The sequence below is a fragment of the Megalobrama amblycephala genome, linkage group LG18 (assembly GCF_018812025.1).
Source record: "Megalobrama amblycephala isolate DHTTF-2021 linkage group LG18, ASM1881202v1, whole genome shotgun sequence".
Lineage (NCBI taxonomy): Eukaryota > Metazoa > Chordata > Actinopteri > Cypriniformes > Xenocyprididae > Megalobrama > Megalobrama amblycephala.
This window is the reverse complement of record NC_063061.1, coordinates 31,136,038-31,280,216: the sequence shown is the minus strand read 5'-3', so window position 1 is coordinate 31,280,216 and position 144,179 is coordinate 31,136,038. Positions and strand designations below refer to the sequence as shown.

Sequence of the window (144,179 nt, the reverse complement as noted above, 5' to 3'; positions counted from 1 at the left end):
ATTCACCTTTTTGGTTCATTTAAAAGACTTTCATTTATTTGATTTTGGGGCACATGTAAATAAGCTTGTGGGAGTAATAAAATAGGTTTCAAGATCATTTGTTTTGTGAAGAGATTTTATCAGTACATGTCAAATCTGCCGAACCCCTCAGAGTAACATCTAAAAAAAAAAAACGAATGAGGTGTTACAGTTTATATTTTGTTCGTTCATAAATATTATTAAGAGCCATCACTTCATATTTATAGATAAGTGAACAAACTTAAATTTACTCACTCTCATGTTGTTCCAAACCTGTATGAATTTCATTCTTGTGTTGAACACAAAAGAAGATATTTTGAAGAATGTCGGGAACCAAACAGATGATGGGCCCTATTGACTTCCATAGTATGTAATATATATTTCCCATACTATGGAAGTCAATGGGGTCCATCAACAGTTTGGTTACCCATATGGATGTATTGAATGGTTTTACAATGTGGTGAGAAATAAATATTTTCATCAATGTGCAGTACACAGCAAAATCCACAGAGTTAAATCAACTCTGCTCAGAGTACATTTGCTCCATCTCTAAATAGTGTTAAAATAACTAAGCAATAGCTGAGATAATTAAGCAATTAATTAAGCGATGATTGAACATTAATGATGAACACCTGCTCTTAACAAGCAGAATCACTGAAGAAAAGAGAAACACAAGAACTACAACTGACTTCAGCCAAAACTATTTAATTGAAATCAATCAGAATGTATGAACCATGTGTGTTCCATAAGTTGGGTTTTGTTAAATTAATGTAAAGTTTTGAATGAAGTGTTTATTTTGCAAAAGAACTCAGGTGTTCTGCTACTTGTGTGTGTGGATCTGTGAATTGTGTGTAGTGTTTTGACAAAATGAGCCTTGTTTTTAAAATTGTCAAAGAATCAATAATTACCTAATGATTAATATAAAGTGATATGTTTAGATATGCAGAATTTGGCAGACATTCTTATCTAGGTATTTGTTTGCTTTAAAATCTGCCAGCTACCCACAATTCAGTCACTTTAACACACTTTTTAACTTTTCACTATAAAGCTAAACTGATCCTTATGCCATCTTCTAAAGTCATGTGATCACAGCATAAAATAGTTTTATGTTCGCAGTTCTATGATCTATGATGTTAACACTCATAAATCACTATATGCATATTCAAATTTGCATACAGTCATAAAAAGTGCAGTGTTGTAGATTCAGAGTGAGAACTGCACTGATCACCTTCCTAGACAGCAGGAAATTTCATGTGACTATTACTATTCCGGTAACCAATCTTTCTTCAAAATTGTATTTTTACAGCATTTACAAACAAAATATGTTGTGATAAAATTGTGAAATCTATAGTTAGATTATATATCACATCATATCATATAAAGAAACTAATACTTAACTAATAATTAATAAAACCTTAATATCAGATGCTGGGTCAAGATAGGTGTTTACAAACATTGTTTGTCATTAAAAGTTTGATGAATATGTTTTTATATTCTAGAACGATATTTTGTTTTCTGCAGATTAAAGTCTGATTTTATTATTTTTTGTTCAGGTGAATGCAAAAACATTTACATGATGAACATCTCAAATGAAGCACCACCAACAAATGGGGCATGTAACATAACCGATTTGTATATATATTATCACACTTCACCCTATGATTATGTATTACATGTCTTCAATATCCTGTTCGCTCTTCCTACACACTCCTATATTCTGTGGCTCATTGTCACAGGGACAGGAAGAGGAATTGCATCTGAATTCTTCACTCTGAACATCTCTGTTTGTGAGATTATGTTATGTCTGCGCTCATTGAGCTCTGTGCTTGGAAATGCATTTCCAAAGCTATGGACTGTTATGATGTTTTTATCGGGGTTTGTCATCACTGGCCGTTTCTTTCAGTGTCTGATGTGTGTTGAGCGTTACCTGGCAGTGGTTCATCCTGTAACCTTTCTGAAGTACAAACCTCTCAGATATAGAGTCGCATGCTCAGTTGTTACCTGGATAATGATCATTATATGTTGTGTGTTTTCTCTGGAACTTGTAAACCCGTGTTTTATGCGCCTTTTTAAATGCATGTACCCAGGGCTGTAGCTCGAGGATTGGGGGCCCCCTGAAAAAATATTGATGTGGGCCCCCACCACCCTCTGCCTATATCATATATTGTACAAAATATGAGCATGTAATCTAATAGGGGTTTCTATAACAATCAGATAACAAATAAATATAAATAAAGGTTTTTACTGAACATAAAAAGCTAAATATTAAAATATAACTGTATAAAAACAAACAGAGAGCAAACACTAAAACAAATTTCAATCAGAAATGAACTTTGAAATAACTATGAAAATATCCCTGTGCTTGCTGAGTTTGGGCTGTCTGCGACTGTGTTCTGACTGGTGCTTTCACCTTCTTCACTTGGACTTTTACTATAACTGATGCTGGACTACTTTCATGCATTTGCTGGATTGAGGAACCTGGCTCTGTAGATAACAAATACCATGACTCAAATAGTTATTAAAAAAAAAAACACTATCTAATCTGGTTCTTTTAAAATAGATGTGATTAGTAAATACTAAAAACAAACAATAGAAAGATCTTACACAAAAAATGCAATTAAGCAATAACTTATTAAACACTGTTTAAAATCATCATGCAATTATTCAGGACAAACTAATAAAAAAACTAACAAATGTCAAGAAATTATTAAATTAAAGCCAATAAAACCATCCATATAAGTCCATATAATTCATAAATCAAAAAGTAAACATTCAGAAACTGACAAGAATGCATTTAAATGAATTTTTTTTAAAATAAATAAATTAAAACCATTAAAATTACTCATTGTCTTAATTTTTAATAAAGATAATTTGGCACTGCATGATATATTTTAAAGTAAATAAATGTAGCCATTCAAGAGCATTGTTGTATGCGTGTTTTCTCTAATGTGATTATTAAATACGTCATCAGCAGACAGGTGGGTAGCATAATGTCACTTTTATGTATAAGCGCTTTATACAATATGCTTGTGCTTGTGATATGCGTCGTGACTCGTGTCCATTTTTTCTCTTGAGCGCCGGTAATGAAACAAATGACAGCACCCACCCGGCAGCGGTAGACTGTACTTTTCCCACGAAAGTAAATCGGGCAGCGAAATGACAATAGGCTACAAACAATGTCTTGATCGACTCTTCTGGCCTCCCTCTCCTTCTTTTCATGGCGTTTCTGGTACCCTGATTTTTCGTTTAATTTTCAATCGGTCTCCTACTCTTCCACCAACTTCTTCTCTAACTTTAGCTGCCGCGTCAACACTGATTGGCCCTATTCATGAGATAGGGTGGGACTTAATATTTGATTGGGTCCCTCAGATGTTTATCGCTGACTGAATAATTAATAAATACTCCGTGTTGGACTGAACCATTTTTCTGGAGGGGTGAAGAGCAGATATTTGGAAAACTAATTTCATCAAATTGCATGTTTCTGTGGTTTCCATTAAAATCTCTGGCATACAACTAATATAACTATTAGAATTATCCAGAGAACAGGGGCCTATAGTTTAACTGCTGGATTTTGTGGGGCCCCCTGGGCAGTGGGGGCCCCTATAATTGTCACCACCTTTCACCCCACCAGCGACGGCCCTGCATGTACCTGTCACAATACATAATCTTCCTCTCCATAAACCTGTTCTGCTGTGTGGCTGTTCTCAGAGCTCTGAAGCAGTCAGGACCAGGAGAGAGAGGGAGAGAGAGAGAAAAGGAAAACCACATGAAGAGAAGAGCATTTTATCTAATTCTAATAACGACTGGGACTTTAGTAATCACTTACGTTCCCAGTTCAATCTCAGCATTACAGTATATTCTGTCAATTCCTGCTAGCCAGGAACTGGATTCAATGACTCTTACATGTTTCTTTCTGCCTGGTTTTGTGCAGCCGCTTCTCTTCATTCACAGGGTTGGCAAACTGCCCTTTTGTAGGTTTCCATAGTTGATAGTCATTTATAACTTAATTTTTGGCTGCTGGATAAAGAATGTTATAACATGTCATGTTCATTGTTTGTGTAGTCCAATAAAAACAATCACCCTATGTTCCTATTTTTAAAAAGCTATTCTCATCTTATGAAAATGAGTTGGTGTGTAAATGTGTCGCTGTTTATATTTTGTTCATCCATAAATGTTATTGTAAGAGCCAACACTTCATATTTATAAATAAGTGACCAAAATTAATTAATTTATTCAATAATTTTGTAAAAAAAAAAAAAAAAAAAGAAAGAAAATTTTACTTAATTTTATTACACTTCTCCTGTTGAATTTTGTCTACTTTTCCCTGATTTAGGACACACAAATGCATGAATAATGGAAGAACTGAAGATTTACCTAATCAACTGAATCCAAATCTTGCAGAAATTATGATGGTCTTCATAAAGTTCAACACCTGGTTCAGCTTGTAATCTATAGTGCAAGAAAAAAAATTATTCTTTAATCCATATTGATACATTAGGTAAAATGTTTACTGCAGTATTGTACAATATTTTAATTTAGTACATCGTTGTTTACCTGACACACTGCTTTGTACACTCAACAAAAAATTATTTTTGATGCTGTTCACTTTATTTTAAACAATTTATTTTGAAACAACACCATTGTATCAGTTTTCTGGTTTAAATGTGATTGATTCATGTTAAATTGACTTGAAATGATTACTCTTTGACTTAACTCGATGTTTTCATATTGAAATAACATGTTTCAATCAAGTAAACTCAACCAGGACTCAATCGAACAGGACTTTTACTTCCCATCATGCTTTGCAAAGGGGCTGAACTGGGAGAGTAAATGTTGAAATAAAGTGTTATTTTAAGCATTTTTTTTTTTTTTTTTTTTTTTGCAAGATGAGAAAATGGAGTGTCTTTTTAATGGATACTGTTCTATTATGTTGGTATTTAAAGGTTTCTGTTATGTTAATGGTTTTGGGGGTTACCACTGTGGAGAAGTATTGCACTTGTGCTTGGGTTGAGGACCAGCTATCAAAAATTCATTTCACTTTAACTGTGAAATAAATATTATAGTAGTGCTTTGGCTAGAGTTTCTCAAAAGCATCACAAGCTTATGTTGATCCTAGCTGCATTGATGGCTATGGCTCTATGATCAACATAAATAATCATTGTTTATTGTTAAAACTACAAGATAGCTATCCATTAAATTACCATAGCCACACATGAACAGGAAGTTAACTAGTTGGTGTAACAAGGCAGAATTTTGTTAAATTAAAGTGCATTACCACAGTAACACAAAACAAACAATTTGATTTAACTAGTTGCAAAGAAGTTTCACTGACATATTAAGATCATGTTTAAACTACAAATGTATATTGTGTTCATATAAAATATTCAAAGCAATCCAAGTTTACTTGATTTGATTAGTTGTATAATAGGTGCTACGATTAAATCATTTTCATTCAACAATTTATTTTTGTGTAGGTCTATATAATAACCGGCAATACTTTTTATGTAAAAAAATCATAGAAAAAATAAAAAAGAAAGCTAGAGAGATAATTAAGGCATAACACCTTTGCTTTTTCATTTATAAATCAAACAGAAATGCAAAAATTGTAATGGGTAATAATGAATGTCAAGTGAATTGATTGTTTTCCCATAAATACAATTACTTTGCAATTTGTTTTCCATACAGGTCGTAGGCTACCATAAATCTTCTGTGGAAGATATATAAACAGTAGGAAAATGCACTGGTGTACCTCTGCCAAAAGAAGCAGACAAACGCTGGAAAGAGCCAATGGAATCACTGAATGCCTACCTGAATTTATCTGTCTAATGCACGCTCTGAACGCCAACATGACAACATAAAATAAATTAGATTACATATGTGCTATAAAGATTGTTTTTAATAATGGTCTTGTCTTAGTCTCAAAATAAAAAAAAAATAATAATAATAAATAAAAGTAAAAAATTGCAATCAAAAAGCTTACCTACAAATCGTAAAGTTGAAGAAGAGCTGCCAGTCCACAGAACACGAACACGCGTCAACGGTGAGACGTGCGAGGTAAGCGGCGATAAGTGTTTACTCTATAAACATTTCTTATCGTATATTCTGTACATGTTATGAATTTAAATCATGCACATATTTCAATTTAGCAACTGCTATTTGTCAAATCTGTAAACGAGTACTTATAAACTTCCAAAGCAACGGTAATGAATAAGAAAATATATTTTTATAAGAACACAACAGTAACAGTAGTATTAAGATTACATTGCAGTAGTCTTAATAAAGAGTCCCTTACAATTACAGGAGAATTTAAAGTAGCCTATACTTAACACGGTTTACTAACAGTTTTGTTTGTTGTTGTTTTGGATGCATATAGTGAATATGAATACCTCCATTGAGATATCCCCCAATGATGGATTCAATTCCTCTGATCACTTCAAACACACTGCAGTGGACCTTTATTTTCACGAATACTGCATATACATCATAAGTGTGCTGTTTGGTTTTCCTACCAACTCCTATGTGATATGGCTTATAGTAACAGGAACAGGCAATGGACTTGCGGCAGAGTTCTTCAGTCTGAACCTCTCTGTCTGTGAGATTATTCTCTGTCTGCACTCTCTCATCTATCTTCTCAGGGATATATTTGAAATTTCCTCGCTAACGTGGTCTATTCTTACAGGACTAAACATCACAGGTCGTCCTCTATTTCAGTGTCTGATCTGTGTTGAGCGTTACCTGGCAGTGGTTCATCCTGTAACCTTTCTGAAGTACAAACCTCTCAGATATAGAGTGGCGTGTTCTGTTACTGCCTGGATGGCAACATTTGGCACCTGTGTGGCACTTATTGTAGCTTGGAGGTTTTCCTTATTTGAGATTCACTTCTGTTACATTTTGGGACAGCCTATCCTTTTCCTCTGCATCCAGTTGTTCTGCTGTGTGGCTGTTCTCAGAGCTCTGAAGCAGTCAGGACCAGGAATGAGAAGAAAAGAGAGAGGGGAGGAAAACCACATGAAGAGAAGAGCATTTTATCTCATTCTAATAACTACTGTGACCATGGTTATCATGTACACTCCTTATATTATTTTATGGTTCCTTTATGTGTTTTTATCAGGCAATAATGACATACTCTTTTCTATTGCTTATGCTTGTTATGCTGTGCCTGGTTTGGTTTTGCCTTTTCTCTTTCTCCACCGGGTGGGGAAACTACCCTTCATCAAGTGTCAATAATTCTACTTTACTTGATGCTTAATTGAAAGTTGTCTTTCACTTTCAGTAATTCCAACTAAAAGACATATGAGTTTTTCTTTAGTACAGACACTTTTATTTGCCAGCTTGATTTCGTTTTAAAACTATAGCAGGACTTTTTTCTTTTGGTCAGGTCACATACAACTTTATTAATTATTTTAACCATGCAAATCAAATACTTTTTATGTATAGATTCATTGTTTCACCCTTGTCCTAAAGCCAGACTTTCAATCTTTAACTATGAAAAAATACTGTCTCTATATAATTATATTTTAATGACTATGATATGAATAATTAAAAAAAAGAGTGAAATATTACAGAAGCCCTGAACCACATGAACCCCCTCATTATTTCGACATAAGTCGTTGTTTTGAGATATTAAGTGCTTAATTCGACACAAGTCGTTATTCCGACACAGGCCGTTATTTCAACATATCTCATTATTTCTACATAATAACTTGTTATTTTGACATATCTCGTTATTTCAACATTTTAAGTCGTTATTTCAACATAATATCTCATTATATCGACATAACTCGTTATTTCGACATATCTCGTTATTTTGACATTTTAAGTCGTTATTTCAACATAATATCTTGTTATTTCGACATATCTAAGATGTTGAATTTCGCACGTCTTAATAACGAGTTATGTCGAAATAACTAGATATATTATGTTAAAATAAGAAGTTATGTCGAAATGACTTAATATGTTGAAATAACGAGATATTATGTCAAAATACCAACTTAATATCTAGAAATAACAAGTAATTATTTTGAAATAATTAGATATGTCGAAATAACAAGATATTATATTTAAGTAACGACTTAATATCTCACAATAACAAGTTATTTCAAAAAATGAGATATTATGTTGAAATAACGAGATATGTCGAAATAATGAGTTATGTCAAATAACAAGATACTATGTCGAAATAAAGACTTAATGTGTCAAAATAATGAGATATGTCTAAATAATTACTTAATATCTCAAAATAACGAGTTATGCCGAATTAACGACTTATGTCGATATACTGATATATTTTCTTTTTTTTTTTTTTTCCTCCCCACCATGTTTTCTTTTCTTTTTTTTTCACCCTGCGGTTCAGGGCTTCCGTAAAATATACATAAATCTAGCATCTGTCATCTACAGATCTTCATAGCTCTTATGAATAGTGTTATCTTTTGGTTTGCACCCATTTTCATTTGGAAATAAAAAGAGAATAAAATCAAATGAATTAAGTATCTGAATAATTTAATTCACTGCATGTGTTTAGACTGTTTTACAGATCTGACATCGTATACATCATTAACGTATCATAGAGAACACTGAATGAAGTATATGGCTAACATATTAATAAATTGCTGCCTCTCCTTGCAAATGACGTCACTGACTTGCTGCCAGCGATTGACAATTATTTTTTTTATTTATATTATTTATTTTTCTTCTCTGCTACATGAAGGTAAAAATCCTTGGTCAGTCTGGAGGCCAAGCACGGCATTTGTCTCTTCATATGTGTATTCGGGTCTATGGTGCAAGACTGGAAGTGATAAGCCACATGATGGTTTACTCTTGTGAGAGTCTGAATAATCTCTAGATGACAGTCCTTCAACATCTTGCAAAGTTCACTGATAAATACAGAGCCTTTTTCTGGATTTCTCCATGAGTAATAACCTGTAGAGAAATAAATGCATTTGTGTATAAAATTCAATAAAACCAATCAACTATGCCACTGTCTGTCAGTGCAATGCAAACCTTCCACTGTGGAATAACAGCAGAGAAAATCCACCTCGGGAACGTCTGATATTCCAACAAATTCCCCCGGTGCTTCTTCACCGTCTGCCTCAACACCAGGGTCAAATTCCATTCCCCTGCAGGCCTGAATATGGAATCAAACCAACAACAAATCATTAATCACAGACAAAATGTTATGAAAATTTTTTTGCACATGTGGCCATTACCTGTAGGAAGAAGAGTTTCGGCTTGTCCCGCAGACTAGGGCAGAGGTCAGAAGTCATGAGAGAGGTCAGAGTTTTGACAGGGATCCAGCGGTCATCTGATCCAAGGATTTTTCCCTCTTCTCCGTGGCTCATCAGTACACACACAAAGCAGGAATTGTCTGTGTGGTTCTCTTTAGATACTAGGACACACCATGATTATAAATTCATATAGACATTATGACCCATCCTGAACACTAAAAATGGTTTTGTACTGTACCTTTTCTCAGCACACCAATCATTTCATTAGCTGACAGGTTTTTCTCCACCTGTACATGAAAACCAAGGGACTTGAACGTGCTCGACAGTAAGCGTTCATCTACTGAAGATCCCTTCCTATGCAAATGTGGTGAGTCTGGAACAAGAAGGCATAACAAAATGGATGTGTAAGAAATTTAATATTTGTTTTGGTTTCAATTCCCCTTAATGTATAAATGTACAGTCAGCCATTCATCATCACAAAATAAAACCTGACAGGGTGATCAAGACAATTAAAAAAAAAACCAAGAAGGTTATTTTTCAGGAACAGATACTAAGTAAAATGCCACAAAGCAGGACTAAAAAGCATGATAAAAATCACATGAATAGAAACTCAAGACTGTAAGCCACTGTAGTATTAAAAACAGAAGAAGAATAAAGTTGAGTCAAAATTAACACTCGAAAGTTGAAATTCAGGGAGCTACAGTATACTCTTAGAAAAAAGAAAAGGTTCAGTGGGGTTCTATATAAAACCCTAGGGTTCTTGACTCAATTTTAAAGAACGCTTTATGCTGAAAAGTTTCAATTAAAAAAGGAGAAATGTCTTAAATGATTGCATAATATTTTTATTTATTTATTTATTTATTTTTGCTAATGTTTACCAGATTTTTAATTCATAAAATTTGATACAAATTTAAAAATAGATTAAAACAGATAGTTCACCATGGGAACTTTAATAGGATCTATATATGAAGCGCCTGACAGAACCCTTTAAGGTGGCAAAGGTTCAATTTTAGAGTTATTTTAGCCATTCAAAAGGGCAGATAAGTATCAAAGAACAGTTCCAAACACTGTAAGCAGGTCAGAGATTACATAACTTTATAGTTCAGTGAAGATTCAGGCTGATGATACTCACCAGGAAAGTGCTCATTATTGATGATCAGACATTTGCCTATGTTTTTATGCTTCCCGTAGGGCTCAAACACACAAAGCTTCTTCACAGCACTGTGAACACAAGATGCAATTAAAACAGTTAAATGGAGAAATTCAGATAAACATGCTTGACTTGACAATTATCTCAACGTTTTGTTTCACCCAGAGTCTTACCTGTGATCTTCAGAAACATGCGAGTTCATTCTGAGACTTGATTCATTACACCACCGCGTCTTAGTTGTACTAGAAAGTGACGAATAGCTTCCTGCAATCTTGCTTCTTTCATTCTAAATTTCCCTCTCCGTTTACTTTCATTTTACAGAGGAAGATTTCAAAGTCCGCTGCCTCCCAGAGGCGTAACTAGCGCTGAACGGGGCGTTGCACTTTATCTGTGACCTTTTACACATTTTACATTCTCACAGAATCTCACTCAGTCTTGTATTAGAAGATCTGGGAAAAGTCTATACACAATTAGTAACGTTTTATATATATCCTTTGTGTATCATTGATGGTGTCACGGAAAATCAATTCTCATTATTACAGTTTCAGCATATTCAAATTTCGCATGACAACAGTACAAGTGACGGCCAATGAAGTTTTATACTCCTCCTCTTTTTTTTAAACCATTTAAAGGTAGTATGATGTTCCTGAAATGTTCTTTCTGTTGGAAAAAATACGCTCTTACCAGAATAATTATATTTAGCTTGAGTGTATTTAGTTAAAGGGATAGTTCACCCAAAAATGAAAATTTGATGTTTATCTGCTTACCCCCAGAGCATCCAAGATGTAGGTGACTTTGTTTCTTCAGTAGAGCACAAATGATGATTTTTAACTGCAACTGCTGCCGTCTGTCAGTGGTATAATGCAAGTCAGCGGGAACTTGGACTATAAGAGTAAATAAAACACGACAGACAAATCCAAATTAAACCCTCCCACACAGCAAGGGACTCCTAGGCGGATCCGCATTCAAGTCGCCAAACCCGCGTGACTGTCACATCCGTTTTAGCGCCGCCCAGAGGATCAGGTCCGCATCCGGACGACGCCATAAATTCTACTGTCAATCAGCGGATCCTGAGCGGACCCATGTCGGATCCGCGGACGCGCACGCGCCTTTACTGTAACGGTTGTATCAATTTGCGAGTCCCAAGCGGACCCGCCGCGGAGGTAAGGTTTTAATCGCGGATGCAGCGCGGAGCCAAGGCGGGGTCCGCGATCCGCCTTCGTTACAGATCCGTCACTGCGCGCAAGTGGACTCCGATACGGGTCCGTTCGCAGCAGAGGTGGAAAGTCCAGGGGTCAGAAAGTAAAAGTCCTGCTATATATTTTTTTTTTCCACCCACTGAAGCAGTGTTAAAGTTAATGAGATATATAAGTGATTAATTGAGTGATGACCATTATTGAAGACACCTGATGATAACAAGCAGAAACACCAAAGGAGAAAATCACATTTTTTTAAGATACCATCACAGAGGTCATGGTTTGCTTTAGTTGGGCTCTTGACCCTTGACTTTTTAATATTAGAATTTGTTTGGGTTGTTGTAACTGAGTTATAACAGCCAGACTAGCAAAGAGAAAAGATGGTCAGGTAATGTTGGTTATGTTTTCACATAATCATTATTTGATCTGAACTCATTTAGAGCCCAATCTTTGAGTTAGATTTACATTATTGATTATAGCAGCACTGTGATTAAACAGAAGATCAGCTTTATCGATAAAATATGAAGGATTTCTTAAAAGTTGTTCTGATCAAAAAACAAATCCTTTCGGTTAGGCACACACAGACATCAAGAATCAGCCTGTGAATCTCAACGACGGTGACAAGCAACATATTCTGATCAACAGATCAACTCTGAACATTAGAAAACAAGCTACTAAAAAGTCCCATAAAAACAGCAAAAAACAAAATAGTGAGAATAAAGAAAATTACTAAAACAATTAAGCTCATAATTTATTCATGCAGCAATGCATGATGGGAGCCGTGGATGAATTTTCATTGGTAGCACCCAGAATGCACTGCAACATGCTTAATTATTCTCACCATTGTTGAGATTCACAGGCTGATTCTTGATATGTGTGTCTAAATGTGAGGTTTTTTTTTTTTTTTTAAGAACTTTTGATGAAATCTTTGAATTATTTTGAAGAAAAAAAAAACTGGATCTTGTGCTGTAGAATCACAGTATTGCTGTAATCAATAATGTAAATCTAACTCAGAGATTGGACTCTAAATGAGTTCAGTGATTCAGATCAAATAATTATATGAAAACATAACCAACACCACCTGATCATGTTTTAACGTTGCTTGTCTGGTTGGTTTTAATGCAGTTAAAACTGCCCAAGTAAAATCTAATGTTAAAAAGTCAAGGGTCAAGAGCCCAACTAAAGCAAACCCTGATCTCTGTGATGGTGTCTTAAAAATTGTGATTTTCTCCTTTGGTGATTCTGCTTGTTATCATCAGGTGTCTTCAATAATGCTTAATCACCACTCAATTAATCACTTAATTATCTCATTAACTTTAACACTGCTTCAGTGGGTGGAAAAAAAATATGGCAGGACTTTTACTTTCTGAGCCCTGGACTTTCCACCTCTGCGCGATATCTCCGCAGTGGATCCGCCACGGAGTCCTTTTGCTGTGTGGGCTGCGGCTCGTGACGACACATTGATGTCTTAAGACACGAAACGATCGGTTTGTGCGAGAAACCGAACAGTATTTATATCATTTTTTACCTCTAATACACCACTATGTCCAACGATTTTTACCATTAGAGGTAAAAATCATCATGTTTTATTTACTCTTATAGTCCAAGTTCCCGCTGACTTGCATTATACCACTGACAGACGGCAGCGGTTGCAGTTAAAAATCATCATTTGTGTTCTACTGAAGAAACAAAGTCACCTACATCTTGGATGCGCTGGGGGTAAGCAGATAAACATCAAATTTTCATTTTTTGGGTGAACTATCCCTTTAAAGCTGTTAAGTTGTCAAGCTGTCTCATGTGAATTCCTTCTTTTAGTTTCATAAGATGACCACTAGGTGGAGCTCTAGGCGTATGTTTTGTATTGGTTCTTTTTACTGAAGAAGAGATGTAGCCTTCATGTTGTTGAACAAACACGCAGTAAAGTGTGATGCACTTTTGTTCTTTGTGTTTTGCTGATTTGTTCTCCTTAGATACTAGGACACACCGTGATTATAAATTCATACAGGCATTTTGACCCAGCCTGAACACTGAAAATGATACTGTACTGTACTGTATCTTTTCTCAGCACACCAATCATTTCATTAGCTGCAGATTTTTCTCCACTTGTACGTGAAAACCGAGAGACTTGAACGTGCTCGACAGTAAACGTTCATATACTGAACAGCCCTTCCTACGTGGTGACCCTGGAACAATAAGGTATAACTTAGGAGTGAATATGTAAGGAATTTTTAATATGTAAGTTTCTGGTTTTGGTTTCAGTTCCACTTAACAATTCCATTGATTCTTTTAGAACTATTAAGGAAGCTGAAATGACTGAAAAGACTTTAGACTTATAAAAAAAATGTAAAAAAAAAAAAAATGAGTCAAATGTTAATTCAAAAATCGACCAAATAAGTGATTTATTAGACTGATTCAAACCACCTAATAATTCTGAAACTGAAGCTTGATCATTTAATCATTTAAATTCATCACTACATATTTATTTCATATGAAACTGACAGAGTGATCAAGACCCTGATGTGACCCATGGTCCTGTTTTTAGAAAAAAGCTTGAGAGTTATTTTTCAGGAACAGATTCTTGGTGAAATACCACAGAACAGGTCTAGCATGCTTAAAAAAATCATATGAACAGAACTCAAACGGCAGAGCTGAGTCAGCAAGGACCAAGGTTAAAGGCAACGAGTGTTAAAAAGTTAACACTTAAGTTAAAAATAGAGTTATCAGAGTAATATTAGGGTTATTTTAGCCATTCTAAAGGGTAGATATACATTAAAGAACAGTTCCAAATACTGAAAGCAGATTGGAGATTAAAAAACTTGATACTATAGTTCAGTGAAGATTCAGGCTGATGATACCAGGAAAGTGCTCATTACAGATGATCAGACATTTGCCTATGTTTTTATGCTTCCTATAAGGCTCAAACACACAAGGCTTCTTGACAGCAGGGCCGGGTCTAGGGGGGGGGCTAGGGGGGCATTGCCCCCCAGAATTTCCTTGTGCCCCCCCAGAAATGTGCAGCCAACAATAAAAATGAATAGGCATACATAAACATTAAAAACGTCTTATCTATTGAATAAGGATCGGCCACTTTATTCACAGAAAAAAAGTGAATATTATGCTTATAATGATATTTAATCTCACAAAAATGTGCGAACTGGGAAGTAACAAACATTAATCAGAAAATACGTCAGTGTACACCTAATCTTCAAGCAAGTAGCCTAAAAAATATCACGATGAGGATCACATCTGCATCAGCCGAACATATTTTCTGCATGCTGAGATAGCTGTCAGTGAACATTTCCTCAGTAATTTTGTTAACAATGAATAATTCGTACATTATGTCCAGGGGCGGCGTTAGCGGTGGGCTAAAGGGGCTGGAGCCCCGAATCTTTCAGGTTTGAGGTTTCTGTGATGTGTGTTTTAAAGAGAAGTGTGCACATTTACTCACACGATCAGCTGGTGATCTGTGTGATCAAAATAAAAGCACAAGGCTTTATCTTAGAAATTAGTACAAAAGTTTTGTAATTTCCCTGTTGTGTAAAGTAACTAATAAAAATTGTAATTTATTTTAGAGTGCATTTGTTACAATACTGTCATATGAATAATTATATAGGCCTAAAACATAATTATATTATTGTAATAATTGTTTGGCATCCTAAAATACAATGTAGACTGAGACTCTATATCACAGCAAAAAAGATGTTTGAGCCATCTTTCATTAACAGGTACAATGCTGTTTCTTTGGTCAATTTGCACTCTGTACATGGGTTGAAGCTCTCAGTTTTGAGCATCCAGAGTGCACCAGATTGATGCATTTAACCTTAAAATATACAAAAATTTCTTCCAGGGGGGGCATGCCCCCGGACCCCCCTAGATGAGTTACACCAAACATAGTTTTACTAATTACAGTGGGAAATAATGTACATTTTATGAACTTTAACCAAGAATACTACAAAAAAGCTCCTTTCATGTCAGTAAATTAAAATGTCATTGGACAAATATAGATTTTGGCTAAGCCACGAAAGTTTACAATGTCTGGCTCCACCCCTGATTATGTCCATAAATAATTCACATAGCCTACTAAGCAATAGCCAGTACAAATTAGGCTATAGCCTATAATTTGTTAGCCACAAGACGATTCTTGATGAATCAAAAAAAACAGTTACAATAAGTTAGCTATGAATATTAGCCTAGAAAATGCTGCCCTACCAAAATTTGTGATTGCCCCCCCAGTCCAGCAAGCCTAGTACCGGGCCTGCTTGACAGCACTGTGAACACAAGATGCAAGTTAAAACACCTTAATAAATATGAAGAAAATAAGAGAAAAGTGGAATTAAATGGTTAAAATGTAGAAATCCACGTAAACATGCTTGGCTTGACAATGATCTCAACGTTCTGTTTCACCCAGAGTCTTACCTGTGATCTTCAGAAACATGCGAGTTCATTCTGAGACTAAAACTAAGAACATCGCGCCTTCGTTTTGTGAAAGTCACAAATAGCCTTCTACAATCTTACTTGTTTCTTTTTACATTTCCCTCTCCCTTTACTCTCATTTTACAGCAGTAATATGCCACCCAGAGGTGTAACTAGGTGTGCAGGGGCGTTGCACTTGGTTCAGTCGTGTTTGATCAAGGTTGGAGCTGAACTTTGCAGGTAGGTAGATCTCCAGGAGCAGGACTGGACACCCCTGTTTTATGTTATTTTACATTCTCAGAACAAGGTTCACACAAAACATTAATATTATTTTATTAACAAGAAAATATTTTTATAACATCATATTCATGCACTCTATAGTTACAAGAGGGTTATAGGTTATTAGCAATTAGTAATTACCATTATTTTATTTATTTATTTTTTTTTTTTTACATCAAAACAGAATGGTTGTGTACAGTGGTACTGCTGTACACTCTAACAGCGCTATATAGCACCAAAAGTGGTTGGCTCGTAATCAGGGGAACCACTTTTGGTGCTATGTAGCACCATATCTTTAAAGGTGCTCTACAGCACCTTTGTCAAATGGTGCTATGTAGAAACCCATAAGAGGTGCCATATCACATTTTATTTCTTCAACAAAAATGGTGCTAAACAGCACCAACAGTGGCTCTTTGGCTCGTAAAGAACCTTTAAAAGGGCTTAACAGGTTCTTTGTACAGCAGTGGTGCTATACAGCACCTTAACCACCCCAAAGAACCAGTGAAGAACCGCTGAAGAACCATACAGGGGTTTAACCAGTTCTGTATACAGTAGCGGTGCTATAAAGCTCCCCAGTCGTCCCAAAGAACCAGTGAAGAACTGCTGAAGAACCACTGAAGCACCTAGATTTGGTGCTATACAGCACTTAAAGTGGTTCCCCTATGATTACGAGCCAAAGAACCACTATTAGTACTGTATAGAACCATTTTTTTAGAGTGTATAGTTCCCTCTGCTGGAAATTTGCAGTATCTTCTCCAAAAGGCCACTGCATTGTGATGAAAGACAGAGAGAGGAGAACAAATTATGTAAATGTATTTTATAAAATGTATGAAATATTTTATATTTAATATAGTTGATAATATAATCACTTTAATATCTTTTATATTTATTTCAACATGCCACTAGAAATGTATTACTTGCGAAAAATCAGAAAGCACATTCAAATAAAAAATGTTTTTAATCTTGAAATCATAATTAATTTAATTAAACTTTAAGGTCATGTACAGAAAACCAAAATGGTGGTTTGTAAAATCAAAGATGTTTTGTAGTTATATACACATTTCATTAAATGGATATAAATGCATCTGTTTAAGTAAGACTATCTATGAAGAGTTTGAGGTCATTACATTGTGACAGTGCAGTTAAGTGCTCATGGTCTGTGTGCTGTCAAAAAGATTTACGACTCATAATCCAATCATAGCCATTCTTCTGTACTAAGCCTTGTGGTTATAAGCATGGTGTGCATGTGTCATTGTAAGGCAGACAGCTACAGATTACTGTTTATTAGTGTACTTAGCGTTACGTCTTGGGGGTCTTACAGCAATGAGGCTCTATTGAGCCAGCCATATGTGCAGATATTGAAGACGCAAACATCGGGAGGTGTTGATTAGGTTTCAGCTGGTGAACAAGCAGGCTGACTAGCATTGTAATTTTAGTGCATCTTAATCTTATTAAAGTTCCATATGGGGAAGCGTGTCCTGCAGCTGAGCTCATGAGTAACCTAAATTAAACTAATGAAATGCATCTCTTTATTTAGGTTACAACTGCATCATATTTACATGTAGGGCCTCAACTTCAAATATATAAGCAAATAGTCATCAAGTATGGAAATATTAACAACACATTTCTAGTAAATCCTTTCAGAAGTTTTTCTTTATGTTTGTCTTGTAAGTGAAGACTTTGTCCAGTAAGTAGACAGACAGACTTAATGACAATGCATGATGCAGCACGCTACAATCCTGTTTTCTCAAACCTGCCTGGCATACAGATCCAATTTGCTGAGCCACTTAAATCCAGTTCATACCTACATCCAGTATAACTGCTTACCAGTCAGATACTTGGACCCTTGACCATTTTATCCACTTAAATCAGCACTTTGTATTTGGGCAGCTAAAGTTTATGTTTAATTTTATTGAATAACTTTTACATCCTCATGCAAAAACCTTCTCTGTACTGTACTGGCTTTAAGACTTTTATTAACCGTATGGCCAAACAGGGAAAGGAAACAACGGGAAGACTGGTAGTGATGGGATCAAGAAATGACACGTGGCAGACTTGAACTCGGTTCACCCACAACACATTGGAGCATGTGCGCTTATGCACACTCCGCCAGATCATGTCAAACTCAAATTTATCTACAATTCTAAGATGTTTTGTTTCATTTGTTCTGTTGAAACACCAGTTGGCTTTAGATCTGAAAGTTATACTATAAAGGACAGAATGCTGTAGATAAAAGCACACGTATCTCACTTGTATCTCAATAGTATCAATGAGAGCACAGAGTGGTTTGGGTACGAAAAGAGCCGCACTCATTTCAATGTCATGTCATTCCAAACCTGTATGACTTTCTTTCAAGTCTGAATAATTTCTTTCTTCCATGAAAGTGGATGGAGAACCTGCCTGTCAAGCTCCAAAAAGACATATACATAATCAAAAAGTTGATTTATTTCACTAATTCCATTCAAAAAGTGAAACTTGTATATTATATTCATTCATTACACACAGACTGATATATTTCAAATGTTTATTTCTTTTAATTTTGATGATTATAACTGACAACTAAGGAAAATCCCAAATTCATTATCTCAGAAAATTAGAATATTGTGAAAAGGTTCAATATTGAAGACACCTGGTGCCACACTCTAATCAGCTAATTAACTCAAAACACCTGAAAAGGCCTTTAAATGGTCTCTCAGTCTAGTTCTGTAGGCTACACAATCATGGGGAAGACTGCTGACTTGACAGTTGTCCAAAAGACGACCATTGACACCTTGCACAAGGAGGGCAAGACACAAAAGGTCATTGCAAAAGAGGCTGGCTGTTCACAGAGCTCTGTGTCCAAGCACATTAATAGAGAGGCGAAGGGAAGGAAAAGATGTGGTAGAAAAAAGTGTACCAGCAATAGGTATAACCACACCCTGGAGAGGATTGTGAAAAAAAAACCCATTCAAAAATGTGGGGGAGATTCACAAAGAGTGGACTGCAGCTGGAGTCAGTGCTTCAAGAACCACTACGCACAAACGTATGCAAGACATGGGTTTCAGCTGTCGCATTCCTTGTGTCAAGCCACTCTTGAACAACAGACAGTGTCAGAAGTGTCTCGTCTGGGCTAAAGACAAAAAGGACTGGACTGCTGCTGAGTGGTCCAAAGTTATGTTCTCTGATGAAAATAAATTTTGCATTTCCTTTGGAAATCAGGGTCCCAGAGTCTGGAGGAAGAGAGGAGAGGCACACAATCCACGTTGCTTGAGGTCCAGTGTAAAGTTTCCACAGTCAGTGATGGTTTGGGGTGCCATGTCATCTGCTGGTGTTGGTCCATTGTGTTTTCTGAGGTCCAAGGTCAACGCAGCCGTATGCCAGGAAGTTTTAGAGCACTTCAGGCTTCCTGCTGCTGACCAACTTTATGGAGATGCAGATTTCATTTTCCAACAGGACTTGGCACCTGCACACAGTGCCAAAGCTACCAATACCTGGTTTAAGGACCATGGTATCCCTGTTCTTAATTGGCCAGCAAACTCGCCTGACCTTAACCCCATAGAAAATCTACGGGGTATTGTGAAGAGGAAGATGCGACATGCCAGACTCAACATTATTTTCCTTAGTTGTCAGTTATAATCATCAAAATTGAAAGAAATAAACATTTGAAATATATCAGTCTGTGTGTAATGAATGATTATAATATACAAGTTTCACTTTTGGAATGGAATTAGTGAAATAAATCAACTTTTTGATGATATTCTAATTATATGACCAGCACCTGTGTGTGTGTGTGTGTATATATATATATATATATATATATATATATATATATATATATATATATATATATTTGCACTTAGTGTAAATAGCATCTATTTCATTTAGTGTTCACTTAGTTTGTTCTCACACATTAAACAAGCATGCTTCAGTTTCTGTTTACCTGTACATTCACTGATAAATTAAATTCGTTCATCATATCGTCAAGATCATAAGATCATCAAGTCTTATGAGTTTGGAACGACATGAGAAGGAGTAAATGATGACTAACCCTTTAAGCTTTGAAAAAGACAGCTTTAAGACAGCTAGATGCATGCGAATGAGTGTGAGAAATCTTTATCTGTATCTCAAGGGCAGCAATAACACACTGACACATGCTCGTAAGCAGATAGGACACCTCGTGTCACCTCTATTCCTGGATCAGAGAACAAAACAGTATGGAAATTTCCTCTTGTAAACAAAATGAGTGATGAGTCACAGATACATGAAATGAGTGTGAGAGGAACAGAGTGAGTGTTTTTCTGAACAGTAAACATTGTTTTCTAGGTTAGAACAAACATTAGAAAAACTTGTGCAGACAGACACATTTGATATTTTATATCATATTTCATGAAAATAAGGATTATAACAAGAGGTTTTGTTAATTGTATTGCATATTTATAAGCAGCCATGTAGTACTGTAAGTGGGTATAATTTTCAACATGGTGATACAAGACCTTTTCACTTCACATCAGGGTCCTGATCACTCTTTCGGGGTATATATAATATTATATATAATACTTAACACGAGAAGCTTAGTGGGTTTGTTTCAAAACATTTTCTTAAAAATTCTCACAGCACACACCAATAACATCTTACATCACAGTGACTGGCAGTCCACCAGAAAATGAACCCAGACAACACAATGCAAATCTGCTTTGTGTGTGTGTGTGTGTGTGTGTGTGTGTGTGTGTGTGTGTGTGTGTGTGTGTGTGTGTGTGTGTGTGTGTGTTGTCATTAATTGGGTTTTCGTCAAACTCTTCAAACAGCCAATAAGAAGTTAAAAAAAAAAATCTTGAATATGTTTTTAGAATATAACATGATTCAGAGGTTAGTGTTGGGTCAACAAGTTGCATAATTTATAAAAACAGGTAGTTGTGGGTTTAGTAAGTATACAGAAATGCAGCCTTGAATGACTAATGCAAATGTGATAGCTGAAATCAGCAGGATACGAGATCTCACCAGCTCATTATACTCTGTTGGAAAAAATCAGCAGGGAATCACTTAGGAAACTTTTTTGATTGTCTTGGTTTGTGAAAGAAAATATCCAGCTGGGCTCTGTGTTTTCTAACAAAACAAAATCCAGATTTCCAACTTTTATTATTGTGGTTAGTGTAGTATGTGTAGTAGTGTAGTATATATATATATATATATATATATATATATATATATATATATATATATATATATATATATATATATATATATATAGGTAATACTATATAATAAGGTCCCTTTTAATGTAACTAACATATAATTGTATCTAAAAATAATTGTTGGTTTAACTTAAAAAAGTAAGTTATTAAGTTCATTGAACTTAAAAATTTGAGTTAATACAATTGAAGGTGATTGATTTAATCAACAGAAACTCAAAATACTATGTTATTTGAACCACATTAATCATCTAAGTTGATTTGACAAAAGAAAAATAATGATGTGATAAATCATGAAATTTATTTTTTACAGTGTAACAATGAGCAATACATATTACAGTATTTATTCATCTTTGTTAATGTCGGCTTATAATAACTTAAAAATAACTTTGTTTATGTCAGCTCAGGTCCATTAAATAATATTAACAGATTCAACTTTTGATTTTAATTATGTATTAGTAAATGTTGAAATGTTCATGTTAAGTAATATAATTAACTAGTGTTAACAATGGAATCTTAAAGACATAAAGCACATAAGATTACTAAAACAAACTAAAATCAAAGTGAAAAGTGAAAATGTTTTATAAACACCAATTCAAAATATTAATACTATAATAATATATATTACTAAAATAACACTTACCTGACACTTTGTTGTCTGCTGTCCACCTGCAAAAGTGTAGAAAAAGTGGGTTCTGGATAAATTATTAATGATAATGAATAAATTTGAAATAGATTTAAACTAATAAAAGACATAACAGATACACAAATTTACAACTGCATTAGATAAATTTACATTTACAAATGTACTTTTTTAATCACACAGATACAAAAGTTAGTACATTACCTTTCACATTAAGTAAATTATATTGTCTACATGCTAACCCTACACCTACCACACACAGAAACCTTTTGTAGACATCATTTTGTCATTTTATTAAGCTGTTATCATTGTTATTAAAACATTTTTAACTTTATGAATCATTTTTATCATTGAGGACATCTCTGGATGTCCCTATGTGTTGGTTTGTCTGAATTAGTTCCATTCATTCCCAAAGTGCTAAGTAAACCCATACCAGTCCTGGTGCTGAAGTCCACTTCTGGTTTTCCGGCCCCTCCCCTCTCAGGGTGATTAGTGTAGTAAGCCACAGTGGGATTGGGTGAGAGAGTTAGTCTCATTACTACATGTACAATGAGCCACTGCTCTCAGCCTGAGCGCTCTGATGCTGGACAGAGGAACTTTACATGAACTAAACACCCTGATGCTTATAGGAATTAAGAGACCAAAGAGAATTTCAACAGAGCAGACTTTCAACTTGAGGATCATGCAGGAACTCAGACATTTGATGTTCCCCAAGAAGGTTTAATTTGAAGGTGCCTCAACTATGAAGGTCTCAAAGAGATATTAAGCTTGGTGTGTTTGGATCGTCTCACGTCACCATGGAGATCAGGAAAGTGCATTTGAAATGCACCGGGACATTTTTACTGACCATGATGATGTTCAAATGGGGTGAGTTCTCTCTCTAGCTCACTCAATACCTAGAGAAATGATGTAGGAAACAAGATATAATATTGTATGAACATATATATATATATATATATATTCATAAATACATATATGCAAGTTAACTTTTACATGATAACTTTTACTGAACAATGCATAAATGAAAGAAGAAACTTATTACATGTGAAAAAAAAAAAATGTCTCCCAAAATGAAACACTGATCATTAAAAGCAGTTCAGAACATCATTTATAGAAAATTAGGGATAGAAATAATCAGAATGTGATGTTTTGCTAATATTTGGTCACTTAAGTGTGTTTTATTCTGAGAAAGGCCCAGTTTAATCATATATGTCTCTGCTAGAGTCAAAAGCAACAGGTTGGATGGACCAGCCTCCCTTCCTCCCTTTTTTATTGTTTTGCAAACTTTACTGTTTAAAAAGGCAGATGAAAGCAAATGTGTGTACTTTTTTCCACACTATAAAAAACAAAAATATTACAATTGTTTTGTAATGATGTTATATCTAGAGACAAAAGTGTGAGGGTGGTCTCTTTTGACTTGTACCTGTAAACAGCCACCTAGCAACCACTCAGAACACCCTAGCAACCACATAGCAATGCCATGGCAACCAGAAAAAAATGGTACAAAAGCTGTACCCTTTAAAAAGTTTCCAATATGTACCATTTAGGTACTCACTTTTGGTACCAATATGTACATTTGAGGTACTAATAAGCACTCTTTAGCTTTTTCTGAGTGTGGTGTTGACTTTTGCGCTGAAAATATATAAATACATTTTTAATGTAAAAGCGCATGTTAAGCCCTGAGCGTTAATTTTGTCATTTACAAAATATCATATCTTCTATCATGCCTATTTTTCTTCTGTTTTATACTGAGACAGAATTCCTGGCACTCTTTTTCGCATTAGTGTTGCGGTCATTTTCTGTTATCTGGGACTCCCAAAGATGTGCACTGGAGTGTTACTTGAGTCCCTCCTCCTGTCTGGAGTGGATATGACTGGTACCGACGGGAGTATGGGGGAGGTTACCCATCTATTTTCCCTCCTTCCATCCATCCAGTCTGATTTTGCACCGCTCTCAGGACTCTGTCTGAAGCAGAGAAACTTTGGGGGTGGGTTCCATTGTTTCCCGTTGCCATGACACCAGGGCTGAGTCATTTGGACGTTGTGTGCGGGTGGAATCTGCGTTAAGCACTTTTAACGAGCTCTGTTTGCTTTTGCGTCCTGTAGGCTTAACGCTCTTTCATCTGACTGCACGGTCAAGCTGTCTCTGAGTATTTAACTCTGTGATGAACATATCAAGGGAATATTTCAGTGGACAATAACAAAACTAAAGTTTTGAGTCAAGTATTGGTGGTTGGTTGTTTGAAGATAAATATAAAAGTAATGAATGCATGTAATTTTGTGTAAACATTACTTTTATAGTTCTGAAAATGTACGTGCCAACATTTCTATTTTACACAACACTTAATATGCACTTTAACTTGAGTTTGACATTAACCAGAGTAACATTAGTATGTTTCACTGGAACAAAGATTATATTAAATGAAGTTTATTGCAATGTTACAGTAATAACAAAACCTGTAAAAACTTATTGTTCTGGTCAATGTTAGTTTTGGTTCTAAGTGTTGTATAAAATGGAAATGGAAGGTTGGCACTTACATTATATACACTTTACTTAGTCAAAACTCACTGTTCTGACTCACAGATCCTGCCGTTTAGGTGTCAAGTGTTGTATGCAATTACAGCACTACAACTCTGGTGTATTTGCATAGACTAATGGGAGTCACTGGGGAAATTCAGCAAGAGACAGTGGATGAAACTGGTCTGATGCCCTGACTGAGCTGATAGTTCATGTCAAATCACGCATGCAAATGTGACATCAAGCGCTTAGGGAAACGAGGGGGATTCTGGAATTCACATGACTTTTTCAATGAAAATGTCTACAATGGACCCTGCCCCCAACCCTAATCCTAACAAGAACACAGAGAGGGAAGAATAAATTCACACAGCAAGGTCCACTGCACTTTCACAGTCAAGATTCTGCTAGCTAGAGGAGCTTGCGTTGATGCTAACGTTTTTCGGTGAACCTATATAGAGGGTTCAATTAATGTTTTGGGTAATATACTGTATGTACTAAGTAAATAATAATATTAATAATATAAACAGGCTTTTACTAGCTACAGGAGTTTGTGTTGATGCTAACATTGATAAATAATGCTTTTGTGTGGATTAATGCTCAAAAAATCACCTATATATATATATATATATATATATATATATATATATATATATATATACACACAGTTGCAAGAAAAAGTATGTGAACTACTTGCAGAATCTGTGAAAATGTGAAAAATTGTAACAAAATAAGAGAGATTATACAAAATGCATGTTATTTTTTGTTTAGTAAGACAAAAAAAAATCCATAAGACAAAAAAATAGCTGAATTTATGAAAATGACCTCATTCAAAAGTATATGAAAATTCTCCAGGTCCCAAAAATTCTTAGGTTTTCCAGCATCTTTTGCATATTTGAACCCTTTACAACAGTGACTGCATGATTTTGAGATCCATCTTTTCACACTGAGGACATTTGAGGGACTCAAACACAACTATTATAAAAGGTTCAAACATTCACTGATGCTCCAGAAGGAAAAACGATGCATTAAGAGTCGGGGGGTGAAAACTTTTGAACAGGATGAAGATGTCCAAATTTTTCTTATTTCGTTTAAATATCAATTATTCTCATTTAATACTGTCCTTCGGAAGCAACAGAAGATGCTTACATGTTTCCCGGAAGACAGATTAAATACAATTTACCTTGATCTTCAAATTCCAAAAGTTTTCACCCCCTGGCTCTTAATGCATCGTGATTCCTTCTGGAGCATCAGTGAATGTTTGAACTTTTTTTAATAGTCATGTTTGAGTCCCTCAATTGTCCTCAGTGTGAAAAGATGGATCTTAAAATCATACAGACACTGCTGGAAAGGGTTCAAATATGCAAAAGATGCTGGAAAACTGATGAATCTGCAGGAGCTGGAGGATTTTTCTGAAGAACAGAGCTCAGTTTAACTGCTCAGGACAAACAAGAGACTCATGAACAACCATCACAAAACAAACAAACAGTCGTGGATCATTAGGTAACCACACACAGTATTGAGAATCAATGGTTCACATACTTATGAATGAGTTATTTTTAGGGCTGTCAAACGATTAATCACGATTAATCGCATACAAAATAAAAGTTTGAGTTTGCCTAATATATGTGGGTGTACTGTGTGTAATTATTACGTATATATAAATACAAACACATCCATGTATATATTTGAGAAATATTTACAAGTATTTATATTTATATTTTTATATAATTTATATTTTATATAAATACATTTTTTGTACATAAGTAACATATTTCTCTTAAATATATACATTAATTTGTGTGTATTTATATATACATATTAATTACACACATTACTCACACATATATTATACAAACTCAAACTTTTATTTTGTATGCGATTAATCGCGATTAATCGTCTGACAGCCCTAGTTATTTTAATAAATTCAGTTATTTTTTTGTCTTGTGGATTATATGTAAACATCTTTTATGTAAAATATCTTACTCAGGACAGTACTAAATAAAAATAACATGCATTTTGTATGATCTCTCTTATTTTGTTCAAATTATTCACATTTTCACCGATTCTGCAAGTGGTTCACATACTTTTTCTTGCAACTGTATGTGCTCTAACAATAATACAAGCTTCACATTTCCGCATTAAAAACTCTCCAGACGCTGACCAGGTTTATAGACTTAAGCGCTAATAGATTTTATGCCACAAATTCAGTTGATAAAACTCTTTCAAATTCTGATATTATGTTTTGTTTTTAGATCTATGTGGAGGAATAAAGCTAATGCCCTTTGGAAACTAATGCTAAAAGCCTCGTGTTGATGTTCATGTGGCGTAACACTCAAAAGCATCACCTATAAAGTCTTTAAGGTTAAAACGTTGTGTCTTAGGTTTAGGTGCAGGGGGGAATAAAGCTAATTAGCGTCTGAGTCTAGAGCTAATGAGAGATTTGCTAAGTCTGAGTTCAAATTGATGCTAAGAACAACTATTAATACTCTTATTTAACCCTTACTTTTAGGTTCACAGGAGAGAATTACTCTTGCATACATACAAACAAACATTTGCACACCTCTCCTGCGCCTGTGAAAATAAACAGACCACAGGTTATCACAAAGTCCTGTCACACATCACACACACTTCCCAACTGCCCTCTTACTGTCATTCTTTCTGTAACCCATCCATTCTCACTCATATCTCTGGACAGATGCATATTAAGGGAGTGTTATCACATACGATGATCTCCCCATCTGACTGGGCCACTAACCCTGACAAATTTCACAGTCATTGACAGTTGAGCTCTTAAGATCCATACAGTGTGTTACAGGGTTATTATAGTTAACTGAAACTAAAACTACAAACATAAAAAACTGTTGCTTGAAATAATAATAATAATATATATATATATATATATATATATATGCACTTGATGTACTAAAAAAACTAAAACAAAAATGAATAAACTCTATACACATTTTTTAAATATATATAAAAATGACAAAAACAACAAAAATACTTTATAAAACCTATAATGGTTTCTTAATTATACTAAAAAAACACTAGTGTCAGTTTTGCATCTTTTTACTCAAAAAGCATGAAGACACACACATACAGATCCAGTTTCCCCACCTGACCCCTCTAAAACAATCTGTAACCCCTAAAATTGTAAAACTAACCTATCACGCCCACTCACAGCAGGAAGTAAGACACAAACAGGGATGATTGACAGTGATGTAAACAAAAGGGGAGGAGTTCTTCTTGATTGACAGTCAGTATCAGTGCTTGCAGTTTAACTCTTAGAACTTGCATGGCTAACATTCTTCCAGCGGTCTCGCACAGATAACCTTAAACACTGACACAAGTAAGACTTAGCGCTCAAGACAGATGTCAGGAGAATGTCTCCGTCGGCCGTAGGATGCCAGAGACTCTCAGATCTCTGTGAAACCTCAGTGTTAAAGTCTGTATAATCAGAAACACTACAGCCTGTCTCCACATCGAACTTAAACGCGTCACATCTGGGTGCTTTCCACATTCCTACGAGGTCACATTTAAGAGAATACAAATATGCATATGAATGGAACATGACCAGATCAAAAGGTGACAAGCTCCTATTGCTAGCAGTCTGATATAGTTGCAGTGGGTAAAGAAGTACATATTTACTTTTTTATTTGGGGTTGCGTATATTTTAAGTATATTTTTAACTTAAAGGTGCAATATATAATATTGCAGTGAAATATCCAAAGACCCCTATAGGCCAGTGTTATATATTTTGTTCACTTGAGTACTTACAATATCCCAAATGTTTCCAACTATTTGTAAATCGTGAGAAAATTGCAATTTTAACCAAGGCTCCGGGACGTGTGAGGAGTCGCCTGTCAATTGCGTCATACCCACGGTACCCTCGGTTTCCGGTTTTATTTTGTAGAAACCATGGAAACTCCCAAGACGCTTTAATATATTACATGTTTTAATATGCAAGAGAACAACTGTTTGGTTACATTTACAGACAGAAAACTAATTATTGTTATATAGCGTTTATTCTTATTGTTTAAATCTAATTTTTTTGCGAGTACCATGCTTTTACCATGCCTCAGAGAAAAACACTATTTTGTGAAGTAGCTAACATAGCATAATCAGATGCAGCTTTATTTTTAGAAACAGTAATACAGAATTTTCTCCATCATACAATACGTTTTAAAATGAATTGCATGGCATTTATCAACACAAGCCATTCTGCATTTATTAATATGATATTCTAAAATCGATCTATCTTACTGCAGTGTGCAACAGTGTCTCGAACGCACAGAGTAATGTTATAACATCATTTTCAACACTCTCAAATGTATCTAATATGATAAACAGAGCTGTGTTACCTCATACTCGTGGCCGGATAAGCGGAAGCGGCACCGGCGACTGTCATAATAAAAGTCCCGCTGCTCGTGAGGCATGTGTTGTGCAGTCGCTCCAGCGGCCTCGTTCAGCTCCCACAACACTCGGTCCTGCTCTGCTTCATACTACAGTAACGTTAATAATCGCATCCATGAACATGATCTCTTCCCGAGTCCTATCCCAATTGTTTCCACCGTCTGTGATGTGAAGACCACATGTCCCAAGATCCCGCGCTCAAACTTGCCGTCATCGAGCTACGCCTTTGTTTTGAATAGGCCTCTAGCGACCTCTAGCGGACAGAAATCTTGCATATTGCACCTTTAAAGGGATAGTTCACCCAAAAATGAAAATTTGATGTTTATCTGCTTACCCCCAGCGCATCCAAGATGTAGGTGACTTTGTTTCCTCAGTAGAACACAAATGATGATTTTTAACTCCAACCGTTGCCGACTGTCAGTCAAATAATGCTAGTGGATGGGAACTTCTACTATAAGAGTAAATAAAACTTGCATAGACAAGTCCAAATTAAACCCTGCAGCTCGTGACGACACATTGATGTCCTAAGACACGAAACGATCGGTTTGTGCGAGAAACCGAACAGTATTTATATCATTTTTTACCTCTAATACACCACTATGTCCAACCGCATTCATCACTCGATTCGTTTGGTCTGATCGCGCTCTGACAGCGGCAGTGATGTCTCGCGCTCATTGAAGTATGCGAGACATCACTGCCGCTGTCAGAGCGCGATCAGACCAAACGAATCGAGTGAAATATTCCTGTGATGCAAAGCTGAATTTTCAGCATCATGACTCTAGTTTTTAGTCCTTCAGAAATCATTCTAATATGCTGATTTGCAGCTCAAGAAACATTTATTATTATCAATGTTGAAAACAGTTGTTGTTTAATATTTTTGTGGAAACATTGATTTTTTCAGGATTCTTTTATGAGAAGAAATGACACATTAAAATGATCAAAAGTGACAGTAGACAATCAAAATGTTACAAAAGATTTCTGTTTTTCAAGTGAATTCTGTTTTTGTTTTTTTTACTTTCTATTCATCAAAGAATCCTGAAAAAAATGTATCCACAAAATCAATAAGGTTTACACTAAAATATTAAGCAGCACAACTTATCGTTGTCGGCCATTAAAATATGGGCAACCACTTGCTTTTGAACCAAAAGGTGTCTAAAAAAACTAGCAGACTAGCAGTATCTGTATTTGACACAGGGTTATGCTAATAAGAAAAACCCTCTGGAATCTCTTGGTGGCATAAGGTGGCACAGAATTGTATCCTACGGTTACAAAAGCTGTCTAGCTTAGTAGTGTAGACTAACCTAAAGCTGTCCTGTTTTACACACACCACTCTGAGAGGATTACGGTCAGCTAAGAATGTGAATACTTTGGCCTACTCGCTCTTTTCTCTCTGTTGGTACGCAGCATCAAATAAACTTTAAATTGAGTCTTTTCACTGCACATGACATAAAGTAAACGATTTAATCTGAAATGTTAATGAAATCCAAGGTCCAACATGTGAGCAGACAATACAAATATTCTGAATTAAAGGTTCAGTCAGTGAGAGTGTTTAAGCACACGTGTTTGTGTGAGAGTACGTAAGCTAAATGAGGTACAGACAGCGTAATCCACTTTAATTTTCTGTAAACATTCGGTACAACACACAGGTTAGCAGAGGCCAGAGCAGATAATCAGTGTCCTTCAGTAACAGGAAGGAGAGAGTTTGAGGGAGATAAGTAAAAAAGAAAACTAGAAGAGGCACTTCACGCATGTCTGCCGTCAATGGACTGGACGCTTGTGACTGGCATCATTATGCACCATCTGCCTCAGTGACCCTTCATGTCTATGGCAGCTTGAGCTGGGAAATCTTCTTTACCTATCACACTATCCTGACAGGAAATGACATGAGCGTTAAAGAGATCTAAGGTGGTGAGAAAGACGGAAAATAAAAGGAAAGGAGAGAAGAGAGGAGGTGGATCTGGGGTCAAAGAGGTCAGAATCTCTTCGTCTCAGGGCCAAATTATCTTAGCAGTATCTATGGAAACTGAGACCCACTCAGTGGACGCTTGCTGGGTCAGTCTGAGTGGAGCTTGTTTTCCTTGGCCGGGGGTGGGGAATGAATGCTTGTGTGGGTGTCAGACATATCTGCAACCTATCCACCTTATGTTTCAATGCGGAAGTAAGTTGTTTTGTACAGCTAAAAATAACTGGAAGAGAATGACACCGGAAGCCAGATACGTTTAATTTGCAAATGGCCGTGCCTGTTCTTACCTAAAAATAATAAAATATGGTGGATACACAGTCTACATACACATCAGTCGTTTTGCATGAACAGGGTAACTATAGGTAAACACGTCAATTTCTCAAACATTCGAAAAAGGAATATTTCACAAAACTGCATTTTTTTTTTTTTTTTTTTTTTTTTGCATTTACAGGTCACCTGTCGTGCGTAAAAGTCTATCATTCTTTAAAGATGGTGTGGTATGTTTGGACAGAAGAGGAGACAGAGTTCATTATTAAACTCATAAAAGACAAAAGAATTATGGGAATACTGGATTCTAAACAAAAAAATGCCACAATTTATCAACACCTCGCAGCAGATTTGAGGTAGAAACACCCAGAAAAACCTCATACTTGGCCTCTCCCAATTATAAGGGGCTTTGCTTGCCATTAATTCTTGGATAACACTCCTACGTCTCATACGATTAAAAATAATGTCTAGTGCAGTGTCTGATTTTTGGAATTTTGTTTTAGTCGCATAACATCAGTTAATGGAAATGTATGGGGTTACATTCCCGCCAATAGTATTGCGGTCATGAATCAAAAAATAATAAGCATGAATCAATGATGGCTACTTATTATTTTTTGATCTGTGACTGCAGTACTTTAGGCGGGAATCTAACCCCATAGAAATGCATACAATAGTTTTTTATCGACATTTAGAAAATAATGCAAAAGTTTTGTGCAGATCTTTAATGGAAACCCGGCCTATAGCTATGTTTCTAACCACCTATTTTTATGCGCATTTTGGAATATCGCATCAAAAACTGCTGGATGGAAACGGCAAGATGCACATAAATTCCAAAAATTTCAAAAACATATGCCCTTGTTTGAGTCAGATAATTTTTTTATCCATCATAAACTATGATGGAAACACATTGGGTAGAGTGGGGGAAAACACCCCCTTGGGATAAAATGCCCCCCTACTGTTTTTTCCCAAAATAACCACTAAATTGAGTCAAGATAAGTTTTTGTTGTAGCTATGGACTACCATGACAAGAGTGATGTAGAAGTATTTACTTGTGAAGCTTTCACTGGCAACGTACTTCAGAGAAAACGGATTTCACGGTAATTGATTTTCAGCAGTAAGAAAATAAGTGTTTTAAAGCATGATGTTTGCAAAACACAGTTATATATAACATGAGAATAGTAAGGCCTGTAGTTATGAAGTACATTTAATTTGAGGAAAATATATTTATATTTTGAATGACCATTTTTTTTCAAACATCATCAGATAACAATACTTTTCAAATAGTCTATTATTAATTTTGTAATTCATAATTATTGGTTATGGTTCAGACTTCATTACTGATTTAGTTTATTTTAGTTGTGGTGGTAATAGTCATGCTTGTACTCTGATTTTGTTGTAAATGTATAAAGAAAATTGTTTTGACAGAGTGATACAAATTTATTTTATTGCTAAAAATCTAATAACATGAAAACTCTGGACATTTTTTCATACTTGGTTTATAATTTATGTAATTGTCACTAAAACTATGATAACTATTCTGGACACATTTAACTTTTGTTTCATAGAAAAAAATGTCAAAGTCTTAAGGGGGGGCGTTTTCTCCCACTCTACCCTTTACCTCAATGCGCATCAAAAAAATTCCCGTGATTTTGCGAGATGGGATGACACAACTAGACTAACCCATCTTTTTTGCACAACGTCTGAATGCTGTTTTGGTTGTTCTGAAATGCCTGAGCAAAATCTGTCATCAAAGTGGTTTGGTATCATTCTTTGGTATGTTCCTAAACAGCAGCATCTGCCTCCGAAAGCAAGATAACAGATTTATTGCATTTCGTCTGCGCACTCTGAGATTACTCTGAAAAAATGTCCACTTGTTTGTTTTGTTTGCTTTAAGATCATTGTGTAAGCCACATGTTCATTATAAGATCAATGTGAGTGTGTTCACTCTAAGATCAGTGTGTAAGCTCATAGTTGTGTTATGTAAGAACAGTCTGTGTTCTGAGACAGATAAAATGTTTCTGTTCTAAAAGTAACACTTCCATGTTGGTTAAAGTGTCTGGGTAAATACATTGCAGCTCTAATGATGTACAGTGGGTCCAGAAGTCTGAAAAACTGATTTAGGTCAACTGTTTATTTGACCTGTAAGCAACCACCAAGAACACACTGTAATATTAATATTATTTTGATATTTTGGCTTTTGGCAAAGTCTGAGACAAGGTTAAAATATTATAATCAATACCTAAAAATTGTTTTCAGTTTTAATGTGACCTTCCTATAACAAAAAAAGTTTAAGAGTTATGTTTTAACCTTGACATTTGGTTCCCACAAACACAGCAAAAGTTGACACTTACATACACACTTCTGTACTATATAAACCCCTTCAACGCTTCACCTTATTTTCACAAAACGCTGCTCCATTCCTGCTACACTGCCTTGCTACACACAGACAATGCTCAACATGCGCACACAGACTCAGACGCACAACAACTCATTCCTTTTGCCCATTCATTAATATCTTCCGCCTGAATGAATATTTGGGATGAAGGTCTGATCAAAGCGACATTGAGGGGGCCAGGGCAGCAAAGTGGTTGAGAGAAGGTGGGGGAGTGTTTAGGGGGACGAGGGGCCCCACAAGGGTTAAGGATGGGTGGGCCACACTAATGGATCTGAGTTGGACGCGCAGTGGGGGTTGAGGGTCGAGGTCATGCAGATAACAGGAATTTGGAATGACTCAAAGAGCTCTCATGCGATTGGTCGATTTGCACGAGAAAATCCCCATGAATGCTCCGCACCACATTCTGATCTAAAAATCACACTCATATGCACAAACAAAATATGCAATTTACAATACACACAAACATACAAGGTCACAAATTAAAGGGGATCTCTCAGTTCAGGGAATAAAGTACTTTTTTAAGTCTTGTTATGACTAAGAAATGTACAAAATTCTGAACCTCACAGATGGGCTTGGTATTTGTAATGCTGACTTTGAATAGATTCTCTCTCTTTATTCCTTTGGCTCAATCTGTCTTATCCAGGATTAAGGTTTGGGATCAATGGCCTGTTATTAACTGATGTCAGTCTTACCTTTGTCTCAGAGGGTATATTCTGAAGAAAATAAGTATTGCTTGCACATGCAAAACTATCCATCACTATATTAGAATGATTCTATGTGGTTGTTGTTGTTTGCAGTTTGCTAAGTGGTTGCTAGATGGTTGCTTATCTGCCTAATCAAATGAAACCACCTCCAAGTTTCTATGACATTATGGTCCCTAGATATGGTTTATGTTTGCCATTCAAAGTAAGTCTATGGGATTTATTTGCCTATTTTATTGACAAGACAAACAGACAACTGTTGCTTAAAAAGTAGCAGGAAATCTCTTTTCTCATGTCTCTTCTTTCATGTCTATTGGAAAAACGGTGTAGGACACTTAATACTTAGGCTTAGGGATCAAGCCCCTAACCCCAAGTATTATCAATCGTAAAACACTCAACTTTTACTTGGAATTTACATTGGGTTTCCCGTAAGCGGTATGCATCACTAAGAGGTACCATATTAAATCCTGTCTCTCTTTCTCTAGGTATATTCTGTTCCGGGTCATCTGATATGTGTGCATCTTCACCATGTCAGAATGGAGCAACATGCGTGGATACAATGGACGATTACGTGTGTTTGTGTTCACGGGAAGGAGTACGGTACATGGGGAGGGACTGTCAGGAGCTGTACAACGCTTGTGTGTTTGCTGAATGTGAAGGGTGTGTGAGTGAACCCGGCACGGAGCAGTACATCTGTCCAGAGGACATCAACGAGTGTGAAAGTGGGCCATGTGTTGGTGCCCTCTCTGAGTGTGTGGACGAGCTGAATGGCTACAAATGCCTGTGCCCACCTGGTTTCGGAGGAGAGGACTGCAGTCGTAGCATAACTGATTGTGTTGATGAACCCTGCCTCAACAATGGCACCTGTAGACGTATAGTGGATGGATTTGAATGCACTTGTTCAGACGGTTTTCGTGGTGAGACCTGCGAAGAGGACCTGGATGAGTGTGAGTCACATCCCTGTCAGAACGGTGCAATCTGTCTGGATGGAGCCAACAAGTATCACTGCTTCTGCGTACCTGGATACCAAGGTCACAACTGTGAGATTGACATAAATGAATGTGCATCAAGACCTTGTTGGAACAATGGAACATGTATTAATGGGAAAGACCGTTACCTGTGTGAATGCCTGCTGGGATATACAGGTAATCTGTGGGGGTGTGTGAACCCATCATTAGTTTCCTCACTAACAGTCTGCTAACAGTCTAAAGCAGGGGTGCCCAATCCTTATTCTGACAGGCCAAGGTCCTGTAAAGTTTAGCTCAAACACTCCTGCCTGGAAGTTTTTGGTAATCCTAAAGATCTTGATTGGCTGATTCAGGTGTGTTTTATTAGGGCTGGAACTAAACTCTGCACTCCTGGTCTACATGGATGTTGACAGCAGTTAATAACTGGTAGTTGCCATGTTGTAAACTGCTCTTTATTGGACATCTGATTTGTTAAGTCAGGGGTAGGCAACTTCGGTCCTGAAAAGCCACTGTCCTGCAGAGTTTAGCTCCAATGCTGAAAAAAAAACCTCACCTGCCTGTAGCTTTAGTAATCCTGAAGACATTGATTAGCTTGTTTAGGTGTATTTGATTAGGATTGGAGCTAAACTCTGCAGGAGTCTCTCTAGGACTGATGTTGCATATCCCTGTTTTAAGTCATGTGTTGTGTTCTGAATCTCTTTAGGAGTGAACTGTGAGATGGAGATTGATGAATGCGAGTCACATCCCTGTCAAAACGGAGCCACCTGTCATGACCTAGTGGGGCTGTACACCTGTGACTGTGTGCAGGGGTTTGAAGGTTCAGACTGTGAAATCAATATTGATGAATGTGAAAGTGATCCATGTCAAAATGGAGGAATCTGCCACGACCTCATTGATAGGTAACGGAACTCTGGAATTGTGGGAATGCCTAACAGGGTCATGCAAATGGCATGTCCATGCATTGCCCATTGTTTTTTTTTTCGCTTACAGTGAGTAAAACAAATGTTACATTTTAGTTAGACAGTCTCTTCCTGTCTAAGTGGTTGGTTATTGGCCAGAAAAAGCTGTAATGCAAAGTAGATTTTATGCTGATAGTTAAAATAGTCTGATTTGGTGTGTGTTTGTATGCAGTTATGAGTGTGAATGTGAGGGCACTGGTTTTATTGGGGACCACTGTGAGGAGGATATTCCAGAGTGTGCATCACATCCTTGCCAACATGGAGCTACTTGTCTAGAAGGCATTAACCACTACAACTGTACCTGTTGGCCAGGTAGCACTCCTTTGTCCAAAATTGCACTAAAGTCTTTAATCTAACTCTGCAACAAATTGAAACAATGTTAATGTGTGTATAGGTTTTGAAGGAGATAACTGTGAGGTGGATATAGATGAATGTGCTGATACTCCCTGTGAGAACGATGGTGAATGTTTTGAGAAATCAAATCCAGAACTCTGGCAAACAGACTGGGAGTTCACCTACGCCACAGCCGCTGGTTATGTCTGTCAGTGCCAACCAGGATATACAGGTACCAGCAACATAAAAACAAATGTAAATGTAAAGCAATACACAGACAAAAGTACAGTAAAGCAATACACAGACAATGCAACCACTTTTATTTTAAGAACTTGTTCAATAGTTGAACCTAAATATTTTGTGACCCAAAAATGTGACTGAATGGGTGATCAAGGTTACTTAAGTACTGACACAATGTTTTACTTAATGAGAGTTTTGTCATGCTGTTTATTTGTTTCGTTTGTTTATCTATTTGTTTTCCCCAGGAGAGAACTGTTCAGTGAACATAAACGAGTGTGTATCTGAGCCCTGTCACAATGGAGGAAGCTGTAAGGATTTGGTAAATGGATACATGTGTCTATGCCCAGAGGGGTTTGCAGGTTAGTGTTTGCATATGGGAAAGTGTTTGCATGTGTCTTTGTCTGTATCTGTATTGTTAATTTTGATCTGTCTTTCTCAGGTGTGGAGTGTGAGGTTAATATAGATGAGTGTGAGAGTTCCCCCTGCCTGAATGGAGGTGTATGTGAAGATGGAGTAGCTGAATACAAGTGCCAATGTGCAGAAGCTGAGGATGGTCACCTGCCATGGGGGGGTCCTCAATGCACTGTGCAGCTGCTTGGTTGCCTTGAGCATGCCTGCCAAAATGGCGCCACCTGCTTGCCTTGGTTAGATGGAGAGACACATGGACATACTTGCCTTTGTCCTCCTGGTTTCTATGATGACATATGTTCTACATCAACCACATTCTCCTTCTCCTCACCGAGGTTCTTTCTGATTGAGGTTCCACCACTCGAGCGCAGAAAGAGAGACACAGAACACAAGCACCCTCTGGGGGTCGGTCTGCGCTTCCGCACCACTCTGCCTGATATGCTGCTGTTCTTTCGTGGCAATGCTGAGCTCTTCCTATCCTTGGAGATTATTGGGGGTGAGCTGCTTGCTAAGGCAATATCAAAGGAGGCAGGGTCACTTGAGGCACATTTACCAGTGCTTGTAAGTGACGGAGATTGGCATGAGGCAATGGTGAGCATTGATAAACAGGATATCAAACTTGTGCTTCAAGTCAAAGGTCCAGGCTGTGACAATCAAGCATGCAGAGTTGAAGACAAGCTACCAGAATATCATGAAACTTTCTTGAACCACAATAGCCTCACAAAGGTATATGTTGGTGGAGTACCAGAGGAGTACATGGAGCTTACATTGAGTGGTCATAGCTTTTTGGGCTGTATGGAGGACCTACAGGTTGATGGTCATCCTGTCCTGCCGCATGATCTGGGAGATGAGGAGGCAAACATAGAGTTAGGCTGTATAAAGCCAGAATGGTGCCAGGTGGACCCACATCCTTGCTCTCAAAAAGGGCACTGTGTCGACCTCTGGACGAGCTACCGCTGTGACTGTTATAGACCACACTATGGACATGACTGCAGCCAAGGTGGGCATACACATGCTCATACACTAAAACACTGACCCTGTAGTAATGTGTAGAGCTGGGGTATTCAACTCTAGTGCTGAAGGGCAACTGTTCTGCCAGGTTTAGCTCTAACCCTATTCAAACACAACTGATCAAACTAATCAAGATGATTACTTGGAAATTACAGGCAAGTATGTTTGATTATGGTTTGACTGAAACTCTGCACATAGGACGGTGGCCCTCCAGGACTGGAGTTGAATAGTTTTGGTGTAGAGGAAACCAAACTTATATAATAATAAAACATTGTCGCATTATCATACTTGACTTTTGTCTTTATTTCTCTTTCTTTCTCAGATTTCTCTTCTTGGACATTTGGTCATGAGGATTCTACAAGCTCTCTTGCATTTGAACTGCTGTCTGATATCGGCAGGAACTTTAGTGTCTCATTCTTCCTACGATCGCTTAAAACAAATGGATTATTATTTCAGCTACGAAGGGCAGGACTTCAGGACACAGAGGGAGACTATCCTTATTTTACCATGTACCTGGAAATGGGACGAGTACAGGTGACCTCCGTAGCAGAGTCACCCATCTTATCATCACCAATGTTTGTCTGTAATGGAGATAAGGCACTGCTTCAGGTGGACATACAGGAGGGTCAGGTGTTCTTTAGCCATGGAGGATTGCACTATGGACTTGGCTCACTGCCTGACATGGAAGTTCTGGAGGGAGACCTGGTGTATGTTGGTGGAGTTCCAGGTGAAGAAGGTGCAACAGATTGGGGTGGGCACTTTAAGGGCTGCCTGCAGGACCTGAGACTAGACGATGTGCATCTGGATGTGGAAGCCTGGAATAGTACCCTCAGTGAGACTATATATATTTCCAGTGATGCAGAAAATTTGCTACCTGGCTGCATGAGTGATGACACATGCAAGGTACGTAGACTTACATGGAGCTTTGATTTCATTAGATCGGTTAGATAATAATAATTATAGATATATAAGAATAATATAATTATAGATCATTTCATTAGTACATTGATGATTACAGTTGGAAAGAGCTGATGTTGTGTGGTTGGTTTGCAGGTGGAGCCTTGCTTGAATGGTGGAAAGTGTACAGTCACATGGAATGACTTTACTTGTTCTTGTCCACGGGATTTCACTGGAAAAACATGTGAAACCAGAGTTTGGTGTGTCAGCGACCCGTGCGTAAATGGTGGACGCTGCGTGGATCTGTTGGATGGTTTTGAGTGTATGCTTATCTTAAACACTTAGCTGATATTTGCCTGTTTCTTGGTTGCTTCCTGAACATCCTGTTGGCAAAATTAATAAATATTAATAATGTATAGATGTTTATAATCGAGTAGTAAATATAAATGTATGTTAAAAAAATATAGTACATATAAATTGCAATACAACTTTTTTTGTCTTACCAGGCATTGCTAATGCAACCTTCGACAATACACCCTTACACTACAGTGCTAAGGGATCTCTAGTTGACCCAGTTACCAACGTTACCATGGAGCTCCGTACAAGGCAGGGAAATGGTGTGTTACTTCGTGCATGGAGAGGGGCGGAACTTCTACTGATTGGTCTGTTGGATTCAGCCATTTATGTGGAGCTTCATACAGAGAACAGTGTGGAACCAGTGACATTCTCTGGAAAGAGACACATTGCAGATGGAACCTGGCATCGCCTGCTTGTTGGCATGGCCAACCCAGAGCATGATGCATCACAGTGGTTGATTTTGGTAGATGGCATCATCGATGGTAGCAGTGCCCCAGTGCTTGCTGGTAGTTTAAGTTTTCTTAAAGACTTGTCAAGTGAGGTTGCACTGGCAGAGACGTACACGGGATGTCTAGGTGCTGTCAGAGTAGGTGAGGTGCATCTTCCATTTGTAGACAATGCCAAATCACCCCAAACATCTAGGTTTTGGCGGAGACAAGATGAGCGTGTGCGCATAGGGTGCTTTGGGGCTCCAGTGTGCCACTCTCATCCTTGCAGGCGTGGAGGTACATGTGTGGATCTCTTCAATACCTTTAGCTGCCAGTGCTCAGCCGGCTGGGAAGGGATCACCTGTGAGAAAGAAACAGATGAGTGTGTCTCAGGACCCTGTCTCCATGGCAAATGCAAGGACAAGTTTAATGGGTTTGACTGCTTGTGTCACCCAGGATATGCTGGACCTACATGTTCGGAAAACATAGACGACTGCAAAGGATCGAAGTGTAAGAACGGGGGAACCTGTGTGGATGGAGTTAATGACTACACCTGTATCTGTCCACCTAAGTACAGCGGACAACGTTGTCAGTGAGTTCCTACTGATCACACTTTGATGACAAGACTTGGCTCAGTGGTATCTTAGACACCATTTACAGTATATATAACAGGGTTCCTCAAATAGGATCCTGGAGGGCCACTGCCCTGCAGAGTTTAGTTCCAAACCTAATCAAACACACCTAAACAAGCTAGTCAAAGTCTTCAGAGTTACTAGAAAATTGCAGGTAAGTCAGTTCGAACATGTTTTGAGCTAAACTCTGCAGGACAGTGGCCCTTCCACTCAATTGAACAGAGAACAGGGTTATAATGTGGCCTTCACAGAGACAAGCAAAATGCAAACCTACTTGCAATTGTAAATACTAATGAATGCCAGTAGAAAACCATAAAAAAGTTAACTATCCATTTTCCCAAATGTCCCTCTTTATTTCACAGTTATTTCTTATTACCTGAGTTTAAATGAACCAGTGAGAATGCATCCTTATCTGTCTGGGACTGTTCCAAGTGTTGGGAGTTTGAGCATTTGTTTGTTTGTATTCTTGTGCATCAGGTATAACTATCCTCCTCTTAAATGTGAACTGGATTTTGAATGTGAAAATGATGGCATTTGTCATGACACTCAGTGGGGGGCAAACTGCACCTGCCCTCCAGGATTCACAGGAGACAGGTGGAATTAAAACTTACATCCTTATCCAATAGAAATGAACTGAATATACAAATACTGATATAGAAGACTAAGTGTTCATATGTTGTTGTTTTTTTCACAGATGTGAGAGAGAAATGGATGAGTGTGCATCTAGCCCATGTCTAAACGGTGGTTCGTGTCTGGATCGGCTGAACCGGTTTCAGTGTTTGTGTCCAGTAGGATTCAGTGGCCAGTTCTGTGAAACAAATGTAAGTAAACACTGAGTATAATAATAAGCATGCAATTTCAGAGCAAATGCAAATTAGTTCAGTAGTGTTATTTTGCTATATTTATGCCTTCCAACAATAACAATTTGAATCTCTCTCTGCAGAAGCAGGCTCAGCAAGATCATATACCATGGCTGGCGATTGCGGTTCCGTTGGCATGTGGCTGTATCCTCTTGGTGGCTATTGGTCTCATTTTCATGTTAATGACAGCACGCAGGAAGCGACAATCAGAAGGAACGTATTCCCCAAGCCATCAGGAAGTTGCAGGTGCACGCCTGGAGATGGATAGCATGCTGAAAGTACCACCTGAAGAGCGTCTGATTTGAGATATGAACACAAAAACAGTGACTATATGGAGCTATAGCGGACCTTTCCAAGACTATGTGGTATTATGGAATAAAAAGCAAGTGCTACATCAAACAAGCAACCTAAAGAGGAAAAATGAAAATGGGAAAAATGAAAGCATTAAATATGGTTGATCTTTCACTACAGATTTTTCAACAACTCTGGAATTTAACCAGCAACTCTCTCAAGTCTAGTCAAGTCTAGAACTTGGACTTTGTGATTCTTTACCTCATGGCATTATATGCCTGAATGACTGATAACAGTATTATACAGTAAAGAGGTGAAAATATGAGTTTACATTCTCCCCACAGCATTTAAAATCTTAAACAAATCCCTCTCAAAGATAAGCGCTAAAAATAGTGCTAATGATGGATCGAGCAACATTTTGAAAATGTGTACAGGTATGTATATATTTTTTCCACAGCATTTGAATGTACAAGGTATGCTATCTGTAGCAAGACTGTTGTGTTAACTAGCTACTATTTCTGCTGTAGGCAACACTGGATATGATAACTGACACAAAGGAATGTGGCTTCATATTCATGCCAATGTGAATAGTTAGCCATAAATTAGCATTTAGCAAGGGTGTGGAACAACAAACAAGTTACCCTTTAGGCTCTGTTTCCACCTGGTATTAAGATGCGTTTTGGTCGATCTGATCACAAGGGAGATGAATTCTTGTTTACACCTTTTAATCCATCTCTTTTGTCTGCTTTCGACCACTTCTGTCCTGATTTCCTTGAGGGGAGGGTCTATGGGTGGGTAAATGTATTGGCTTTTTCAGATCTTTCGATCTAATGGACAAAATAAGCTTGTGCAATTTACATATGAACACAAAAGGAGATGGCAGAACAACATACGCAGACCAGTTTTCATTTCTGCTCTGACATCCGCAAGACCACGCTGAATGTGGTGAAAACATTGTGCTTGGTATGTTTTTCGTCTACACACCAAACTTTGGTTTCTTCAGCCGAAAAAGTTTCCTTTTGTCTTTTGTGGTCATTCAACAACATGAACGTTTACACTACGAAAGCAATCCAGCTGAATGCATTTTTGACTACCTCTGGAAGTGTTCGAAAATAGACAAGCTCAAAACATTTTAGCCCCCATTCACAGCAGTATTTATCACCACCCTTATGTGATCAGATTGACGAAAATGCTTCTTAATGCCAGGTGTAAAAATGGCCTTAAAGGGATAGTTCACCAAAAATGCTTTGTTTATTCCATGATTCACTCACCCTCAAGCCATCCTAGGTGTATATGACTATCTTCTTTCAGACGAACACAATCAGAGATATATTTAAAAATAATCCTTAGTCCTCCAAGGTTTATAATGGTTGTGAATGGTAACCCAAAATCTGAAGACAAAAAAAAAATGCATCCATCCATCCATAAAAAAAAAAAAAGAATCCATACGACTCCAGGGGGTTAATAAAGGCCGTCTGAAGCGAATTGATGCGTTTGTGTAAGACAAGTATCCTTATTTAAAACATTATAAAGTAAAATAATGAGTTTCCGGCACGACAGCCATACACATTCGATGTACGTCAAAAACGCGTAAACTTCCGCTACGTAGTACACAATAACATGACGTACTGCGCATTGTATGTCATGGTGTAGTGTAGAATGTCATGGCATATATCTCCGATTGTGTTCTTCTGAAAGAAGATAGTCATATACCGTAAAACTTCAAATAATAGCCCGGGCTTCTATTTACCCAAATCGCCGAACTGCACCGGCTTGTATTTGAGACAGGCGTCTATAAGAGACAGGCCTTTAATTTAGTGTTGAGATGTTCAAGCATGACAGTAGGAGGTTACCACATTATATTACGTTTTATTTATAATTAATTTGAATGTGTTTAACAAATCATTTAATGTAAGAAATGTCTTTGGCTATTGGCAGCATAAAAAATAAACATAAAAAACGAAACAATGTGACCGCAATGGGCAGAACAATACAAGTTACCCCTAAACGAATGTGTTTAACAAATAATTTAGTGTCAGAAATGTCTTAGATTATTGGCAGCATAAAAAACGAAACGATGTGACAGCAATGGGCAGAACAATATAAGTTACCGCTAAAATCCATCGAGCATATGAACTTGTTGCCCGAAACATATCAACAAGAAAGAATGAAGGCTACCCTGTAAAACAACTGCAATCATGTGATAGAAAATTACTCTATTCATCACTATCATCATCCCCGCGATCCTCAATTACAAGTTCATTGGCGAATTCCTCCTCCACGTCGCTCTCCTCCACTTCTCCCTCTCCAGCCTCCGCTAACTCTGCCTGCCTTGCTTGCACTAACAGCTCTCGCCCAGATGCGCACGGCTCTCCCTCTTTGAAACAATGGATAAGGTGATCCTCACTTCCATCAGAAGCTACTGTCAGGCCACATACCTAATGATAACATCCCGAAGTTAATGAAATATATTATCTCCTCTTTCTCCCTCGCACACACACGCGCGCGCGCAAGCAACCCGATACTAAAAAAACAGACCAGGCCTCTATTTGAGACCGGCCTTTATTTACCCAAACCTGTCGTCACACCAGGCGTTTAAAAGAGACAGGCGTCTATTTGGGACTCGGCTATTATTTGAAGTTTTACGGTACCCCTAGGATGGCTTGAGGGTGAGTAAATCATGGAATAATTTTCATTTTTGGGCGAACTAGCCCTTTAAAGTAATGCATTTTCTTACCGTTCTGTCCCTTTTGGTGCATAACTTTTCTGGTTTTGCCTACAAAATTGTTGCATTCACATTGTGTCAGAATTACTCGAATTATGCATTTACAGTTACTAAAAACTATTCATGTCTTTGTTGAACTCATGTCATATAAGAACCAAAAAGACTAATTACTATTTGAGACTGCAAAGAGAAATTAATATAGCGATTACATTTTTTGCTATCAATGACAACAGTGCTTCACGTGGAGCTATATCTGTCATGGATGGAGTCGCAAGACAAATAGCTTTGACTAGAATCTCTGAGCAGCAGTCATTTTATAATTACAGTAATTCCAACAAAAATGTGAACGCAGCTTAATCTGATCGAGACCTTCATTGGAAAAACTGTGAACATTTTACTATTTGACAATCACTGCACTTCACATTTTTTTAGCAATGTGTTTATACACATACCAGTGTGTGAGACTACTAAAGATATAAACAAACACCAACACCAATGTTTATACACACTTACCTCTGCATACACATGCAAACATGAACACAATGAGTGGTGAAATAAAATTCTGCCTGTGTATGATGATAAAACAAGAGAGATGAGATAAATACAAGAACAATTCCTTGCTGATGCCTAAATGCTGAATGCAAGTTGTGTAAATTGTGGCTATAATTTTTGTTTTCTGGTCTGTTGCATATCAGTCTGGCTTCTTTCAAATGCATGCTTAGGAATTACTAAAACTAAACTGTACAGTGTGAACTGCAACATCATTTTAGGAATATATTTGAATGTGTAAATGTGCAAAAATTGTTTAATAAAGGTGTTTGTGTTTAAATGTGTAAATGGAGTAAAGGTTGGATGCATGATTATTTGTGCTTGAATTTTTTTTTTTTCTCATCACTTTTGCTTATAATTAGCAGCACTTAATTAAAGGATTAATCCAGTTTCAAATAAAAATTTCCTGATAATTTACTCACCCCCATGTCATCAAAGATGTCCATGTCCTTCTTTCTTCAGTCGGAAAGAAATTAAGGTTTTTGATGAAAACATTCCAGGATTATTCACCTTATATTGGACTTTGATTGGCCCCAAACGGTTGAAGGTCAAAATTTCAGTTTCAGTGCAGCTTCAAAGTGCTTTAAATGATACCAGACGAAGAATAAAGGTCTTATCTAGCAAAACGATCGGTCATTTTCTAAAAAAAAATTAAAAATGATATACGTTTTAACCATAGATGCTCGTCTTGAACTAGCTCTTTTCAAAGGTCAGTTTGAACTAAATTGTCATATACAATATGCTAGTACAAGTATATAACAATTAGTTCAAACTTTGACCTGTGGAGGGCAGTAATACACTTAGCAGCGTCCACACTGCTGGAATTCTAATATAGAGGAAGAAGAAGAGAGCTAGTTCAAGATGAGCATCTATGGTTAAAACGTATATATATATATATATATATATATATATTACACATACATATATTTTAGAAAATGACATATTGTTTCGCTAGATAAGACCCTTATTCCTCATCTGGTATCGTTTAAAGCCATTTGAAGCTGCACTGAAACTGTAATTTTGACCTTCAACCATTTGGGGACAAATGAAGTCCACTATAAGGAGAATAATCCTGGAACGTTTTCATCAAAAACCTTCATTTCTTTTCGACTGAAGAAAGAAGGACATGAACATCTTGGATGACATGGGGGTGAGTAAATTATCAGGAAATTTATATTTGAATCTGAACTAATCCTTTAACAGGTTAAACAGCCCTAAAATATACATAATGCGCGCAAGAATACTGGGAATGTGAATGATTAAAAATAATAAATGTGAGCAAAACAAATTTCAAGCTCAACACTTTCACAGGAATATAATGTTTTTTTAATTATGGCAAACAAAAAATAACATCCAAATAAAAATTAAAAAAAGTGCAAAATGATAAACAGGATACGAGTTCACATTAGGGTACATTCCAAGAGAAAATTGTATTTTACACATCAGAAATGCATTTTGATAACTCCATCTCGCTGAGAGCAGCACTCTCCTACCATTCAATCTGAGATAACCAAACCTCAAAGAATCCTGTCAAAATACAATAGATTGTATGTTTGTTAAATCCATGCTAAGCCATACTTTCAGATCCTGTTTTACATGGACATGTTAGATTACATTTTGACACATTCAGTGACGTGCCTCTTTGTCTGTTGACTTTACCCAGTACAACATTTAACACTAAACACGTTAATGCCTTGCCAGTTAAATCACCGTGTGGGGAAAAATATCACAGATTCAGCTCATCTGACAACTACTGAAAAAAATAACAAAAATACTGTATCTGCAGCAGTCAAAATTGTAAAGATACTTTTCAGCGAATACATTTTTACTAGATATTTCAATTTAAAGTCTACTTTTGCCTTTTTAAAGTAGCACTTTATATGCTCGCACACATTTTGATGTAAATAATTTGAAGTTTTGCGTTTATCAAACATTATAGTCAGTGTATTCTTTTAGGGTGACTCATAAATTTTGCCATTGTGTTTTAGCCTTCATTTCTTCTAAACATGTTTTAAACTTTCAGTATGAATTATTTACCAAGGAAAGTGTTTGCTGTACCAATCACATATCAACCTAACAGCCCATGTGAACATGTAGAAATCATTTTTTAACATTTTAACCAAAATATCTGAACAACCCATGCTGTAAGACTAAGTATACACAAAAAACCTCTGAGCAAAAAACAGCTCTGAACTTCCACACACAAACACACACACACACACACTTACTCTCAAGGCCCAAAATGAAACTCGATCTTTAAGGCCCAAATTAAAAGATGGTCCAAATGAATTAACTAACAGAAAATAACATTTTCTAACAGCTCAACAGGTTGGATACAGATGTTCAAGAACACTTTAATAACACAAATAACATTATTTCATATCTTTAAATACAACAATAAAACCAGAGAAGAAGAGACCAATTCACTCCCTGATGTTCCCTGACATGGACAAAAAACAAAACAAAAACGTTTCTTTTGGATTTGAGCATTTGGTTGTACACAATTCTTTTCCATGTCAAGATCTGCACAGACAGTGTTCTCCTACTTGCAAGTCTCAGACAAAAATATAGCAAATGGCATGAAACAATGATCCTCCAACACAGATTGTGTATCGTGCTGAACAAAACCCAATAAACAGGCACAGTCTATGACAAGAAAAACAGCTTTTAGAGTTCGGATTCATTTTAACACACTTTATAGCAGTATGCATGTTTAAAAAGCGCAAAACATATCTATTAGAATAAATACCCAAAATGCAGAGTGCATGGCAGTAGCAGATTAGATGGAACGGGTACTGCTAAAAAGAAAGGTCTGATTGATTGCTTTATGAAAGCTATAAGTCTATCATGTGATGCTCAGAATAAAAGAAGATTTTAAACTTCAACATCAAATCAAAGCAAGTGGACATTTTGCATCTATAAACTAAACTATTTTGAAACTGAACAGAACCCAGTTCCAGGAGACCCATTTTAACACTTTTGGACTGACACTCAGGCAAGCGGAATAGGTAAAGCCTGTACCAGTGAGGGCGTTCACCATATTTTTCATCTAAAAAACAAACGCACTCTGCATCAGTTTACCTAATTTAATTACACTTTTTTTTTTGGTCAAGAGCTAATGCATCAAATGCATCCTGCATTTTGACCTCTAAAATATCTGACCTGTAGGGGGCAGTGTTGTGTTCTACAGGGCTGTTTATTCGGACCCGTTCATTGTGCTGCACACACTATGCTCTATGCGGCGAGTAGTATATAACTTGTACTTGGGCACAATATGTAGTGCAGTATGCATTGTAGTGTGCTGTATGTAATGTAGTGCAAATATGAAGTACACAGCCACAATGTAGTATGCAATGTATATTTTAGGGTGTAGAATGTCGTATGCCCTTGTGTCATTCCTAGCGTGGAATGTGTAGTATGCAATTTACTAGGGATATACAATATTTGTATTCAAGTGTGTTATGAATGTCAATTTAACAATGGTTTATATAAATTTGCACAAGAGTGTGGATGTTAGGGCTTGAATTAATAGATGTGTAAGGTTAAAAATAAGCTTCTTATTAAAACAGCACTGACTGTTAAGAGGATGTGCAGTTTACCACCATAAAAGCAACAATGGCAGTCTAATCATTAATGTTAGGACGTGGGTCATTATTGTATGGTATCTTTAATATCGTAGTCTGATCCCTATGGGAACTACACTGCTAGCTACAGAAAATACAGTGTTATCTTGCTAATATGTTTTTCAGTGTTAAAATTGGTGCTATTGGAGCAGCACGGTTCATCCGGTTGTTATGGGAAATACAGCATTAGCATCAGTGTGCATAAGGCTAAGTGAGTGAGCTAGGCGCAAAAAAAGCACAACACACTCTGGAGGAAAAAAGTTCAACAGTGCTTTCAGGCCACTAGGAGGCGCAGTCTTAAATACCCACTGGCTCTAAATTTGCAGTCCCTCACTGGTTGGTAGCAGCAGTAGAGGAAAGATGCGGGCAGAGCTAGTCGAAAGTTTCCCACCTTCTCCGCAAGTTCTCGACCTTTTTTGGGGGGGGCGTGGCCATTGCAGTTGGTGTGGTTGCCATGGTAAGAAGGTCACTAAATGGGTCATGGGGTGCGTCTGTGGAGACTTGCGCAGACTGGGCTGGAGTAGCCGGAGCAGGCGAGTCTAAGAGGCTTGAGAGAGAGCCACTACTGCTGGAGGATGGAGGAAAGCGCCCAATTGACCACGCCCCTCCTGTTGGGGTCACACCCACAGCGGATGCCTGACCAAATACTGAGAGCGGGCGAGCAGAGGAGGGGAAGTAGTTGGCACCTGGGGGATGCATGTAGGCTGGGGTGAAAGGGTTACGTGGGGCAACAGGACTATAGTGCCTTTGTGGCGGATACTGGGAAGGTTGGGTGAAGGGGTTCAGTGACACTGGAGGGGGGAAGGTGGGCAGGTTTGGTGGATTGGGTCGAGGAGGTATAGGGGGTTTAGTGAGGGATGGGGTAGCCTCATTCTTCATCGCTCCGTACAGAGGGTCCAACAAGTTGAGCAAGTCCTGTCCCTGTCCATCGTTTGTCTCGTTAGGCTTCAACAAGTCTGCCTGAGTTTGTGTTTGGGAGTGAGGAGACATGTTCAGCGCTTGCCGAAACTCCTGCCCTCCAGTGGACACTCCTCCCTCCTTCTCGCTGGCCTGCTTGACCCCGCGCAGCAGGGTAACAGCTGGTGCCAGCACTGCTCCCGGTTCAGGTGTTTTCCGACCTTGGGGACGAGGGATTGTGATACAAGCCCCCTCAGTCTTCTCTCCACTGGGATTTGAACTGTCTCTGCTGGGTGGGCGTGCCTCAGGGGGTTCCAAGGGTGGCACGGAGAGAGGTCTCTCCCAGGACGGTGACTCTCGGCCAAGTAACGTAGATGGGTCTTCCCGTTGGGTCCAGAGCTTGTTGTATGGATTGGTGGTCTTAAGACCTGGGAGAGTGCGTGTGCGTTCGCCAGAACTAAGATCCATCCGCTGGAGAACAAACAATTAGAACAAATTTTTAGATAGAGGCCATGCACACAGATAAATATGGTTGCTTTGGAGTGTTTCAGGGAGTGAAAACCGCTATCAACTCCTAAAACAATCAAGTAGGCCACATTTACACTACAGGTCTTGATGGCCAATTCCGATTTTTTGACTAAATCCGATTTTTTTTGACAACCCGCTTTTAATATCTTTTAAAAGTGACCAGTATCCAATATCTGCATTTACACTGCACTTGGTGAAACGAACAAAAAATAGCATTATGATATCAAGAAATCAATTTCAATAGTACATTGACATGGAATTGAAAATTTTTTAATGCAAAATAGTTTGATCCTTGCATCAAAATAATTATATAGTACAAATGCTTCACGACATCCGCAGGATGCGTGGGAGAGGAATAATAGTCAGGTGGTAGAACTTTTGTTAAGTACGTCAGAGGTTCTGAGTTCAAAAATCGTAAAAATTCCGTCATAATCTATTACTACCCATCATTTTAATTTTCATATTTTAATTATAATAACACATTTAATTGATTTTATTTTTGTTCACAAATAAAAGCAATTAAATGTGTTATAGCATTTGAACAAAAATAAAAGCAATTAAATGTGTTATTATAATTTAAATATGAAAATTAAAATGACGGGTAATTCACACGTGAAATTTCTCTGTACTGTACTATAGGCTACGATGGTAGCCATTAAAGAAAACGTAGTTTCATATTTATGTTTAAATAGTCCTATGTTATATTTTAAATTCATCTATTTGATTATGAAAAGTGAACAGCATGAGTAAGATGCATCATAAGATGCGCAATATATCGGGAGACATGGAGTGGGTCAGACATGATTTTAAACACTTCATTAAGTTTTGTTTGGTACAAAGCCTTCCTTTAAAGTGAATTTCGTTTTGTAAAAATTGTATCTTAATTTTAATCAATGTTTCATTAACCAATTGCCTGGATGTAATAAATAAGAAGCAAATATAGCAGACAATATAATCATGACATGGAGGCGCGGGCGCGATCACTGGCGCGTGAACTGGAGCGCGTCAGCTAAATTAACCGAAACTCAGCGGCTGCTTGCCTCACAGACATGAGAAATATATCTACAGAAAGCTTTAAATACCTACTTTAACGAAAACGAATTAATTCAAAACGAAAATAAATAGGCTACCCTGATTATGTAGACTAAACCGAATGAAGTGCATTCTCTCTCTAGCGCATCCATGAGGAGATGATGAGAGTCAATATCAACTTCATCTTTGCAGCCGACACTGATTCAGAAAACATTACTTTATTAATAAACAATTAAAATGTCTCCTTGCTGTTTTGCGCATTCATGAAACCAATATCGATTCGTAAATCACAATCGATCTCTTGGTAGGCTATATGCTGTTTTGAGTTGATGATTAAACAGTGCATTGTGCGCCTCCCATCCAATAAATCGCAATAGGCTTAACGCTTTGTGTTGCTTTTGATATGGAACAAAAGTCTCAGATTTCAAATTATGTCCATTTCATTAAGAAATTCAAGCAATAAATACCGTTTTGGCGCTCTTTAATGTGGTGTGATAGAGAGTTGTAGCTTCTGGGTACTCGCCTGTGCGTTATCAGTATCAAACGCATAGCAAAAGATTCCTGCCAGTTTTATTTTTGTTCTGGATCCAGTGCTCTGCTGCTACATTGGAGCGCACTCGCCACCAACTGGACAGGGGTGTGAATTACAGTTACAATTTACAGTAGATCACCCTCAGTGTAATCTGTCACCGTGACGGACTGCCTTCAGATTTTTCCGTCATTGATAAAAAAATTCCGTCAATGACGGAAAATTTTCGGTTAACGCGACCTCTGCTCAGCATGATTTCAAAAGCAACACATTTCAGATCGCCAGATCGCCTATTATTTAACACAAATGCACTAAATTAATTATCTGCTAGTCAACTAGATAGGTTTCATTTGTTATAGATCTATAAGTACCTGAAATGTTTTTAAAAAAAGTCCTTTTCAATGATGTACGACTCGCATTGAAAGGGGAGTATCCGATCTGTCCTCCTTCACGGCAGATGCAAATGTACGTATCCCATTCATATCATATTTATTTCCACATATGAATGAGGCCTGAAACTGAACCATGCAGTGTACGACCAAATGTTTATTAAATGCTTCTTGTTTACTGCCATAATATGCCGAAACGTTGCTATGGTTCTCACCATCAATTACTGTGATTTGGTCTTCTGTATTCTGTACAAGTGGAACAATTTAGGCAGTGTTTCTCTAACCTGATCCTGGAGACAAAACAACAGTACACATTTTGGAAGTGTAATTCTCCCTTATTTGACCCATCCATTTCAGGTCTTGAAGTGCATTAAATCACGGCTGTCACTCCCCAAACTTTGCAATGCTTACACAGTCTAACCTGATAGTTGAAGTTGGCATATTGTGGGTCTGCCCGAAGTTCCTCCAAACTCCGTGCAGAACTGAGTGTAGAGTGTGTGCTGAGAGAGGGTTTTGTAGTATTTGTGATTTCTTTACATTCTGGTTCCCCCTGCTGACTACGGAAGGCATCCTGCAACAGGCTCAGGTCAGAGAACTTGTCTAGCACAGGGCTGGACGGAGCAGTGTTACCTTGGAAGCGCTCCCCAACCTCCTCACCTTCTTCTACAAGCTCCGCCTCTTTTAGAGACCTGTATGGCTGGGGCCTAAGTCACATACGCAAACAAAAACACATGTGCACAACAACCACGCCACAAAAACACACAAACAAGCACACACAACGGACAACACATGCACAAACAAGTACAGACACACATTGTATTTTCATGTTAGATGAGCAGCTGCTGAAATGGGCAGACGTAGTCAACATAATAATCAAAATCACTTTACTTAAATTAGCTGTTGCATGCCTCAGGCATTACATTAAATATAGCCATGCAATAAATCTGATTTAAGCCAGCAAAGACACATTTAGCAGGCCACAGAGTAACTAAATATCATAAAGTACAATAGTCCCAAAAACCATTTGGACACTTAAGACACTTAAAAATATAGTTGTCATTGCATGAAATAATAACAGACAGGCTAACATGTTCTCAGGGCCTAATTGAAGACCGAATACTATGCCCTATTTTTAATTCTTTGCAGACCTTTAATAGCGTATGCATTAAAGGATTAGTCCACTTTTAAATAAACTTTTCCTGATAATTTACTCACCCCCATGCCATCCAAGATGTCCATGTCTTTCTTTCTTCAGTCGAAAAGAAATTAAAGTTTTTGATGAAAACATTCCAGGATTTTTCTCCATATAGTGGACTTCAATGGGCACCAAACAGTTGAAGGTCAAAATTAATTTCACTGCAGCTTCAAATTGTTCTACACAATCTCAGACGATAAATAAGGGTCTTATCTATAGAAACCATCGCTCATTTTCTAAATAAAATAAAATAAAATAAAATTTTATATATATACATATATATATATATATATATATATATATATATATATATATATATATATATATTATTTTTTTTTTTTTTTTTAAGAAAATGAGTGATTGTTTCTCTAGATAAGACCATTATTTCTCATCTGGGATTGTGTAGAACAATTTGAAGCTGCACTGAAACTAATTTTGACCTTCAACTGTTTGGTGCCCATTGAAGTCCACTATATGGAAAAAAAATCCTGGAATGTTTTCATCAAAAATTTTAATTCTTTTTGACTGAAGAAAGAAAGACATGGACATCTTGGATGACATGGGGTGAGTAAATTATCAGGAAAAGTTTATTTAAAAGTGGACTAATCCTTTAAGGCTGGCTAGAGGAGCACTGCAGTAGTCTAAACAAGTCTAGAGATAACAAGAGTTTAGACAAGGAGCTGTATGGCAAGCTCAAATCTGAAAGGTTTGGCTTCCTGTTGCTGTATGGAGAAATCTGCATGACTGAGAAGTTTTCATAATATGGTCTTCAAAAACAAAGCTGGTCTCCAAACACGACCCCCAAAACTCCTGGCTGACCTGAATAGCACTTCTTCTGTATTATGGACATGTTCTACTAAATTACAATGACTATCGGAAAGTTTTCAAAAACTTTTTCATTGGAGACCAAACACACTGGATTCATTCTGGATTAAATGCAGACCTTTAATAACTTATGCAGGAAGGCTGGCGAGAACAACACTGAAGAAGAGGAGGGGGCCAAGCACCAAACCCTGAGGTACCCCTGTGTATAGTTGATACAATTCATACTCACAAATTAATAATTCACTTCTAAATTGAATGTGTTTTGAACAGTTTCAGTATATCTAATGCTTCCACTTTGATGCAGTGACATCGATACATTTTTTAATGTGTCCAAATACTTTTTGGGGGCACAGTATGTAAAAAGGCCATCAAATATTCATTTTAAGACTAGACATTAGAGAAATCAAGAATGAAAACCAATTGAACAGAGACCATTCAAAAGGAGCAGAAAGCAGGAAGTGTTCAGGAAAAGCAGCAATGGAGTCGTCATCCTGAGACAGCTCGTCACCCGAAGAGTCCTCGCACAGAAACACTGTATAGTGACGAGTTGGACGCACGTAACTACAGCGTCAACACGCACGCATACAGAGATGCACAACAGCAACAACAAAAAAGAAAGCATGAACACAAATTGGCAGAGACATAGAGAGCCAAGTTTCAGGTGTAACCACAGTACCACACACAAACACACAGATCACAAAAACGACCATCCCAGTGTGAAAGAGAACACAAAAGTGAGAGAGAGAAGGAAAGAGCAAGTGAGACATGCAATCACACAATCAAGACCACAACATTTTTGCTGTGCTAATTTGCATTTGATAAATATTTGAGGCTTAATGTACAGCCTGCCAGCCACCAGTGTTACTGTTAACTAAAACTATTAAAAAATAAAACCAAAACTGAAAAACAGATAAAATATTAGAAATATTTAATAAAAAACAACCAATGAAAATGACAAAAGCACATAAAATTAGTCAATATTAAAATTAAAATTGAAAATATAAAAATGCAAGCTTTAATATTGATATACAACTATAAAAGTATATAAATAATACTTAAAAAAAAATTAAATAAAATTAAGAAAAATAAAATAAAAGAGGCATTTATGTATAAATACAGAGGCATCTTGTATCAAACAAAGGAGTTTATGATTAGCTGGCTGTACATTATCCCACTTACGGATACTAGTCAAATAACTAAAAAAAAAGGGAAATAAAATATTGATTTGAGTTTTAATTTTTTATTATTTTTTATTTAAGATTGACTTAAAGCTTCTGCTAAATAGTTCATTACTAATGTAAACAATTGGCCAAACAACAAGACAAACACTCATACAATATAACAATATTAAAATTTATTACCACCAATCTGCAACCGAAGTTACTTTTTCCTAAAGTTAGTTAAAATGCATAGCTACAATATAGCATGTCTTCTATTTTAAGCTATCTTTCATCCAGCTCTTTGTGTTTCTTACCAGTTCATTGTTTTTCTAAACAGACAAATATGCAGTTTAGTGATCATTAAACAAAAAAAATCTGACCGCTCAATGCCATGGTTGTGGAGTAAAATATTCCATAGAGCCGTGCAATAAAAACCAGCAGAAGCAAAAAGACCATTGTCTTTTTGTTTGTGTTTTGCAAGAGCATGTGTGAGAAGGTTAAGCATTTAAGTCTTACTGTTCAGGGCTTCCTTCTACCGCAATGTTACTGCGTGGTCTCTTTGCCACCAGAGGACGAGGAGGTCGAGCCTGCAAACACACGCAAACACACATTTTAAATAGCATCCTTATGTCTAAAAAAGTTTTTGGACTTGTTACATCCTTGTAGATGTCACTGTAGTCACTGTTAGGTCAGAGGTTAACTGCTCCTGTCAGGTCAGAGGTCAAAATCCTGTCAAATATAAACAGAAATGCAATATCCAAGATCTAAAGAGTGGCAGGCCTGAGTATATTACAGTATACTATAAACCATCCCAAATTGTTAGAGGTTTCCACATTCATTGGGCTCAGTTTCTTCTATATTGATAGTAATAGTAAAACAGATTCAGAGGCAAAAATGAGCTTTTTAAATATACCTTTTCTAGCTCTCAAGGTCCAGAATCAGGGTTTGACAGTGCAAGCATTCCCCTCACAAAAATTGTATTTAGGAGTATGTGTGTGAATAAAAAGTAGGGCCCCATGGGTTTTGTCAAATTTAAGGGCATAAAAAGTCTTATATATCTTAAACGGTATAACAAAAGCCTTAATTGACATTTTAAGAGGTCTTAAATTTGAGTTTGCACTCAATGTATTTATTTCAAATGACTGCTTATTGTTGATGAATTATTACAATGTTTACTTTATGGTGTTTGTATTGTAAGATGTTTTAGATGGTTGTAAGAGTGCATATTTTAGCTGCCTCATGTTTGATTGAGCAGCTGCAAGCAGAAAATACATTTTAAAATAAGAGTTCCAGTGTATTTTGGGCTTGTTTATATATAAAAGTCCTGCATTGTTTTGTTTTTTTTCTGGTTATTATTGGTATATCGCTAAAAAAATAAACTTTATCTTTACATTAATTCAATCTTTAGAACATACAGTACAGTCCTAAAGTTTGGAACCACTAAGATTTTTAATGTTTTTAAAAGAAGTTTCGTCTGCTCACCAAGGCTACATTTATTTAATTAAAAATACAGTAAAAAAACAGTAATATTGTGAAATATTATTACAATTTAAAATAACTGTTTTCTATTTGAATATATTTCACAAAGTAATTTATTCCTGTGATGCAAAGCTGAATTTTCAGCATCATTACTCCAGTCTTCAGTGTCACATGATCCTTCAGAAATCATTCTAATATGCTGATCTGCTGCTCAAGAAACATTTAATGTGTACAATTGTACAAAATATTTGTGTAAAATATTTTTTTTCAGGATTATTTGATGAATAGAAAGTTCAAAAGAACAGTGTTTATCTGAAATCTAATCTTTTGTAACATTATAAATGTCTTTACTGCCACTTTTGATTTAATGCATCCTTGCTGAATAAAAGTATTCATTTCTTTAATTTCTTTTCAAAAAAATAAAAATAAAAATTCTTACTGACCCCAAACTTTTGAACGGTAGTGTATAATGCTACAGAAGCTTTGTATTTCAGATAAATGCTGTTCTTTTGAACTTTCTATTCATCAAGGAATCCTGAAAAAAAAAGTACACAACTGTTTTCAACATTGAAAATAATCATAAATGTTTATTGAGCAGCAGATCAGCATATTAGAATGATTTCTGAAGGATCATGTGACACAAGACTGGAGTAACGATGCTGAAAATTCAGCTTTGCATCACAGGAATAAATTACTTTGTCAAATATATTTAAATAGTACACAGTTATTTTAAATTGTAATAATATTTCACAATATTACTGTTTTTTACTGTATTTTTAATTAAATAAATGTAGCCTTGGTGAGCAGACGAAACTTCTTTTAAAAACATTAAAAATCTTAGTGGTTCCAAACTTTTGGACTGTACTGTACATCATTTCATAATTATTCAATAAATACAATTTGAGGATTAATATTTAAAAACAGTGTCGTTTTTGTATTCAAATAAATTTAATAATTTTGCTTGTAAATGTCTCCTCATATTCCTTTATTAAGAAAAAAACAAATTTAATACATTTTCATCATGCTCCTAAATTTCTTTATGCGCTCCAACATTTTTTCAAATTAGGAGCACATGTGCTAAAAAAAAGTAAGCGTCAAGCTCTGAAAAGAGATTGGAGCCAGAGGAAAAAAGTTTGTGCGGTAGGAAAGTGAGTGCAAACACACATGACAAACTCATTCATGTGTGTGAGTGCGCATTAATCTGCAGAATAGGAATTGAAGTTAGATCAAACACACACGCATGCACACAAACAGTGTCCTGCAGAACACATGAATTATAACACACTCCAGTGCAGCAGCCAGGTCAGAGGTGAATATTTGAGCTCAGGATGACAGGTCAGAAGTCAGAGGGCAGCGGCATGTACTCACTGGTCGTGTGCTGCGCTGCAGTTTGGAGGGATGGGGGGGAGGGGGGCGTTGTGGCCGCAGGGGCCGTGGGGAGGGTGCCTGCTCAGTCTGCTCCAAACATACAAACACGCACACACTTTTATCTATAAAAATATAGTTTCTCTCACACACTTTCTAAAAACAAACAGACTAAATGGACGGAATCCTAATTACTATGTCCATGTAAACTAAAATAATATGAAATAATTCCCCACACCTACCTGTCCAAAGTGAACTGTGATTGGACGTCTCTGGTCCCAGGTGAGGGAGTCTTTGCTGTGTGTGGAGGGTAAGTGGGTGGAGCCAGGCTCTTCTGAGTAGCCATTCTCTGCAAGCTCCTGCAAGTGAACGAGTTTGAATGAGAATGCATGTACATTTATGTAAGCAAAAAACAATGAATAATTGTGTTTTTGTGTGTGAGGGTGATTGTCTGAACACCTTTTGTTTGAGTCTACTCTTGACTTCTTTGATGCCCATCTTGGCATGGTCTTTGGCCTGTAGAAGAAACATGAGAAGATTCCTTACACACAGACAGCACAGAAAAATCTCTCATGATGAAAAGAACGAGAAAGCAGAGGAATCTCTCACATGGAGAAAACATAATTCACTGAGGAAAACAGAGAAAGCTGAGAAAGAAGTAGCAAGTGTTTACACATGGATACATACAAATTTGTAAACTGTCTTCATTGCAGGATTTGCCTTTGTCTTCACCGTGTTTAAGATGGCCCCACTGCCCTTCTGTAAGAGAAAGATTTCAAAAGACATCATCAGACAGAGCAAGAAAAGAGCAAATACACACTCTCACTCCAAAAGAAATATTAGAATCAGTACAAATCAACCTCTCCAACACACACAAAAATCATTTACCTTCACTGTGAAAAGCCACTGATATGTCTTATCACTGCCTGTAACAGAAATTTTGAAAAGACACAGAGACAAGCGAATTTAAAAGCAGTACTAGCACAGAATAACATGAATTCATTAGCTGTACAGTAAACAGACAGACAAAGCGACAGGCTCTTACCAGCATACTCGCCCATGTTGATCTCCTCCTCAAACTGATCGCTGAACCCTTCACCAGAGTTCAATAGCTCTAGACGGCCATCTATAAACTGCAAACACACACACGCTAAAGCAATGATCTCTATGCAGCTGTCTCTGACTTCATAAAAAAAAAATTAAAACCATTTAAAACAAGTGAAGAAAGAACTCACAACTAGCTTGAACTGATTATGTCTAATAACCAGTGTTGGGGGGTAACTCATTACAAGTAACACGAGTTACATCATCAGATTACTTTTTTCAAGTAACTAGTAAAGTGTGGCAGCACAACTGAAAGGTTTGTTTGAGCTGCGTATGAAAAATGCATTTTCTAGACAAGTAAAAATTATTGTCTTGTTTTCAGAAAATAAGTCAAAATTAAGTGAGTTTTTCCTTAAAGGTGCCCTTGATTCAAAAATTGAATTTACCTTGGCATAGTTAAATAACAAGATTTCAGTACATGGAAAAGACATACAGTGAGTCTCAAACCCCATTGTTTCCTCCTTCTTATATAAATCTCATTTGTTTAAAGGTGCTAAAGAGGATGTTTTGTTTTATACATTTTTGCAATATTACTTGAAACTGTCTTTACTAACTGATAAAAGACTATTTATTAGGTGCACTGAAAGGAATAATATTAATATACATCATCTGTGCACGAGGTAGGGCCTTAAAAACATCAGCCAATCATTTACGCGATCATCGCGTAAACGATTGGCCCTCTGGCTTGTCAATCACTGCCGTGACGTTCCTTGTGAGAGACGAGCGCGGCTGCGCTCTCCGGTAACTTTCCACACTCTACAGGCGCCGCATGCAATGTTTTTGTCAGGAGACAGGAGTAACAACTGCAGATTATGAGTTACCTGCGGTGAGTCCGACATAATGAATCCAAAAAACACAACACATCGAATGCCGATGGTAAACACTCGTGTTCCAATACGAGTGTTTACGAGTTTTGGGAGGCGTTCCTTTGAAATGTGTTGTGAAGGAGGGGGGTTGTTCTTACGCATGCGCTCATTTCAAAAACTCAGTCTTGGGATTCTCAGTCGACGAAATAACCTTTAAACGACCTCCGAAGAACAGGCGAATCTCAACATAACACCAACTGTTACGTAACAGTCGGGGTGTACGCCCCAATATTTGCATAATGCCAGCCCATGATGTTCCCAACATTATAAAAGGCATTAGACAAGGGCAGCCAGTTAACGTCTGGAGCTGCACATAGCCGAATCATCAGACTAGGTAAGCAAGAACAACAGCGAAAAATGGCAGATGGAGCAATAATAACTGACATGTTCCATGATAACATGATATTTTTACTGATATTTGTAAATTGTCTTTCTAAAAGTTTCGTTAGCATGTTGCTAATGTACTGTTAAATGAGGTTAAAGTTACCATCGTTTCTTACTGTATTCACGGAGACAAGAGCCGTCGCTATTTTCATTTTTTAAACACTTGCAGTCTGTATAATGCATAAACACAACTTCATTCTTTATAAATCTCTACAAAGTGTAGCAATAGCCGTTAGCCACGGAGGACAGCCTCAAATTCACTCAGAATAAAACTTTAACATCCAAATAAATACTATACTCACATAATTTGAAGCATGCATACAGCATGCATGACGAACATCTTGTAAAGATCCATTTTAGGGTTATATTAGCTGTGTGAACTTTGTAAATGCGCTGTAACATAGTCGACAGCTGGTGTGGCAGGGAGCACGCGATTTAAGGGGGCGGCGCCGAGCGTAAATCAGTGCATTGTTAATGATGCCCCAAAATAGGCAGTTAAAAAAATTTATTTAAAAAAATCTATGGGGTATTTTGAGCTGAAACTTCACAGACACATTCAGGAGCAAAATAATCTTATTTCAAACCGAAAACAAGATTATTTTGCTAACCCCATTGGCAGATTATTTTGCTTGTTTTAAGGAAAAACTCACTTAATATTGACTTATTTTTTCTGAAGACAAAATGTTTTACTTGTCTAGAAAATGCTTCTTGATTTAAGAATTTTTCGATATTTGGACTGGAAACAAGACAAAAAATTTTTTGCAGTGCAGACAAAACAAGAAAATGCCTTAATGTGCACGAAATGTACTGAAAACACTAGTTGTTTTATAATACAAATGATAAACTTATAATTAGCTTTATGTAAAAACAATAAAAGTTTTCTCATTTAGATAGCAAGGTAAACTTGTGTAATACCTGTTTAAAGAACTGTAGTTGGATAGCGTTCTGGAGAAACTGTCTCATTGTGCTGGATCTGTGTGTGATGAACGTTTCCTCACTGAAAGTGATTGGCTCCTCCTGAACATATATACATGGAAAGTAAAAACAAGCTGCTTTATACCCCAAGCGTTTATATTCAGAGAGCTACATGGACTATCCACTAGAGGACACTGTCTGCAAACTGTCTGCTGCAAACTTTCTCTCTCACCGGTTCAATGTGTAGTGCGTTCCTGTAACTACCAAATAGAGCTGCCTGCGCCTTCAGAAACGCCCTGGCCACCCCGTCTCCTGTCGTTGAGGAAACTTTTCTTAGGCGGTTCTTTAACGAAGAAACCTACAACACACACGTGTGCATCACTTACTTGACTGCAACCATTATAAATATTTCAGTAACACTTTACAATAAGGTCTCATTTGTTAACTAGTTATTATGAACTAACAATGAGCAATTTATTTTTACAGAATCTATTAAAGTGCCCCAATTATGCTAATTTAAAGGTTCATAATTTTATGGAGGTCTCCTACGATAGGTTTACATTCATCCAAGGTTAAAAAACACTTTAATTTTCTCATAACATAAATTGCAGCATCACCTTTTTTCTCACAGTGTCTGAAATGGCTTGATCATGGATCTGGTCTCTCTAAACCACACCTTTCTGAGAGCTACTCAGCTCTAATTGGTCAGAAGGCTCAGTCTGTTGTGATTGGTCTACAGCTTACAGCACGTGTTGGAATTTCGGAAACAAAACATTAATTACCGTCTCTGATTTCTGCTCCGAAGCGCTCGATACACAGTGGTCATTGGTTTTACAATATCAATTCAAGCCTGAGTCCTCATACTTTTAAAGTGCAGGCAAAATGGATTTGCAAATGTTGAAATTAACATGAACTAAGATTAAATAAATTCTGTAGAAATATTGATCATTGTTAGTTGATGTAACTAATGTTAACAAATGAAAACCTTATTGTAAAAGACAGATATTTCTATATCAGATCATCCAGACAATCCAGATATCAAAATAAACACCATGGCCAAAATAGATCAGAATTTTTTTAAATAATTGAAGTCTTTGTGAAGATCCGAGCAGGTTGTGCATATGCTTTTTTACTCACCACATCATTAGGAAGGCTTTGCAGGTCATCAAACGGCGTTTCAAGAGTGTTTGTGTCTACATTGAGAAGTACCACATCATCTAAAGCCATACCTCGCACCTTCTGTTACGACAACAAACACAGATACACACAAAACATTCTAAATACAGCCTAGAATTTAGCTACACTAAAACCAGCAACCGCAACATGGGGAAAAAATATGAATATGCAGTTAAGGTAAAATAAAAGAAAGCAAACAGTCACCTCCATGAGACTGGAATGCACCCCGATGAGGTACGGCATTGGAGCGCTAACAAAGAAAAAAGAAATAAATACCACACATCAGTATACTTTATGCCTTTTAAAATGTATTAAATATATGAATTTAAAATTTAATAATATTTCACAGTATTACTGTTTTACTGTATTTTTGATTTAATAAATGCAGCCTTGGTGAGCATAAGAGATAGATGTTGGAAACGCCCTAGAAAAGTGGGGTTTTGGACAATATTGGCATGAATCCTTTTTAATTTGTGATAATTTTGCACTGATAAGGGACAACACAAACTACAAAAACATATTTTATTACATAAACACTTTATACATAGAAAAAAATTAAATTTTCGATTCCTCAAAATATCCTCCATTAGCAGCTATCTGACCTAAACTGGGTTCTAATTGGTTCATTGTATTCTAAACTTAATAAACTGGGTTCTAATTGGTTCATTGTATTCTAAACTTAATAAACTGGGTTCTAATTGGTTCATTGTATTCTAAACTTAATTGGCAATCAGTTGTTGAAGTTATTAAGGTGTGCTGACCCAAAAATCTTTTACAAACCTGGGCCAAGTTTAAACCAGTAACCAGGCATCACAGCTGGCAAAGGGGCATGTCTGACTTTGACATGTATATATTGCCATTATTATGTAATCAAAATGAAAATTATTATTGCTGGTCTTCAATGAAAATGTCAATTTACTTTAATGTATTTGCACCAAAAAATGATAAGGATTTATGCTGATATTGTCCAAAACCACACTTTGCCAGGGGTGTTTCCAAACTTTTGGAGGGCAGTGCATATGATTATTAAAACATTTTAATCTTAAAATATATTAATTAAAATACATTTAATAAAACCTAATAATATATTAAAACCCTCCTACATCTTGTGAGGACAGTCTCACTAGCAAAAAAAAAGTTAATAACTGAGACAAATAATTATTAAGATTTAAAAATTGACATGAAGTACTAAGCAGCTTAATTTTAAAAACATTAGAAATGGGAGGTCCTTCAAAGCATATGTATGTACACATTTGTGTGCGTACTCACCAGCAGTAGTCTAATAAATGCTGTGGCAGAACTGGAATGTAAACATGCTGCCAGTACATGGGATATAACATGGCTGCCGCGCCATGAACACATGCGGTTAACTGAAAGAGGAAGAGAGAGAGAGAGAGAGAGAGAGGGTTTATTAATACCCCTAAAATAAGTAAAGAAGCGACCAACGATAAGAGAGAATGTGGTAGAGATGTTGCTCACAGTGCTCAGCTTGCTGCAGCTAATGAGGATTCGTCTTTCGTACAGCATGCTAGCGTACAGATGCAGCATGTTATTAACATCCACTGCTACGAAATACTCGGTCAGATTTCTCTGCAAAAAAAGAAAAAGAATAAAACAAATCAGCGGTTAAAACATTTTGCGTGAGTTTCAACATGTTATATGGCTTGATGACAACTAGTTAAAATAGCTTCCTGAAAGAAGTCAGGTAAATTTGATTTTCACAGTCATTTTAAATGCGTATATTCTCAGATGTCCTTTGTTAATATTTGTAACAAGTCCCGTCTGAATAGCTATGTATAAATATGTAATTTCTACATTTGTGACTAATAGAGATAAGATAACCTGGTCAAGGTAACAAGACTTACATTTTCAGGTATACTGGGTAATTCCCTAGGATCAGGCACTGTGAAAAACAAATGCTAGAGAGGGAGAGAGAACTGTAATTAGCTTTATACACGAGATTCGTTGCAATATGAATATCTTGTCTGATGTAAGTGTCATGCGTGTGTATTTCTGTATATTAAAGGTCTTCAAAACTTTGACGGTTGCCTCAGACACAGGTCGGGTCTGACATTAGTATTCTCGGGTAATTTAAAATAAATTTCCTTGTCATTTGAAGTGAAACATAAGGCTTTTTAGTGGTTTATCTACTTGGAGGTGCTCACCCAAACGATGTACTGTTGCCAGATCGATCACAGAAAACCATCTAAATGCAGCTGAGGCCAAACTAATTAACTAAATCAAATTAACAAAAATGAAACCATAACTGTATATTTTCATGTTTTTCCTCAAACAAAACTATTTGTGAAAATTTACGGAAAACATATTCTCCTACATTTTTGACATTAGGCTACATTATCTGGGAAAATGTGTTAAAAACGCAGCTAAGTAAATGTAATGAAGAAGGATCAGAGAATGAACTTCCTCTACAAATAAGGTAGAAAGATGGGCATACTTTTAAATCTACACCTGACGTGGTGTTTCTTATTTGTCATCTCTGATTTTGGGCTGTGTCCTCCCCATTTGAAAAAGTCCCTGTTCGCCACCGGCGGTCAGGTCTGCAGGCATCGCTGCATTTTACATTCGGGTCCAGTTTGGTTCAAAAATAATTGCTGTCTGGTCGTGTTGCAGCCAAGTCTAATTTTTTTTATCGGGTTTGTCGTGGGTTGTTTTTTGTTTTTGTTTTTTAAATTAATTTATGCACAATCTGGTTTGGGTAAGAAGATTCGGGTCGATTCAGGTCGGGTACAGACTTTGTATTGTACTGTGTATTACCACACTCAAATGCACAGGCACTCCAGGATCAGGGATGTTTAACGTATGAAGAGACTCTAACAACTCTTTCCATTGACTGTCCTATAACACAAATACACACAGATTAAAACAACAGGTTGCACATGCATATTTTTCACTATATAAATGATAAGATGTTGAATCACTTTAACTAAGCATTGCTACATCAGTTTTACATGGATGTGTGTGTGACTTCACTACACTTCTGGGGTCAAAACAGCTGAAAAACTCAGAAATGAGTTACACTACCATTCAAAAGTTTGAGGTCGGTAAGATATTTTACATGTAAAAATGTACATCTCTTATGCTTACCAAGGCTGCATTTAAAACAGTAATATTATGAAATACAATTTACAATATTTTTAATATAATATTTAATTATATTTAATAATAATTAAAATGTAATTTATTCCTGTTATGCAAAGCTGAATTTTCAGCATCATTACTCCAATCTTTCAGGATTCTTTGATGAACAAAGTTCAAAAGTACTGCATTTGTTTATAAAAAAAAAATCTTTTGTAATATTATAAATGTCTTTACTGTCACTTTTGATCAATTTAATGTTTCTTTGCTGAAAAAAGCCTACATTTCTTTTAAACAGAATCTGACCCCAAACTTAATAAAGGTAATACTTTTGTCCAAAACCATGCCTTTACTAAAAATCATACCTTTATAAACAAGGTAAAAACCTAAATTTAAGGGTCAGGGTTAAAGTTTTTCAAGGTAATTGTAATTAAAGCATTAATGTAAAGTAGGAAATCATTTGTGTGTATAAGACACAGTGAGATGAGTGTTGTCATATTGTCATACATACACCACTGACCTGTCCTTTGGTTGTGTAGTCTGCCAGGATATTCAACAGCTTGTAAAACACCTCAAACCAGGGCAGGTAGCTGGAGAGACAGATAGACTACAATTAGATTGAGTTGATCTTCAGGAGGTGGATGACAAAAATAGTTTCTTTTATATTCAAATTTAAACATGTACTCGTTGTTTAAACTTGTAAAAAAGTCCTTGTTTAAACTTGTACCAACAATTTGTACCTGAGGATGCAGTGGCAGCTGTGCGCTCCCGATGAGAGCCGACAGAAACCGAAACGCTGTTTACTTTCAATATCCGTTAGAACAAATGTGAAGTTCTGCCCCACCTGGCCCACTGCCATACTGAAAGACAAGACAGGGTCAAAGACACAATTAAAGTCAAAAAGTATTTAGTCAAGGTTCAAGAGGAGCTGGAATTAGTAAAACACAGTGATGCTTGGAGAGAGTAAAATGGGGTTCCTCAATAACTAAAAAGATTAAAGATTGCATGTAACATTACCTGTCCATATTGAAGGGGAAACAAAACCTTGGGATAGTCTGTAGCGTTTCCTGAAAACAGATTGAGAGAAAAAAGAATTCAGAAGAATTCACCAGTCATAAGTCTGGAGTAATAAAGACTCTTTAATGTTTTTGAAAAAAGTCTCTTATGTTCACCAAGGCTGCATTTATTTGATCAAAAATACAGTAATATTGTGAAATATTATTACAATTTAGAATAACTGTTATTTATTTGAATATATTTTAAAATTTATTTAATTCCTGCGATGGCAAATCTGTATTTTCAGCATCATTGATCCAGTCTTCAGTGTCACGTGATCCTTCTAATATACTGATTTGGCTGTCAATTACTATCAATTATTATTGGTGCTTAATTATTATTAATGATTAATTCTTATCAATTATGAAAACAATTTTGTGAAAATCATGATACTTTTTTTTTCATCATTCTTTGATGAAAAGAAAGTTGAAAAGAACAGCATTTATTTGAAATGGAAATCTTTTGTACAATGTCTTTACCGTCATATTTTTTAATCTTACTTAAAACTTTTGAATGGTAGTGTATCACAGTTTCCAAAAAAATAAAATAAAATTAGCACTACAACTGTTTTCAACATTGATAATAATCAGAAGTGTTTCTTGAGCAGCAAATCAGCATATTAGAATGATTTCTGAAGGATCATGTGACACTGAAGACTGGAGTAATGATGCTGAAAATTCAGCTTTACATACCAGGAATAAATTACATTTTAAAATACATTAAAATAAAAAACAGTTATTTTAAACTGTAATATTATTTCACAATATTGCTGTATTTTTGATCAAATAAATGCAGCCTTGTTGAGCATAAGAGACTTCTTACAAAAACATTAATAAATCTTAATTATTCCAAACATTTGACTTGTACTGTACACTGAAACATAATTATTAACTTCATTCACACAAAAGGCCACCACGTACAGATGACACTGTGTGTGGGACTACCATAGTATCTAAACCCTTGTGTGTGAGCGGTCGCTCAGGTACCCCTCCACAAGGACTTGAGCCCCCAGGGATGTGTGTATGTGAGTGTGTGTTTTCCTGCCCTCATCTGTGTCAGGAGTTAGGGATTATCCCTGGAACAATAGCATGACAGAGGAGAGGGAGGGGACACAGGCCAAATTACAGAGCTTCACCGCTGGGTACCAACACCCAGATCCACCTCTGGGACCACCGGTCCCAGCAATCAGGATGAGTAAGGCTGCGTCTGTGTGTGTGTTTTAAGACACTGTGTGAAATTGCAAACAACTGGTATACAGAGTGGACAGTTACACACTTCTGTTCCAGTTATACACACACACCAGCTTTAGTAGGTGATATCATCATGATGACAATGCATTTTTACAAGTCATCAGTTGATTTTAAAAATAAAATATAGTGAGATTTTTTATTTATATTATATATATATATATATATATATATATATATATATACATACACAGTACAGTCCAAAAGTTTGGAACCACTAAGATTTTTAATGTTTTTAAAAGACGTTTCGTCTGCTCACCAAGGCTACATTTATTTAATTAAAAATACAGTAAAAAACAGTAATATTGTGAAATATTATTACAATTTAAAATAACTGTTTTCTATTTGAATATATTTCACAAAGTAATTTATTCCTGTGATGGCAAAGCTGAATTTTCAGCATCATTACTCCAGTCTTCAGTGTCACATGATCCTTCAGAAATCATTCTAATATGCTGATTTGCTGCTCAATAAACATTTATGATTATTTTCAATGTTGAAAACAGTTGTGTACTTTTTTTTCAGGATTCCTTGATGAATAGAAAGTTCAAAAGAACAGCATTTATCTGAAATACAAAGCTTTTGTAACATTATACACTACCGTTCAAAAGTTTGGGGTCAGTAAGAATTTTTTTTTTTTTTTTTTTTTAAAGAAATTAAAGAAATGAATACTTTTATTCAGCAAGGATGCATTAAATCAATCAAAAGTGGCAGTAAAGACATTTATAATGTTACAAAAGATTAGATTTCAGATAAACACTGTTCTTTTGAACTTTCTATTCATCAAATAATCCTGAAAAAAAATATTGTACACAAATATTTTGTACAATTGTACACATTAAATGTTTCTTGAGCAGCAGATCAGCATATTAGAATGATTTCTGAAGGATCATGTGACACTGAAGACTGGAGTAATGATGCTGAAAATTCAGCTTTGCCATCACAGGAATAAATTACTTTGTGAAATATATTCAAATAGAAAACAGTTATTTTAAATTGTAATAATATTTCACAATATTACTGTTTTTACTGTATTTTTAATTAAATAAATGTAGCCTTGGTGAGCAGACGAAACTTCTTTTAAAAACATTAAAAATCTTAGTGGTTCCAAACTTTTGGACTGTACTGTGTATATATATATATATATATATATATATATATATATATATATATATATATATATATATATATATATATATATATACACTTTATTATATATATTTTACATTATATATTCAAATGACTGGGGCCAGTAAGACTTTTTTTTTAAAGAAATTAATACTTTTATTCTGCAAGGACACACGTTTATAATATTACAAAAGATTTATATTTCAAGTAAATGCTGTTCTTTCTCTTTCTAAACATCTTTGACAAAAACTGCATCACTATTACCACTAAAATATTAAAAATATTAAACTAAACTAAACTGTTTTCAGCATTAATAGTAATAAAAAGAAATGTTTCTTGAGCAGCAAATCAGCATATTATAATGATTCTGAAAGACTGGAGTAATGATGCTGAAAATTCAGCTTTGCATCACAGAAATAAATTACATTTTAAAATATATTAACACAGAAACTCGTTATTTTAAATTGCAATAATATTTTGCAATAACACTGTTTTTGCTGCATTTTTGATCGGTGAGCATAAGAGAGACTTCTTTCAAAAACATTAAAATAATCTTCCAGACCCCAAACATTTGATTACCTTTGTGTACAATTATAATTATGAATGAATGAGTTCATTTTTTGCCATTATTTTTTTATTAACACTATTGTTATGATTTAATTCAAATGACCAAATAAAAGTTATTACCTGAAGGCAACATGTTTGTCAACTCTAGTGAATGTTATTGATGTCTTTATTACTGTTTTATGCACAGGTGAGCTTATCCAGGTACAAAAAACTGCTCAGTATGGATAAGAGGGATTTATGAAAAAGAAATATAAAACATAAAATGGTTGCCGGTCATCAACTTCAGAGCACACTCGGGCACACAGTATTTTCATCAGCGTATGTATTTGGTTGCCACTTCCTCGTAACTTGTGTCATTCACTTTGTATGGAGTAAGCAGATTCTGGATACAGCATACGCATCTTTTTTTCATTTCCTCTTTGTAAGCTTGAGTCAAAATCCTAAGCAAGTTTGGTAAAACTGCATAAAGATGGTTTTTGGTACCGTGGACTCCCTCTGAGAATTACACACACTCTCTAGTGGTTTAAACTCCATCTGCCAGAACAGGTGCTCATTGTATTATCACTGAGGTGAACAGCAATTACGAGACCACCACCCCAACATCCCCAGAGAGAGAGAAAATAATGAAGTGCAAACCTGGTCAGCGTATGTGTCGGGGAAACTCCTTCGTACCTCTGGTCCTGAAAAGAAGCCATAAATCATATTATTAACGTTAACAAAGTACACAGCTAAGACAAATACACAGCTAGAAAAGGTTGTTTTCTATATAAGCATGGTCTCCACATGTTGCCAGTCAACCTTATCACTGTTATCAGACAGTTTCAGATGGTGAACATATTTCTTTCTTTGGTTTAATGCGCAACAATTATGAACCATAGACAATAGGACCAGGAACATGAATATACAGAGAAAGTAAATGGCATCAATTTTGATTTCATATAGATTTTAAAGGGTTAGTTCACCCAAAAATGAAAATTCTGTCATGAATTACTCACCCTCATGCCGTTCCACACCCATAAACTAAGGTTTTAGGGGTTTGGAACGACATGAGGGTGAGTAATTCATGACAGAATTTTCATTTTTGGGTGAACTAACCCATTAAGATACTTTCAGGCAAAATGCATTTCTGAGCACCATACGTGTTGCATATACATAGTGACGGTTTTATGTTATCTCGAAGTTTCACATTCAGACATAAATGAGGGTTGAGATACTGACACAAGACGTTTGGGCTGATCTGAAAGGGCTTCCTCTGCTCACAGTGGGGTATGTGACTGTGTGTATGTGTGCACATCATGGGAGGAAAGACCCAAGATGCTTTGCTCCTGCTGACTTCATCAAACCATACGGTCACTAAGCAACAGTCGCCTAGAGGTCTGCACCAGGATGAGTTCTCAAACAGCTCATGTACATATTACCAAACACTAGATATACAAAGACAGTGCACTCATGTTACTATGAATGGGAGAAAGTGCAACGCACAATATGGCAGAATAAGTCCTGCCTTCTAAATAAAAGAGCCAATCAGCAATTGCTAAAGTCACTGCAGCTGGAGTTAGAAGCTCCAGTTGCTATAGACGTTATGTGCCAGAGAAACAAGCGTGCAGTCATCTTAAGAATTTTTTAATTTTGAACTTCCATTTTTGCTATAGCTCTGTATATTTCAATGACATCGCTGTCGAAGAGTAATTAGCTGGTGAAGCGGATTTACTTAATGTAGAGTTGACGAAAGTGATCGTAAACATTGTAATATTTAAAGCAGATGTCATAACAAATGTCAGTAGACCAGGAAGATTTTAAAACGAGCAGCTCATTCATAAACCCGTAAGATCTTATCTTCATGCTGTGGAAATGAAAAACCTTAAGAACACAACGAGCGCAACACTGAAAAGGGGCGGGGCTATATAAAGTCTTTAGTGTTCTGAGATGCATGCTCATGATTGCACATGCACACAACTGGTCCAGCCTGAAAAATGCATTTTTTTGTCATGATTTGATGGTTTAGAAACAAAATTTATAAGACGTCGCTGTCAGATTTCATTGGCGATTTTAAAGGTGCCCTAGAATTGAAAATTGAATTTACCTTGGCATAGTTGAATAACAAGAGTTCACTACATGGAAATGACATACAGTGAGTCTCAAACTCCATTGTTTCCTCCTTCTTATGTAAATTTGATTTGTTCAAAAGACCTCTGAAGAACAGGTGAATCTCAACATAACACTGACTGTTACGTAACAGTCGGGATCATTAATATGTACGCCCAATATTTGCATATGCCAGCTCATGTTCAAGGCATTACACAAGGGCAGCCAGTATTAACATCTGGATCTGTGCACAGCTGAATCATCAGACTAGGTAAGCAAGGAAGGACAACAGCGAAAAATGGCTGATGGAGCAATAATAACTGACATGATCCATGATAACATGATATTTTTAGTGATATTTGTAAATTGTCTTTCTAAATGTTTCGTTAGCATGTTGCTAATGTACTGTTAAACATTACCATAGTTTATTACTATAATCACGGAGCCGTCACTATTTTCATTTTTAAACACTTGCAGTCTGTATAATGCACAAACACATCTTCATTCTTTATAAAACTCTCCAACAGTGTGTAATGTTAGCGTTAGCCACAGAGCACAGCCTCAAACTCATTCAGAATCAAATGTAAACATCCAAATAAATACTATACTCACATGATCATGACAAACATTTTGTAAAGATCCATTTGAGGGTTATATTAGCTGTGTGAACTTTGTTTATGCACTGTTTTATAGTCGCGAGCTCGGGGGCAGGGAGCGCGAGGATTTAAAGGGGCCGCAGCCTGAATCCGCGCATATTTAATGATGCCCCAAAATAGGCAGTTAAAAAAATGAATTAAAAAAAAAATCTATAGGGTATTTTGAGCTGAAACTTCACAGACACATTCAGGGGACACCTTAGACTTATATTACATCTTGTGAAAAAACATTCTAGGGCACCTTTAAATATGAAAGACGGTCACCCAGTGAAATGACTTGCCTTAAAGGGACTTTGATATTACACACACTACCGGTCAAAAGTTTGGAGTCAGTTAGATTATCTCTTTTTTTTTTTTTTTTTTTTTTTTTTAAGAAATTAATACTTTTATTTAGCATGGATTGCTTTAGTGACATAGATATTAAAGATATTAATAATGTTTCAAAAGATTCCTATTGCAAATGAATGCTGTTCTTTTGAAATTTCTATATTCCAAAATAATATTAAGAAGCACAACTCATTTCAATATTGATAATAATCAGAAGTGTTTCTTGAGCAGCATATCAGCATATTAGAATGATTTCTGAAGGATCATGTGAAACTGAAGACTGGAGTAATGATGCTGAAAATTCAATGTTGCATCAGGAATTAATTACATTTGACATTACATTAAAATAAAATAAAATAATTTTAAATTGTAATAATATTTCACAATATTACTGTTTTACTATATATTTTTAATCAAATAAATGCAGCCTTGGTTAGCAGAAAAATTTAAAAAATTTAAAAAAAACTTCCTGGTCCCAAACATATTTAGAATATCTTATTTACTTGATTGCTACTAAATGTCTCAAACAACATTTTTGAATCTCTTTCAAAGATTTAATGACATCAAACTCATTAACTTTATATTTAGCGACTGGTTCTTCCTCAGAAGTGCTCACCATAGCAGCCTGTTTCATTGTAAACAGGTTTCCTGGTGGACTGATAATTTGCTCCAATATCTTTTGTTCATTTAAATCCTTGAGCCCACACACACTCCCAATGCACTAAATCACTGGAAAGGCCTTTGCATTCCTGATCACAAACCAGGAAATGAGTTACACACTTCATTCACTTTAATATCTGGTTTTAAGATTCACCCATTCACAAACTTAAATTACTCCAGGCTAACGGTCCCTTGTCGATTTATCATATATGGAACTAAATTTTCTTATCTGGCTCTTCCTTACTAGATACTGAGAATTCAACTTCAAAGGAAACACAACAGATCATTCTGAGGAAGCACAGTATGTGTGGGCAACATGAATATTATTAGAAGTATATTATATTTCTGAAACAGGGTGAGAGGACTCACCAGAGCCAGCCGTCCCAGAATGCACCACCTCCATGTACACCTCAAAGGTTGACCCGGGGCTCTCCCTGAAACATAAATAACACAGGAAGGGTCAAATATGGATACACTCTAAGGAATGTGAATACTAACTAAGGCTTTTTAAAGAACCCAGAGCCCAAAAAAGAACCCAAAAATATGATTTCACTGACTTGACCACATAACTGAACACATTACTAAATATCTTGTCCACAAACATACACACTGTCTGCTATACTAATTATATATGAGCACTTGGACCTACATAAATGTCAGCCTACCAAATTTAAAAAAAAAATGTAACTAAATTGTGCTTCTTGTATAGCTAAAAATATAGATGTGTGAGACCATGATTTGACGTGAGGTCAAAGGTTAGATGAGTATGGTCACATTCTCCACATTACAGAATGTAAGCCTGTATACTGTAGCGAAAAGAAGATCTTATTTGACTGCCATAACAGAAACCACAAAATAATCTTTCCAGCTAATCAGAGATGAAAATTAAATTCCTGAAAGACAATAAACCTATACCACCTAAAATTACAACACTGACTAACAGCCATTGCAAGGTTTCTTCAACCTTTGAAAATATTTTACCAACTTACCAAGTATTGCAGAAAACAAATTAAAATGTGGTCAGAAGATGGAGTAAATATAGCAGACACATACTTAATATTTTAACAACTTCAAAATATAATTTAAATATGTTCCAGAAATGATTGTTTAATTTATGTTATCTAACACCTCTATCAACTATGAAGAGAAAGGTCAACAAACTGAATGACTGTCTTTTCCATCATGTGGCTGTTTAAGTGAGTGAAAATATGTTTATAACTAGCATCATGCTGTTTCCAAAACAGTCTTATCATGGGCTGATTTTAAACCCTGAAAAACACTGTGTGACCACAGCAAAGCACTGACTGCTCTGTATCATGTCTTATTCATAAAATGAATTGAATTACCAAAGCAAATAAGCGTCACTGAGCTGGAAACAATGTAATAGACTCTAAAACCTCCATTTAAATATATGTTTCTGCTTTGTTTTACACAGATATACATTTCTTTTATAAAGCTGTGCAAATTATTTCTTATTAGCATAACAAAATTTGCATTAATTCATTCCTGTAGGACATGTAAACAATGATCAGTCTCATGGATTTCATGTGTCTCCAGTACTGTAAAAATACACACCCTTCCGGGTAATATAATACATGAAAACATATTAAGTGCTACTACATTTATTATACAAATAACTAAATAAACAGCCATATCCTCTCTCTGTGTCGCAACAAGTCTAAACAGGCCTTTTTAGGGAGGTCAGAACCCGCATTTATAACAACACTACATGTAACACAAAAAGGGGGAGAGACATTGACGCTTACTTGATACGAGAGCCCATTGTATCCTTTATTTAAATCCAATCCTTTCCTCAGAATAATAACAATAACCCGCTGTCGGAGTTATGTTTCCCGTTACCCCCGTCACATACTGCACAGGAACGCCATGGTCTCCACGCGCGGATCACGGTACTACGGCCTTGGTGAATTATGGGAATTGTAGTTTTCTAGACGTGTCCGCTGTTGTCATTCGATAGAGCGCCGAACTACATTTCCCTTACAGCCGTGGCGAACGAGTCGCCTGACACAGAAGGGAGTGTAGTATGATGCCTGGGCATTGCAACAATGAATTGCAATAACAACTGTTACAGCTGTATGACAGATGGTCAGTGTGGATGTTGTAGTTGTTAGGAGTGCAGTGACTGAGTCAGAGTCTAAAACTACTGAGGTAGTCTACACTTTATGAAAGGAGAATGTAGCCTACAGTGGTACTTTGATGAGAGTGTTGCCTGCAGAGCTTGTTGATGTGAAAAAAAAAATTAAAGGGTTAGTTCACCCAAAAATGAAAATAATGTCATTTATTATGCCGTTCCACACCCGTAAGAACTTCGTTAATCTTCGGAACACAAATTAAGATATTTTTGTTGAAATCCGATGGCTCAGTGAGGCCTCCATTGGGAGCAATGACATTTCCTCTCTCAAGATCCATTAATGTACTAAAAACATATTTAAATCAGTTCATGTGAGTACAGTGGTGCAATATTAATATTATAAAGCGACGAGAATATTTTTGGTGCGGCAAAAAAAAACAAAATAACGACTTATTTAGTGATGGCCGATTTCAAAACACTGCTTCAGGAAGCATCGGAGCATGATGAATCAGCGTGTCGAATCATGATTCGGATCGTGTGTCAAACCGCCAAACTGCAGAAATCAGTGACTTCAAAAACACTGATTCACTTATGCTCCGATGCTTCCTGAAGCAGTGTTTTGAAATATGTTTTTATGGATCTTGAGAGAGGAAATGTCATTGCTGGCTATGCAGGCCTCACAGAGCAATCGGATTTCAACTAAAATATCTTAATTTGTGTTCCGAAGATGAATGAAGGTCTTACAGGTGTGGAACGGCATGAGGGTAAGTAATAAATGACAGAATTTTCATTTTTGGGTGAACTTACCCTTTAAGATAGGTTGCTGGTAGTGTTGTGGGATTGTTCTTTCTTTCTTTCAACTTTCAACATAAACACAAAGTTTCTCTCATTCTGCTCATAATATAATGGTAGGCTTTTATATCCTATAGCTAACCCTCACACAAACATTTTTTTCTGAATGTTAATGCTATAGGATAGCTTTCAAAAAATATAGGCTATTCTTTGCCAGAATATCCAATAATAGGCATATCTAAAATTCCTATTAGCCTACATATTAGGCTACATAATAAAAGCAACTCATTATTAGCTCTTATTGGATGACAGCCTATTTCTAAGATAGATAATAGTGATTTTGTAATTCAGTTTGAGGTAATGATATTTTACATGGTGTTGCACTGCATGTAGTCTACATTTTACAGTTAGAGTTTGATGTTTCAGAATAGAATAGAATAGAATAGAATAGAATAGAATAGAATAGAATCATAGACAATGTTTAGCTACCTTCTAAAATGACTTTCATTAGCTAGTTGCCTATAAACAGTCAAACAGTCAGGTTGATTTAGTTATATTAGGATCCATAAGATTGCCTATGCATGCGGGCAAACAGCGATAACAAAAGCTGCTGTCTCTAAGCGCGCGGAGCATTCAAAGTCTGTTTATGTCGTCAGATCTTCACAAACCCTGATACTGCGCGCATGCAACTACACCCCTTCTACTCTTACCGAAAGGAAAATCGGCAACTAAAGACGGCACGACTAGAATTAGAGACAACTGGACCTCCATGACCGAGCTAGCCTAATATTGATGAAGACAGGCACGCGCACAGGTTAAACCCTTTGCACCGGTGACAACCCGCAGCTTCAACCGCATCTCCGCGCAACATCCTCCTCATTGGATTCGGCAATCTGTTGCTGCAAACAAAGTTTCTGATTGCAGTTTATTTAGATTCTGATTTGTTAGTTAATTTTGGACAAGCTCTTTAAACAGATTAGAGCTGGATTTATTTGGACCACAAGTGTGGAGCATCATTTTTGCCCTTTATTTACTGTGTTTTATTCATCCTCGCACCGCGGGAGAGGAGATCAGCTGCTATGATCAACATGGAAAACAATGAATCAGTAAGCAATTCATTTTATTCTCTTATGATGCATAAATAAATAAAACATTATTTTAATTTTCAATTTTTTTATTTAAAAATATGTAGTTACCATAAGGAAATATTTCTATCAATAGTTTCAGTTGATTCAGTCATGATTTTGAGTTTATAAAGCCTGTTAATTTTGATGTGTAAAATATGAAGTACATTTTTATTTTATTAGTTAGCTACTTGAGAAGACATTGTTTACAGTTTTGTACAAGAAGTTAATAACATTTAGAGTATTCATTCATATGAAATTGTATTTTAAAACAGGCCTATATATTAAAAGTAAAATTAATTATTACTAAAGTTACTTATATTGATATTTAACTATATTAAAGTAACAATTAGGCCTATTGGTTATTATGTACTGGTTTAAATTCTAAATAAATCATGTTGCAAATACACAAGTTTTGAAAGGCACAGAGTGTAGTACAGAAAACCACAAATCGGTTTAAATGTTAGGGAAAACTTCTAAACATTAGCCTATTCATATACATACATTTTATATTCACGAATGAAAATAATATTGTAAGTCTTTGACAATTATCTGTTTAGGCTAAAGCCTTGCACAATTTCTTTAGCCTATAGCTTATATGAACAGATTTCTGTGAAATATATGACACCTGAGATTTAAGATGTTTGATAACGATGGTAAATGTTTAATGGTGTTCCAGGAGGGCTGTGAGTCACCTGTGTGCGCGGGCTGTGGCGCGCTGATCTCAGATCGCTTCTACCTGCTCGCGGCAGACAGACGGTGGCACGAGCGCTGTTTGAAATGTAGCGCGTGTCACGCTGACCTGGAGTCAGAGCTTACGTGCTTTAGTAAACATGGAGACATTTACTGTAAGGAGGACTATTACAGGTAAAATAAATGTATACATAACTGCAGCACCTATTTCAACTTCGAAATGGGACCAAATTGTTACTCGCCTTATTGCTTTTGCTATGCTATTAGACCACGTTTAGTTGCCACGCTTTTACCCCAGCGAATATTTCTCAGTGCAAGTTTATTCTTGACTTTAAAAAAAAAAAAAAAAAAGTTGTAGAATTCACAACATTATCCAACCAGAAAAAAGATGCAGTTCATTTAACAAATGTTGAACTTTCACCCCAATAGCGTGTCATGTTTTTAGACTATAGGGCTTATACCTAGCCTATAAATTTGTCACAAACCTTGACACTGATTTGAGAAGAACAGCTAGTGTTTCATATGAAATTATCTACATCTTAAAAAATATTTTAAAAGTAAGATAGCCTAATTATGAAACAGCATTTCATGAATAAACAAAAATGCAAAAGATAATATGCTAAATAGAGTGTTTGCACATGTTGAAATCTTATTAATGAAGCCAATAATGATGTTTTCTCTTAAGTAGTAGGTTTTCTTTGCAAAGATGTGCACGGTGTCACCTGGGAATCTCTGCTGGAGAGATAGTGATGCGCGCCAGGGATCTGGTGTACCACTTGAGCTGTTTCTCCTGTGCCACCTGCGACAAAGTGCTGCTCACTGGAGATCACTATGGGATGAGAGAGACATCAGTGTACTGTCGGGTACATTTCGAGATGATGCTACAGAGGGAATGTCATACAGATTTGTATTATTCAGACATGTCTCCAGTAGAGCCAAACTCTGAGAGCAGCACATACAATGATGGGACCCCTGTGCGCAGAGGACGGGCCCGGAAGAGGAAACATTTTTATGCAACTGACCGTGGTACTTATAATTCAGGTAATGCATTTTAGATATTATTGTAGCTTAATTTTAGATATTTTCACTATACATTGGAATAATTAAGATTTTTTTAATGTTTTTTAAACAAGTGTCTTAAACTCATTAAGGCTGTATTTATTTGATAAAAAATACAAAACCGAATTATTGTGAAACATTAATGGAATATAAAATATCTGCTTTCTATTTTTAATATATTTCAAAATGTGTTCCTGTGATGCAGTCACATGATCCTTCAGATATCATTCTAATATGCTGATTTGCTGCTCAGTTATTAATAATGGTTCATATTACTATCAGTGTTGAAAACAGTTGTGCTGTTTAAAATTTTTGTGTAATAAAATAAATGCCACCTTGGTAAGCAAGCACGAGAGACTTCTAGGGATAGTTCACCCAAAAATGAAAATTATCCCATTATTTTCCCAATCTCAAGCCAAGGTGTAAATGATCTTCTTTCAGACGAACACAACTGGAGATATATTTAAGAATATCCTGGCTCTTCCAGGCCTTATAATGGTAGTGAATGGGGGCATCCATCATAAAAAATAATCCATACAGCTCCAGGGGGTTAATAAGGCCTTCTGAATCATAGCGATTGATTTCTGTGAGAAACATATACATATTTAAAACTTTATAAACTATAATAACTGGCTTCCGGAAACGGCCGAATGCAAGTCTAGTTCAGCCGAAAGAGGGACCTCTGACCCGATGTATGATGTATTGACGAACACGGAAGTGCAGAGGATAGAGCAAAACTTCCCTTGCCTTGCCTTGCCCAGCCCTATTTGTTTAAGCCGCGAGTGGCGTTTAAGCTTACGATAGTTATTTGAATTTATAAAGTTTTAAATATGGATATTTTTCTTACAAAAACCCATCGTCTCACTTCAGAAGGCCTTTATTAAAGGTGCAATATGTAATATTTTCTGTCCGCTAGAGGTCGCTAGAGGCCTATTCAAATCAAAGGTGTAGCTTGATGACGCCAAGTTTGAGCGCGGAATCTTGGGACATGTGGTCTCCACCTCACAGCCGGTAGAAAAGAATTGGGATAAGACTCGGGAAGAAATCATTTTCAAGGATTCGATTATTAACATTACTGTAGTATGAAGCAGAGCAGGACCGAGTGTTGTGGGAGCTGAACAAGGCCACTGGAGCGATTGCGCAACACACGCCTCACGAGCAGCGGGACTTTTATTATGACAGTCGCCGGCGCCGCTTCCGCTTTTCCGGTAATGAATATGAGGTAACGCAGCTCTGTTTATCATATTAGATACATTTGAGTGTGTTGAAAATTATGTTATAACGTTACTCTGTGCGTTCGCTCGGCGGCTGCTGTGAGACACTTGCTACAGACTGCAGTAAGATAGATCAGTTTTAGAATATCATATTAAATACTGGATGGCTTGTGTTGATAAATGGCATGCAATTAATTTTAAAACGTATTGTATGATGGAGAAAATTCTGTATTACTGTTACTAAAAATAAAGCTGCATCTGATTATGCTATGTTAGCTACTTCACAAAATAGTGTTTTTCTCTGAGGCATGGTAAAGAATGGTACTCTCAGAAAATCAAGAAAATTAGATTTAAACTATAAGACTTGTTCCCTTGCCTATTAAAACATGTAAATATCAAAGTGTCTTTGGTATCTCCATGGTTTCTACAAAATAAAACCGAGGGTAACGTGGTTTTAACCCCCTGGAGTCATATGTATTATTTTTATGATTGATGAATCCATTTTTTTGGGCTTCAAAATCCCACCCTCGTTTCACTACCATCATGAAGCTTGGAAGAGCCAGGATATTTTTAAATATATAAGATACATATAAATATAAATAACATATACCCCTAGGATGGCTTGGGGGTGAGTAAATCATGAGATAATTTTCATTTTTGGGTGAACTAACCCTTTAATTATTACAAACTTTTGACCAGTAGTGTATATATTTAATTTTGGGATTAACAAAATAAAAATGTTAATAGTTCTTATCAAACTATATGTCAGCATTACATTAATATGAATACCATACAGCATTAAAGGGTTAGTTCACCCAAAAATGAAATGTCTCTCATTAATTACTTCACTATTTTGTGAAGTAGCTAACATAGCATAATCAGATGCAGCTTTATTTTTAGTAACAGTAATACATTAATCACCTTTGTTCATCTTCAGAACACAAATTAAGGTATTTTTGATGAAATCCCAGTTTTTTTTTTTTATATCTCCCATAGAAAGCAATGTAATTACCACATTGAAGGTCCAGAAAGGACCTTGAAAGGTAGTAAATAAGGCAAAAAAGGTAGTCCAGAAAGGTAGTAAAGACACTGTTAAAATAGTCCATGTGACTACAGTGATTCAACCTTATGAAGTGACGACAATTTCACAGACAAACAAAACAAAAATAATGACTTTATTCTACATTTTTTTTCTCTTCCCTGTCATTCTCCTGCACTGTTCACGTTGTAGACACAGTGCAGCACTTCCAGGTTCTACGTCAGAATGGCAGGTCGGTATTGGCCGACGCTGTACATGTGAGCAGGAGCAGCAGGAGCTGGCATTCTGACGTAGAACCTGGTTAGCGCTGCACTGTGTCTACAAGGTTGAACCACTGTAATCACGTGGACTTTTAACAATGTCTTTACTATCTTTCTGGACCTTGAATGTGGTACTCACATTGCTTTCGATGGGGGATCAGAAACCTTTTGAATTTCATTAGAAATATCTTAATTTGTGTTCTGAAAATGAACAAAGGTCTTAGGTAATTAATGACAGAAAAGTCATTTTTGGGTGAACTACTTTTTATATGTATACAATTTTACTTAATAAATAAAAACAATTAAATATTAATAATTATTACTATGAATATTATAGATGAACTTTAGTAAATCATGTTCTACACAAAACGGTAAAAAATGTCTTTAAGAGTAAATCTTCAAAGTTGTGCAACTTTGTTCTCAAGTAAATGTGTGCAGAAGATGAAAATGTGAAAACAACAGTCTATAATGCCTTTGGTGTTTTAGTGTTTCAGTGAGTCATATCATTGATGATTAACTGTGTACATTTGCTCTAGATGTGAGCGATATGGGTGTGGACCTGTCGGAGAGAGTGAGCTGTCAAAAGTCCAAACGCATGAGAACGTCGTTCAAGCATCACCAGCTGCGGAGCATGCAGTCCTTCTTCACCCACAACCACAATCCAGATGCCAAAGACCTCAAAGAGCTTGCCCAGAAAACCGGGCTCACCAAACGTGTGCTCCAGGTCAGAAACACATCACTGGCTATTGATCAGAAATGACCTCTCTTTGAGTTACATATACAGGCTCCAAATGTCTGAGACCACATTGAAAATGTGGCATTAAAAATAGAAAATTTAACATTTTATAAAATAAATGCTATGATGAAAAATGAATAAGAAATATTTGAAATTCTGCACCATTTCTACGTCACTAATTGAAGTAAATTTGCAACATGGATCATGTGACTACTTTGTACAGTCAGATTTTCTTGTTTTCATTAAAAAAAGGGGTTCGACTTCATGAACAGACCGATCGGCATTTATGCACTGTAAAAGAGAATTGTTGGTTTAACTTAAAAAAAATATTTTGAGTCCATTGAAATTCAAAATTTGAGTTAATACAATGAAGGAAACTGGTTTAATCAACAGAAACTCAAAATATTATTTTATCTGAACCACATTAATTATAGAAGTTGATTTGACAGAAGAAAAGATTTTGTGATAACAGTTCATGAAAATAACTTTTTACAGTGTGGATTGGAAGCTTGTTTCTGCCACGGAATAAAAAAATAAAAAAGGTAATTGCGGCTTTTTTATCTCAGTTTTTATCTGACTTTTCTTTCTAAGTTTATACTTTATAACTACCAATTGCGAGTTTAGATATAACAATTGCGAGAAAAAAGTCAGAATTGCGAGAAAAAAAGGCAGAATTGTGAGATAAAAAGTCGCAATTACCATTTTTAATTGCAAGTTTATATCTCACAATTTCAACCTTTTGTCTCGCAATTGTGAGATATAAACTCAAAATTATGCAAAAAGCTGGAATTATATGTGACATAAATTTGAAATGAAAATGTGACTTCTTATCTCAACATTCTTACTTTTTTCTCGCAATTGCAGGATTATAACTTGCAATTCTGACTTTTTTAGTCAGAATGATTAAATCTAAACTCGCAACTGCAAAAAAAAAAAAAATCAGAATTATTTTATTTTATTTTTTTTTTATCCGTGGTGGAAACAAGCTTCCATCTGACTTTGAAACAGTGTATGCCGGTTGAAAATTGTGTCCAACACGTCTGTGATGTTTGCCATCAAAGTAGCTCGAGAGCAGTCAGCTGGCTCATGCACAACTGTTTCACAATAGGTCGGATTTACAGATGACAGCGATGACATGCATTTCATGTTTATTCAGTTCCACTAATGATAATTCCACTAAAAATAAAGGTTTTTTTTGGCATTGATGGTTCTTTGAAGAACCTTTAATATCCATGGAACCTTTGTTCTTTATAGTAGTTTAGATTATTATAATGTTCTGTTGAACTGTTGCCTGAAAGGTTCTTTGAGGAACCCGAAATGGTTCTTCTATGGCATAGAGAAAACCCCCTTTTGGAACCTTTATTTTTAAAAGTCTAAAAAACTCTTTTCATGTAATCTTAATGTTATATTGTGTCATGTTTGTCAAAATAAAACTGATAAAAAAATATATAGACCCGACTTTATTGGCATTTAAATAGTATAGGCTTATGCTGAACCTTAATCTTGTACACAGGTGCTGTATTTACAAGAATAAATGAAGTATACAAGAAGTATTGAATGAAAAGTCTATTGCTACATGAAAACATCTGAAACATCTGTGTATTTGACAAATATTGCATCTAATTCACTTCATCTGTGAAAAACGCTGCATGAGTGTCACAACGGGAAGCAGAAAGTGTCCAATTTAATGCTCCGTTTTCAACTCCTCCACCGACTATATGCGGCAAATCTCGCTGATCAGTTCAATCCAGCCACAGCTGAAGTCTCATTTCCTCCCTCACTGATATGTAAATGAGCAGTCTAATGGTGTCAAGTCCTCATGATGTCTATTTTCTGCAGGTTTGGTTCCAGAATGCCCGTGCAAAATTCAGGAGAAACAGTCTATATCAGGAGAGCATGGGAGTGGACAATGTTTCTGACAATTCCACCATCACATCCCCATCGGTGCCTTCACCCGAGCTGTCCCACGGATCCTTGAGCCCCTCCAGTCCCACCGGCACCTCTTCATCACAACAAAACACAACAGCATTAGCCATTCACAATGTACACTCCCCAATGTCTTCAGAGTTCCTCTACCAGTAATTTTTGATAATTGTTTATTATCTATATTAACTATATTATCTTTAAAGTTAGTGTATTTGCTAGGTATTACTCATTAACTAAAGGAAAGTGAAATACTTGTGGGTTCTTTGAAGCAAAAAGAGAAGCCACCTCCAGAATTATGTCTACAGCTGTCATGCCGTTTCAATACGGCTATGTTCCGGAATGGAATACTAGCATAGTATGTACTGCATCCTGCATATTATATACACTAAACAACCAGTTACATTTTAAAAATAGTTTGTCAATATGCAATTTGCAAGTATGAATGTTTCAAACAGTCGCATGTTTAATTGTTCTCACATTAAATCGTTGCATATGACTTTGAAAATAAGTTATTTAGCATTTTTTATTCAATTTTATGTAGAAATGTCTGTGTTTTTTTAAGAAATTAATATTTTTATTCAGCAGCGATGCATTAAATTGATCAAAAGTGACAACATTTATGTTACAAAAGTTTTTTAAGGGGACTTCTTTCAAAAACAAAAACTTTTTAACGATATTGGATGTCACTGATATGAGGTCATGAAGAGTGCAAATCACCCTTTTAGAAATGTCAGGACTGAACTGAACAGCGAAGTGTTCACAGTATTTCACATGCATACAAACACATATAGCCTATACATGCAGTACACCCATATGCACACAGAAAAAACAGATGTGATAACTTTGATTTGAACTCTCTGAACAAGATTAACTAGGTTTAAATAAAGCATCCACATTCTGGAAAAAAGGATGTTTGTTTATTCATCACTGGAGTGTGTGGTGTTTGATTATTTTACCCTGGTTATATGCAAGTGGCGTGTGTGTAGTCGTGTGTTTGCTTGTTTGTATGAGTGTGTGTGAGAGTTTGTGTGTGTAAAGTTTGTCCAGTGTAATTATCCCGATCCCTACTGAGGTGATTGTGGTTTGTATTGTGCAGTTACGAGCTGAGACTGAAGTCTGCCAGTTCTGGTGAGATTGACTGGAGTTAACACGGTCACAACATCAAAAAGAGAAAGAGATTAGCTGCTGTCTTTCTTCCATGACCGCACTGTTTTATTAGCTGCTAATGAAGTTTTGCATTGCAGAAAATATTTTCCGGAATTTCTCTTCGTTAAGATGTCTGTAAAATTATGCATAGTCATCGCATAAGTATTTTTTTTTTATCCGGAATATGGAAAGAAGAAGAAGAACGTGAAAATAATGAAGGAGGGGTGGCTTGATTTGGATATTTTTTGTATAGGCCTACTTAACATTTTATGCTTGTTGTGGTTTACTGCAACCAAGTGTGTGTGTGTGTGTTTGGTTTGTGTTTACGCATGTGTGCCTTTATGGATGGCAGATTACAGGACAAGCTACTCTCATTCCCACAGATCAGATTTACAGAAACTATATGATCTATACACACAACCTACACTAAACCTACCCAGAAAAAAAATGAGAAAATATTTTTATTAAAACATTATTTAGTATGTTTTTAAGTCATAATTACGAGGACTACGTTTGCCATGTCATTAGCTTTACAAATTTGTCTTCATAAGTCATATAAACAAGCACACACACACTTAAATGTATTAATTATTATTATTATTATTTATTTATTTATTTTTATCTTGGTGTGGTTTAAAGGGTTAGTTCACCCAAAAATGAAAATTCTGTCATTTATTACTTACCCTCATGGCGATCCACACCTGTAAGACCTTTGTTAATCTTTGGAACACAAATTAAGATATTTTTGATGAAATCCGATGTGAGGCCTCCATAGCCAGCAATGACACTTCCTCTCTCAAGATCCATAAAGGTACTAAAAACATAATTAAATCAGTTCATGTGAGTACAGTGGTTCAATATTAATATTATAAAGCGACGAGAATATTTTTGGTGCGCCAAAAAAACAAAACAAAATAACGACTTAGTGATGGCCGATTTCAAAACACTACTTCAGGAAGCATTGGAGCGTGAATCTTTTGTGTCGAATCAGCGGTTCGGAGCACCAAAGTAACGTGATTTCAACAGTTTGGTGGTTTGACACGTGATCCGAATCATGAATCGACACAAAAGATTCATAACGCTCCGAAGCTTCCTGAAGCAGTGTTTTGAAATCGGCCATCACTATATAAGTCGTTATTTTGTTTTTTGTTTTTTGGCGCACCAAAAATATTCTCGTTGCTTTATTACTATTGAATCACTGTACTCACATGAACTGATTTAAATATGTTTTTAGTACATTAATGAATCTTGAAAGAGGAAATGTCATTGCTGGCTATGGAGGCCTCACTGAGACATCGGATTTCAACTAAAATATCTTAATTTGTGTTCTGAAGATTAACGAAGGACTTACAGGTGTGGAACGACATGAGGGTGAGTAATTAATGACTATTTTAATTTTTGGGTGAACTAACCCAACTTTTTAGCAAATTTTAGCCTTAGGCTATTACACAAAATGTGTATTATACTAAAGTGGTTAATGTGATTTTCTAATACACACTAGCGTGTAACTTTGGGCTCGGCAAGATTTTAAAACACAATAAAAACAGTAAAATTGTGAAATATTATTAGGCTACAAACTGAAATAAATGTTTTGTACTTTAATATATTTTAAAATGTAATTTATACCTGTTAATTTTCAGCATCATTACTCCAGTCTTCAGTGTCACATGATCCTTTAGAAATCATTTCTAATATGCTGATTTGCTGCTCAAAAACATTTCTTATTATTATCAATGTTGAAAACAGTTGTTCTGCTTAATATTTTTGAGAAAACTGTAATACATTTTTTCCATGATTTCTTTGATTAATAGAAAGTTCAAAAGAACATTATAAATGTCTTTACTATAATGTTTCATCTATTTAACGTTGGATAAAAGTATACATTTCTTTTTTTTAATCTATATTGATGACTGTATTCATATGCTCCAAATAATAAAATGATAATGCTTTTGCCCAAAAACCATCCTGACACGTCATTGATAGGTTCTTTGACCAATTTTTTGTTTTCTGTCTGAGACCTCGAGGGGGCGCTACTGAATTTCAAATTACTGAAATGCCAGATGATTGTTAAAAAAAGAGTCATAAAAAACACATCCATTCATAGTTCCTCTGTAGACAAACACACACACAATGAAAAAGCAGAAGTCCTCCACACACTCTCTACAGTTTTATGTCACTTTTTAAAAACAGATCTTTGCCACTTCCTCCAGCACCACGCGTGCCAAACACGACTGTTTCTGCAACAGCAAACCTTTGACATGGTGGCTGTGAGTGTATGTGTGTTAAGGCAGACACGTGTCTCAAAGGTATTTGCTCATAATTTCCCCACAAGAATGACAACTATTCAGGTTGAAAGTGAGTGTTTGCATTTATGCGTGCGAGAGGTTGGCGATACAGTAAACTCTAGAGAGAGGTGGGTCAGCTTTCCATTAACCATAGCAGGCCACATGAAAAGTCTGGGGGTTTTGCTGTCGTACCGTTTTTGCACATGGGGTTATACCGAAACAATGTCGTCATGACACTATTATAGAATATGAACTTGTCTGAATTACCCATCCTAAAGGTCAGGTTTGGCGTTTGGGACATATTTGACTCTTTAGAGCTCCAAAAAATGTTTAAAAGTCACATAATATGTGCAATCTATACCAGAAATATAAATTCTGGAAATTCAATACCCAGCATGAGGTATCATCCTACAATACATTTTTCTCTGCCATCAGTGAATTTTGTAAATATTTAAAGAAAAGAGTGTATGTGCAATTTTCCTAGGATCTTGTATTTTTCACTTCATTTTGATTCATTTTTGTTGATTAAAATCTATTGTTATTATCTTAAAGACAACATCTTTATGTGTAAATCAAATAGAAGAAAAAATAGAAATATAAAAATCAACATTTATTATTGTGATTAGGTGGCGGTGTTGTTGTCACGTTTAAAGGCCCGCTGAAATGTCTTGGAACACAACACATTATTTGATGTGTTGACGTAATTTCAACTGAAACAGGAAGACAGGGCGATATATCGAACATCCCTGCCCCATTTTTTAAATAACCAATAGCGTTTCGTTTATATCACAGCTCGGCCAGAACCGTTAACCTCAGTAAACCCTCTGTTTCCTTTTAATATCTAACCGTTTCTCCTCCTAATCTCCTCTTTATCACTTTAATACAGCATTCTGTGCAGAATTTAAACGGGTCTGATACCTTTCGTGGTCTGAGCCAACTCGCGGATATGATCCACTCTGTGCTCTTGTGTCTCTGGACCAGAGCAGACTGTGCTCGCGCTGCGGCGGTTCGCGTTATACTAATGCGAAAACGGACTTCATTCGCGTCAATGGAAAGCATATTTACACTGTCTGAATTGTTCCCTATTCTCTATATAGTGCACTATGTGACATTCACCATGTAGAAACTAGTAAATGTGTGAACAAATGACCGACTTCAGCCGCAACTTCAGCGTCTGTTGATAGCAAAGTCCCTGCTGTGTCATTTCACTTGGCGGCCATCTTTGAAATGCCTCTCGGGCAATCAAGTGCAGCTCCTATCTCTTTGAATGGGAAACATCAGATTCTCCAAAGCTGTTTGCCAAGTTTTCAATTAAATTTCATATTTGAAATCACCAATGAAATCTGACAACAACTGTCTCATAAATTTTGTTTCTAAAAGCTCAAATCATGACAAAAAACTGTATTTTTTTTAGGCTGGATTAAATGCGCATGCGCAGTGCTAAATGCGCGTCTCTTGTGCCTCATTTCTGAGGCGTGCGTCTGACTGTTTCTATAGGAACCGGAGCTTCTAACGGCCGCTGCAGTGACGCGATGACTTTACCAATTGGCGATTGGCTCTTATTTAGAAGGCGGGACTTATTCCGCCATATTGCGCGTTGCACTTTCTCCCATTCAAAACAATACGAGTGACGCATCTTGTATTATTCTATAGTCTTTGTTGATAGTGTAGGAGGGGGCGGGACTTCAGATTCTAGAGAGCATTTGATTGGACAGAAGATTTGATGAGAAGCTGAAGTGCGATATGATGTCATGAAAATCCATGATCCATTTAAGTTTTGAATGCTTATATCTCCTAAATGCGAATTTTGTCTTTGTTTTGGAAAACACCAGCTTATTCATAACACCAAGGCTAACATATTCATACTAAAAGCTAAAAAACTTAAGTTTTGATTTCAGGGGGACTTTAAAGGAACACTCCACTTTTTTTGAAAATAGGCTCATTTTTCAACTCCCCTAGAGTTAAACAGTTGTGTTTTACCCTTTTCGAATCCATTCAGCCGTTTTACGGGTCTGGCGGTACCACTTTTAGCATAGCTTAGCATAGCATCCATGGTACGGCAGCAAAGTTCCTTGATTATTATGCCGGAATGAGAGTATAGTTCCTAGCCATATCAACCTAGAAAATCACAACTTTTCATTTTCCGTCGGTCTTAGTACACAACGTAACTACAGAAGAGTCAAGTTTTAAATAGGAAAAATATTGAAACTCTTTGGTCATTTTTGAGCGAGATGCTAACGGTCTAATCAGATTCAATGAACTATGCTAAGCTATGCTAAAAGTCGTATCGTCTGAATGGATTCGAAAACGGTGAAACTCAAGTGTTTAATTTTAGGGGAGTTGAAAAATGAGCCTATTTTCAAAAAAAGTGGAGTGTTCCTTTAAATAAACATTTTATAAATTAAATATTTATGTAATAAAAATATACATAAAATATTTTTAAAAAGATAAAAATGAGGCATTCAATAACTGCTCTTACAATAAATGTTTTTATACTTTTTATACTTACAAAAAAAAGTTTTATACTTTTTTTACTTGTTCATATTGATAAAAAAAATCTAATTATTTTATTTATATTTTATATAAATAAATACAAATATTTTCTATTTTCAAATGGGATAAAACGTAATTGGGTGTTTTACATGAACTTTTTTCATAAGATTATGATTATTATTGTGATAGAATTGTCACATTTAAATTAAAATAATGTAAGAAATAAAATGAGCTATTATTGAACTACTTAAATTATTATTTTTGTGATAATTTTAAATAAAGTAAAAAATAAAACCATGAAATAATTATTGGACTACTTATTATTGTTAAAAATTCGAATGACATTTTCCCCCTTGGGGTCTCATAGGCAGAAAGTGAAGGACACGAGTGTTTTACTGCAGTCACAGATCACAGCCATGTGATGCGCGGGGTGTGACTCAAACTTGCGTGGCCCGTGACATTAGTGAGTCTGGAAACTGACCAAAGGGGCTTCGCAACATTTTTCAGCCCTGTAAATGTATCAGACACAGCTGTGGAGAGGTAAGTGGAACTACTGCGTGACTTTTAACCCAATTTATTAAAAACACGATGCTCGTGACGCTCGCGCGCCTCGCGATAAGGTGTTAGTTGCACAACGTGTTCATGTAGAAGAGAAATATTGCACCAAATTATTCTTGTGGTGCACAATGTCGCTGTAGTGCAGTGAAAAAGACAGAGAATCTAAACGAACACAGTGCTATTTCGTTCCTTTGGATTAAACTGACACGAAACGACGCAAAACAGGCAGTGCGAATATTGCATATGCTTTAGTTCACGTCTACTGCTCTTGCGCGGAAAATAGATCTGTTTTGAAAGTTCATGCATCTGTTTTTCTTCGTATTAGGGCCTAGTTCCGCTCATTCATATCTTTCCAGAAGCTTTAATGAACCTAAAACAATCATATCACAGTGTAAATGTTGTGTAAGGGAAATGAGCAAGTATAAAGGAAACATTGAAATGCTCCTCTAGTTTAACGGGAACACCCACCACCTTCACACTGTAACTTCGATTATATTTGCAAATATAACTTACAGCTCTGAATCAACACTTGCATGCGATCATGGTTCATTTATGATGGTAATAAGTCGCTTTTAATGTTCAGTTATTTGTATGATGGTATTACATAGCGCTTGTTTTTTATAAGGAAAAGCTGCAGTTTGACTCCGCCCACACACTCTGTTTGTTTGTATCCATTCACGTGTTTTTGGACACAAAGTAGCGTTTTTCTCCCTTTTTATTAAGATGACTCATACAAGATGACAATTACAGGCAACATGTTAAACAAAAAACACTGCACGCTAGCAATGAACAGTAATTAAATATTTATGTAATAAATATTTAACATAAAATATTTTTAAATAGATAAATAAAAATTAGGCATTCAGTAACTGCTCTTACAGTAAAACAAAAGATGTTTATACTTTTTTAATTGTTCATAATGATAAAAAAAATCTATTTATATTTTATATAAATAAATACAAATCTTTTATATTTTCAAATGCGATATTGAACATTGTTTCATAAGATTTTAGGTTAAAATTGATACACAGCCAATTTACAATAAACTAGTCACATCAGGTCAAGTTTTTGCAGTGTTTCATCTTAATGTCAAGATGTTAGACTATACAAATGTATTATTTATGGTTGCATTGAATATATGCATGTGATTGATCACTTCATAAATTAACTGTACATTTTGTTGTTTTCATCGAGGCACAGAAGATCAGTGCCAAACAAGTCAAACATGTTGGTTTTTGTGACGGATAACTATGCAGTAGTAATGCGGGCTTCTTTCACCAAACCATATTATATTGTCATGCAGGTCTCTTTTTTTATCAGACGTTTGTGTGGGTTTCTGTGCATGCTCAGGGGTTTTTGGAAGTGAGATTGTGGATGTGTCGGGGGTTTTTGCTTTTGAGACAGAGTTGTTAGATCTGTAGCATTTGATCTAGCGGAAACACAAGCACATGACTCAGTTGAGTTAGAGGAAGATAGACTGCTCAAACTTGCGCAGGTCACTTCCTCAAGACCACCACCAATCTTAAATCTGTTATCCTTAATCCTGACAATGAAGTATCTATCTATCTAGCTAGCTAGCTAGCTATCTAGTATCTATCTATTTATCTAGCTGTCTAGCTATTTATCTAGCTATCTATCTATACCCTAAAAATATATCCTGTTAATTTTACTGTAAAAGAAAAAAAAAAGAAACATCAGTTGTGGTTGCCGAAATTCACTGTAAAAAAAATTGTACAATGTGAATTGAATGAAAACATCATTTAAAAAAAATATATATATAAAATATATAATATATATATATATTTCGTATGAATCCATACATGTTAATTGTGTGATAACCTTTTTTTTTTTTTTTGAAAAATGTAACCATTTCATAAGGTTCTGATTTCTTATGAATTTGTACGATGTGAATTTTACCGAAACATATGATTTTTTGAAAAACGTAGGCCTAACTATTTTTAATGAAGTGGCGATTTCGTATGAATTTTTACAAATTGATATGAATTAGTCACCAATTTATCAAAACATAAATTAGTTATGAATTAACATAAGTTTGTGTTGGTCGACAAAACACCATCAGGGTAACACAAATGACACTAAAAAATGGCTTCTCTAACAAGTATAGGGTGGGACTTGATTTTGTCCATTGGGAATTGATTGGATGATTGCGGTTTGCTATTGGTGGATCTCATGTGAGTGACAGGTTGCCCCGCCCTTGCGCCAGTAAACATGTCATCAGAGAAGAGAAGAGATGTCACTGCAAGAGGGAGGGGAAGTTATTTTGATTAAAGATTATGATAATGATGTACACAAATGAGTCATTTAGAATAAATACTGCAATATTCCATTTAAAAAAATTAGAATTCTCAATTTTGATTTCATGGAAATTACCCAGTTAACAGGTTATTACTCTAGCAATTTTACTTAAAAAAAAAAAAAGTTTAATATATTTTTAGTGTATTTATCGTACAGTGTATACTAAACATTTTCTCATACAGAAAAGTCACAAACTAGACACTATGTACATACTATACACTTATGAAAGAGCAGAGTTTTTAATATCAAATTTTAAACATAGCCCTTGTGATATAATTTCTGTGTAAATAGAAGTAAGAAGAAAACGCTTGTCGGGTTTCTAAGTATTCGAAGTATTCTCGGGTTTCTAAGAAAATTGTGAATTACCTCGTCCTCTAACCCATCTGAAAATACAAACCGAAAGCACACTTAACACATGTGGTGTGTGGTGTGTGTTGCACATCCAGATGCGTGTCTTTGTTAAAATGTTCTGGTGTGTGTGTGTGTCAGAGAAGAGTGGCACTGTTGCAAATGGTAGGATAGAATTCTTCCTCTGCATTTTTCTTCACATGAATGGAAGGAAATTGGTACAGGACCGCCGCCTCCTTCCCCTCCACAGAATCTCTCTTTCATTGTTTTTTCCTTTTCTTCTTTTCCCTATTTTATGGGAGCAGGAAATAACTTGTTCATTTTTTATTTCTTTGAACAAGACAGATATGTGCTGTGTAGTGTGAGATATTTCAATAGTAGCAACACAACTATACTCAGTTTACAGGGTCCTTCAGTCTTTTCTAACTAATTTGCACTGGTTTTCCAGTAATGGATGATGAGAAATCAAAGTTCATTGGAATTATAAATAAACACTCACTGGCCACTTTATTAGGTACACCTTGCTAGTACTGGGTTTGAGCCCCTTTTGCCTTCAGTACAGCTTTAATTCTTTATGGCATGGATTCAACAAGATGCTGGAACCATTTTGGTCCATATTGTCATGACGGCATCATGCAGTTGCTTCAGATTTGTAGGCTGCACATCCATGATACGAATCTCCTGTTCCTCAACGTCCCAATGGTGCTCTATTGGATTGAGATCTGGTGACTGTGGAGGCAATTTGAGTATAGTGAACTCATTGTCACGTTCAAGAAACCAGTTTGAGATGATTTGAGCTTTGTGACATGGTGCGTTATCCTGCTGGAAGTAGCCATCAGAAGATGGGTACATAGTGGTTATAAAGGGTTGGACATGTTCAGCAACAAGGCAGGCTGTGGCATTTAAACTCTGCTCTGTTGGTACTAAAGGGGCCCAAAGTATGCAAATAAATGATACCCCACACCATTGCATCACCAGCAGCCTGAACCGTTGATACAAGGCAGGATGGATCTATGCATCTATGTTGTTTACGCCAAATTCTGACTCTACCATCTGAATGTTGCCGCAGAAATTAAGACTCATCAGACAAGGCAACGTTTTTTCCAATCTTCTTATTGACCCATTTTGGTGAGTCAGTTTGAAGTGTAGCCTCAGTTTCCTGTTCTTAGCTGACAGGAGTGGCACTGGTGTGTCTTCTGCTGCTGTAGAACCATCTGCTTCAAGGTTGGATGTGTTCAGAGATGCTCTTCTGCAGACCTCGAGTGTAATGAGTAGGGCTGGGATAATAAGTAGTTGAATCGCGAATCAAGAAATGATTCTCAAATCGATTCTAAGCTTAGTTTTTTTAACAGCAGATGGCACTGCATGCTTTAAGGCAGGAACACACCAAGCCGACTCGGCTGTCGGGCAGTTTTTCTTCGTCAACCTACCCAAGGTGCGGTCACACTGCACTTTTCGTTCCATTGACTTCCATTCAAACGCATGCGAATGCGTCAGACCGGAAACGCAAGCTCGTGCGAAAAATTTCGCATTTCGCTGCGTTCCAAAGTTCAAGTTTGGTGAATTCTGACCTGCGAATTCGCATCACGTGAAGACGTGCGACCAAGTAGAAGATCGATTCGTCACGGCATGACCTCTTGGCTGAATTAAAATAATTATATTTTTGCAGTAAAGTCGAGTAGGTTCTGTATTTTTACATTTTAAATGTATTACTTTAAGTTATGTGTTGAATTCATGTTTATAAAAAAGACGCTGTAGACCGCGACGTCATATCACGACCGTTACAGCATCCGAAAAAAAGTTGAAGTTGGTCCTCATCGGCTTTTTTTCGGCCGTTTCGAAACGTTGAATCGGCGTCGGAGCTCGTCGGGCCATCTGATCATTCTGATTGGCTGATCAGATACTGCCACCTGCTGGGACGGAAAGGCATTTCATCTCACGCAGGCGCAGAACGGACATTCTACTTGGTCGTCGGCTGTTTAGCGTTGGTTTGGTGTGTCAGGCCAACTTTGGACACAGACGCTGCCGACGTGAGCCAACCCCACAGTCTGCTTTCCTTGCCACTAGTTCGTCGGCGTCAGCTTGGTGTGTTCTGGCCTTTAGAAACAGCCTTACTCTGCTCTCTTCCAATTCCTTACACACCATTTGAACCTTCTATAAAATAATCATTCATAAAGTTCAAAAAGGTTGAAGCGAATTACAAAGGTGTTTGCAGTGGGCTGTTTTCATTAATCTAGCGTCATAAAAGCATTCTGCAAGTACATAGCCGAAGTATACAAGCGCTCTTCTTCGTGAGCATTTGAGAGTGCAGTTAAAAACTAGCCTAGAGTGCCATCTGCTATTAAAAATTAAGCTCAGAATCAATTCAAGAGAGAAATGCGATGCATTTGGAAAATCTCAGAATCGACCACGAATCGAAATGAATCGATTTATTCTCCCAGCCCTAGTAACGAGTGCTTATTTGAGATACTGTGTCCAGCTTGAACCAGTCTGGTCATTCTCCTCTGACCTCTGGCATTAACAAGGCATTTTTGCCCACAGAACTGCCACTCACTGGATATTTTCTCTTTTTCGGATCATTCTCTGTAAATCCCAGTAGATCAGCAGTTTCTGAAATACCCAGAACAGCCTGTCTGGCACTAACAACCATGTTAAAGTCACTTAAATCACATTTCTTTACCATTCTGATGCTCAGTTGCTGCCATGGGTTTGGCTGATTAGATATTTGCATTAACGAGCAGTTGAAAAGGTGTACCTAATAAAGTGGGCGGGTGTGTGTGTGTGTGTGTGTGTGTATATATATATATATATATATATATATATATATATATATATATATATATATATATATATATATATATGCAGGGGCGGCGCTAGGGGTGGGCTAAGGGGGCTGGAGCCCCGAATGTTTTCCCAAAAGCCCCGAATCTTTCAGGTTTGAGCTTTCTTAACAGTGCTCTCAAAATATATTTTTTTCTAATTTTTCTCTATTAAAATATGTTAAACAGTTCAATATCGCTTTTCTACAGTATTCGTACCCTCGTTCGGTCCGGTTGGATAGGATATAACAGCTGATATTACAACTTTAGCACATTTGTCAGCTAAACATTCATTCAGTGTTTCCCAATGACCCTGTGCCGCCACCACCATTTCATCATAAAATTTAATTTAAAACATACAAAGCTTAAATGGTCTCTAAGTTGTATTTTACCAGCGAACTAAAATCGAAACCGTGATATGGCTTTGTGCCTTTATAAAACAGCAAAATTTGCGCACGCGATCAGCTGGTGATCAAAATTAAAGCTCAAGGATTTATCTTTTAAAAAGAAATTAGTACAAAAGTGTTGTAATTTCCCTATACTGTTGTGTAAAGTTAGTAACTAATAAAATTGTCATTTATTTTAGAGTGCATGTGTTACAATATATGGAAATCGCTGTCATGAATAATTATATAATATTAAATAAATAATTTGGCATCCAAAAACAATGTAGACTGAGACTTTATATCACAACTATAAAGATGTTTGAGCCCTCTTTAATGTCCAGGTACAAGTCAATGCTGTTTCTTTGTTCAATGTGCACACTGTATGGGCTTAAGCTTTTAAGTTTTTGAGCTCTCAAAGTGCACCAGATTGATGCATTTAACCTTAAAATGGACAAAATTTTCTTCTGGGGGGGGCATGCCCCCGGACCCCCCTAGAGGAGGTATACCCAACAAACTTTTACAAATTACAGTGCCAAATAATGTACATTTTCTGAACAACAGTACTACAACAAAAGCTTCTTTCATGTCAGTAAAGCTGTTAACAGAAAATTAAAATGTCATTGGACAAATATTGATTTGGGCTAAGCCCAGGATGTTTACAATGTCTGGCTCCGCCCCTGTATATATATATATATATATATATATATATATATATATATATATATATATATATATATATATATATATATATATATATATATATATATGTGTATATGTGTGTTTGTTCACATTCTTTGTGGTGATCTACTTTCATATACACTCTAACACACATAGCCTACTGGATATTGCGATTTCACCCTTGTAAAGTGTCTCTTTCAAAAATATGTATAAAGGTTGTTCATAATACTGAAGTAGATGCTCATATGCACATTAAAAACATGATTGCTCATTCGCTAACACGCTCATTCTGCTAATTACTCTATATTATGCCTCGTAGCAACAAAATATTACAAGGACCGCAATTTGTGTTTGTGTGCTTTTGTGAATGTGTGTCAGTAGGTTTGTCTGGAGTTTGTTTAAAATAAAACAGGACTTGTTTGTACATGTCATGTCAAACAGTGTGGAAGAGATCATGTGCCCCGAAGACTACACACCCTCCTGCAGATAATAACTGTTCATATGGTTCTGCAGCATACTTGCAATGTATTCTTTTCTAATTTTTCTCAGGTTACACCAATCTGATACCTGGATCTGTACTTGACACCTAAACTGTCCCTTTTTTAAACATGTCAGTTAGCAGGCAGACAATACCGACCCAGTCTGTTAGGCATGGTTGTTACTGTCAAGCTGAGGAAAAAATTTTTTTTTTAAATGCACCAGATGCAATTGCATCAGATATCAGAAACACTATCAGGATAAAAAAAAAAGTGGAATGTGTATCTCTGCACATCTCTAGAAGTCAAACACTACATGCGTCAGTGCTTTTATATTTTGATCTTAATGTGTCCCACACGTAGTACCTAAAATTTTTAAAGAAATTCCCTCAGTATTTTAATTGTGGGTGTTTGTGAAATAATCTTTTTGTGAAATAAGAGACTAGAAGAATTTGTGTAAATGATTGTGCATGTTATCATCAAAATTATTTCCTTCTTCTTATTGGTACTTATGAGAAAAATAAGAAATCATGAACTGAAAAAAATGTGTAACGTAATATAAAATTATATAATTGAATACTTGTTTGATTCATGGTTAGTGACACTAAAGCTAAAGTATATCATGACCGTCCATATTCCATGACAGTCTGACATAATTTTCGTCATTAGGAGGGTCCATGGACTTCCGCACACCTCGTCCACCATGTGCAGCCCAAATTTTGTGACCACGCGGATGGTGTGCATACAACAGCACATGTGCGAGTGACTTGAACGCTTGAAAATAAAGTCCAATAGAGCAAAAAACACTTTAAACACTACGTTTATTTTGTAAAAAATAAAATTTTGCTCTGCATTTTACTTGCAGTAAACATTTTGAATCTACTTATTTTTAATAACAGTTGGCTGTCTGATTGAAATGGACGTTCCTCTGATTAAAAAACAAGATTATACTGTTCAAATGTTTTGGGGTCAGTACAGTTTTTTTTTTTATCTGAAGGACCATGTGACACTGAAGACTGGAGTAATGATGCTGAAAATTCAGCTGCATCACAGGAATACATTACATTTTAAAAAAATATTAAAATGGAAAACCGTTATTTTAAAGGTGCCTTAGATTCAAAAACTGAATTTTCCTCGGCATAGTTGAATAACAAGAGTTCAGTACATGGAAAGGACATACAGTGAGTTTCAAACTCCATTGTTTCTTCCTCCTTATATAAATCTCATTTGTTTAAAAGACCTCCGAAGAACAGGCGAATCTCAACATAACACCGACTGTTACGTAACAGTCGGGATCATTAATATGTACGCCCCCAATATTTGCATATGCCAGCCCATGTTCCCAACATTATGAAAGGCATTAGACAAGGGCAGAACGTCTGGATCTGTGCACAGCTGAATCATCAGACTAGGTAAGCAAGGAAGGACAACAGCGAAAAATGGCTGATGGAGCAATAATAAATGACATGATCCATGATAGCATGATATTGTTAGTGATATTTGTAAATTGTCTTTCTAAATGTTTCGTTAGCATGTTGCTAATGTACTGTTAAATGTGGTTAAAGTTACCATCGTTTCTTACTGTATTCACGGAGACAAGAGAGCCATCGCTATTTTCATTTTTAAACACTTGCAGTCTGTATAATGCATAAACACAACTTCATTCTTTATAAATCTCTCCAATAGTGTAGCATTAGCCGTTAGCCTCGGAGCATAGCCTCAAACTCATTCAGAATCAATGTAAACATCAAAATAAACACTGTACTTACGCGATTAGACGTGCTGCATGACGAACACTTTGTAAAGATCCATTTTGAGGGTTATATTAGCTGTTTGAACTTTTTTTATGTTGTTTAAGGCAAGCGCGAGCTCTTGGGGCGTGAGATTTAAAGGGCACGAGATTACACACCCTGAATCGGCTCATTTCTAATGATGCCCCAAAATAGACAGTTAAAAAATGAATTAAAAAAATCTAGGGGGTATTTTGAGCTGAAACTTCACAGACACATTCAGGGGACACCTTAGACTTATATTACATCTTTTAAAAAAAAAGTTCTTGGGCAACTTTAAATTGTAGCAATATTTCACAATATTACAGTTTTTACTATATTTCTGATCAAATAAATGAAGCAAATCATTAAAAGAATCTTACCAACCCCAAAGTTTGATTACCTCAATATTGTGTAAATAAATAAATAAAAATATCTGTTGAATGTCATCAAAAGGCTAATATGGCTCAGCTATCTCTGTCAGTGTAAGTTTGTGTGATGTTCTGCTTTTCCTCTGCTGGGCGTTAATTGTAATTGTAAATGTCTAAACATTTAAGTTTAGGTATCAATCATCTCCATAGCACAAAACATGCTGTGCGTTTTATACCACAAAATTCCATACTTAATGTTCAGGGTTTCTTCAAATCCCTTTTCCTAAATATGAGCAGATGTAATCTTAGCAAGCACCTCAAATTAGCAGTTAATTCACTGCTGTTTTGAAGCACTGACAGCTGCTTGTTTGATCTCAGCCTTTGTTTGAATGGTTCAGGATTGTTTTTCATCGTTACTGAAAAACTGCAATTAAACAAAGCAGCCATCTGGAAATGAAACAACCTGTTTGATAAAGCAGACATTGCGAATGCCTGTCTTTTGATTGACTCCATGCCCTTTGTTTTTGCCTGTAGGTCTGGAATGTCATTATGGAGCAGAACAGCCTTCAAGATCTGAATAAAAATTACACAGTGCCAGTACAGAACGACCAGGTCTGACCACACACACAGACACACACCGCCCACGTGTGCAGCTGCTGGCACAGGCCTGGGCTCACGTGGCATGCGCTGTTATTACACTCATCAACGGCAGACAGAAGCTTTTATGAATCATCAATCCAATAATACTGACATTATCACGCTACTCTGACTCTCACTTAACACTGTCTCTTTCTGTTCCTCTATCTGTCACTAAGGGGAACGTGCTATTACATTTTACATGTACATTTATACATATGGCAGATGCTTTTATACAAAGCAACTTGGTACACATTTTATCAGTTCTTGATATCCCTGGGAAACGAATCCATGACTTTAGCATTGCTTGCACCATGCTCTTCTGTTTGTGCTACAGGAAGATTATGGATATGGATATGAATACTATTCGGATCTGTCCAACTTCCTCATTGAGAAAAAGATTGGTCGTGGTCAGTTCAGCGAGGTTTATAGAGCCACGTGTCTACTGAACAACCGGCAAGTGGCCCTAAAGAAAGTACAGGTGAACATTTACATAAATTGAAATTGCATTTTGCAGCATGTATACTAAGCACAATGCCTAAATCCTCTGTATGCATAGTATTCCTAGATGATCTATTACATTTGAAAAAAAGTGCAATGTATAGCCAGTTAAACTGTGTGGAATTGAGAATCCCATCATGCAATACGCTTGACTTAAACCTTACATTGCCAGTGTGACAAATGAACCAAGAACGAATTTTACCATTTGTTACTCAACATTTAATCAGATGTTTACACAAAATCTTTTCCTTGACTCACCAATGAATCATCAAAGGTTAACAAAATTGGATTCAAATGTATAATAATATAATAATACACTGCTAATATCATATAATAATACACTGCCCGGCCAAAAAAAAAAAACGCTGTTTAGATTTAAATAGGCAAATGCTAAAGAGTCTATGATTAGATCATTATGGCTTTTCATTTCTTAAACAACCATGTTGGAAGACACATCATGGCCTTATTCCAGGATGACAAAGCCAAGATTCATCAGGCTCAATACTGTGTAAGAATGGTTGGGAGGGAGGATGAAGAATCATTTCACACATGAATTGGCACCTCTGAGTCCTGACCTTAAATTCATTGAAAGTCTTTGTGATGTGCTGGAGGAGACTTTACAGAGTGCTCACCTCTTGCATTGTTAATACAAGATCTTGACCAAAAATTGATGCACCTCTTGATGGAAATAACATCACAAAATTTATTTCCATCAAGAGGTGCATCAATCCTGGAATATGGCCATGATGTGTCTTCTTACATGGTTGTTTAAGAAATGAAAAGCTACACACTCCATCAATAAGGGTTAGAAGTAGGGCTGTCAAACGATTAATCGCGATTAATCGCATACAAAATAAAAGTTGGAGTTTGCATAATATATGTGGGTGTACTGTGTGCGATTATTATGTATGTATAAATACAAATACATTCATGTATATATTTGAGAAATATTTAAAAGTATATTTAATATAATTTATATTATACATAAATAAAAATATTTTGTACATAACATATTTCTCTTAAATATATACATTAATTTGTATGTATTTATATATACATATTAATTACACACTGTACTCACACATACATTATGCAAACTCAAACTTTTATTTTGTATACGATTAATCGCCCTAGCCCTAGTTAGAAGAACTGTTGCCAAACATATAACATGCTAGAAACATAATAATCACTGCAATAATGATCCAATCCCCGACAGCAACATAGTGTCGGCCCAGAGCCGGCCCACATCTGATCCGCATGTAATCCACTTGTACCAGATGTGGGCCGGATCTGGGCCACACCATAGACTCTTAAGCTTTTGCCTATTAAAATCTAAACAGCGATCCATTTTATTTATTTATTTTTTGGGGCCAGGCAGTGTATAATATAATTAATATAAGGAGTATATATAATGAACTATATTTATGAACCAGCATGAATTTTAAGATCTTAATCACCAAAAGTTAAGACATTTTTACACAAAATTGGATTAAAATGCAATTTAATATAAAATAATATGATAATTATAAAAAGTATAAATTATAAATAATCATAAATTAAATTAAAAATTCAATGTAGTGGTCATGTGACCAATGAAGCATGCATAATTTGTATTTCTTTCTTGATACACCATTTAATCACTAAAAGTGTTTTTTGTTTAACGCAAAATTGGATTAAAAATGCAAATTAATATAAGTAAATATATAAAAATGTATATTTATGTCACATTAAATTAAACATGCAATGTAAATGAGGTCATGTGACAGTGCGAAATTCTACTTTTATCTTTACATTTTGTATACTGTTTTTATTTAGTATTTTTAAGAAATAGTTAGCAGTAACCAGTATATACTGTGCACAGTAAGTAGTATACCAGCATTCCATTGCAATCATAGCCTAGATCTTCAAAATCCTGAGCAATTTCATGTGAACTTCTGAGAAATCTTGTTTTCATCTAGTAGTGGAATCTGTTTTCAAGATGGTTGAAAGAACCGTTTAAGATGTTGACAGATTGACAGACAGTTAAATCTGTCAACATCTTAAATCGCGGTTCATTCAACATTTTTGAAAACAGAATCCTCTTCTAGATGAAAACAAGATTTCTCAGAAGTGCGCCTCAAGCGATTTTAAACCGGTGCACATTTAGGTGTATGTTGTAATATTAAGATGTTTCCTCAGATCTTTGAAATGATGGATGCCAAAGCCCGGCAGGACTGCATTAAAGAGATCGACTTGTTAAAGGTTAGTAGCATTTTTTTTATTATTTTTTTTTAACTCATGCATGTATCTCTATATGACATATGACAGTTTGTGATATATTACGTTTTCATTCTGTAATTGCAGCAACTGAACCATCCAAATGTTATAAAGTATCTGGCCTCATTTATTGAAGACAACGAGCTTAATATCGTTCTGGAGTTAGCAGGTGCTGGTGACCTGTCCCAGATGATTACGGTCAGTCTCATTTGATACATGAACTGTGTAAATTTTAGCGCCATCTAGCGGTGAGGTTGCGAATTGCAATATAGAGAAGCTACGGTGGCCAACACAGGACAGAGATGTCATTGTGTGAGACAGCAGAGAGTAGTTTCAGCTCAAAATACCCCATAGATTTTTTTTAATAAATTTTTTTAACTGCCTATTTTGGGGCATAATTAGAAATGCGCCGATTCAGGTTGCGGCCCCTTTAAATCGCGCGCTCTCCACCCATGGAGCTCACGCTTGCCTTAAACAGTGCCTAAACAAAGTTCACACAGCTAATAAAACCCTCAAAATGGATCTTTACAAAGTGTTCGTCATGCATACTGCATGCATACGTCGGATTATGTGAGTATTGTATTTATTTGGATGTTTACATTTGATTCTGAATGAATTTGAGGCTGTGATCCGTGGCTAACGGCTAATGCCACACTGTTGGAGAGATTTATAAAGAATGAAGTTGTGTTTATGAATTATACAGACTGCAAGTGTTTAATAATGAAAATAACAACGGCTCTTGTCTCCGTGAATACAGTAAGAAACGATGGTAACTTTAACCACATTTAACAGTACATTAGCAACATGCTAACGAAACATTTAGAAAGACAGTTTACAAATATCACTAAAAATATCATGATATCATGGATCATGTCAGTTATTATTGCTCCATCTGCCATTTTTCGCCATTGTCCTTGCTTGCTTACCTAGTCTGATGATTCTGCTGTGCACAGATCCAGACGTTAATACTGGCTGCCCTTGTGTAATGCCTTTCATAATGTTGGGAACATGGGCTGGCATATGCAAATATTGGGCGTACATATTAATGATCCCGACTGTTACGTAACAGTCGGTGTTATGTTGAGATTCGCCTCTTCTTCGGAGGTCTTTTAAACAAATTAGATTTATATAAGAAGGAGGAAACAATGGAGTTTGAGACTCACTGTATGTCATTTACATGTACTGAACTCTTGTTATTCAACTATGCTGAGGTAAATTCAATTTTTGAATCTAGGGCACCTTTAAAAATTGAATGTGCAAGTATCAGTGTTATTTTAAAGGGGTTCTGTTATGCTTTTTTACATGTTCAACTTTCTTTAGTGTTGCTGTTTGAGCATGAAAAATCATCTGCAATGTTACAAAACACAATGTCAATCAAAGGAAGTTATTCTCTATATCAGTGTGCTCTGTTTCTGAACTCCCTGAAATGCCTTCATTGTAGTCTTGAGTTTTCTTCCAGGAATGTACATGTCACAATATTCCGCATTTAAATAATTCCTGCCCAAGTTATATGCAAAAAAGGGGGCAAGGTTTATGTGCATTTGCACAAGACAGCAGGTTGTTCCTTTTGTCATTTTTAGGTTTCAGATGGGTGCTCGTAAGCGGCTCATATGCACCCCAATGCGCACTTTTGCTTAGCCCGAAATAAAGCGAAATGAAACTTCTACCCGTGTTACATCATGAAAGTGTGAAAGAACCTTAATAGTGTGTTGAAGATTGATAAGGGGTGTGAGATTTCAGAAATCTCTCCAACAGTGTAGCATTAGCCGTTAGCCACAGCCTCAAACTCATTCAGAATCAAACGTAAACAATATAACAGTATACAATACTCACATAATCCGACGCATGCATGACGAACACTTTGTAAAGATCCATTTGAGGGTTATATTAGTTGTGTAAACTTTGTTTAGGCACTGTTTAAGGCAAGCGCGAGCTCTGTGGGTGGAGAGCACGAGATTTAAAGGGGCCGCACAGCATAAATCTGCTCATATTTAATGATGCCCCAAAATAGGCAGTTAAAAACATAATTTAAAAAATCTCTGGGGTATTTTGAGCTGAAACTTCACAGACACATTCAGGGGACACCTTAGACTTATATTACATCTTGTAAAAAAAACGTTCGATGGCACCAAAATCATGTGTTTTTTTGAACATTCAAAGCATGAAAACATGTTCTAGTAGACCCCAAACTCAAAATCAAGAAAAGGTTATAATAGGTCCCCTTTAATACCATTGATATACTATTATAGTGTTTGTTAATATTTTAAATTAGATTTCATTTTTATATTGTCTGTTTTCATTTCAATTTTAGTTAAAGTTTTAGTAATTTAATTGTGTTTTGACATTTGTATTAGTTAATACGTTCTATATAGTTTTTTATTATGTTTTAGTTTTACTTATTTTAGTACTTCATCTTAAATTTAGGCAACATTCCTTTTATTTTTTTAAAAGTTTGTTTAATTTTATTTCAGTTAATGAAAATGTTTTTTATGGTTTTAGTTTTGGTTAATGATAATAACCTTGGCATGTGTGTAGTATTTTAAGAAGAAGCGGAGGTTGATTCCTGAACGAACGATATGGAAGTATTTTGTGCAGCTCTGCAGCGCGCTGGAACACATGCACTCCCGCAGGGTCATGCATCGAGGTAAACGCACAAACTGTCTTTCTAAAAGAGACACGCATGATTTCTTTCATTGATGTGACCCTATTTCTTTTGTACTCCTGCCAATGTTTGTGTGTGTATCAGATATAAAACCAGCCAACGTCTTCATCACAGCTACTGGAGAGGTCAAACTGGGTGACCTTGGACTAGGCCGATACTTTAGCTCCAAAACCACTGCTGCACACTCTCTTGGTACCACTGGCCATCCACACAAACCCTCAAATAAACACAATTCATGCATACACATTGACTGAAATAACAGAACCAGTCCTGACAATACAATATACTCTCTAAATACACAAATGTGCTTAATGTGTAAACTTGCTTATTGTGTATCTGTGTCCTTCCCAGTTGGAACTCCATATTACATGTCTCCCGAGAGGATTCATGAAAACGGATACAACTTCAAATCAGACATCTGGTCCCTGGGCTGCTTGCTGTATGAGGTATACAAACACATATGTATTCTATACACATATAATGTCTCTTATACTCACCCAGGCTGCATTTAATTGATCAAAAATACAGTAAATTTAGTAATATTGTGAAATATTATAACAATTTAAAAGAACTGTTTTCTATATAAATATATTTTAAAATGTAATTTATTCCTGTGATGCCAAGCTGAATTTTCAGCATTAATCTAGTCTTTCAGTGTCACGTGATCCTTCAGAAATCATTCTAAGATGCTGATTTGCTGCACAAGAAACATTTCTTAGTATTATCAATGTTGAAAACAGTTTAATATTAGTGTGAAAACCATGATAAATTTTTTTCAGGATTTCTTCAAAATATATATTTTTTTTTTATTTGAAACAGAAATGCTTTGTAACATTATAAAACAGAAATTTCTTAAATAAATCTAATGCAAGGTATTTCTATATATATGGATTGTTTGCATATTATGTTAAGTTTGTGTATAGTTTTACCAGTAAAATCTAGCTCAAGTTGTTGCATACTGTTGATTACCAATACGTTTTTTTTTATTTGTCCCTTAATTTGAATAAACAAACAAAACAAACTTTTTTACACTAATGCACTTGCAATCAAAGTCTACAGAGCAAGACATTGCACCAGATTAAGTGTTGAAATACAATCTTTTTTTGAATGTTGAGCCACAAGGGTTAACATGAAGCTAGTGTGATAGTGTGACTGTCAAGTAGTAAGCCTGGCATCTTTCCGACAATACTAGCGAGGACACCAGAAAGAGACTGATCATTTCCTTTAAAGGATGTCATGAAAGATATTTCTGTCTCTGTCAGATGGCAGCTCTACACAGCCCCTTCTACAGCGACAAGATGAACCTGCTCTCATTGTGCCAAAAGATTGAACAGTGTGATTACCCACCTCTCCCATCAGAGCATTACTCACAGAAGGTACAACACACACATTTAGGGGCTATTCACACAAAGCATGTTTTTCCATTCCACTGCACTACTTTTCCATTGTTTTTCAATGTAAACAGATGGACATCTTTAACCGTTGCACTCGCTTCTCTTGTCTTTTGCAGTATCTTGCGCATCTTGTTTATTAACAAAATTCGGGAGGAGCAAGTTCAGATAATTAACCTAATTAGCACAGGTGGAGAGCATTCAATTAATCAACTCAACCAATGTCAAAAGGTATAAATTCAGCAGACTGACTTCTGTTCATCTGAGAGTTTATCAGCATCCCTCCTCCACCCCATCTCCTTACTTATAGTTCCATCTACTTTTACCACACCGGGGGAAGTACTCTGGGTTCGGGCCAAAATTCCGAGCTCGGAGCCCTCTCCCCGGACAGCACGCCAAATACGCATAACTTTACTCTATTTAATTATAGGGATATGTGAACTCGTGAAATGGCATTCTAAAAACACGGCGCCCAAGTTAAAAGAAGTTCAACTTTAAAACAACAAAATAAAAACACGTATCCACTGACCTGCGTCTCGTGTTTTTAAAAGCTAAACCGCTTTCTGTGAACTGGATCTTACATGCCTTTGTTCTCTGACAGCTCAATACTCCAATGAGCACAAAATCACATAATGCCCAAATATTGGGTGAAATTTCAATTAGAGCAATTTTATATTGTTACATCATAGTGCTGAATTAAATAGTTGTAGGGTTAAGGCAATGCATTAAAGCATGCAATTAATTCAATATTTTAATGCCATTTGTTTAGCATGTGAAATTTAGCCAAAGTGCTTTATAGCAGAAAGGAAAAAAACAAAAAAGAAAGTTTGGAGTTGGTAATATTTTATAATGTTTTTGAAAGAAGTTTCTTCTGCTCACCAAGGCTGCATTTGTTTGATCAAAAACACAGTAAAAATAGTAATATTGTGGAATATTATTACCTTTTAAAATAACAATTTTCTACTTTAATATATTTTAAAATGTAATTTATTCCTGTGATCAAAGCTGAATTATCAGCATCATTACTCCAGTCTTCAGTGTCACATGATCCTTCAGAAATCATTCTAATATGCTGACTTGCTGCTTAATATTTTTGTGGAAATTCTGATACACTTTTTCATGATTCTTTGATGATTATAAAGTTCACAAGAACAGCCTTTATGTTTTGTAACAATGTAAATGTCATTTTTCTTTTTTCGAATTTTACTGACTCCAAACTTTCAAACATAGAAATGCTATGATGCCTGAAGATGCTGTATACAGGTGCTGGTCATATAATTAGAATATCGTGAAAAGGTTCATTTTTTTTATTTTAAATTATTTAAAAAAATGAAACTTTCATATATTCTACATTCCCTACATGTAAAGTAAAACATTTCAAAAGTTTTTTTTTTTTTTTTTTTTTATTTGTTGATTAGAGCGTACAGCTAATGAAAGTCTGAAATCCAGTATCTCAAAATATTAGAATATTTACATTTGAGTTTAATTAAATGACCATCCCTACAGTATAAATTCCGGGTATCTCTTGTTCTTTGAAACCACACTAATGGGGAAGACTGCTGACTTAGCAATGGTCCAGGAGACAATCATTGACACCCTCCACAAAGAGAGTAAGTCACAGAAGGTCATTACTGAATGTGGTGGCTGTTTACAGAGTGATGTATCAAAGCATATTAAATGCAAAGTTGACTAGAAGGAAGAAATTGGGTAGGCAAAGGTGCACAAGCAACAGGGATGACCGCAAGCTTGAGAATACTGTCAAGTAAAGTCGATTCAGACACTTGGGAGAGCTTCACAATGAGTCAAATGAAGCCGGAGTCAGCGCATCAAGAGCCACCACACTCAGACATCTTCAGGAAAAGGACTACCAAGCCACTTCTGAAACAGAAACAACGTCAGAAGCATTTTACCTGGGCTAAGGAGAAAAAGAACTGGACAGTGAACAGTGGTCGAAAGTCCTCTTTTCAGATAAAAGTAAATTTTGCATTTCATGTTGAAATCATGGTCCCAGAGTCTGAAGGAAGACTGGAGAGGCACAGAATCCAAGCTGCTTGAAGTCTAGTAGGAAGTTTCTGAAGTTAGTAATGATTTGGGGGGCCATGACGTCTGCTGGTGTTGGTCCATTGTGTTTTATCAAGTGCAAAGTCAGGCACTATCTGAAGGCTCAGGACTTTCATTAGCTGTACGCTCTAATCATCTAATTTTAATAAAAAAAACTTTTGAAATGTTTTACTTTACATGTAGGGAATCTAGAATATATGAAAGTTTCATTTTTAAAAATAATTTACAATAAAAAAATGAACTTTTTGATGATATTCTAATTATATAACCAGTACCTGTAGGTAGTCAGCTTACTAGATTTTGTAACAGCACATCTTAACAATCATAGCATGAAGATACAAAGTCACTGGCTATGTCTGAAATCACATTCTCCGTTGAGTAGGTACTTATTTTGAATAAGCACTTTGTGAGCGCTAAAAAAGTATGTTCTATATGAGGGTTTTTCAAAACGGCACATTTTGTATGTCTCCCTGTCTTGACACACCCACTTCAGGTCTGGCTGACTCTACTGATGACTTGAATCAGGTGTGTTAGATGAGGGAGACACAAAATGTGCAGTGCTGGGGTTCCTCCAGGACAGGTTTGAAAACCCTTGTTCTATATAGTGTGAATGTGTGTAGTATGAATGTAATCCAGACATACTACATTCTCCATGTTGCCAGTGTCAGTTGCGTCACCGCCCTTCACAAATCCTCTCCCGTGGCCTCATTGGATAGTAAAGCGTCTATAGTATGTACACTTCAGAATCTCGCCAGAAGTAGTAGGTCATCCGGGTACTTTTTGCCTACTTCATTTATGAGTCTTTTGAATTCAGGCGTACTACTTTGGACGTCACATACTGTTTTTCAGCTGCTATATAGTAGGAAAGTATGCAATCTTTTGTAAACTACACACCTTGTATATGTTTCAGTTCAGAGATCTGGTCAGCATGTGTATCAACCCAGATCCCGACCAGCGGCCCGACATCAGCTTCGTCCTGCAGTTCGCCACACAGATGGAACGGTGGACGGCCAGCACCTGATACAAGCGCACACACACCTGAAGCCAGGAGAACCATTGTGCAAACCTGTGATCTCTGCTCTCTCAATCAAACTGATCAAGCTATAGAAATGAGTAAAGAGAGAATGCCAACAGTGTCTATACAGTTTCAAGCTGAGCATTTCTCTAGATTTGTATTGAAAGGAATGCCGCTATATATTGTTGCGCCTTCACAGTGCTGTATGCTGATTGGTTTAGAGAAAGTTGGTTAGGTCAGGTGACCCAGTGCCTCATGTTGATTGTCAAAGCAAGGTGGTTCTGTTTATACATACATTTTCTGTAGGCCTATATTCATAACAACATATAAAGAGCCTCACAGTTGAGTTACTTATCGCTCTTTGTTTTTCTGATACACGCATACATACACACACAACTGTTTAGTGTTTTCCAAGGAAACTCTCGTTAGCGAGATCTTGTTCTCTGGTCAAATATCTACCATGTGAAAGTATTCATTATATTCATTGTTCCAAAGAGATGTTATTTTTAAGGAATTTGGAAACATTTCCTCATGTTAAAATGTGTAATTAACAATAAAATGTAACTAAACATTGTCTTTGTGACAGCATTGTTGTGAAGAACATCTGAAGTGTTTTAAACACTTTATTAAACACTAAATTGGGAACTGGCAGCTCCTATTATCTAAGGCCCCCTGGTGATAAACAAATGATGTATTGTTATAACTACCATTTATCAAACAAAACGTAATTCATGTTGACCTCCAGCTACATAAAATGATACCTTGTTTTAATGAATCAAAAATCAAACGTTTACTCGGGCAACACAAGCACTTATTTGCATTTCAACAACACCTGACTTACGCTACTGTTATTTGAGCGTATCTTTACAACACAAAGACTATATTCATAATTTCTGGAGCATGCAGTATGCACACTACCATTTACGGAAGAGGATTAGGGAGAGGCGATAATAAAAAAATAAAACCATCTCGAGATTAAAGTTGTTAAATTTCGAGAAAAAACTCGTTAAATTTCGAGAAAAAATGCGTAAAATTTCGAGAAAAAAGTCGAAATAAAATGTTGAGAATAAAGTCATTAAATTACGAGAAAAAAGTCGTTAAATTACGAGAACAAATTTGTTAAATTATGAGAAAAAATGACGTTAAATTTTGAGAAAAAAGTCAAGATAAAATGTTGAGAATAAACTCATTAAATTATGAGAATAAAGTCATTAAATTACGAGAAAAAAGTTGTTAAATTATGAGAACACTTCGTAATTTAATGAATTTGTTCTCGTAATTTAACGAGTTTTTTCTCATAATTTAATAAGTTTATTCTTAACATTTTATTTCGACTTTTTTTCTCGAAATTGAACAACTTTAATCTCGAGATGGTTTTATTTTTTTATTACTGCTTGGCCCTAATCCTCTTCCATTCAAGGGTTTGGAGTCAGTACTTTTTTTCCTTTTTTTTTTTAAATCAATACTTTTATTCAGCAAAGTCATTAATTGGATCAAAACTGATTATACATTTATAATGTTTCAAAAATTGAGCAGCAAATCAGCATATTAAAATATTTTTTGGAGGATCATGTGACACTGAAGACTGGAGTAATGATGCTGAAAATTCAGCTCTGCGTCACAGGAATAAATTATTTCTTAAAATATATTAAAATAGAAAACAGCTATTTTATAATGTATTAATATTTCACAATGTTACTGATTTTACTGTATTTTTAATCAAATAAATGCAGCCTTGGTGAGCAGAAGAGACTTATTTCAAAAGCATTAAAAAAAAAATCATACCTTAATATTTTTTGACTCAATATTTGATTAGACTGTCATGCTACGTAAACATGCAAAATAAGGAGTCATCTAAAATACATTATACCTCAATAAATTGGCATGCTTTAAGAAAAGAACAAGAGCAAGAATACAGCAAGATACACATTTAAAAAAAAAAAAACCCACAAACTTCAACTCAAAACTTCTTTTATTGGAAATAATGAAAAATTACTAAACCACCACATAATACTTGGGGGCAAACAAACAGATTAAAGTGTAGTGGGTTTTGTCTTCTCAGGAGGTATCCATGGTGTGCACACTTTCCTCTACCACCTCTAGGTTCAAAGGAATCACAACCTTCGTCAGAACCCCGGTAGTTCCATGCTTGTACCTGTAGTTTCCGGTTCTGTGAAGAGAACGCACAAAAAATTAAGAATTAAAACAATTAAAGAAGATGCTACTCATGCATCTCTAATCAGGACTGAAACACTGCATGTTTTTCACATGGAAAAAATGATCCAAATGGAGAAATACACTTTGGTGCTCTTAAAAAAACACATGTATAATGTTAGCAGAAGATCGTAAGAGAAAAACCAGCAAACAGCTAGTCAACAACTAAACTATTCCAAACTCACACTTGGTTAGTCAAACACATGCAGGTTACAATTGCGATGCGGGTACTCGTTTTAACACACGGTTACTCACACAGGGCGTCCATCAATGTTATCCTCCCTTAAAAGCGAACAGTGAAGCATGAGCCTTTCATTTAGTAAAATAGTATCATTTAGTATCATGCAGACATGTGGCCGCCTTCATCACCAGATTGTTAAAGGGATAGTTCAACCAAAAATGTTGTTCCAAAACCGTAAGACTTTAGTTCATCTTCAGAACACAAATTGAAGATAATTTTATGGAAATCTGAGAGATTTCTGTCCCTCCATTGAAAGTCTATTCACGCAACGTTCATTAAGAGATCGTAAAATAAATCCATATGAATCAAGCGTTTTAATACAAGACTTCTGAAGAGACACGATCACTTTATATGATGAACAGATTTAATTTAGGCCTTTATTCACATATAAACATTGGTCAGCAAACAATGTTTGCAGCATTCAAATTTGGTAAACAGAAGCTCAAGCATGAGGTTCATTCTCGTGTGTTACGCAGCACATTAGAGCTTCCACAGGAACCAATGAGGTTTGTTCTCAAGCATCACGCAAGTACAGCTGAGCTTCTGTTTATGTTCGCTGATCAATATTTATTTGTGATTAAAAGCCAAAATTAAATCTGTTCATCATATAAAGTGACCATGTCTCTTCAGAAGACTTGGATTAAACTGCTTTATTCATAAGGATTTATTTTACGATCTCTTTATGAACGTCTTGAAGCAAGTTTTGGGTGAATAAACTTTCAATTGAGGGATGGAATGGGCATTTATGACAGTTTAAGGTTCTTTTTTTAAAAAGCACAATCAGATGGCCACATGAAATAATCACACAGATTTCATCACTGCCTCCATGCCACTGTGCAACAAGTGTAACTGGAATAGGTTTAGATGGGTGACGATGGACCCTCACCTGACACCCTTCTTGTTGGCCACGTCATGAGGTCTCAGGTAGTCCACCTTCCCCTTGGTGATCACACACAGGTCAATGTTGCTTCCTGAGCCCAGGTCATTAAAGATACCGGCTGCAATCGCATCCCGCACAAGACGTTTGGCCTCTTCCTCCTGATCGGCACAACCACCATCATCATTATTTCGTTACAACAGAATATCGGGTTCCTACATGTTTTCACAGATAAACATATGCTTCCCAGTCTTACATGGGTACTGGATAACACTGCATTCACAAAAGACTATTTACAAATGATACTTCATATTCCAAACCCAAAATGACTATTCCTTTCTAAGATTAAGATAAATTCCCATGACTTTTCCAGGCTTAAAAATAACAATTTGTTTTGGAAATTCTCTGATATTGCCAGTTTGTCAATGACTTTAGAAACCCTGAATATACAATATGTATATATATTATTCAATATATATTATGTCCAAAATGTTTGGGGTTGATTTTTTTTTTTTTTTTTTCTTCAAAAAAAGAACAGTTCAAAAGAACAGCATCTATTTTGCAACATTATAAATGTCTTTACAGTCACTCTTGGTCAATTTAATGTGCCCTTGTTAGATAATAGTATTTATTTTATTAAATAAAATAAAAAATTACTGACCCCAAGCTTTTGAACATTAGTGTACACCTTAATACAAAAGAGCAAAAAAGACATTCAAATGCACACGAGAGAGGGTTACCTCCATGTTAGGCCTGTAGCGATCCTCAAAGACAGCCATTGCTGCCAGAGATCCAGAACCTGATGAGACAAAAAAAAAAAACATACTGACCAGTGAGAAAGGGGAGCATCTTCTGCAGTAACAGATATTCACTGAACGGTGCATGTCACATTGTCATAGAAGTCACAACTTGCAAAGCGAGTCAGTCAAGACGTCCTTCATATTTTGGCGCCGATCAAAGGCTTTTCAGAGACACAATATCTCCCCCTTTTGGTGGAAGAGGAAGATGATTCATATAAGTATGCTAGTGTAACTCACCCATAGTGACATAGGGCAGTTTGTCTGTTGACCCGTGTGGATAGATGCTGTATAAGTGTGGGCCGGTGCAGTCAACCCCTCCGAGAACTAACGCAGCACCAATGTAACCCTGATACCTACATATGTAAAAACATGTCACATTGTCATATACACTACCGGTCAAACATTAACGATTTTTTTTTGTTTTTGAAACCTCTTGAAGTCTCTTATGCTCACCAAGGTTGCATTTATTTAATCAAAATATTGAGAAATATTATTACAATTTAAAATAACTGTTTTCTAGTTGAATATGTTTTAAAATGTAATTTATTCCTTTGATGCAAAGCTGAATTTTCAGCATCATTACTCCAGTCTTCAGTGTCACATGATCCTTCAGAAATCATTCTGATATGCTGATCTGCTGCTCAAGAAACATTTCTGATTATTATCAACTTGAAAACAGATGTGCTGCCTAATATTTTTGTGAAACCATGATACCTTTTTCATTATTATTTGTTTCATAATTCATTTTTTTTATAATAGAAATCTTTTTTGTAACATTACATAAGTCTTTACTGTAATTATTGAACATGTTAGTGTAATGGTAATGTATCACTGTTTCCACAAAAACATTGCGCAGTACAACGGTTTTCAACATTGATAATAAGAAGAAATGTTTCTTGAGCAGCAAATCAACATATGATTTCTGAAGACTGGAGTAATGATGCTGAAAATTCAGCTTTGCATCACAGGAAGAAATTATATTTTAAATTATATTCAAATAGAAAACAGTTATTTTAAGTTCTAATGATATTTCACAATATTACTGTTTTTACTGCATTTTTCTTCTAATAAATGCAGCTTTGGTGAACATAAGAGACTTCTTTCAAAAACATAAAAAAATCTTAAATATTCCAATATTTTGGTGGTACTGTACATGCACATCATATAGCACTGAGATGATTCATTACCTGAAGAGCATCTGTTTGAGCATGCGGTTTGCGGTGGCGACTCGCGGGAGACGGCCGGTGGACAGAGCATGGAGCTCCAGATTAGAGGAGATGATCTGTGTGGTCATCTCAGTGTCTGCAGCGGTACCGGCTCCACAACAACTACACAACGAGAGAGAAAGAGAGCTTCAGAATAATGTCATTTGATGTCAGGGATTGTAAATCACAAAGATGTGAGTTGTCTGTAATGAACTGTGTTTGTACTCACTAGATGTTGGGAGAAATGTAGTGAATTTTAGAGCAGTTCTTATCAGCGACGACCATTCCTTCAGTCGCACGAGTGTCCGCACCTAAAACAACACCATCCTGAGAGAGAGGGAGATGATTTTTGTGAGGCAATCTTCCTTCTAGGCCATCGTTTTTGACTGAAATAAGGTTTATTTTTTTCAATTAAACTCATATGCGCTCTTTATCTTACCTTGTAAACGACTCCACAAATGGTGGTGCCGGTTTTACGAGCAGCAGGAGAGCTGAAACCCAGCTTAGTGATGTCTGCCTCCAGAAGGGCATTTCTATAACACAAACATTTTACGTTTTTTTTCCCCAAACATCATTTTATTTTTTTCAGCCCTTTATATTAAAACTCTGCTCCTTTATAAACTCGGATAAGATGCTACATTAGCAACATAATAAATGTAGAAAAGCACTGGTTTGACCAGTCAGCATTAAGTTGTATTATGTTTTTAATTTATACAGACAGCATGACAATAACAGATCCATCCTCAAACATGTCAGTTCTACTGACGACTAGTGGACACTCTTATATCACCACTCCTTTGTGGTTAATACACAAGTATTCATATTTATAAAGAAAACTAGAGGAAATCATCCTGACGAGTTTTATATGACAAAAACGCAAAAATTACTATATATGTAAAGAACAACCAAGTAAAGACTTTTTGTCATTGTTGTTAGAAAATGACTCAGTCAAACTATGTCGCTTAACGTTTCTGTTCATGAGTAATTAAATACAAATCGCAATATTATTAAATTAATTACAAAAGTGATTTTAGTTTTGAAAATAAATAAAATTCACGAGTTTAAACGTTAATTTTGCCCGAATTTACTATATGTACTATAAGCGCGGGGTCGAAGCCCACCAATAACAACAAAATATCAACAATAATAAACGAAAACACTGTAACATTAAAAAAAACACATTTCTAAATGCTATAAATAACGTGTAATTTAGTTTAATGTATATTTCATGAAATAAACCCATTACTCAAATGGGTTTGAATAAATTCTCCTGAGTCATTCACACAGGCCGTGACTGAACCGATCGTTAAAATGCCTTTAAATCCCATTTAAACTCTTTGTTATTTCACCGAAATCATAGAATAAAAAAATACCCCACTCCACCGGCTAAATTCCCCTTAATATAGAGGGCTAAATCTCACCTCTTGCAATTTTCGAAACTGAAACCGCCGGGATGATACTGACACACTGAGACGGTCGCCATGATTCTGCGGTCCCGCTTCCGGGAAGCGCGAGACTAGTTTCCCTTCTGTGTTACACACTAGAGCTTCCGCACTCTACGTCATTTCTATAGAATAAGCGCAGTAGGAACCTATAGAGTAGGAACATATACCATGTAACACGCGTTTCTGCCTCATACGCCCCCGCCATATCATCGACATTCAGATTCTAGAAAGAGTGGACATTAAAAAGAAGTGTTTACACTCCCAACTCATTATTAAACGTATGTTTATGGCATATATGTTAGAAATAGGGGAGTTCGGGAATAGTTGTCGCAGTGAATATTTTTCAGGGTAGGTTTATTCATTCGTGACAGACCATTTCTGTACAGTCTTGGCTACAAAAAAAAAAAAATGCTTTTGAACATTTTTCACAATTACTGAGCCCTTACAAACAGAACCTGGTATTGTACATTTATTTGAGGAGATAGTTGAAGAAAGTTTTTTCTTCTTAAATGTCAAACAGCAGGTTCTCTTTGTGATGTCTCACTAAATCTGCTATATGCTCTTATATTAATATTGTTTTATTATATTGTTATATTAATTATTATACACAGGCACACACACTGCCATGCAAATGTAAAAGTTTTTTTGGTCGAAAATGAGTTATTGATATTTTTGGGACATTCAAGACATATGACACACTTCATATCATATGAAGTATCTTGAGTAAATTTCATTAAATATAATTTGTTGTCTTAAGAGTAAGTCCAGGAGAAACCAAGGCAGAACACCACCCGTTGCCGCTCTTTGACTTTGTTTTGGAATGCTCAGTGTTTAGTCGTGGATATGAAGTTACTGTGCAGGTGTTGTGCCAAAATTTTTTTTATTACATTTTTTAGATCAAGCACTGGAAGAAGATTTTTCAGGGAGAATAGGCACCTAACAGAGTGACAAATCCACCACTGTTATCAACTGCATTATGGTGTTAGTCAGTTTTAACCATTGCTTCTAAACCTTACGTTGGGATTGATATATAGTTAAAAGTATTATTCTCATCATCAAAAGTACATTTGTAAGACATTTCCTCCACCGAGTAACTTTTTATCCTTTTGTCTTTCTTCCTCTGAAGTGACTCAAAGAAAGGAGAATTTTAGCAGTCCTGTATTTAATTCACTGGAGAACATAACGGGAAAGACCTTCATGACCCTCAGACGTGTCAAAACAGGATAAATGCAGATTCAGGTAAAATTATTAATGGCATGGTTTGATTTAGGTGTACCAATTGGCTTTTTTGAATCTGTTGTTGTGAATTCACCTGTCCTTTGGGGATTCACATTTTTTCTAATGGGATTGCCATGCATTAGGTGTACGTTTAACAAATCTAACAAATCTCAAAGTTGACCATTTGTTCATGTTGTCTGAATGTTTTAAATAAATTTTGTTTAGCCCCTTCAGACCCTGAGTTCATTGAAATGGACATTACATGGATTTTGTATTTGTATTTATAATATAAGTACTGCCTGGTCACTGATTGGTCCCTGATCTACCAATCACAATAAAAGAATGACCCATATCTTAATCTGATTGAGCTTCAGGCGATATATATATATATTTTTTTTTCTGATTTTGTCTTCTATGTTGTGATCATAAGCTGTCATTCAGTTTTTCATTAGTTTTAGTGAAATAGCAAATGTGAAATGAGTGCATACACTGCAACACACACACACTGATGCCCTGATGCTATATGCACACAATCGTATATTTATCAAAAACAGCAAGTACACACAACACACCCACAAACACACAGAGACATATACACACATATTCCCATTCACCCACTGCAAACAACAAAAATAATAAAACAAGTTTTGTGAGAATTCATCTTATCATCTTACATTTTCTCTACATTCTTATTGCATTGCTCTTTGTTACAGTGTGTTATTTTCAAAATCTTCAATGCTATAGTTCACATTAGGGATGGGCGATATTATCGTTTGCGATAAATACCGTTGAAAATTCTCCTCATGATAAAAATTTGTCTCCTCGCGATAATTACGATAAGTCTAGTTGTTGACTTATTTCGTGCGCGACCGATTCACTGTTCATGTGTGGAGTTAAAACAAGCATGACGAAAGACGTGAGGCTGAGGAGCAGCTTGTTGTTAAGCGAAGAGTTCCCTTCACAATTTGGAACTGGTTTGGTTATAGAAAATCAGATGTGGAGCAAACTACGGTAATCACTATAAACAAATGTTCAATGAATGAGCCGTATGTCATTCACGCCATCATCACCCGGGTTTTGATAGCGCGCGAGTGCAGGTGAGACCTGAACATCTCACGTTGCTATTGTTTAAACTAAACTCATTTAAACCTTGCCAGTTGCCACTTTAAACATTCAACTGTAAGACGCAAAAGAGAACTTGCGCGCGCTGTGAGGAGATTTATGTGTACTCATCCGAAGCGCGTACACGGAGAGCTGCGTCAGATATATTTTGTAAACTATCTGAAGACATAGTTGGGATTGTTACTTTTTGATACAGTTAGGGCTGTTACGGTCGGCATGACAATCGCGCGACATACATACATACATACATACATACATACATACATACATACATACATACATACATAATAAATAAATAAATATATATATATATATATATATATATATATATATATATATATATATATATATATATATATGAGGTTGCGTTAACTGTTTTTGTTTTTTAGCAATGAAAAATATGAAGGCCGTCCGTCAGATTACTGAGGCTGTTGTAGCTTGTAAATGTAATTCCCGCCCCTGCCCAGTAGGTGGTGAGCGCGCTCCAGTGTGGCAGCAGAGCGCGAGTTCAGTCTCCAGAATAAAATGATGCGTTTGATTACAAGCACACAGTTTAGGTATATTTATGATAATAAAGTTATGATACTTATACTTAAATAATTCAGTTTCTAATCCAGTTCATTTTGTTTTAAATGGTTTGTTTTCTTATTTTTCTTGCTGACTAATGACTATCAAGTTTATGGTGTAATATATATATATATATATATATATATATATATATATATATATATATATATATATATAATTATCGTCATTGGTATCGTTATCGCAATAAATACCTGAAATTATCGTGATAATTTTTTTAGGCCATATCGCCCATCCCTAGTTCACATATTGTGTTTGAACTCATAAGAACTCATAGCTCATAAGAACTGTATGGTTAAAATATGACAATTTTTTTGAATGCACAAATGACTGTCTGCAGTGTAAGCAGTACTGACAAATGTATAGTTGCTGCTGCTTCTAACTGTCCCCAATTTATTTCCTGTTCAAAGCTTTCAGTAAAGACTGGGTCAAATACAGGTTCAAAATATGTATTAACATTAACAATTACATTAATTTGAACAATTATGCATATAACTTTGAAGAGATACTCTTTAATCTTACATTAATCTGCTTCTTTAAAGGGATAGTTCACCCAAAAATTAAATTTTTAAAATTATAATAATAATAGTGTTAAAAGTGCTGGTTTTAAATTGTATTCCACATATGATAGAATCTGTTAAATGTAAATTGTAGATTAATGTATTGAATTAGATTACTTAAAGCAGCATGATCAAATTAATTTTGGATTATTTGTTTAACACTGATTTCACTAACACTGAGTTTGGCCCCACTGCTCTGTGCTGCCACATTAAAATGAGTCCATGGGACGGGTAGTGCATCCTGAGTGGCTCAAACTGTCCCTCAGAATGTGCTACCTGTATTGCAATACAGTTAAGTCACACTATAGCAAAGCTCTCCCACATATTCTGCTATTCTAACTGCCTTATTTCCACCATTGGTGTGAGCAGTAGTGCGTGCTAATAGACAAGAAATGAATGCTTTTACACCATCTTGCTGGTAATATTTCTTTGGTCATCTGGCAGTCCTACAGCCACTGTACTGAGACCACCCTTATCAGAATGTTCTACCACCTTATTTAATGAGGTCAAATTAATAAAAGTGGATAGAGATATACAAGACTTGGAGTGAGCACCCCCTGCTGGCCTTACTAAGGCATCTTCCAAGAACTGTCAAGTTTTTCAAAAACCATCTCCCATCCATGTCGTGTCCTGGCTCGAGCCTGCTTAGCTTCAGAATGCTGAAGAGCTTTGGCTCCAGCATCTCTCATTATGGGGGAGGGGTAACGGATTCTGAGAGCTGGATATTTGCCCTCAAAATCTGTTCCCTCATTTTTCTTAAACAATGTGGTTCTGATATTTATTAAAATTATCTTGCTTAAACTCCATCCACACACAGAATAGAATCAGCATTTTATTCTACTACATCCAAAATCTCTCATCATGGGGTGAGGGAACGGATTCTGACAGCTGGATTTTTGCTGTCAAAATCTTTTTCACATGTTTCTTACACAAAGAGGTTCTAATATTTTTCAAGCCAAAGTTTGTCTGTTTGTGCCAATAGCCTAGAGGGTAGCATGCGCACCTATAATTCTGTGAAACGTTGGGTACCCTAAGTTCAAGTCCCGGCTCGTGGACTTTTCCTGATCCCATCACCCTCTCCCTCTTAGACTTTACTTCCTGTCTACATACTGTCCTATCACAGTAAAAGGCAAAAACGCCAAAAAAAATAAATGTTTAAACTGGTTAAACTCCATCCACAAACAGAATAAAATCAGCATCTTTTAAGCCACTACAGAAACATCTCTCATCATGGGTATGGGGGATGCATTCTGACAGCTGGATTTTTGCAGTCAGAATCTGTTCCCTCATGTTTCTCAAACAATGAGGTTCTAATATTTATCAAAATTATGCTGCTTAAAGGGTTAGTTCACCCAAAAATGAAAATTCTGTCATTAATTACTTACCCTCATTAAGTTCCACAATTGTAAGACCTTTGTTCATCTTCGGAACATAAATGAAGATATTTTCATCGTTAAACGCTTGCAGTCTGTATAATGCATAAACACATCTTCATTCTTTATAAATCTCTCCAACAGTGTAGCATTAGCCGTTAGCCACGGAGCACTATCAAACTCATTCAGATTCAAATGTAAACATCCAAATAAATACCATACTTATGCGATTAGACATGCTGCATGACGAACACTTTGTAAAGATCCATTTTGAGGGTTATATTAGCTGTGTGAACTTTGTTTATGCAATGATAGAGTGGAGAGCTCGGGAGGGGGCGAGAGCGCAAGCAATTAAAGGGGCCGCAGCCTGAATTGGCGCATTTCTAATTATGCCTCAAAATAGGCAGTTAAAAAAATGAATTAAAAAACTCTTTGGGGTATTTTGAGCTGCAACTTCACAGACACATTCAGGGGACACCTTAGACTTATATTACATCTTGTAAAAAAAACGTTCATGGCACCTTTAATGTTATGAAGCGATGAGAATACTTGTTATGTGCCAAAAAAACAAAATAATGACTTTATTCAACAATATCTAGTGATGGGCGATTTCAAAACACTGCTTCATGAAGCTTTGAAGCTTTACAAATCTTTTGTTTCGAATCAGTGATTCAGAGCATGTATCAAACTTCCAAAGTCACGTGATTTCAGTAAACGAGGCTTTGTTACGTCATAAGGCAGGAACACACCAAGCCGACAGTCGGCTGTCGGGCAGTTTTTCTTCATCGGCCGACTAAGTTTTCTCAGTGTGTTCCGCACCGTCAGCTGAAGTTGGTCCTCGTCTGCTTTTTTTCGGCCAATTCGAAATGTTAAAACAGCCATCTGATCATTCTGATTGGCGGTTCAAATACTGCCACCTGCTGGTACGGAATGGCATTTCTTCTAATGCAGGCTCAGAACTGATGTGCTACTTGGCCGTCGGCTGTTTAGTGTTGATTTGGTGTGTCAGGCCAACTTTGGACACAGACGCTGCCGACGTGAGCCAACCCCGCAGTCTGCTTTTGTCTCCACTAGTTCGTCGGCGTCAGCTTGGTGTGTTCTGGCCTATAAGTGTTTAGAAAGTTCAATGGTTCACCACTGGGGGCGTGACTTTGGCATGCTCGCCAGGGGTCATGGGCGTGTGCCCTGAGATGTTTTTGGACCAAAACAAACAAACAATTAAAACTGTCCTGAAATGGACAAATAGCAGCCCTGTGGATACCTAGGCAGTGTTCCTCCAGTGCGCGCAAGTGTTTTTGTGACATATCAGGACACAAATTTGTAGAATGACATGGGTATGACATATAGGTATTACAAGGAGAGGGTGACTTATGAGGACATTACCCCATGTCCCCACTTTTCAAAAGGCTTATAAATCATACAGAATGAGTTTTTGTGAGAAAGTAAAAATGTGCACAGTTTCCTGTGATGGATAGGTTTAGGGGCAGTGTTGGTATGCGATAGAAAATACGGTTTGTAGAGTATAAAAACCATTACACCCTTAACAGGAATGACCCGTTTGCACAGGGGTTAGGATAACTGTTAGGATAACTCAGTGTTCAGTTTTAAATCTGGCCACTAGGAGGCAGTATGCGCACAGATCTTATTACACCAATGGGAACAGTGCAAGGAAGACTCAAACTTTCCCATGCTCTATATTTCCTTCATTCCGCTGGAGATTTGAGGCGGAAGTCTCCATCCATGGCACCCTTTTCTTTAGCTACACACTGCAAATGTTCTCATCTTACTCTTTCTAGAATACAAAATGCAGTTACGACTGGCTTTATTAAAACGGACTGATTTTGTACCTTTACATCACTGTATGGCTTGCGGCTTTATAATAATTTCGCAGCCATTAGATGAGACTTCACCAAATCTTTAGAAACAGCACGCGCAAAAATTCTTCCCCTTTGAAAGGGAATTGAATACAATAAAGAGAAATAAGCACAAAAGACTCCATCAATCTAAACGCGCTCTTCTCATCCACTCGAAACGAAACAAAGACTATAGCAAATAGTCCAGCAAACTGTAGAGTGTGTGTTTGTGTGTGTGTCTGATAGAAAAGAAAGATGACAGCTTTCCTTTCATTAGTTTCTTTTGCCGCACATTCTCCTTTTTCAATTTCATCTCCGACTGAAAGGATACTTTGAATTATAATCATGTTTTGAATTTTTAGTCCTCTCAAAGAAAGCATGCGTTTGTGTGTCAGATCTGCTCAGTAAGGACATGCTTTTGCATGGTTGCCATGGAGACAGTATTCAGTGGGAGGATTCAGAGTTGGCGCTCTCGGCTCGCGCACACACAGGTATAAGGTGTGCTGCTATTTCGCGCTGAGCTTCCTCCCTATTATACAGACCTCTGTGAATTATTTGCATTATTACATGCTGCATGAATTATTTTTGTGCATTATTATAAATATTTTATCTGTGCACATAATTATTATTATTAGTAGTATTTAAAACAATTTGTGTGCCTTCATAATCTTGAATCAAAGGCTTGCTCGAGATGCATCGACGCTGCACAGACCGATTGGCGTATGACATCAAAGTACCGCGAGAGCAATTCAAAAGCATAAGGAGTGGTATGCTCTCCAAACGCTCTCGTGGTACTTTTATGTCATCTCAAAGAAGCCTAAAATAAGGCTTGTTTGAGATGCATGGGCACTAAGCAGACCGATCGTCGTATGACCGATCAAAAGCATAAGGAATCGTATCCTCATATATGCCGATGCATCTCGAACAAGCCTAATCACTTGCAGCACCATCTCTTCTCTGATGTCATGTTTACTGGGGCAAGGGCGGGGCAACCTGTCACTCACATGAGATCGACCAAGAGCAAACCACAACCATCCAATCAGATGGCCTTTTTACTCATTTACACTGCCCTCCAAATGTTTGGAAACACCCCTGGCAAAGTATGGTTTTGGTTATCATTTTTTGGTGCAAATACATTAAAGTAACTTGACATTTTCATTGAAGACCAGCAATAATAATTTTCATTTTGATTACATAATAATGGCAATATATACATGTCAAAGTCAGACATGCCCCTTTGCCAGCTGTGATGCCTGGTTACTGGTTTAAACTTGGCCCAGGTTTGTAAAAGATCTTTGGGTCAGCACACCTTAATAGCTTCAACAACTGATTGCCAATTAAGTTTAGAATACAATAAACCAATTAGAACCCAGTTTAGGTCAGAATGCTGCTGATGGAGGATATTTTGAGGAATTGAATATATAAGTTTTTTCTATGTATAAACTGTTTTCGTAGTTTGTGTTGTCCCTCATCAGTGCAAAATTATCACAAATTAAAAAGGATTCATGACAATATTGTCCAAAACTCCACTTTTCTAGGGCGTTTCCAAACTTTTGGAGGGCAGTGTACGTTCTGAAGAAAAGACTCACAACTTCTGTTTCATCCCCGCTAGAAATGTTACATTCCCAGAATGTTCTCAGAACGTCTCCACTAAGGACGTTGCCTAATAATGTTCATAGTACATTCTGAGATGGTCACGATGTGGAGTTCTTTTAAGGGTTGGGGGACGTTAATTAGCGGACCTTCAGGGAACATTCAGGCTGTTCTGGGAATGTTTAGGGGAGTATTACTATAGGACGTTCTGTTAACTTCCCAAGGGGGGGGGGGGTTCAGCGAGGTCTTCAGCGGGAGAGAGAGTCGGGAGACGCACGGTGAGTGAGTGGATTAAGCGCAAATAATGAACACCTGTCTGTGCCGAAGACCAGGAGATTCTGCACCGGAAGCTGCTGTGCCGCTACCTGGGACTCCCCGGAGAGCAATGGGACCAGGCGCATCGGCCACTGGTCCCTCGGCCACCCACAGACTTCGGCCGATTTTTCGAATAGGTCCAAGAATGCCTCCGGGTCGTCCTCAGGTCCCATTTTGTTGAGGGGTAGGTGGGAGGGCACAGCTTGATGGACCGCGGCTTCCGGTCAAACCTCCCGGTCAATCCAGCTCCGGAACCTCTCGCGGTCTTCCTGCTGGGCTTGGAGGATGGCCTGCAACTGCCTCTCCTGGTCTTGTCGCAGCTCCAGCAGGGCCTTGTGCTGGTCTTGTTGCATGACCGCGAGGGAGGTGATAATCTCCGCAAATGGCGTTCCGGAGGACGCTTGCATAGCGGTTTCGGCACCAGTATAACAGAGTTTGTGTGTCAGGAAGGAAGAGGACAGGGTCGGCTTGACTACTGACTGCTTTATTTCACAACAAGTAAACAAAAAGGTGTGCAGACAGGCACAAAACGGTCATAAATGATAATACAGTTCATTCCGACAGTAGAGTAGGTATCCAGGAGTGCAGCAGTCAGTAGTCCTTCTCTCTCTCACCCACTCCTGCTTCTCCTGGCATTAAATACTCTCTCCACGCCAATTACTGCAACTCACCGCGCGTCTCCCGACTCACTCTCCCGCTGCAGACCTCGCTGAACCACGCCTCCCCTTGCCACAGTCATCTTTGTAATGTTCTCAAGCGACCATAAAATAACCAAAATAGAACGTCCACCTAAAGTCATATTGGGAACGTTATTAAATGACCAACAGAGGACCATGTGGGAACGTTCTGTAACGTCCCAAATGTCCTCTTTGTAACGTTCTTATGTGACCACCAAATAACCAAAATGGAACATCCCCCTAAAGTCATATAAGGAACCTTGAACTGCAGCACTTTCATTACCAAAAGAGGACGTTTTAGGAACATCCCGAATGTTCTGTAAAGGTTCAGAATAATCGTCACCTTTAGAGAACTTTTAGGGAACGTTGCGCAAGGTCACGAGAGCGTCACCTTCTACGTTTGAGGCCAACTGTATATGGGAAAGCATATTGGGCTATAATCTCACACAAATTATTTCAGTTTGCATGAAATTACAGTTTTTGCTATACGTTTTTAAAGTGGGTCTTGAGTTCAAAATAATGAATCCTTAAGTTTTTAAAAGCTGGATGGATTCGATTGGCTGTCAATGTTTTATTGTTCATCAGCTGAAAAAAAAATTTGTTGTAAAAGTGATTCCAACGATACTGTTTCTTTGTGCCATTATTACAGTGGTGGTGTAGACTCTGCTATTTTTTTTTTTACATTTAGAATGATTTTCAGAACTATATTTTTATCGTGATAGTTATCGTCCTTGGTGTGAACAGGGCCAACTCTCTCTTTTTCTTTCTCTTTCTCCGTGATAAATCAGAATTAATGAGCAGTTTTGGGCAGATCTAATGGATGTCTGAGTCAGATCACTAATTAAACAACACAGGAAATTGTTCTTCAAAAGAAAAAAACACTTGCATGTGAGTGTGTGTCTGTATGGGAGATTTATAGATGGGGGTGATGGGTAAACATGGATTTAACCTCGCTCTGACCCGTCCTCCTAGCACAACGTGAAAAACATACACATAAAACAGAAACACTTACACTTACCCAAATATTGTCCATATTTCTATTGTATAAACACCTATACAAATATGTATTTTATGGTGAAAAAACACTCTTAGAATAAAAGGTTACATTTTAAAGAGCCAAAAGACTTCTGTGTGGTCTTAAATGACAAAATACTTTCATGTTTAATGGGTTATTTTTTCTTTTCTATTCATAATGTATGTTTACGAGCTCTTTCTTCTAAGAGTGAAAGATTTAAACAAACATACAGATGTTTGCCTCTTCACACACACAACATAAGAGGAAGACTTGTCTTCCTCAAGGATGTGATGAGCATCTCTCCCACAAGGAGCCACAGGATGTGTGGGACAAACTACAAAAACACACACAGGGTAACTGCAGTGTCTTCAGACAATAGAAGCAGTGTTAGGAACATTGTGCTCTCCTACTGGCCTCATCAGCTCAGGCAGAGAGCAGATAAACCTTGTGTACTCCTACAGGCTCATAGACACTCAGCTCTTTCTATAATTGGAGCTATTTCACACCAACAGAATAGTACAAAAACAATGGTTTCTCAATAAAATTACTATTGGTTTCAGTTTATGTATTTCCTATGGGTAACATATCTGCTAGTTGTCAAGCTTAAAGGTACATGGAATGGGTGTTTTATTCAAAGGCCCAAACTAAGCCAAAATATGTAATTCGGTGCAGTTTCAGGTTTTTTTAAACAAAGTTTTGAACATATCTTGAGCTTGTTTTAACCACATACCTTTTTTAGGCATTTAACCAAAATCCCATTCAAAAAACCATGAAACAATCCGATGGAACCATAAGATGCTAACTCTGGGAGAATTAGGAAGCATTTGTGATTAGGTTAAAATTTGGATAAGGGGACAAACCATGGGGAAATTTGAGCTGTAGTGCATGGTTAAGATATCTCTGGATTACAGTCAGGACACTTTCCAAAGGGGAAAATTTCTAGATATTGCACATCATCACTTTATCTAACTTTATCCAACTTCCTCATTAAGATTCTCTTCGAACTATTTTTTTTCCACCGTGACCTAACAGAGAAGAAATACTGTAGAACAAGACCTGCTATATTTTGGAATGTCCTTATTCTTCATGAATTGCTCAATCAAGATGTCAAAAATTAGATTAGCATTTTGCAATTGAAATAGCAGCGTTTGCAAAGCAACATTATTGTTAAAGTTTGAGGTTATTTTAGGTATAACCAAGGCAATGGGAAAGCAGTTACTGAGTTGTTGAGTTGTCCTGGGTCATTCTGATCTCTCGGCTTCCACAAGGACGATGGCTAATCTGATCATATGACATCATTGTGATGTAGTTACCACCCAGGTAACGAAACACTGATAAACTAACAATGACTACGATTATATGTACCCTCCTAATGTGATTCTTAGGCAATATTGCAATTAAACTCTGCCTCATGTATACACTATATTTTGATCAAATTAATGCAATTAAGCTCATAAAGTAGTAATCATAATCATAGTAAAATACACTATATTGCCAAAAGTTTTGGGACGCCTGCCTTCACGTGCACATTAACTTTAATGATGTCCCATTCTTAATCCGTAGGGTTTAATATGGAGTTGACCCACCCTTTGCAGCTATAACAGCTTCAACTCATCTGGGAAGGCTTTCTACAAGGTTTAGGAGTGTGTTTATGGGAATTTTTGACCATTCCTTCTAGAAGCGCATTTGTGAGGTCAGGCAGTGATGTTGGCGAGAAGGCCTGCGCAGTCATGTTGGAACAGGAAGGGGCCATCCCCAAACTGTTCCCTCAAAGTTGGGAGCATGAAATTGTCCAAAATGTCTTGGTATGCTGAAGCATTAAGAGTTCCTTTCACTGGAACTGAGGGTCAAGCCCAACCCCTGAAAAACAACCCCACACCATAATCACCCCTCCACCCCTTTACACTTGGCACAATGCAGTCAGGCAAGTACTGTTCTTCTGCAACCACCAAACCCAGACTCGTCCATCGGATTGCCAGACAGAGAAGCGTGATTCGTCACTCCTTGGTCTGTGATTTTACGTGGCCAACCACTTCGTGGCTGAGTTACTGTTGTTCTAAGTGCTTCCACTTTGTTATAATACCACTAACAGTTGACCGTGGAATATTTAGTAGGAAATTTCACAAATGGACTTATTGCACAGGTGGCAACCTATCACAGTACCACGCTTGAATTCACTGAGTTCCTGAGAGCGACCCATTCTTTCACACATGTTTGTAGAATCAGTCTGCATGCCTGTCTGCTTGATTTTATACACCTGTGGCCATGGAAGCGATTGGAACACCTGAATTCAATGATTTGGAGGGGTGTCCCAATAATTTTGGCAATATAGTATATGTCATATGCAGATTTTAATCGCAATAAACAGGCGTGTAAACACTTTAATCGCATCTCCCAGGTGAAAAAAAAGTACATTTCTATAATGCACTTAAAGTGCTCTATTTTCGTGCACTAATTTTGTACTTAATATACTAAAAATTAATCTTTAGTACATCTTAAGATAATATTAAGAACATCTCAGTGTACTCAACTGTGCTATTTTGAGACAGCATTAAATATGAACTAAAATGTGCTTTTAATATACTATCTCTGTATTTAAAAAATGTATTCATTTGAACCCATACCGTACTACAAGTGGTAACTAAATATTAGCCAAGGTCCTTATCAGTGCCTGAATTTGTGTGCATGGTACTGATATACTGACCTGTTGTTATGCGCAGATTCATAAACTTGGCATCACATTTTTTGGAGCACAAGTTCATGTTGATAACATGTATATATTGATGGTCAAAAAAATTGAAAAGAAGACTGAAAAAATTCAGTATGTTGACGTAAGTGCTGTTGATTAAAACGGTGGCCAGTAATACACAGACTGTATACAAGTACATTATTTGGGCTGTGCGTGATGTGAATAATGGCGGTAAAAATGACCACAATTCTTAGCGAATTAACGAAAATTGCATGTAAATGGTAATGAAGAGGTTCACTCATGTCATTTAAACATCTTACTGCGATTGAGTCTTTACTCTGATTATTGGAAAAACCACATTATTGGTGCACATGTAAATGTAGCCAATGTATGAAAAATAGGGTGTATAGAAAGTAGCTTAGTGTGTGAGGAATTGTCACAATTACCAGTGCTAAATTCCAAACCCTGAAACTAACTTGAACTCCAACCCAAACAAATCTATAACAACCCGAGTGTTATATTGGTTTAATGTACAGGTTTCACTGAGATCCTGGAGGTGTTTCTAAAATGTGTGTGTGTGTGTGTGTGTGTGTGTGTGTGTGTGTGTGTGTGTGTGTGTGTGTGTGTGTGTGTGTGTGTGTGTGTGTGCCTGTTTGAAAAAAGATAAAGACTGGAAGAAACTGGAGGGAAGAGCTCAAATGATCCGGTATCAAACAGTTTGATCAGACGCACACAGCTGTCATGGTAACCTGTGCCAGGCAGGTGGCACGAAGCGGACAAGGTCATTAAGTTTTGGATGTAACTTAGGACAACCGCAGGTGGGCACTCTCTGATCAGATAGCTAAATAAGGTTAACAGTGACACACACACACACACATCTACCACATCCGGTGTATTTGAATTAAGTGTCTATTTTTGTGTAACTTTGAGCAAAATCTGACAGGCACCTGAAACAATTTGAAAGACAATTTGTATCCTGACAGTTTATGAAATGTGTGGTAATTTATGCTGATGTCAAATTCTATAACTTGTTAATTAAAATTAGTTAGTTAGCACCATAACTGTACTGATACCATCAGCTGATATTAGAGATTTAAATTTAGATTTAGATCTAATTTCACCTATTTTTGTGTTTAGATTAATGAATTAACACTCAAAATATTTTTTTTAAAACTCTAATAATTTAAGAATTTATCAACTAAATGTTTATCAACTAAAAGTTAAATGTAACCTTTAGCTAATAAATATAAAGACGAATATCTTTTTTTATTCAGCACGGTTATTATTAACTAAAACTGAAACCGTGAAAAATCCTCTTTTTTACTTGAAATAAGTCATAGTAAAATTAATGTTAACTGAAATAAAATAAAATATTAAACAAATATAATATTAAATATTAATTTCAGATAGTTGCCAAGGAAACATTTCTCATTTTATTTTAACTAAAATTATAATTAAAACAAAAAATATAAATTAAACTAGTATCTCACTGATTTTAACATTTAACAGTTTTAACATTTTTTGGTTTATTTTTGTATTTATGTAGATTTTGATAAAAATGTTAGTAAATTTTTATATATTTTAGCTGGATATAATGCATTGACCCACAGACCTCAAACAAGTTTGATAGGGGCACTCTGTAGTAAAATGTTTGGATACCTCTGATTTAAAATTCAACAGAATTTTATTGGTTATCAGCCATGAAAATAATAAACAACTTATTGGTTGTAGCAAATTTTGGAACAACATGAGGATAAGTACACAATTATGATGTTTATTTTATGTTGAACAGAAACACACACACACATATTTATGATTCTGCCTCAGCCTTCAATGTCTAAAACGTGTTTGTCATGTACATATGGATAAGCATTTCTCACTCCCTGCTTCCTCCAGCACAGTCACAGGATGTGACATCATTGGTTGTGACGACGAAAAAGAACTATCTTTTAAAGGGAGCAAGAGATGACAAACAGTAAGATGTTAGCAGAGGTATTGAGCTGTGTTGTGTATGTGTGCGTCCTTGCCGAGGGTGAAGGTTATTGGGTCTTCAGGGAAGCAGCCGTGTGAAAAAAGGTGGTATGAGGTCTTTCATGTCAAATGACCAATTAATGGAGCTGAAGTGGCCCTTAAGTGTGTCATGTTTGCACACACCCTCTCTCAAACACACATACACACTCAAACATCCACACACTGGCTGAAAAGACCCATTTTACGGCTCTCTAACACATCAGCCACTCACACACCTGTTCCCATGTACACTCGCTCACAGACACACACTGCTGCTGGCACTAAACCAGAAGCTCTCACGTTAATTGTGTCCTGACTTTCACTCCGACTCTCTCAGGTGCAGTATTGAACCCTCACACACATATACACACAAACATGTGAAAAGAAAAATGTTTTTTTTTTTTTCCATTTTAATTTTGCACTTTCAAAAGGACCCAGCTGTGCTCTCCCGCTCTCCCCCGTTTCTCGATTTTCTTTCTTTCCTTGCAAAAGATTCCATGTTTACTGGGTTTAGAACACATTCTAAAAGTAATATTGCAAAACTGTACTTTGATTGGACTTCTATTATTATTACTTTTTTTTGTTACATTTGCTTATTCTTATTATATAATAATATATGTGAAGGCAATGAGAAAGCAAGTTTTTATTATTTATATTTATTTTTTATTTGTATATTTACATTTCAGGAAAAGGAATGATTTATATAGGCTATTATTTTGTAATATTTTATAATATTTAGATTTATTTTGTATACTTGATTATTTTTTTGTCCGTTTACTAATTAATTTATTGAAGGTTCACTGCATGAAATAGCTTGGTTTAATTTTAGGAATATAATGAATGTTATCATTTGCTAATTTTTTAGTCGATAAAAGTATATGGACAGTTAAAAATGAAATCTCATTGCATTAAATAACAAAACATCAAACCAAGAGCAATTTATTGAAAAGAAAGAGAGTATAGGCACACTTTTCAAGCAAAACAGAAATTAATATCAATATTCAGTCAAACCAATATTTATTCAGACACCTTGAACATTTCATTCATTATTACAGTTTATTCACTATAATTTTGAAAAAAAGGTAATAAAATATGACAAGATCTCAGAGTTGAACTGTGTCAGAAAAAAAATCATCTTAATTATGTCAGATATCACTTAAGCGGTCAGGTCAAAATGTCTGAATAATTTTTGGTCCCAAATTTATATCAATTTTACCAGTAGTCCACTGTATGAAGAATTTTTGGATATAATATGTCACAGTTTACTTTATTTTGCTATCCTCACTTACATAAATGAACTATAGCGTCCTGCACCCATAGAAAAAATATTACGAAAATATCAAAAATAAATGTTTGAATAATTTTTGGTTTGACTATATATATATATATATATATATATATATATATATATATATATATATATATATATATATATATATGTGTGTGTGTGTGTGTGTGTGTGTTAGACGAATAACTGAGAGAAACTAATATCTACAGGTTTAAATAATTTGTATTTATTCATTTGAAACAATACAGTTAAGCACACTCATATCAAATGTTATTAACACAAACATGTTACATGAAAGAGAACTTGACCAATCAGACACTCCACTATACAAAAATGAACCAATCAGAAACATGCTGAGATATCATAATCAGCTTGGCCTAAGCTTGAGAGGGGCGCATTGAGATGTCCTTTCTTAACAGTCACACGCACTCTCTCTTACACACGCTCACACATTAGAACGCACAGAGACACAAACGCACATCTAATAGTTATTTATGCCGATTTATTCTCTCAGCTTCACAGGATCAACAGTGTTAGTGTTAAGGCAGAATTGCAAATCCTAATTTACCTCCCCTTTTCTCAGCATGTGCACACACACTTAGACGCACTTTTTAAACATACACATAATCTTCTGGTGTTAGTGTGTGGGTTTGAGCATGCCTTCTGCAATGACTGATGAGTACTTGTACAGCATTAAGAGCTCTGTTCCAAAACCTAGTGGGCTGCCTTGCTGTCTATGAACTGTAACGCACATGTAGGCAGCTGTCTTCTAAGGTAGTGTCCTAATCATGATAAATGACTAACAATCTACATAGACAGCATCAGCATCAACGTGGCACAAAATATGACTCACAATAGAGTCTAGTGTTAGTAGTTATTATACAATGATGTACTCAAATCGGCAATGGCATTACATTCAAAAAGTTGGGGGTCAGAAAGATTTTGTAGATGTCTCTTATGCTCACCAAAGCTGCATTTATTTGATCAAAAATATATTAAAACTAACTGTTTTCTATTTGAATATATTCTAAAATGTATTCCTGTGATCAAAGCTGAATTTTCAGCATCATTACTCCAGTCTTCGGTGTCACGTGATCCTTCAGAAATCATTCTAATATGCTGATTTGCTGCTCAAGAAACATTTATGAATATTATCAATGATGAAAACAGTTGTGCTGCGTAATATTTTTGTGGAAACCATGATAAAAGTATTCATTTCTTTCCTACAGCATCACATGAAATCATTCTAACATACTGATTTGTCACTCAGGAAATATTTCTTAATATTTTCAGTCTTGAAATCAGTTGTGCTGCTTATTGTTGAAACCTTGATACATTTTTTTCCTCACAATTCTTTGATGAATAGAAAGTTCAAAAGAATCTTTTTTGCACATTATAAAAGTCTTTACTGTAACAGTTTAATGCAATCTTGTGAATAAATGCATTAACTTCTTTAAAAAATAAAAGCAAACTTACTGCCCCCAAACCTTTGAACTGTATAGTGTACATAATGTCTATTTTTCTATGATTATATAATTTTTTTATTTAATGTCTATGTTGAGCAATTTAATTCATCCTTGCTGAATAATTTAAATATCTTACAGACTCCTAAACGGTATTATATATAAAATACCATTTGGGGTCTGCAAGATTTTTAAATATTGTATATTATGTACATTATGTACATATCTGTAAATATTCAGTTACACTTTTCAGTACTAAATGAAATACAAGTCTTGCCTCATCCACCAACTTGGATTCATTTTTTTTTTTCTCTGCGTGATTGACTTCAGGTGAGGTTTTGGCCATACAAATATTCAAAATATTAGTCTACATTTTGTAAGAAATGTTTATGATGCTGTCCAAGTAGGCAGCTCACTAGGTTATATGACAGAGCTCTTATGTGTGTGCAGGAAATGCTTCCCTCTCTTTCTCGCTTTCAATCGTAAAAAGGGAATGTTAATGAAGGTTATTTAGCTCATTTACTGGCTCCTCTTGAGGAAATCATTAGATTTCACCTGCTTTCTGTTTCATTAGTGCTTTACTTCATTTTGTATTTCTTGAAATATTTCTTTTGACATGACGGTCATGCTGTCGCTCCCTGTCTGGGTGGTTCTTGGCTGTGACTATGCCTCACTTTGCCTTTTGATTCCTGTTATTTTTTAAAAAAAAATTTAAAGAAGAAGTGCTTCTCAGTGTGTGTGTGTGTGTGCAAAGAGAGGGAAGGCACAATCTGTTGCTTTTTTAAATAGTGTGCTGCAAGAATGATGTATTTTTAAGCCAAAACCTGATATCGAGTTAGCATTTAAGCATCCATGTCCTGATTGTTTAAATGGGTTTTTGATTAAATGCCTGAAATAAAGTCTGTAGTGAACACAAGCTCAAGATATGTTCACGTTTTATTCTACAATATAAAAAATCCATCAATAATTCCCCTTTGAGATTTCGGTAACACGTTACTTAAGGCCTTTATATATAATGCATTATAAAAGTATTTTTAATGCATTAATTATGTCTTGTAATCCACCTTATAATGCATTGTGTGGTCTCAAGAACAAAGTTATAATACATTAAAAAACTTATTTCAGACAACCAATTTCAGATGTAACAAGAAATCTGCAAATATTCTAATGGTTTTTAAACAAATAGTTCACTTTAAAATGAAAATTAGCCCAAGCTTTATTCACCCTCAAGCCATCCTAAGTGTATTTGACTTTCTTCTTTCTGATGAACACAATCTGAGTTATATTAATACATATCCTGACGCATCCAAGCTTTATAATGGCAGTGATTCATCCATAATAAACATACTTTAATGAAGGCCTTCTGAAGTGAAGCGATGCATTCGTGTGAGAAAAATATCCATAATTATGTTACAAAGTAAAATATCTAGCTTCCGCCAGACCACCTTAGATATTCAACTGAAGCTGAATTTAAATTTTAAGTTGAATGCGGAAGGTGTAGGACGTGGCATAAGCGTTTTGAACTCTGAACTTTCTTTATAAGATGAATACGGAAGGCGGTCAGGTGGAAGCTAGATATTTTACTTCATAACTTGTTAAATATCGATGTTTTTCTTACACAAATGCATCGCTTCGCTTCAGAAGGCATTTATTAACCTCTCTGGAGCCGTGTGGAGTACGTTTATAATGGATGGATGCACATTCTTGAGCTTCATACTCGTTGGTCCCGTTCACTGCCATTATAAAGCTTGGATATTTATTAATATATCTCAGATTGTGTTCATCAGAAAGAAGAAAGTCATATACACCTAGGATGGCTTGAGGGCGAGTAAAGCTTGTGGAAATTTTAATTTTAAAGTGAACTAATCCTTAAACTTTGGTTACAATTATTTATTAAAAAAAAAGATATAATGCATTATAACATCTATTATGAATACCTCTATAATGCATTATACATAAAGGCTTTAAGTACAGTGTTACAGAGAAAAAAAAAAACTTTTACTTGTCTTGAAAAAGGCGATTGCTAACAAAAGGCTAAATCTGAGGTTGTCGGGAACGTTAAACATCATCAGCCGAACAGGAAAACTCAGCTTTCACAGCCTTATTGTTTATAATCGCGCTGTTGCAATCTATTCTAACTCAAAGTTTCCCTGAAAGAGTTGTCAGAAGCTTGGTGTGATGTTAAAGTCATGTATCCGTTGTGTAGTTCGTTTAGCTTTTTACTTCTGGCAATTGTATATAGGCTTGATGAATAAAGAGTGTAAGAATCGCTACCTTTTGTCAGTTGAAGAGCTTATTGTGTCTAATAATTCAAAGGCCAATGGGAAAATCCTAATGAGTTTTTGTTGAGGGAACCAGGGTGATGCTAACTTCAGAGTTGGCCTACAAAAATATGTCATTCCTGCAGTGCTTTATACACTCTTAAAAATAAAGGTTCCATATTTTTTTTTTTTTTTTTTTTTTTTTTTTGCAGCAATGCCATAGAAAAACCATTTTTGGTTCCCCAAAGAACCTTTCAGTGAACAGTTCTTAAAGGTATAGTTCACCCAAAAATGAAAATTTGATGTTTATCTGCTTACCTCCAGGGCATCCAAGATGTAGGTGACTTTGTTTCTTCAGTAGAACACAAATGATGATTTTTAACTCCAACCGTTGCAGTCTGTCAGCTGTATAATGGGTATCAATGGTAACATAATCTATAAGAGTCAAAAAAACACGCACAGACAAATCCAAATTAAACCCTGCGGCTCGTGACGACATGGTTTGTGCGAGAAACCGAACAGTATTTATATCATTTTTACCTCTAAAACACCACTATGTCCAACTGAGTTGCGCATCCAGTTAGTGAGGTCTGATCGCGCTCTGACAACGGCAGTGATGTCTCGCTCTCAGTGAAGTATAAGCGCAAGAGATCACTTCCGTCATCAGAACGCGTTTTCAGACCTTACCAACCGGATGCTGAAGGCAGTTGGACATAGTGGTGTTTTAGAGGTAAAAATGATATAAATACTCTTCGGTTTCTCACACAAACCGATCGTTTCGTGTCTCAGGACATCAATGTGTCGTCACGAGCCGCAGAGTTTAATTTGGATTTGTCTGTGCATGTTTTTTTTTGCTCTTATAGATTATGTTACCATTGATACCCATTATACGACTGACAGACTGCAACGGTTGGAGTTAAAAATCATCATTTGTGTTCTACTGAAGAAACAAAGTCACCAACATCTTGGATGTGCTTGGGGGTAAGCAGATAAACATCAAATTTTCTTTTTGGGTGAACTATCCCTTTAAAACAACAATGTTTTCTCTTATTTTCCACTACAAAGATTTTTTTTTTGTATAACAGAAAGGTTCCATGGGTGTTAGAAGTTCTTCATGGAACCATCAATGGCAATGAAGAACCTTTATTTTTAAGACACAGTCATTAACACTGACATCTCCCCTCTTTCTCGTTCAGAAACACAGTGGCATGGTTGATGAGGTTTTCTCTGTGCGAGAGATGACTGCTGCAAAACATGTAGTCGATAACAGCGTCAGTTGCGAAGGAATCAGGCTGTTGTGTGCGAATGCGCGTTTGTGTCAGATGCAGGTTCTCTTGGCATGCAGCATTTCAATGAGGAGGTTGTTGCACGGCACCTCTCCGCTCAGGTGTTTGTAGCACAGGTAGTCTTCGGCTTGCGCGCTCAGCGCTCTGAGCTCGGGAAGGCGCAGCAGAATCTGGCTAAACCTGTCCGGGAATTGCGGATACGCATACAGCGTGTACTCCAACAGCGCGGCGTTCACCTGCTCGTACACGCTCTCGACGTAAGGCTGGTTTTCCAACAGTTTCACATCTGCAGAAGAACCGACAGAGTCTCATTAAAGACGGCATGAGTGGAAAATGGGTTTTCAAGCACTTTCTGAACGCACACAAATACAAACACATGCACGCACACACGCGTACACACAGCTCTCAGGCACTCTTATTATGAAAAGCAGCTTTTGTTGCCGCTAAATTGCTCTCACTTAAGGGAACGTGAACAATAAAGGAGCATTTTCTCCCAGAGCTGAGAAAGAGATGGGCACGGCGGCACGGACCAATATGAGGTCAATCCATTAAACTTCTTTTGAGCCAGAGTCTCGCTATAGATGGCGTGTGTGCGTCTGAGAGTGGATACGGGGTCCGGCTCCCTGCCTTTGTAAACAGGAGCGATTCAGAAGGCTTTCATTTTAATTAAGCCCATTACCCAGTTACCGCACGGCCTGCGCCACACAAAACACGCTGCCACTCACGGTGAAGCAGGGACAAATAGCCTTATACACGCGCGTCCTCGTTAGCGTGGATCAAAATCAATGCAATATTCATCTTTTGAGAAGTTAATTAGCCTCGGTCAAACCCCAGCGGGGGAAACATAGATACGCTCAATAAGACGCGGAGGACGGGGTGACGGTGCCACCGCGGTGGCTATGAAAATGTCTTTTATATTAAACTATTAAAACATCGGCAGCAGCGCTGAACGGAGGAAGAGAAACAGAAAGAGACACAATTTGCCACCTCTTCCTCATTAATACGAAGTCATTTTGGCCTCTGGAATTAGTTAAGAACTAAAACTCTTTCAAACACTTGAGCGGAACTTATTAAGGAGAACATTATTAAAAGAAAAATTAAAAGATATCCAACCAAATATCAACTGATATATGCACATAACTAGAAGTTAATCACGTTAGTGGAATTCATACATTTAAATCGTCTTTTAAGACCAAATCTCAGTCGATTTGACACTAGGTTAATAAAAAGTCTTGAATTAAAAGTCATATCATGGGAAAAAAAAATTTTAACATCTTTTGCAATTATAATAAAAAGCACATTAATACACTACTGTTCAAAAGTTTGGGGGTTCTTTTTAAGACATCAATATATTTATTCAGCAAGGATGCATTAAATTGATCAAAAGTGACAGTAAAGACAGGTATAATGTTATAAGATTTCTATATCTAATAAATGCTGTTATTTTTGATCTATTAATCAAAGAATCCTGAAAAAACTATCACAATCATACATCACAACTGTTTTCAACACTGATAATAATAAGAAATGTTTCTTGAGCAGCAAATCAGCATATTAGAATTATTTCTGAAGGATCATGTGACACTGAAGACTGGAGTAATGATGCTGATAATTCAGCTGCATCACATGAATAAATTACATTTTAAATTATATTAAAATATATTATTATATTATTTTAAAATGTAGGGTACAACGGGGCTAAAGGCACTGTGGGGTAAAAGGCACCTTTGATTTTTTTTTCCTCTAAACCACTAGATGGCACAAATCTTGCCGCAGCACTTTCCTAAATATCCGCTTTTCAAAATGCACGTGCAAATTTGTCTGATCCTTGCAGCAAGCGCAAATTTGATTCTGAGGTAGTTTGATCTAATATTTGATGTTTTTTAAAATGTTGTTGATTAAAGTAGCAAATAAGAATCCATGAAATTAATGTTTGTATTTTCAGACAATTCAAGGTAATTTTTTTCAGGTAATTTCAGGTAATTCAAGCAACAGTTTTTCAATAACGGAAGAATATGTAAAAGTATGGTGTTTGGGGTAAAAAGCGCTGCTGATGTTGGGGCAAAAGGCACAATAATTAACATAATAATGAATAGCTGACTGACTTTTCCATTTCACTTCAGATAGCAAATATCATATATCAAATTAGGTATCCATCTTAGGGATAATACCCATATTTATAATGAAACAATCATATTTCAAAATATATTAATCATATCATAAAATATAATTAAATCTATATTAAATAGGCTATTATGGGATCTCCTTCAATGCTTTCAGAATCTTTACTTTTTAAAATAAATTTGTTTCTGTATTTCTGTATTTTGAAAATCTATTTTTATATATTAAAATATATATCACATAGGCCTATTTTAATGACAGTATATTTACTGAACAAAAATTAATTATTTTATTCATCAAAATAAACAGAAAATAGTACAAACTTTGCTAAAGTTATTCTTTTGAACAAGTATTAACCTAGTCATTATTAAAAACATTTTATTTTAGCTAAAGTATTTGCGTAAATACTGTGTGCCTTTTACCCCATGTGTGGCACCACCTCATACATTTATAAGATTTTTAAACAAAATTAACAACTTTATGATTTTTAATATGTTGCTCCATCAATGTCCAGTACAAACATGTATATTTTTCCTGCAATCATATGCTTTGAGAGTAGTGAAAAGCACAATTTTTCTTAAGGTGTGCCTTTAGCCCTGTTGTACCCTAATATTTCACAATATTACTGTTTTTACTGTATTACTAATCAAATAAATGCAGCATTGGTGAGCATAAATGACTACTTTAAAAAAAAAATATATATATATATATATATACAGTACAGTCCAAAAGTTTGGAACCACTAAGATTTTTAATGTTTTTAAAAGAAGTTTCGTCTGCTCACCAAGGCTACATTTATTTAATTAAAAATACAGTAAAAAACAGTAATATTGTGAAATATTATTACAATTTAAAATAACTGTGTACTATTTAAATATATTTGACAAAGTAATTTATTCCTGTGATGCAAAGCTGAATTTTCAGCATCATTACTCCAGTCTTCAGTGTCACATGATCCTTCAGAAATCATTCTAATATGCTGATCTGCTGCTCAAGAAACATTTAATGTGTACAACTGTACAAAATATTTGTGTACAATATTTTTTTTCAGGAGTATTTGATGAATAGAAAGTTCAAAAGAACAGTGTTTATCTGAAATCTAATCTTTTGTAACATTATAAATGTCTTTACTGCCACTTTTGATTGATTTAATGCATCCTTGCTGAATAAAAGTATTCATTTCTTTCATTTCTTTTCAAAAAAATAAAAATAAAAATTCTTACTGACCCCAAACTTTTGAACGGTAGTGTATAATGCTGCAGAAGCTTTGTATTTCAGATAAATGCTGTTCTTTTGAACTTTCTATTCATCAAGGAATCCTGAAAAAAAAAGTACACAACTGTTTTCAACATTGAAAATAATCATAAATGTTTACTGAGCAGCAAATCAGCATATTAGAATGATTTCTGAAGGATCATGTGACACTGAAGACTGGAGTAACGATGCTGAAAATTCAGCTTTGCATCACAGGAATAAATTACTTTGTCAAACATATTTAAATAGCACACAGTTATTTTAAATTGTAATAATATTTCACAATATTACTGTTTTTTACTGTATTTTTAATTAAATAAATGTAGCCTTGGTGAGCAGACGAAACTTCTTTTAAAAACATTAAAAATCTTAGTGGTTCCAAACTTTTGGACTGTACTGTATATAAAAAAATCCACAAACTTTTGAACAGTATTTTATATGACTCCCCACGCACACATAGAAATTCAGCAGTTTACATGCAAAGACGTCAGCCAATCACATCAAAGCTAACTGTAATAGCATGTGCTGTCTCACCAGGGTTAAAGAGGATGAGGTATTTAAGACAGGCAGTTTCTCTGCGGTCCAGCTGAAGCTCTTGTAGACGATGCACCAGCTCCTGACCTCTCTGTATCATCCCACTCAGAGTGACCCCTGCCTGGGCCAGCAAAGACGCGAGCTCAACCTGACCCACACACGCACACAAACGTGCTAAACATCAATTGACTGGATGCAATGCATATATGTGTATATGTCTATTATGAGTGTGTGCATGTGTGTTACCTCCTGTCCTGTAATGAGAAGCACACTGTCCTCTTTCCCATGATGCAACTGTCTGGCGATGTAATCCAGCACAAGAAGCTCACTCCAGCAATTATGCAGCAACTTCATCTGATCTCCCACCTGTGGAGCAGAGAGAAAGTGAATAAATGGAAAATGGACATACAATTTACAAATATTTGTGTATGCATTCGCATTAGAGATTTTTATTGGTTTATAAATTATTATTAAGTGAAATATAATTGTTCAGAAGCTTCATAGCCTCTGCTTCACAGCCCAGAAAACTTAAAGGATTAGTTCACTTTCTAATTAAAATTTCCTGATAATTTACTCACCCCCATGTCATCCAAGATGTTCATGTCTTTCTTTCTTCAGTCGAAAAGAAATTAAGGTTTTTTGATGAAAACATTCCAGGATTTTTCTCCATATAGTGAACTTCAATGGAGCCCAAGGGTCAAAATTAAAGTTTACAATGATCCCAGATGAGAAATAAGGGTCTTATCTAGAGAAACCATGGCTCATTTTCTAAAAAAAAAAAAAAAATGTATACGTTTTAACCATAAATGCTCATCTAGCTCACTTCTTCTCTATTAGAATTCCTGCAGAGTAGATCTGGGATCTTGACTGGGATCATGTAGAACGTTTTGAAGCTGAACTGCACACGTTTGGGCTCCATTGAAATCCACTATATGGAGAAAAATCCTGGAATGTTTTCATCAAAAATCCTTAATTTCTTTTCTACTGACGAAAGAAAGAAAGGAACATCTTGGATGACATGGGGGTGAGTAAATTATCAGGAAATTTTCATTTGAAAGTGAACTAATCCTTTAAGTTTAATTTTATATTTATATATCACTTATATTTCATTTAATAAGAACATTATTTGTTTATCTCATATCTATAAATTCCTTAGATAAAAATAAAATAAAAATGGAAACAAATGAGAAAAATATGTAATTAAAAAAAAACAGAGCTGAATAAATATTAAAGGAAAAAGACTATTTGATGAGAAATATTTTTTGCAAATTACGGCAAATTTGAGCATGTTGTTGAAATCTTTTCTGAAACACTAAAGGAGACAAAAATTGAAAAAGCATAAGACTCCTTTTGCTCTTCGGGAGAAACAACTGAGATATTATCATGAAATCTCCCCCCCCCCCTACTTTTCATACTTTTATTTTGAGAAAGTTAAAATACATATTTAATACACACACACATACTTGTATATGTGGTTTACGGGGACTCTCCATAGACGTAAAAACTGTATATTCTATACCTCTACCCCTAAACCTACCCATGACAGAAAACGGTCTTTTTTGAATTTCAAAAAAACACAGTTTAGTATGTTTTTAAGCCATTTGGTTTACGAGGGCACAGGAAGTTGTTTACGTTGTAATACCAAAGTCACTTTAAGACAAGTCATTTCACTCGTCGGCCATCTTTGAAACGCCTCTCGGGCAATCAAGCACAGCTCCTATCTCTCTGAATGGGGAAACATCAAATTCTCCAAAGCTGTTTGCCAAGCTTTCCATTAAATTTCA

At 36.2% G+C, this 144,179-nt stretch overlaps 7 protein-coding genes across 14 annotated transcripts in view; 3 read left to right on the top strand and 4 right to left on the bottom strand.

Annotated features, from left to right (window-relative positions):
• Positions 1-8,502: 8,502 nt before the first annotated feature.
• casp21 (caspase 21, apoptosis-related cysteine peptidase) lies at positions 8,503-11,506 on the bottom strand. Of its 2 annotated transcripts, none has more exons than XM_048167590.1 (6): positions 11,160-11,506; positions 10,375-10,463; positions 9,481-9,615; positions 9,225-9,403; positions 9,019-9,142; positions 8,503-8,937 (listed from the first exon to the last, which is right to left on the bottom strand). In XM_048167590.1, the coding sequence occupies exons 1-6, from the start codon at positions 11,168-11,170 to the stop codon at positions 8,696-8,698; spliced, it is 780 nt and encodes a 259-aa protein (XP_048023547.1). In that variant the 5' UTR covers positions 11,171-11,506; the 3' UTR covers positions 8,503-8,695. The 2 variants fall into 2 exon arrangements, with proteins under 2 accessions (XP_048023547.1, XP_048023546.1); XM_048167589.1 differs by lacking the exon at positions 11,160-11,506 and adding an exon at positions 10,566-11,109.
• An 11,081-nt stretch (positions 11,507-22,587) lies between these two features.
• crb2a (crumbs cell polarity complex component 2a) lies at positions 22,588-41,861 on the top strand. The gene is made up of 13 exons (XM_048167013.1): positions 22,588-22,958; positions 34,833-35,492; positions 36,019-36,214; positions 36,447-36,586; positions 36,669-36,839; positions 37,093-37,206; positions 37,287-38,255; positions 38,589-39,169; positions 39,320-39,485; positions 39,670-40,540; positions 41,058-41,174; positions 41,275-41,401; positions 41,524-41,861. Exons 1-13 carry the CDS (start codon positions 22,889-22,891, stop codon positions 41,743-41,745), a joined length of 4,404 nt encoding a protein of 1,467 aa, XP_048022970.1. The 5' UTR covers positions 22,588-22,888; the 3' UTR covers positions 41,746-41,861.
• Positions 41,862-46,308: 4,447 nt separating this feature from the next.
• Positions 46,309-75,240, bottom strand: dennd1a (DENN/MADD domain containing 1A). Of its 6 annotated transcripts, none has more exons than XM_048165203.1 (24): positions 75,061-75,229; positions 73,664-73,728; positions 70,203-70,246; positions 66,586-66,635; positions 66,309-66,428; positions 66,089-66,158; positions 65,248-65,328; positions 64,338-64,391; positions 63,952-64,062; positions 63,742-63,842; positions 62,677-62,722; positions 62,434-62,535; positions 61,529-61,654; positions 61,297-61,398; positions 59,073-59,160; positions 58,916-58,953; positions 58,715-58,786; positions 58,487-58,543; positions 58,270-58,386; positions 58,031-58,117; positions 55,700-55,770; positions 54,456-54,584; positions 52,425-52,707; positions 46,309-49,996 (listed from the first exon to the last, which is right to left on the bottom strand). In XM_048165203.1, the coding sequence occupies exons 1-24, from the start codon at positions 75,075-75,077 to the stop codon at positions 49,001-49,003; spliced, it is 3,027 nt and encodes a 1,008-aa protein (XP_048021160.1). In that variant the 5' UTR covers positions 75,078-75,229; the 3' UTR covers positions 46,309-49,000. The 6 variants fall into 6 exon arrangements, with proteins under 6 accessions (XP_048021160.1, XP_048021162.1, XP_048021161.1 ...); XM_048165207.1 differs by lacking the exon at positions 46,309-49,996 and having other exon boundaries at positions 52,430-52,574; positions 52,661-52,707; positions 75,061-75,240; XM_048165205.1 differs by lacking the exon at positions 54,456-54,584 and having other exon boundaries at positions 75,061-75,228.
• Positions 75,241-76,709: 1,469 nt separating this feature from the next.
• lhx2a (LIM homeobox 2a) lies at positions 76,710-85,139 on the top strand. Of its 2 annotated transcripts, none has more exons than XM_048167364.1 (5): positions 76,710-77,284; positions 77,982-78,169; positions 78,681-79,036; positions 82,104-82,291; positions 84,143-85,139. In XM_048167364.1, the coding sequence occupies exons 1-5, from the start codon at positions 77,258-77,260 to the stop codon at positions 84,383-84,385; spliced, it is 1,002 nt and encodes a 333-aa protein (XP_048023321.1). In that variant the 5' UTR covers positions 76,710-77,257; the 3' UTR covers positions 84,386-85,139. The 2 variants fall into 2 exon arrangements, with proteins under 2 accessions (XP_048023321.1, XP_048023322.1); XM_048167365.1 differs by having other exon boundaries at positions 76,713-77,284; positions 78,684-79,036.
• Positions 85,140-90,538: 5,399 nt separating this feature from the next.
• On the top strand, positions 90,539-110,970 carry nek6 (NIMA-related kinase 6). Its single transcript, XM_048166302.1, has 10 exons — positions 90,539-90,693; positions 100,409-100,486; positions 100,848-100,991; positions 103,190-103,252; positions 103,355-103,465; positions 105,803-105,911; positions 106,014-106,121; positions 106,281-106,375; positions 107,192-107,305; positions 110,292-110,970. The coding sequence occupies exons 2-10, from the start codon at positions 100,424-100,426 to the stop codon at positions 110,400-110,402; spliced, it is 918 nt and encodes a 305-aa protein (XP_048022259.1). The 5' UTR covers positions 90,539-90,693; positions 100,409-100,423; the 3' UTR covers positions 110,403-110,970.
• A 1,380-nt stretch (positions 110,971-112,350) lies between these two features.
• On the bottom strand, positions 112,351-117,310 carry psmb7 (proteasome 20S subunit beta 7). The gene is made up of 8 exons (XM_048166744.1): positions 117,155-117,310; positions 116,173-116,266; positions 115,963-116,060; positions 115,716-115,856; positions 114,766-114,881; positions 114,469-114,527; positions 113,738-113,889; positions 112,351-112,566 (listed from the first exon to the last, which is right to left on the bottom strand). Exons 1-8 carry the CDS (start codon positions 117,214-117,216, stop codon positions 112,455-112,457), a joined length of 834 nt encoding a protein of 277 aa, XP_048022701.1. The 5' UTR covers positions 117,217-117,310; the 3' UTR covers positions 112,351-112,454.
• Positions 117,311-138,034: 20,724 nt separating this feature from the next.
• nr5a1b (nuclear receptor subfamily 5, group A, member 1b) overlaps positions 138,035-144,179 on the bottom strand; it is a 21,890-nt gene continuing 15,745 nt past the window's right edge. Inside the window, exons 5-7 of the mRNA XM_048166566.1 lie at positions 142,642-142,761; positions 142,396-142,543; positions 138,035-138,772 (exon numbers count right to left, since the gene is read on the bottom strand). Coding sequence (XP_048022523.1) covers positions 138,519-138,772; positions 142,396-142,543; positions 142,642-142,761 — 522 coding nt within the window. The 3' untranslated portion in view covers positions 138,035-138,518. The remainder of the gene's footprint in view (positions 138,773-142,395; positions 142,544-142,641; positions 142,762-144,179) is intronic.

Bases quoted from the DNA above. Each gene is read 5' to 3' on its own strand.
- casp21 (XM_048167589.1), bottom strand. From the start codon at position 10,594: ATGAACTCGCATGTTTCTGAAGATCACAG. The intron at 9,616-10,374 runs GTGAGTATCATC...TTCTTGTTCCAG, and splicing joins CAATAATGAGCACTTTCCTG to ACTCACCACATTTGCATAGG. The intron at 8,938-9,018 runs GTTTGCATTGCA...ATTTCTCTACAG, and splicing joins CTGTTATTCCACAGTGGAAG to GTTATTACTCATGGAGAAAT.
- crb2a (XM_048167013.1), top strand. From the start codon at position 22,889: ATGGAGATCAGGAAAGTGCATTTGAAATGCACCGGGACATTTTTACTG. The intron at 36,215-36,446 runs GTAACGGAACTC...GTTTGTATGCAG, and splicing joins TGCCACGACCTCATTGATAG to TTATGAGTGTGAATGTGAGG. The intron at 41,175-41,274 runs GTGGAATTAAAA...TTTTTTTCACAG, and splicing joins CCAGGATTCACAGGAGACAG to ATGTGAGAGAGAAATGGATG.
- dennd1a (XM_048165203.1), bottom strand. The intron at 58,118-58,269 runs GTAGGTGTGGGG...TGTTTGGAGCAG, and splicing joins TCACAGTTCACTTTGGACAG to ACTGAGCAGGCACCCTCCCC. The intron at 52,708-54,455 runs GTCTCTGTTCAA...TATGTGACTTAG, and splicing joins CTTTCTGCTCCTTTTGAATG to GCCCCAGCCATACAGGTCTC.
- lhx2a (XM_048167364.1), top strand. From the start codon at position 77,258: ATGATCAACATGGAAAACAATGAATCA. The intron at 77,285-77,981 runs GTAAGCAATTCA...ATGGTGTTCCAG, and splicing joins ACATGGAAAACAATGAATCA to GAGGGCTGTGAGTCACCTGT. The intron at 82,292-84,142 runs GTCAGAAACACA...TATTTTCTGCAG, and splicing joins TCACCAAACGTGTGCTCCAG to GTTTGGTTCCAGAATGCCCG.
- nek6 (XM_048166302.1), top strand. From the start codon at position 100,424: ATGGAGCAGAACAGCCTTCAAGATCTGAATAAAAATTACACAGTGCCA. The intron at 100,487-100,847 runs GTCTGACCACAC...TTTGTGCTACAG, and splicing joins TGCCAGTACAGAACGACCAG to GAAGATTATGGATATGGATA. The intron at 103,253-103,354 runs GTTAGTAGCATT...CTGTAATTGCAG, and splicing joins AAGAGATCGACTTGTTAAAG to CAACTGAACCATCCAAATGT.
- psmb7 (XM_048166744.1), bottom strand. From the start codon at position 117,216: ATGGCGACCGTCTCAGTGTGTCAGTATCATCCCGGCGGTTTCAGTTTC. The intron at 114,528-114,765 runs GTGAGTTACACT...TTGTCTCATCAG, and splicing joins ACTGCCCTATGTCACTATGG to GTTCTGGATCTCTGGCAGCA. The intron at 112,567-113,737 runs GTGAGGGTCCAT...TTCTCTTCACAG, and splicing joins GCCAACAAGAAGGGTGTCAG to AACCGGAAACTACAGGTACA.